At 34.5% G+C, this 144,179-nt stretch overlaps 1 long non-coding RNA gene across 2 annotated transcripts; it reads left to right on the forward strand.

Annotated features, from left to right (window-relative positions):
* The first annotated feature begins 2,069 nt into the window (after positions 1 to 2,069).
* Positions 2,070 to 117,652, forward strand: LOC118520827 (uncharacterized). Of its 2 annotated transcripts, none has more exons than XR_013440918.1 (3): positions 2,070 to 2,203; positions 24,919 to 24,955; positions 105,780 to 106,041. It is a non-coding gene; the product is annotated as an uncharacterized LOC118520827 (long non-coding RNA). The 2 variants fall into 2 exon arrangements; XR_013440917.1 differs by lacking the exons at positions 2,070 to 2,203; positions 105,780 to 106,041 and adding exons at positions 4,837 to 4,884; positions 117,459 to 117,652 and having other exon boundaries at positions 24,919 to 24,951.
* Positions 117,653 to 144,179: the final 26,527 nt, after the last annotated feature.

The following is a 144,179-nucleotide window of genomic DNA, read 5'->3' on the forward strand; positions in this document are numbered from 1 at the left end:
AACAGGGGAATGTGTTCTCTATCATTGTTCTCCAAACAGGGATTTTAGAAGTTTCCTATGAGAATAGTTTCATTTTAGGTTTTCATTTTTATTATAATTTAAACATATATAAGTACATTCTGGATCATCCAGAAGAAACCTTGTAAGTACATACATGCTACTTCAGAGCCTGAATTTATATATTTTTTAGAGCATTATAGTAGCACAATGTAAATGGGTATGGACTGATGAGAAAGTGCAGAAGTAGACTCATAAAGAAAATCCTTGCTAATTGATAGGCCCTGAGGCATACAAAGAGTTCATAGTAATTCAAATGAAGAGAAAAGTTGGAAGACTTCAATGACACATGATACAGGGTGCCAACAGACATGTTGAAGTGAGTAAGATAATATTGTTACCTTATTGCAAATTTGAATGTCATTGACTTTATGGTTCTCCTTGTTTTACATTTATAAATATGTTTCATTATATAAATGTATAAAGCTATGTATATTCATATTTATGGTTTTATATATTTAAACACATTTTAATTAAAATTATTTACATTATTCAAAGTCTTCTCATACAACTCTTGAGTCCTGGGCGCCACTGCTGCTGAAAAGCTTTCAAAAAAGCAAATCTACTCTCTGCTGCTGAATTGCGGTGTTCAGAGTTCCCCAGAAATGCATCACAGAAGCCACCTAGTTTTGGGAAGTTCCCCCCTTTCTCTTATTTGTACTTACCCTAGGGCACCTGATGGGAGATTTTAGGGCATACCTATTTTTACTCACAATTCTAGGTATAGAAAGGCAAAGTTCCCATTACTGTCACTGAACTGGACTGTTAAATAGTCACATATCATCATTCAGGACTTTGTTTCTTAAACTTCAAGTACATAGAAACCATATAAAAAATGAAACAAAACAAATGCCTTGAGTGTCAGGTGTTTCAGTACCTACTCCTCCTGGGACACATGGAAAAGTACAAATTAGTGAAAAAATTATCTTTCCCGTCTGAAATTATCCCGAGTTTTCAATAAAGACATTTTTAGAGTAAACAAAGCCTCATGTGGTATGTGTGGGCAGATTAAATGACAGGCTGGCCGGAGTGTAAAAGGTGTCCTATCATTTTATCTTCTGACATTTCCCAATAGAGAATTGGCATGATGTATCAAGAGGATTGCAACTCAGAGTCCCAGATGATGCCTGGAAGCCCAGGAGAGTGAATTTGTCTAAATATCAAATTTATGTCCAGCATATATGATTTAACATCTGACATGTTAGCTGAAAAACATCTGTGGAAAGTGTAAGAGCAATGAGTTCAAATAGTCCTACTCAAATCTTAATTTGGATACCTCTTACTGTGTAACCTAGAACAATGTACTTCACCTCCATATATGTTAGTTTTCCCATTGGTAGAATGTTAATGATTATAGTTCTGATTGCTAGTATACATGAAATTAAGTAATATGAAAAAGAATCAATAACTTGGGGTGGCTGGCATACATTCAATAAGCATTTAATTAATTACAGATATTAGTACTATTGTTATTATATATTTTATTTAGTCTGAAAATAAACCATTAAAGTAGTTTGTTTTTTTTTTAAGTGGAGAAAGTTAATATATAAAGTTAAGTATACAATAGGGGAGCCTGGGTGGCTTAGTCAGTTAAGCATCTGACTCTTGCTTTCCACTCAGGTCATGATCTCAGGGTCATGCAATCAAACCCCACATCCGGCTCTGCACTCAGCGGGAGTCTGCTTGGATATTCTCTCCTTCTGCCCCTTCCCCTGCTCTCTCTCTCTCTCTCTCTAAGATAAATAAAAAAATCTTTAAAAAAATATACAATATAATGCCACATTTAAATGGATGTCCTTTGCCTAAGGATCTAAAGAAGACTCATTTCAGATAAATTTGCAAGTGAAGAAGATACTAGAACACATTTTATATTTTGGACTAATTTTTGGCAAGCATATGTATGATATCACTTAAAAACTATGCAAGACTGGAATTTCAGGGAATTTGATTTTCAAGCACTGAAAACACATGCTTCCTTTTTAAGCTGTCTTTTTATCAGATATTTCCTATTTCCTGAACCCTGTTTCTTTTAGAGTAGCCCTGGACTGAACAGAAATCATTAAATAGGTGCCCCTAGCTATGTTCAAATCTTCTATCTGCAGTACCTAAAACTACTGTATAAAAAATGCATCTGAGAAAACAGCAGGTATGTATATTAATCTAAATTATTTAAGCCATTTTTCAAGTCCATTTATTTGCCATCCCATATTGCATTTAATTTATTTAAGTGTGCATTACCTTTTGTTTTATATCCTGCCAAAGGGAAAATCGTGTCTAGAGGGAGATTTACTGGGAGCCTCGTATGAGAAGAAGCAGTGTTAAGAACCATAAATACATTATTAGCTCGTTCAGTTGATAGTCAGAGCGGTATGTACACAGGGATCCGCAGTAGGGCTGAAACGTATCCACCGTCTGTCTTTTCATCTTGTCTGTGTGGTTTTCTTTAGCACCCGTTTGCTTTTTGTTCCTTATTTCAAAATCCTAAATCATAAGAAACAAATATGCTTTTTACGTTCACTTGTGTAACTACTGAGTTTGTACTTTTGTATATCTATAAAATATATAAATATATTTTTTCTTTGTTCATTATTACTTAAATGAAACAGCTTCCAAAAAGATAAATAATAGTGTATTCAAATTATGAACTTGAAATAATTTCTCATTGGCTTTAATTAATTTAACCATTTATCAATAGGAGACTGGCATATAAATATTTAAAAGACCAAAACCAAAATTAAATGACACAGTAAGTGGTTCTAGAGGATAGAAAACTGTTTGTGCAGTCAGATTGCCCGGAGGTCAGTGATTGAGGAGCTGAACCTCCTACTTAGAATATATAAATGATTTGTTGGAATCACCTCTCTGAGCCATTGCTGATTGTAAATATTAGATAATTTTTGAAATAAAACACTATCAAAGTATAACTCCTGGCCCCCCTGAAAAGTTTGGTATCCTGAATTTTGTTGTTTGCATGGCACTTTTAATTTTAAAGACCTATTTTCTTGTCAACTACTATATTTGAGTATATTTACTTTTAATATCAAATCTATTTAGAATGATCTTTTCTACTGCATCGTTGTCATGTAAGAGAGTCACTGCTTTGCCATTTAAATGCAAAAGAGTTTCCTTTTTAGTTTTTGGAGTACCGAGCATTGATTTTAAATGACAGATATCTAAATCATTTACCTTTATGAGTGAAAAAATATAATTTAATGATTTTTTTCTATCCATCAGTAATTGCTATAGTGCTTACCTAAGTGCCCCTTATGATACACAAAGGGAAGATTGAATATTTTTAAAGCCTGGTTGGTTTTAAATATACATTCAATTGTACAACATTACACGATTTAAAGCTTGAGTAGTGTATATAGATATAGCCAACTTGACATAATAAGAAAAACTATTTAAAGCTTTAAACTATAAAAAAATAAAGCTTTAAAAGATTTAAAACTCTTTCATGAACATGTGAATGCATAGCATTATGCACTTTGAAACTAACATTTAAAAAAAATGAAATGATTATAGGATATTTATTTTGAATGCTTAGATTCTCATTTCTTTCTTCAAATGTCCAACTTCACCCAACTTTCCTACTTGTCCCTCCACAAGGATGGATAAGTCATCATGAATTCCCTTGTTTGTGTGAGTGTGTGCAAATCTTCCCCATACATAACTGTCCCCATAAAGCTCATCCTCTATCCATATTCAAGATGCAACCTCTTTTATTTTACAAACCTTGTAGTTACCACTTAATCTTCTAATAATTTATAAACACGTTAGAGTTTACCAAGAAAAATCTGATTATTTACTTCACTATATATTTTTTTATTTACTTTATTATATTAATGGAAGTTCCACATGAGATGCTCTGAAAACATTTTCCATTATGAGCTTTCTATGAACTTAACCTCGACTCTTCCTTTCCAGCCCTCTTGCTAAACACGGATAGCCCGTAGCTGCTAAATACCAAGAAAGATTCCCTCTTTTTCTGAGAACTGTTTTTGCCCAACTATTCAAGAAACCAGCTGGACTTTTGCGGCTAAGCCTCCTGTAAAAACTTGTCTTCCTTCCCCCAAAGTAGAACACCCCTTGACAAAGACACTTTCCTTGATCAAACTTTAGTCAAACTCTCCTTTAAACTCTCTTTTCAGTAGGGCCTTAACCTTTGGATTGCATGATACTGTTCAACAGGAATACAATTAACATAAAAATTAACATGGTGGGAAATGTTCATAATACTTCTGAATGTACTTTCTTGCTTTGAAGTATATTGGTGAGGAAATGAAAAAGTAATAGCAATTTCCTTTTTATTTTAGGAAACTTAACAATTCAGAATTTCAGTGATTTGCCAAGATGATTCAACTAGTTAGAGAGAAGAGAGTAGAAAACATTACTTCTGACAAAAAAAATGTTTCTCAGATCTATCACTGAGATGTAAATTGGAGGAATTAATAAATAGATATTACCTTAAGTTAAATTAACAATAAAATATAATAATCGAGGTTATTGAGTCTATTTTATAAAATATTTGGGCTTTATGTATGATTTCTTTAATTTTATACATCCCAGATTCCTTTGTGTTACTGAAAGAATGGAGTTAGTAGTTACATATTGAGACATGAAAAAGAATAAACAAGGAGGGTTATAAAAATTATGTGTCTGTATATGTGTGCATGTCCTACTTCATAATCTTTTGTTATGTCTATTGGAAATTAAGTAATTTTTTATTATTAAGAAAAATACAAATCCCTATTCATTCCAGCAACACACTGATGAATGTCATCAATCTTAATGGACCATTGAAGTTCACTTACCCTTATAGTACAAGTAAGTACAAAATCAACTCCCCAAACTATTTATGCTTTGCTCATATAAATAGAAACACGGTTTATTTGTTATAAAGGACTAAGAATGCAGAGAACTTAAAATATATTTTTTTAGGGTGCCTGAGTGGCTCAGTCGGTTAAGCGACTGCCTTCAGCTCAGGTCATGATCCCGGAGTACCGGGATCGAGTCCCGCATCGGGCTGCCTGCTCAGCGGGGAGTCTGCTTCTCCCTCTGACCTTCCCCTCTTCTTGTGCTCTCTCTCTCTCAAATAAATAAAATTTAAAAATATATATATATTTTTATGTAAAGGCAAATTGTATTTAAACATTCATCTACTTCCTAAAGGTTCTACAAATGTAATGCCACCTTAAAAACTGAAGGTTTTATGTAAAAATGTATTTAAATGAGTACTTTATAACTGTGTGTTCTGCATTTGGTTAGTTTATTTCTATAGTTTGTTCACTGAGGACAGTTCTTTTGTTTTATTCATCTTTTCTAAACCAGCTATTTCATCTTTACCTCCAAGCATGCAGTTTGGTTTCTCAAGTAATAGCTACTTAGTAAATGTTAAACAAGCAAATGAATACATGAAGAATCTACCAAAATAGATAAATTTACACATGTAATCTATCAACAAACTTGTACATTTACTGAATATTAAGTGTTGTCCTAGGCAACAGAGTTTTAATATAAATATCATTTTTTTTTAAAATATAAATTCAGTGGGAAAGGTAGGCATAAAAATAAATGGATATAATTCAGTTTTGTGATGGTGGTGATAATGAGAGGTTATTGCTGGGTATCAGAGGGGTGGCATGCAGGTACCAGGAAGTCTTACCTTACGTAGGTGAAACTAAAGCCAAACCTCAGAAAATCTTAGGTGGAACTCCCCTTTTCAAAGAAATTCACAACAAAAACATTCTATTTTGTAATACTTAAAACTCTTAGTCACAATCTGTCTGCTTCATTTCATGGAAGAGAAAGAACGCTAGGCAGTGATATTACCTACTGCATGTGCTATTCAGGCTTTAAATTGGCTTTAAATTGGATGCATAGAGAATTCCCATTTGTGAAAGAATGGTGAACGTGTCACCATTGTCCACCTACAGTGTTATGTGTTTCATGGAGAAAACTGAGACTGAGATTCAGCAAAACAAAGGAAGAAGGATGGGGAAAGTGGGATTTATTTTGACAGAGACTATAGTGTATGATCTTAGGGTTTGGTGATGTGTGAAGCCTCCTGAGAAGTCAGGAGAGCTTTTTGCCAGTGTGTCCATGCATACAGTACTAGCTTTTCTGGTATACCGCTGCCATGGGAAAGTGAGAACGCTAAACTAGATGATGTGCTCTGGGCAAATTATGTAAGGAACGTCTCTTTTGCTTCGTTTTTGTCGTCTGACAAATAGAAATAATCAGAGTATCTGCATCTTAATGTTTTTGTGAGGACTAAATGAAATAACACATTCAGTATATGTAGGGAAGTACTAATGAGCATCTACTAATTTCTCAATAAAGGTATTATCATTAATAATTTAAAAGTTTATGGTACCTACTAAGTATCCAAAGAAAACATAAAAATATCTTTCAGTCTCAAATTCCATATTTGTTAAAATATTTTTCAGGTGACAACTTTTACTCCCAGTCCTTGGAGGATTTCAGACTGCGTGTTTCTGCCAAATTATCCCTCTGTCAGTATAGTTTTTTCTATCTTATGGATTGATTAGTCTACTTGAGTGATTTTAAAAACACACTTTGAGAACAAACTCACTATGGAAGAATAAAAGCTATAAACTACATCTCCCACATAAGATGCTCTAAAATGAGAATAAAGTGAATAATAACAGTACTGTAAACAAGAAAAGTACCATTAATAGAGCAGAGATTTTAAGAAATTATAAAAAATTATTAAGAAGTAGTTGGAATTGAATAAAATCTCTAGAGAAGTAAACCAGAAAAAAAAAAAAAAAAAAACAACCCAGAGTTCAGAATATTAGAACAGGACATCTGTATAGTTAAGATGTGTGTTCCAAGATCAGAATCAGCTGATACAATGCATTAGAAAAGTCCCTGAAAAATAGTCAATACTGATTATTTTTGGCAGAACATTCAGAGAAGCAAGATCTCCTCTAAGCTTTTGAAGATCAGTAAGCTCCAGGGTTTCCCCAGGAGAGATCAAACACGTTCAAGAGTTTAAGAGGAAAAGCTATGTCCCAGGTACCTAGACAACCAAGTAGTATGGGGGAAACACTCATTTAAACAAGCTTCTTGGGGCGCCTGGGTGGCTCAGTTGGTTAGTCTACCTTCAGCTCAGGTCATGATCCTGGGACTCTGGGATCAAGCCCTGTGTCCACTCCCTGCTTAACAGGGAGTCTGCTTCTCCCTCTCCCTCTTCCCCTCCCCACTCTCATGCTCTCTCTTTCACTCTCTCCCTTTCAAATAAATAAATAAATAAATAAATAAATAAAATCTTTAAAAAGAAAAAAATAATAAACAAGCTTCTCGTACATTTAAGCCAGCAACATACCAGGTTAGTCCCACCCTTGTAATCCTAGCCAGCATATTTAGTAGAGAAAAAGAAATAGTGGAGAAAAATAAAATTAAAAAAAAAAAAAACAGGATTCACAGCTGACATTAACGTAAACATAAAAACTGAAGGGACACAAAGTGGATTAGAATTAGAAAGTTCATTAGATTTGCCAGATATAGCATTTAAAAAAGAAAATCAATTACACTTCATATACTAGCAATAAATAGTAAAAAACATATTTTAAAAATTACCATTTAAAACAGTAAGAAAACTATAGGATATCAAAGATGAGTAATGAAAGATGTATAGGACATTTGTGGAGAAAATTATAAAATGATTTTAAAGTATAATGAAAATGAATAAATGCATATAGAAATACATATGGTGGTATTTAACAAGATGCCATTTTATAAATTTCTCCAAATTCACCCACAAATATACTCAATTCTTATTAAAATCCTGACTTAATTTTTCAAGGATTTTTGCGACCTTATTCAAAAAGTTATTTGGAAAAGCACAAGCTCTAGTACTAACAAAGACAGTTTTCAGGAGAAAAAAATAACTCTGTAGGGAAAAATATCCTGTCAGATAAATAACAGCCTTATTATGATCTACATTTAATTAAGGAAATAAGACATTGGTATATGTATATATAAACAGACCAATGGAATATAGCCCAGAAACAGAACACTTACTCACTGTAAATTGGTGAGTAAAAGGTGGACTGTTCAAAAGTATTACGTTTTTTTTAATAGAGAAAAAAATAAAACCAAGTCATTTCATACCATTCACAAAAACAAATCCTGGAAGAAATAATGAAATGGTCTAAATGTCAAAAGACAACCTTTTTTTTTTTTTTAATTTTATTTTATTTTGACAGAAAGAGTACAAGCAGGGAGAGGGAGAAGCAGGGAGCCTCACGCAGGACTCCATCCCAGGACCCGGGGATCATGACCTGAGCCTAAGCAAGACGCTTTCTTTTAGAGAGTTTGCTTCTCAAACCATTTCAGTTATCTGGACCAATAGGATTTTCTTCTTGGAAATTTAGAATTGTGACCCAGCTGCTTCTAGGTGACTGATGGTGAGAGTAAGGCATGTGAACAGAGGGCCGGATGTCTGGATGCTTGCACCTGGAGGGTTTTCTTATTTTCTCTTTTCCAAAAGCATATTGTTTGTCATGGAATTTAAAGTCTTTTGGACACATAAACTGAAATTGCTCTTCATTTGAACTAATACGTGTGGATTTTTATCTTTGGATTCATTCATTTATTATTCACATTTTCCCCCCACATGTTCAATAATGTAGTTCTTTAGGAAAAGAAATCCATAAGAATAATAATAACAAGAACCAAAACAAATTTGTTCTGAAAATTAGTCTAGTTCTCCCAAGTGCATTCTGTTGCTTTGATGTTCTAATGCATATATTTTAATAATAAACTACCTGTTTAGTAATATTTCTGCTTTAGGTCATAACAGTACATTGGATTTCATCTGTCAGGACCATAAATTATTATTTCAATTATGGATTTCAATATATTTTCCAAATTGTATTTTCTTTAAATTGGTATTAAAATCATTTGAAATAATAATGAAAATTCAAAAAGTATTGCATAAAGAAAATATTTCTCATTGAATCAGCTTTTTATTTCTTTTCTGAGGGTTATTTTCCATAAAAATTTACATAGTCTGAATGAATTACTAAATAAATTGTGGATGTAACATCAGATTTGCATTTATCTTTTATTTTTAAGTGTTCCATTGATTAAATATTGCATATTTAATGATGTTACTGGCATTACTCACGCACTTCTTTAGTAAATCACGTATAAAATACATTAAAGACTAAATTTATGAAATATATAAATCTAACATGTGACTTACATTTGGCTAAAATTTAACTCAGAGGGTATATTATGAAGTACTTTCTAGAGTAAAAGAAATCAAAAAAGTAAAGTAGAAATGCTACTTAAATTAAAGCAGTCAGTGATATTAACCAAATTTGTTTAAACAACTTCAAAAGTGATAATATATTACCATTTACAATATGCCACTCAAAAATAACTATAAATCCATACTATATATCCATAATCTTATTGTCCTGCTTTTACACTTCTGGTGACTTTGAGTCTTTGTTTTCCAACAGCAATCACAAAGGGGAATTATTGCTAATCAGATTGGTAATGTGTGGATGTAGGCTCTGGAGATAACATGTTGAATGGACTGACAAGGAACCTGAGACTTGTATTTGAAAAGGAGAGTCAGAAAATAGCTGTATATGGGGAGGTGTCATTGAAGGTAAGACCTGAAGGCTGAAAAAGTACAGTCTACTGTGTACAGTGTGAGGGAAAACCTTCCAGGCTAAAGGAATAGCATATTCCAAGACCCTGAGGTGAAGAATAATTAGACGTATTTCAAGGACTGAACCATAGTGTCTATCTTGGAACCTGCAAATTTGAGATGTTACACTGCACTTTACAATTTCATTCATTTATGTATTATTCATTAAAGCAACACCTGTTACCACTGGAGAAATATTATTTAATAAAAAGAAAGGAAAGAAAAAAGAGAGGGGAAAAAGGAAGGGAGGAAAAGAAAAGCATCTGTTTTTTTTAAACTAACTTTCTAATAAAGGCAACCAACATTAAACAATCTCACAATAATAATTTGACTTCATGGTATATAAACTTCTGACCCCTTTTATCAAAGAAAAGTGAAAACTGATATCAACAGATGTAAAATAAAATTGTGCTAAATTTTCTTGAATTATGTGATACTATTTTTATTTCATTTGAGCTTATAATCATCTACTCAACACATTTACTGCTCTTAAATCTTCTTCATTTATGTTCACTTCTTACTTTCCACTGTCTCTATATTGTTATGTTTCTTATTGTTATTAAATCATTCATTTGCAAATAAAAATATGCTAAAAAACATACTTGAAGCCTAGGTCCACATCTTCTCACTTTTCATGCTTGAAATCATAACTAATAACCAGGAGACCATCACAACAAAAAATTTTTCATGAAATAGAGAGCACAAATACATATAGCTGTGGACTAAAGCAATTGACCATATGAGAACACACCTGGGAAGTCTCCGTGTTATAGCACCCCACCCCATCCCCCCACCCTACCCTCCCACCCCTGGCAGAGAATGACTGAGGAAGTGGAGCAGGTCTATTAATGGTAGAAATCTGCTGGACATACCTACTCTGAGAACGAAAGGACTCACTCTTGAGTGGGAAAAGCTGCAAATAGGACTGAGATCCATTTTGACTGCTTCATTAGGGAAAACACATAGACAAAGCAGGAAGGTTATGTGATGGTAGTAGGTGTCACAAAAGTGACAAATCTCTAAAAAGCTGCATCTGCTACAATGGAGGGAGCAGTTAGGAAGCAGGAGCCCTCCGCTACAATAGCAGTTTCAAGTGAAGGAACTTTAGAAGCTCAGTGCTGGCTATAGAAACACTCCTGAACAGATGATGTTTGAGAAGCAAAAGAGATTTTAAGGTAACAGCCCATCATGGGGTACCTGGGTGGCTCAGTCGTTAAGCTTCTGCCTTCGGCTTGGGTCATGAACCCAGGACCCTGGGATCAAGCCCCTCATCGGGCTCCCTGCTCGGCGGGAAGCCTGCTTCTCCCTCTCCCACTCCCCCTGCTTGTGTTCCTGCTCTCACGGTCTCTCTCTCTGTCAAATAAATAAAATCTTTAAAGAAATAAAAGGCAGAGCTTGGGAGCAGAGAAACCTATAAAATTCTCCTGGCCCTTCACTACCCTCACCAGGAAACTTCTATTTATTTTTTTCCCCAGGTTTATTGAGATATAACTGAGAAATAACATTGTGACAGAGTAAGTTGTACAATATGATTTGATATGTGCATATATTGTGAAATGATTACCATAATAAGGTTATTTAACACATTTATCATGTCACACGTGTTTATTGGGGGGAGGATGATATGAGAACATTAAAAATCTACTGCCCTTAGCAAATTTTAAATATACAATATGGTATTGTTAACTAGTCATCACCCTACTTTGGATCCCCAGAATAAATTTGGTTAGTTTGTGTTTTATAATTGAACTATTTCTAGTAATACTTTTCAAATCTGAGTCTTAATTTTTGTCATATTGATATAATTGAACAAATATATAAAATATGTAAGTAATATACTTTTGAATTACTATCATTCAAATTATCAATAAACATTAGCTGAAATGATATCTTAAAGAACACATTTAATTAACTGGAATTCACAGCTCTGTTTTGAATATGGAGACTACCTGCAAGATAGTGTGTGGATCACAATCTAGAGATAGGAAAGGGTGTTGTTATGGATATTTTAGTTTCATATAATGGCAGTATAAATTGTTTTGAATTATAAGCTACACAAAAGCTAGGACTATTTCCTACAGAGTACAAAATCATTGAGAAATTCAAAGACGTTATTTAGGTTACCAAATTTAAAAGGACACTGTATATATACTGGTGCATCTCATTATTTCTGCTTTTATGTTGTGAAGAATATTATCAGGTTCACTTTATTTTGATAATCTTTTCCAATTTTCAAGTTATTTTTTGTTAAACTAATTTTAAAGTAAACAATAATGTCTTTTTGTCAATCAAGTTAAATATGCATAAAAATATAACTTTATAAATGTAAATAATTACTGTGGGGGGTCACAAGATAAAGCAGTTAAAAAGTACAGGAACATTGCTTTGGTAACTGCATAATGAAGAGTGAGAATATTAATCTGTTGGCTTCATTAGGAATTTCTAGTACCATTTAATTTTCATAAGGAAGTATATACGATATTATTATTGATATATTCAGTATTTAAATAAGAGAGCATTTATGTTGGTCATTAAATTCCCCTCAAGTTTTACGAGTTAATACACACTTTGGTGAACTAAAAGAGGTGTTAGGGGCGCCTGGGTGGCTCAGCCGTTAAGCGTCTGCCTTCGGCTCAGGTCATGATCCCAGGGTCCTGGGATCGAGCCCCACATCGGGCTGCCTGCTCGGCGGGAAGCCTGCTTCTCCCTCTCCCGCTCCCCCTGCTGTGTTCCCTCTCTCGCTGTGTTTCTCTCTCTGTCAAATAAATAAATAAAATCTTTAAAAAAAAAAAAAAAAAAAGAGGTGTTAAATATGTTTACTTATCTAGAGTAAAATAAAAGAACTGAAAAATGAAGTCAAAATGTGTGAAATGAATAATTTCGTTCACATTTGGCTTTAATTACTGTAAGTGTAAATATGAAGATTTTAGACATGGCCCACTCCCCTTTAGATTTCTGTAAGGTAGGCAGTTTTGCTGTTGTGGATTAAATAATTTCTCTGTGCAATAGGTATCTTACTCTCATTGGACTTAACTAGTGGAGAGAAAGTTGTATAAAATGTAACTCTTGTTTGCTTTGTAAAATTGTTACTATTTCCTTCTACTTTGTAACATTTATCACATAACATTTTCCATTTTTGACTTCCCAATATTGGCTAGAATATTCACTTCTCAACTTTTTTTCTATATTTTGGTTAATATCCTTATTCAATCTGTTCATTGTTGGTTATTTCTATATTTCCACTGCTTACTCGCTCACCATCTGTCATTCTCCCTTCCCACTCCCTGCCTCTTTCTACATTTTTTTTTCTTTGTGTAGATGACATCAGCCTAGTTTTCACTTGCCTTTCTTCCAGTTCTATTCTGTTCTTTTCTGTGTTCTTTATCTCTTCTTCTCTGTTGTGTGCCTTGAGCAATAACCAAATCATATCAACATTTTCAAATTCATTAATCTTCCAGTATTCCCAGGGCAGTGATGGTTTGGGGATAACATAAGAAAGAGACTCTTCTGATACTAAATTTAAAGAAACATAAGAAAGTTTAAATAACTTGTGAGAAAGTAAGTTTATTACCAATGTCAGTAATGACTTAAAAACAGGGTTTAAATTAAGAAGGGATTAAAGAATTTTAAGTGATAGAAATAGGGCCCTTGTTTAATTCACAGCACAGACATCACAGTATATCTTACAAGTGTTCTGATCGCTTCCTTTGAGTACTAAACACTACAGCTAGCACAATATTCATACTCGGGTAATATTGCCATTTTTCCTTATTTATTGTGTGAAACCTTAAGCTCATTAAAGTTCTACCTTTACACAATTACAGTATGGCTTATAGATTAGCATTATCAATCAATGCCATGCTTTCTCTGAAATATCCCTATATTTTATTTTTAAAGATTTTAGTAATACCACCACTATATTATTTTTGTGAATAATGAGTCATATGATGTTTATAAAATTATTAGCATATATCTTACAATATCATATTATTCCATGCTATTAGTATGTATTTTAAAAATATGTTTTAGAACATAAACAAATTTAACATTTGCTTTCATTCCCTTACCATGCTCACTAAAATAGTTACAAATGTTAAACATATTTATGAGGTAATAGGTTAAGGAAAAAATATCAGTTAATTGAAAAACTGTGGAATTATTGTCACTGGAATTTGTCCTTTGCTCTTTTGAAATAAAATGTCAGAACTTTCATATTACATTCATTGATTAACTCATATTTACTTCTTCTTATCTCAGACTAACCTGTGATGTCAAAGGGATATTACTTGAAGTATTAGGTTAATGCATACAATTTAAATTATGAATTGGAAAACTTCAGTGGAATAATTTTTCCTGAAAGATCATAACTTGCCTTGTCTTCCATCTATGTAGCATACAAAATCACATGTATAATAAATATATAATTTGATTTAAATATTTAACAATGGAAATCAAATTTCGTTATTCCAAGAAACTTACAGGAGTCCATAGATGTTAAAACTGTGATTGTTATAGTAAACTTTACAGATTGCTACCATGACAAAATGATTTCCTTTATAGTAATATATCCAAAAAGCATTATGAAGGCCTCACATGGAATGTTATAGACTAAATCAAACACAATATTTTTATATGAGACAAAAACCTTAAAATATAAGGTATTGACACTTATTTGAAGAGTAAACCAATACAAACATAACAAATATATTAATTTACTGATACTTATTAATTGCTTGTGTGTGTTAAGTGAATATTTTTAAAGATATAAATTATACATTTATTGAACATTCAATACAAAAAATGTTTTGAATCGCAGTTTAGTGAAGCAAAGCAAATGTCATGAGAGATATGTCATTTCAGTTTTGGTCAATCAAAGGACAAAGTAAGAAGCTAAAATATTTTTGTAAGAGAATAATAGGACAAAACTATATAATGTGTTATTCACTTTATTTGTTTAAAATATATTTGTTTTTCTGCAATTCTAGAGTATCAGCATATATTATTTATGAGCAGTAAAGAATAAGGATACCATTCATATTGTAAACATCATTATTTTGACATTTTTTATATTCTAACTGGGACTCTACTGACTCAATGGCATTATGATTTGTATCTCATTTGCTGAAGTTTTCCATCATAAGACAGTATTCTGATAAAATCTGTTACAGAAATTTTCAAAAAATGTAAGTTTCTTCTAATGGATGACTTTTTTTCTACTGCTTCTCCTTAGAAAGATATTATGAGCTTAATTAAAAAAAAAAATTGTTCAGATTCAAGAAAAGATGAAATTAACAAGAATAAATTACTCTCATACTTGAAACCAACCAAAATAGGTAAAGTGTATAAAACAATAGTTTTCAAGACACTGGGCATCACAAAATGAATGATAGTTAATCCTGAAAAGTGGAAAACAAATAGTGCAAGCCCCAAATTTGCCCAAAATTACTGCTCTGAAAAAGTTTGCAGTCCATGCCACAGGGAGTGGGAAGTCAGGCAGAACCAGAGGACACCCTGGAGACAAAGCTTACAGTCTAGGTAAAGCAAGGTAGTTAGAGTTCACAGGACAGAGCAGCTGCAAGGAGAAAGCTGAACAGAAAGAGAACTCTGGCAGTCTGCAGAGGGTGCCCTGGGTAGTCTGCTTAGTGCGATCAGCCAATGTAGATTAAGAAACTAGTGTAGAGGGCACCTGGGTGGCTCAGTTGGTTAGGCGGCTGCCTTCGGCTCAGGTCATGATCCTGGAGTCCCTGGATCGAGTCGCGCATCGGGCTCCCTGCTTGGCAGGGAGTCTGCTTTGCCCTCTGACCCTATCCCCTCTCATGTGTTCTCTCTCATTCTCTCTCTCTCAAATAAATAAATAAAATCTTTGGAAAAAAAAAAAAGAAACTAGTGTAGAACGTGGATAGAATCACTGCAAGGTTTGGAGGTAACAATGCATGGTGGTCACAAAGGATCAGAAATTTTTATTCATAAAATATAGAAATACGAAAGAGTGTAAGATGGATTGTTACCATTAATAAGTACTAGGGCTCATACAAATATCAGTTTTAACATAAAACAGTAACAGTTATAAAATGGCAGAAATGAAATTTTAAATGATATCATATGTAAGAGCAGCAAGAAATCCTCAAAAACCTGGGTTTGTATCAAGCATTGACCCTTTCAAGATTCTTTGTTTCCAATAATTTATTTTAAATATCTGGGTTTTGTCAAGATGGCCCTAGCCCATATGATTCCTGGTTATGTAACTACTAGAATAGCCCTTTTCGGTGGCATGAAAAGAAAGAGATGATACTATGATAAATTCTCATTTTCCATATTCAGTTTGTACCTACCTGTGGATAGGAGAATGCCTACATTTGAAAGCTTCATGGGATCTCACCACAAGGCCTTTTTATTTTTATTTTTAAATTTTTTTAAAAGATTTTATTTATTTATTTATTTGAGAGAAAAAGAGCGAGCACAAGCAGGGGGAGCGGCAGGCAGAGGGAGAAGCAGACTCCCTGCTAGATCCCAGGATTCTGGGATCATGACCTGAGCCTAAGGCAGGTGCTTAACCAACTGAGCCCCCCAAACATCCTGCCACAAGGCCTTTTTAAATGATAATCTAAGAAGGTGATAAACAAAACTGTCTTTTTATTGTATGTCAAATGAAAGATATGAAAGGCATTTATACAGACAGCAAGGAAATATTTTAGATATAAGTTATGAATTGTCTAATAAAGAAATGCATTTTTATGCATTCATATTGAAAGACTCAATGCTATTAAAAAATGTCAATTTCCTCCAAACATATGTATAGACTAAATGCTATCACAATAAAAATAGTAGCAGGATTTTGATGGAAATGCGAAAGCTGACTATGAAATATACATGAAAATTCTATTGTCAAATCTAGCTAATAATTTGAAGAAAAAGTACAGAGTGCAAGAACCTAAGATAACAGAATCTTAATATAAAACACAAGTATTAAGACATAAAAAAGTATGGGTTGAAAGTGTAATTTAACTTAAGTTTATAATTTCAATTATTTTGAAAATTTATCTATGTTAAATATTCCTACTGCTTTATAGTGCTAGATACATGAAATGTTAGAACATTACTTTCCTAATTGTCTTTAATATTAGAAACAATCCTGTAATTTTCTTTCTGTGTTATTAATCATCAATTTTACCTAGAAAACAGTTTCTGTAAGTGAGCTAGTTTTTTGCTAAACCTAGACATAACAGCACTTGGAAAGTAAATAAAACAAAAAATGGACAGTTAAAAAATATTTTATGTCTTTCCTCATACTTAAATAAAATAGCAAAATACTGCTCAACTTAATCTAAGTGCTGTTACTTTAAAAAGCTTAATAATTACTATGACTTGATTTGATGAACTCTACTTCCCATCCCCTAGTATATTAAGAACTGGTATTGTTCCCTTACAGCTTATTATACTATGGCTCATGTTATTTCTTCCTATCCTGGAATGTCAGCCCACATACATTATTCACAGGAAGCAGAGTGAACTTTAAATAGGGAGATTATACTGGAGGGAAATGAGAAAGCCATCATTCTCAATTTTACCCCATACTGTTATTAAAGGTTATATAGGCAGTGATCTTTCTTTTCCCCACTTTTATTTAAAGCTTTTTCTTCTTCCTTTTTTCTTTCTGATTATCTTATTCCTTTTCATCTCCCATAACATCCACATAATTCTTGCCTTTTTTCTGTATTGTGTGAAGGAACTAGTTGAGTTATTTTAAATGATTTACTGTCTTCATGTTGTGAGCTAGACATTGAAATAACTTATGATGAATAAGATATTGTATACTATATGACTTCCTTCTATTCTTTGTCTAAAATGTGGTCGATCTGAATTTAAGTCATTTAGTATGAAAATATTTGCCTGAAGAATTTGAACAGCAAGTTTCAGGCTAGTATAAATTAAATTATGAAACAATGACAATTGCAATGGAAATGCTAACAGACCTTTTACTAAACAATAAACTATGCAATTATAGACAGTGTTCTCTGACAATCATGTGCTTACTTATCAGCAAAATGTTTCCATAACAGCAGTTCCATGTTAGATGACTGACAGATACTTAAACACTGCAGGGAACATATAAAAGTTCTGCTTATTATTTATACTCAGTTCATAATTTCTGAGGAAGTATTTAAACTGGAAACTTATAGGGGCGCCTGGGTGGCTCAGTCGTTAAGTGTCTGCCTTCGGCTCAGGTCATGATCCCAGGGTCCTGGGATCGAGCCCCGCATCGGGCTCCCTGCTCAGCGGGAAGCCTGCTTCTCTCCCCCTTATCCTGCTTGTGTTCTCTCTCTGGCTGTCTCTCTCTGTCAAATAAATAAATAAAATCTTTAAAAAAAAAAAAATAAATAAAAAATAAACTGGAAACTTATAAAATGACATATTCAATTTTATTGATATTTGAAATTTTGGTCATAAAATAAAAAGTAGCAGTATAATCTAGAATCTTTTAAATTAAGTGTAAAACTCAGTGTTACTAATAATCACTACATTTATTTGTACTTAATATGTTTTTGGTATGTCTTTAATATGTTTTTAGTATGTTTTATGGCTGGCATATAAGAAAAATTAGAAGAAAAATAATGGTGTTTCAAAAGTGAACCATTGATATATTCTTTTGTCTTTGAAAGATTTTTATTTATTTATTTGAGAGAGAGATCTTGAGCGGGGAAAAGGGGCAAATGGAAAGGGACAAGCAGACACCCTGCTTGAGCAGGAAGCCCTACATGAGACTAGATCTCATGATACTGGGATCATGACATGAGCCAAAGGCAGATGCTTACCTGACTGAGCCACCTAGGCGCCCCTGATATATCCTTCTGGAAACTCTTTTATATATACCAGAAAGGCAGTGAGTTTTACTGGAAAGAGCAAATGCTTTGGAGTATGACATCTATTTTTTCTATACATTTGTTGTAGAGGGAGGGGTGTGTTCCTTAACAACCCTGAAATTCAGTTTAATTATTGACATAAAGAGGAAGTAAAAGCAAACTTATGAATTTTTTTCCTAAGAGAATGAACTAATAAAGTGGAACACAAATGCATTTATTCTTCTATCCCTTAGTTTACGTGAAAATGAATTTCTTCACAACTACTCTTCCCTCCCTCCCGGTCCTGTCACCATTTTTTCAATTTTTCATTTTGAATTAATTAAAAATAACTCAGCCTTCTGATTTGTTAATTTCTTTTACTTTAAGATTTTTGAGTACTGCCTCTAGGAAAAAATATGTTTTTAGACATGATTCAACTTTTGAAATCTGTGGCAAATATCTGACTAGTGAGTAGCATCTTTCCTTGGACATTCCATGGTTACCTCAATTTTCTAGGTATTTAGTGAAATGAGAAGAAAGTTTATATCCACACAAAAACCTGCACACATATTTTTATAGCAAGCAGCTTTTTTCATAATTACCAAAAGATGGCAACATCATGTGGCTATACTGATATCAATAGATTAAATCAATGAATTAGAATAGACATCTTCCATGCAGAAGAATCCCAAATAATTTGGTAAATATGCCATCTTCTACGAGATGTAACTTAATTCTCCACTCTTTAAGAGTGGACTGTACAAAGTGTTTTCCTTTCAGACTTGATGGGGAGCTATCAAGTAATTTTATGGTGGAGAAACCTCTCAAACACTACTTCCACCATTACCAACAGTGATACGTCATGTTGATAGTTTTTGCCCTTGATATGAAGTAATGAAGGGCACTATACCTTAGTGGCCTTCATACCCAAAACACACAACCCCAGCCTAACCATGAGGAAAATAGATATAAATCCCAGTAGAAGAATATTCTGCAAAATTCTGCAAAAAAAGGACCAGTATTCCACAAAACTACTAAGGTCATCAAGAACAAGGAAAGTCTGAGAAACCGTCATAGCCAAGAGGAGCCTCAGGAGATATGATGACTAAATATAGCGTCATGTCCTGGATGTGATACCAGAACAGAAAAATGGCATTAGGTAAAAAAAAGAAAAGAAAAAAAGGAAATCTAAAAAAAGATGGACTTTTAGTTAATAATAATATGAAAAATACAGTTTCTGAAATTGGTAGCATCGAAAGAAAATATTAATAAAAGTTAGAGCAAATATCATTCAGTTGAAAACATGTTGAAAAGGTAATTTTCATAGAGAATACATTCAAGGAATTCCATTATATACATAATAACAATTTAGAAAACAAAACAAGTGGAAATTGAGAAATACATCAACAAAGAAATAATAGATGAGAATTACATCAGAAAATCCCAAGTCTTCATATGTAACTGGGCTCCCAAGTGTTCAAAACTGAAAACAAAGAAAGATCTACACGTAGACACAATGTAATGACGTTTCAGGAAACCACAGGAGAGAGCAAAATCACATTAGTTTAATTAGGAAAAGATAAAATAAAGATCATCACCAGAGAAATCAGAGTCATACTGGCTCTAACTTCTTATCCCCAACACTAAATTGCCACAAAATGCGGGTGAAATATAAAAACAATAAGATGCAAAAACAAATGGACCTTAGAATAACTAATTTAATACATAAATAGTGTTTATGTAAGTCATAAAATATAATTTTGAGAAAATAACATTTAAATTAAGAAATAATTAAATGTGTAGTTTAAGGTTTTTGATTAACACAAATAGTGCTACAACTCTCTAAGAGAGTTGCATGTGGTTACAACTTCTCAGGAAGCTTTTTCTCTGTTTGGCTCAGAGTTGAGGCAAATTCATTTGCATTCTTTAGGGAGTTGAGAGAAATGGGGATAGTGCGATTGTTGTTTACCTTTACCGTTATTCTGAAGATATACCTTTTTACGTCTCCAGCTTTGTTGGGAGGGCTGCTACTTGACTCCATACACTGGATACTGGACCTTCACAGAAGACCATCTTACCTGATGCAAAACTAAAACTCAAATTTACATGTATCAACAAAGGTTTTCAGGATAAAAGTAGCTTCAGTAATCATTTGCCTTACTACTCCAGGCTCCTGAGTTTTCTTAGTATGACTTGGTAGGGACTCTTATTTTTCTGTTATTTTGATACACTTGAGGATTTAAAAATAAAAATATTTTACACAGCATTTTTACTTTGTGTGTGTGTGGAGGGATAGGTTCAAATAACCTAGCCATTCATGTTCCCAGAAATTAAAGTAACCTACACATGTAAGAAAGTTATTTCCATCATTGCAAATGGCAAGATTTCATTCTTTTTTATGGCTGAGTAATATTCCATTCCACATCATCATCTTCTTCTTCTTCTTCTTCTTCTTCTTCTTCTTCTTCTTCTTCTTCTTCTTCTTCTTCTTCTTTCTTCTTCTTCTTCTTCTTCTTCTTCTTCTTCTTCTTCTTCTTCTTCTTCTTCTTCTTCTTCTTCTTCTTCTTTCTTTCTTTCTTCTTCTTCTTCTTCTTCTTCTTCTCCCATTCATCAGTTGATGGACATTTGGGCTGTTTTGGCTATTGTAGATAATGCTGCTATAAACATCAGGGTGCATGTATCCCTTTGATTTAGTATTTTTTGTAATTGGGTAAATACCTAGTAGCGCAATTGGTGGATCATAGGGTAGTTCTATTTTTAACATTTTGAGAAACCTCCATAATGTTAGAGAGAAGCAAATCAGGAAACGGCCTCGTAACTAAGAGAACACACTAACGGTTACCAGATGGGAGGTGGGTGGGGGGAAGGGTGAAATAGGTGATGGGGATTAAGGAGTGCACTTGTTGTGATGAGCACCAGTTGATGTGTGGAAATGTTGAATCACTATATTGCTAGAAAATTATGCTGATATATCTTAAAGTAACTGGAACTTTACAGCTAAAACTTTGTCTGAAATTTTTAAGAAGTAATCATGATCACAAAACAACTATTAAGAGCTTGGTTGCATTAAATATTGCACTAGGACACATAGAGAAATAACGATATAAATTGTGGCCTTTGTTCTCCAAGAGCCTTCAAAATTAAGCCCTGCTTTAGACCTATGTGCAAGACATATAGAGAAGAGGAAAATATTATTAAAGCAAAAATATAATTGAGCAAGCTATTTAAAAACATACATACACATGTATAATTCACTAGAGCTTCCTTTTATAATGGCAGTTGTATTTACTTGTTTCCTTGTCTAATTCTCTGCTTCTGTGAACATTTGAAACACCCTTCTCAAAAATGTTTACTTCCTCCTAAAGAAACTAGTAGAGAGCTGAATCAATGCTATATTTACAAACTAGATTGTCTTAGGGGGTCATCTAGGTCTTTGACTATTTTTAGATTTCATTTACTACCTTATAGTACAGTTTGTTTCAGAAGTAGTTAGATAGGGCCATGGGCCAGTAATAACAATAGACATCATGAACAAGGTGACAAGTGAATATGCAGAGATACCTTTGAAGTCAGCTGAGTATAAAGATGACAATGATAAAATCTAAAAATGAAGAAGATGGCTTTTTAAATCTTTTTCTTGTCGTTGCTCTAGCTGGAATTATTTTTGAAAGTTCAGTTTACTGCTGTATTAAGGACACATTTAACTGAATGGAGACTTTCAGCTACAATTGACTATGATATAGAGTATGCATTTTTCCGGAAATATTATCTACAGCAGGAACAAACTTTTATGATTATTTTGACCATTACCTACAAAAATTAGGTATGTTTATGTGGGGTGTATGATAAGGAAGGCTAAAAATAACATTTTATTTAAATTTAGTGTAACATATAATTACTGTCCAAATCACACACGAATGACCTTATTCATCTAGAATAAAAGATATTTTCATAATGGAGTCCCTTCCCAGAAAATAAAATAGCATGAAAATACTGCATCTAAACTATGTAAATATTAATATAAATCATAATTAATTTGAAAGAATTGTAATTCTGTTGTTATAAAAATACTATTGTTAAAAATACACATTATAAAACCAGCATAATTTGATTGAAGTTTATTTCAAATTTGTATCCCACAAGAGTGCCATAGGCCCATGGTATTTTAGGTTCTATCAGTTTTCATAAATTTCAGCATTAATACTTTTCCTTGATTAAAAAAATCTGCTACAATCTTTAATTTTTTTGAGACCTGAAAAGGTTTATTACAAATTAGCAAATGTATGAGGATTTGTATTATAAGAACTCATCTTTCTTCCCATTATTTTCCCTATTAACCTGATAGAAAATAAAATTTCTGAGAAATTCTTTAAGTCTGCAAAGAAATAAACTTTAAAGACAGTTATAATCTTATTGTTGGTCTATCCATTTTTAAAGTGTCCTCGGTGAAGTCATATTTTAAATACTCTAGGTCATATTTGTCCATGTGTTGACTAAACATATTTTATTTTCTGTAATGTCTCTTGGATGCAGATGTGTTTTTTCCAGTTTTGCTACCACCACTTAAATTTGATAACCACTTCTTACCTGGATTCTAAGTGTTCTCTTTTTGAATATCCCTAATTCCAGTTGCTAGTCCCTGCCAGACATGAATACTGTTAACCAGTTAGGAATATGATTACATTAGGCTTCTCCCTATATTCTTTAGAATTACTTCTATTTCCATACAACTAAATCACCCTTGGGGAGCTTAAACTGTTACTCTAATTTATGAAATTTGTGATTCTATATTACTACTTTATTACATAATATGTCTTATAGGAATGTGTTACTAAAAATTTGATTCTTGGTTCAATCGCATCTTCACATAAAATTAGCTAAATTTTACACCCGTAACAGCCTTATTTTGCCTCTTAAAGTTATTATTTCCTCTCTTTTTAAATTAAAAATGGTATAACAAGATGTTAATAATTATTTTAACCAACTTCCCTTTCTCTAGTTGGAACAATTTTGTACTAAATATTTTTCGTATGTCAGACAATTACAGAGGAACACAATACATTGACAAATTATTACAATAAAAATATAGTCTATAAACCTACAATAATTACTTTTCATATTTCCATGTTTTTATTTTCATGGGCTTCCTGTATAGTTATTATCACCTGTAAATATAACATATTTTGTAAGCAATTACACAATTTTTTTATTTTTTCCATTTTGTTGAGTTACAATTCAACCACAATAAATTGCAAATAAAATATTAAATTGGCTGGTTTTTTTTTAAGATTTTATTTGTTTATTTATTTGAGAGAGAGAGAGAAACAGCATGAAAGGGGAGAGGGTCAGAGGGAGAAACAGGCTCCCTGCTGAGCCGGGAGCTGGATGTGGGACTCGATCCCAGGACTCTGGGACCATGACCTGAGCCGAAGGCAGTCGCTTAGCCAACTGAGCCACCCAAGCGCCCTAAATTGGCTCAGTTTTGACACAGTGTATACCTTTTGACCAACACCAGAATTAAAAATAACAAAGTCACTTCACCCAACAACATTTCCTCATGTCTCCTTGTAATCTAACTTTTTCTTCATCCCAGGCATTCAGTCATCCAAAGATCTGCTTTCTGTCACCATAGATTAGTGTGTATTTTCTAGAATTACATGTGTGTGTTTATATGTGTGTGTATGTGTGTGTGTGTATAATTATGGGATGCATTTTTGCCTAATTTCTTTCACTAAGTGTAATTATTTTGACATTAATTCGTACTGTTGCTATATCAATAGGTTTTTCCCATTTATTGCTAAGTAGTATATATTAGTATGGTAATACATTAGTATAGTAGTATGAATACACCAAAACCTGTTTATCCATTCATCTGGTGATGGACACTTATATTGTTTCCAGTTTTGACTATTACAGATGAGGCTGATATGAATATTTGTGTCAAGTCTTTTTGTGGACATAGGTTTCTTTAGTCTAGGGTTAATTCCTAGGGGTGGAATGACTTGATCACATGGTTGTTACATGCTTAACTTTGAAAGAAACTGAAAAATTATTTTCTAACATGGTTATACTACTTTACATTGCAACCAGTAGTGTATGAAATCTTCAGTTGTTCAACATCACCAATATTTGATAGTCAGTCTTTATAATTTTAGACACTTGAATAGGTATGTAGCAGCGTCCCCTTGTAATTTGAATTTCCCTTACATATAATAATATACAATAATTTTTCAATTGACTTTTTGTCATCACATATCTTGACCATAGAGGTAAGTCTATTTTTGAACTAATTATTCTGTATCACTAATCAGTTTGTCTATGTTTTCACAGATACCCACAGTCTTGATTATCAACAGCTAAACGGTAAGTTGTGAAATCAGGTAGAGTGCATTCTCCAACTATGCTACTTATTTGTAGAAATTGCTTTTGTTCTGCTTGTTTCCTTTGGCCCTACATATAAATTTTAGAGTCAGCTTGTCAAATTAACAAAATAATTTCTGTTAGAATACAATGGAGATTATATTGAAAGTATAGGTTAATTGGGGAAAGTGCCATCTTAAAAATATTGAGTCTTTTCATTATATGCTCTTTGTAAATCCTTTTATTTTATTTAGGTTTTTAATTTATCTCAGCAATGTTTTATAATATTTTTCCAGCTTTGTTGAAGCATGATTGACAGATAAAAATTGTGTATCTTAAAGGTGTACAACTTGATGCTTTGTATATGTATACATTGTGAAATAATCACCACAATTAAGCAAATTAACATATTCAGCACCTCACATAGTTAATATTTGATCACATGGTTGTTACATGCTTGTGTGTGTGCGTGTGCATGCGTGTGTGTGTAAATGTGTTGGGAACACTTAAGATCAATCTTCTTAGCATATTTCTACTGTACAATATATTACTGTTAAGTAGAGTCACATTACTGTACGTTAGATCTCCAGAGCCTATTCATATTGCATAACTGAAGCTTTGTACCCCTTATCAACATCTTTTCATTTCACCCTCCCTCTAGCTCCTGGCAACCACAATGGTACTCTGTTTCTATGGGTTTGACTATCTTAGATTCCACACATAGATAAAGTCATGTATTATTTTTGTTCTTCTGTGTCTGGCTTATCTAACATTAACTTACATAATGTTCTGTAGTTTTACCTAATGGCAGGATTTCCTTCTTTTTTTATGGCTGCATAATATTCCTGTGTGGGTGTATTATATTTTCTTTAACCATTTGTCTGACAATGGACATGTAGTTTTTCCATAGCTTGGCTATTGTGAATAGTGCTGTAGTGAACATGGGGATGCAGATATCACTTCAAAATCCTGATTTCATTTCCTTTGACTATATGTTCAGAAGTAAGAGTGCTGAATCATAAGGTAATTCTGTTTTTAATTTTTTTGAGGTGCCTCCATACTATTTTTCACAATGGCTGTACCAGTTTACAATCCCACCAGAAGTACATAAGAGTCCCCTTCTCCCCACATCCTCACCAATACTTATCTTTTGTCTTTTAATAATAGCCATTTGAACAGGTGTAAACTAAGATCTCATTGTGTTTTTGATTTGCATTTCCCTGATGATCACTGTTATGAATTTGTCAACTCAACACTTACTAAGTGGGACACAGGTTGCAGGTTGGTGATCTGTTCAACAACAGACCACAACAGGAATTGAAATGAAGGTCCTGAAGGAAGTACGCAGAGGCCTCAGGGGGCCACACGGGGAGGTCAAGGCAGCGTGCAGAAAGAGAGATACAGGACCTAAAGCTCATGTCTTTATTAGGGTCCATGAATGAAGTACTTTGGGGTTCCCAGGCTGTGACCAGATAGGCCAATTCAAACTGAAAGAGTAGAGTTTTAGTAGCCACATAGGGGTTTTATCTAGGGGGTACATAAGGGGAAGGCACTGGGAGGCAGGGGGGACTGTGGATCATAAGGGCTGTTAGGGAAATCATATCAGAAGCTTACATTGCTTGTGACTCTGCTACTGTTATCTAGGGCATGTGCTTGCATGAGGAGGCTACTATCATTTTAAGGTCACTAAAGGCTGCTTTGACAATTAGAATGCATGCTGAGGCAGCAATACCATGGAGTAGCTTAGCTAAACCCTTGACAGTAAGTGCTGCTGAGCACTTTTTCATATACCCGCTGGCCATTAGTATGTCCTTTTGAAGAAACATGTATTCCAGTCTTTTGCCCATTTTTAAATTGGGTTATTTGATTTTTTTTTTTTTTTTTGCTATGGAGCTGTATGAATTCCTCATATATTATGCATATTAACTCTTTATCATGTAAGTGTATATATATATATATACATATATATACATATATATATAAAACTATATACATTTAGTTTTACATACATATAGTTTGCCAGTTTTTTCTCCCCTTCCAGAGTCTGTCTTTTCACTTTACTTTTTTTTCCTTTATTTGATCACAAACTTTTAGTTTGATGTAGTCCCATTTGTTAATTTTTACTTTTGGTGCTTGTGCTTTGGAGTTCATATCCAAAAAAATCATTGCCCAGACCAATGTCAAAAAGATTTCTCCCCATGTGTTCTTCCGTTATTTTTATGGTTTCAGGTCTTATATTTAAGTCTTTAATGCATTTTAAGTTGATTTTTTTATATGGTGTTAGATAAGGGTCCAGGTTTATTCTTCTGCATGTGTATATCCAGGTTTCCCAATGATATTTGTTGAGGAGATTATCTCTTTCTCCACTGGGTGATCTTAGCATCTTAGTTGAAGATCCTTGACTGTAGATGCATGGATCTATTTCTGGATTCTCTCTTCTGTTCCATTTGTCTATATGTCTGTTTTTATTGCCTGTACGATATTGTTTTGATTACCAAAGTTTATAATATATTTTTAAATCAGTAAGTGTGATGCCTTCAGCTTCAATATGGATATGTCTGTCAGTTCCATTTGATCTGTAGTATTGTTCAAGTCTGCTGCCTCTTTATAGATTTTTTTCTATGGATTTTCTTCTCATTTTTGAACTGAGATATTGAAGTATCCTACTATTATTGTATTGCTGTCCAGCACTCCTTGTTTTTGTTCATCATACTGAGGATCTCATATCTGATTATATTTGACTCTGTCTTTGGGAAGTTAGCCAAATTTGTGGTCCACTTCTAACCATTATACAAGAGTTTGGTCTTTCATATTACTTTATTTTCTTCTTTGAAAGTTGCCTACATATTAATTATTTACTATTTTAATGTATTCATTTTACAAATAATAGAGATGGTTTCTAAAATTTTATTGAAAACTGTCATATTGCTTTAAATATCTAGAGAATGTCCATGTCTGGAAATTCAAAGCTATGCCAAGAAGTTTGCTTGCAAGAGAGTAAGAGCAAAGAAGGAGACTGCTGATCTGAGCCTACATTTGACTCTCCCACATACCCTCACTGATCAACAAATTGCTAGTAAGGAGGAGGAGAATTTCCACTCTTCAATTAGCTCAATAAGAAGGCTCTTTGGCTATAGGCAGACTTAAAGGTTTGGAGTCTTGCTCTACCATTCACTAGCTGAGAAGTGGCTGGCAAGTTACCAACCTTTCTGTGTCTCAGTTTTTAATTCTATAAAATTAGAATAATAGCAAGATCAAGACCTACCTCATTAAGTTTTTGTGAGGATTAAATGTGATTAAAACACACACACACAAACATGCATACATACGTATGCACACATGCAAAATGTTGAATACTGCTTGATGTGAGAAGTATTAAATAGGTGTTAGCTTTTAATGTTGTTGATTAAATGATGTATGAAATAATTAGGAAACCATGTAATTTGGCAGCATATAAGTTCCCACTGAATTGTTGTATAAAAACATATACAGTTGATATCCCAAAATAGGAATATTCTGACTATGTGAAATAATTTAAATTTGCCTTAAATAAAAAGTTGAATAAAACCAACTCTTACCATCTCACATTTGCAAATCTATACAAGACACACTATATACTAATTCATGGCAAAATTAGTAAAAATAATGTGAGAAAATTTTTAATATTTGATTTGGAACCTTATCTTTTAGCTATACTCTTGATTCCTGGTTTTTATCAATTATATGTGTGAATTTTGACGTGAATAGATCAAGTCCTGTTATTTTGTTTCAGTTATCTTTGAATAAGGGGCAGTATACTATGTCCCAACATAAAGTGTGCTATATGAAATTATATTTTTATCATATTTCACTAAATCACTTGGCTTTGAGTTTATGATAATGTCTTTTTCCTCCAAGTGTTGATTAGAAAAATTTTATAATGGTTGCATTATTAGCAACTAGTAAAAGTCACAGTGACTGTTTATGACCACATGATTTGGCTCTCAGCATGTTAATGATCCCTTAAAGAAATGTAAACCAATTTAAATATAATATGGAAACTACTTATCATAAAAACCAGTAGTGAAAACTCCATGAAGTTTAATCCTCTTCTGATTTTATGTGTTTTATGCTGTGATTTTTAAGAGACTTGATTAGATTCAGGGGAAGAAGGAAGTCTTGTTGAAATAAAGATAATGACTCACATTGAATAATTTCCTTTCCTCCAAATAAGCCATGGTAATTGAAAATGTTACTTTAGGGGTTAAGTTTAACCATCTTTAAAATGATTCTTTCATTGTTGACTGACTATTCAAATGAGCTCTGATTTGAAATAGTCATCCTTTTAAAGCCCTTTGATAAATATTGCTAGGTGCCATGTATCCACATCCCCATTCTAATTATTTGTACCCATAATTTGGCTGTCAAAATGAAGTGTAGGCTCAGACTGGTCTTTCTGAGCCCATTCTGAGTGGGACCAGAGGTTATTATTGAATCTCTCTGTGTCTGACTTATATATGTTCCATCTCTAGATGCTTTAGGAAGGTGTTACGATTCCAAATATCTGAAAATTAAGTCAACATTGTCAGTCTCTTTTTTCAGATCAAAATACACTTACTAGATGTTAAAAAATTGAATAGGAGGTCAAAGAGATACCAGTTCATGGAATGGTTAAGGCTGGATGTGCAGACTGAGGCTCTGCTGCTTTTGCTAAGAGAGCTGTGCTCCACTCTGGAGGTTCCCCTTCACGAACAAGCTGACAGCTGGCTCAGTTCTGCTTGGTCACATAGCTGCCCAGGAGCCCAGCTGCCTGTTTGTGGGGATGTGGTCAGCAAGAGGACTGATGAGATTTCAGTTAATCAAATTTCACACAGGCCAGTAAGTTTGATTCTTCAACTCCCATGCAGAATCCTGCCAAGTCCCCTTTATGTAAGTCCTGAGCTGTGAACTTAAAAAGCTGCTGCCACTGCTTTCTCAAGCAAAGGTTTTCTAGTGCTGGGGCCTTACAGGTAGGGCACCCTTTGCCATTTGTTTTCAAACACTTGAGAACATATGAGAAGTGGAATAGTGGTAGGAGAGAGTGTAATGTATATTTCCAATAAATCAAAAGACTTCTCATCCGAGGCAGAGAGTGTAATGTATATTTCCAATAAATCAAAAGACTTCTCATCCGAGGCAAAAGTTATCAGGAAGACTCAGTCCAGGTCAAGTTGCCTGAAATGAGATGGAGATCTCATTTACTTTTATGCTTGGTGAAAGCCAACTGATTGCCTGGATATAGGAATCTTCTCTTCACGGTGGAGCCCACAACGCAAGGCTAAGGGGTGAGTCTTTGTTTTTTTTTTGTTTGTTTGTTTGTTTTGTTTTTTGTTTTTGTTTTTAAAGATTTATTTATTTATTTAAGACAGAGAGACAGAGCACATGGGGGGAGGGGCAGAGGGAGAAGGAGAGAGAATCCCAAGCAGTCTCTAGACTGAGTGTGGAACCCAACCTAGGGCTTGATCCCACCACACTGAGATCACGACCTGAGCCAGAACTGAGTCAGACACTTAACCAACTGTGCCACCCAGGCACTCCAGGGGATGAATCTTTGAGTAGATGGCCAGGCATGGCACAGTGTCCTGATAACTACTGAAGAGCTCATGGAGAAAACACATTTTATTTGGAAGCATATTATGTCTGTGTCAAAGCACATATTTCCCCAATGACTATGTCTGCTTCATCAACATTTTTAGGCACTAAGCACAAAGAGCTTAAATAAAATACAGTTGAAAAATTTCCCTTTTTTCCATACCTAACACCATTCCCATGGCTTTTCCCTTTATCAGTTCTCACTACATTAGCAGAATATAACTGCCTTTATTGAACTTAGTATGTTGCCCTTTCAATCTATATTCTGTATTCTTGCCACAGTAATCTTTCTAAAACATTCATTTGAATAATGAACTCCTTTCCTGCTTAAAACAGTTAGATGGTTCACTGTTTCCCTAAGGTTTTCCTAAGGATGATCTTCCATATGTCTATAATTGGTTCCACTCTATTTTACCAATTTACTTTTCATCACTTAAACCTCATCTCCAAAAATGTCCTCTAACCCCGTGAAAAAAAATAAAAATAAACAAGACTCATTAGTCCTTCATACTGTTTCTCATTCATGTTTGTTCAGTCTTGTTCATGGTAAATTCTTTGAGTGAAATGTCCTTCTATTCTTCTTTTGTGCCATTCAGATTTCTAGTCAGGATGTAAGACTCTGTTTCCTAAAAGCCTGAATTAGTTTCTTCATTTATTCAACTTCACTGCAATTATTATATTTAATATCTATTATCTCTTATATTTAGTTTGAGAGGTTTCTGGTTTTAGTATGATGGGTGATTTCCAGTTGAAACATGTACAATTTTGATACCATGTTGTGAGACTCTAGGTATTGTTTGAAACTTATATTTTAGCTGTATTTTTGTGACATTGGTCTGGCAAGAGAAAGAGGGCTCTACCTCATTATTGCTAGGTGGAGACAGAGGTCAATGGTCCCCACTTGGCTTCCATTGGCACCAGGGGGAAGATCCTCATTATGTCCAGGTGTAGGTGACAGTTCTGCCTGGCTCCATGGTCTCTCCACTAACATCATGATGGAGCTGGCCTCTTTACCATTGGGCCATGGTTAAAGTCCTGAATTTCCTTCTGTGGCACTTGCTCAGCAAAGACAGGGAGGGGAGCCTCATTACCTGCTGAGTGTGGGTAGAAGTCCAGGATCACCATATAGTCTTTACTGAAACCATGTTAGGGGATAAAGTCTCATTAATGGTCAGCGTGGAAGAAAATCCCAGCTCCCAAATTGACCTTTTCTGATACCACCCCAACAACAGTGTTGAGACACATTGATTATAGCCTTGCTATATTGGAAGTCTAGGCTTCCCATGTAGCCTTTTCTGGACTGAATGGGGATGGGATCACAGTTTTTTTTCTGTGATGGTTGACTGATGTAAAAAGATTATATTGTGAACATTTTCTATCTTGTTAGTTGAACCTTTCCTGGCCCTTTGGGCTCATGTGAGCAGGCATTTTGGGGGACTTTTTGTTGGTTGGTTCTGTTTTTTCCTTTAAGTACTTTAAAGATGCTATTCAACTTTGTTATGACTTTCATGGTTTCTCATGAGACTCCAATCTTTAGTCTCGTCATTGCACTCTTGTATACAATGAGTTGTTTTATTCTAATCCAACTTTTAAGATTTTTTGTCTTTATCTTTGGCTTTCATAGTTTGATTATTTAATAGGTCCCTGGGTCTAATTATCTTTTTTACTCTTTTTTTCTCTCTGTTCTTAAGATTGAATTATTTTTATTAATCTGTCTTTAAGATTCATATACTCTTTCATCTTGATTCAGCTATTAAGTTTATATTGTGATTATCTTATTTCAGTTATTTTAATTTAGATTTCTAGAATTTCTCTTTTTAGTAAATTGATTCTTTTTTTTTTTTTTAAAGATTTTATTTATTTATTTTGACAGAGAGAGAGAGACACAGCGAGAGCGGGAACACAAGCGGGGGCAGTGGGAGAGGGAGAAGCAGGCTTCCTGCTGAGCAGGAAGCCTGATGTGGGACTCGATCCCAGGACCCCGGGATCATGACCTGAGCCGAAGGCAGATGCTTAACGACTGAGCCACCCAGGCGCCCTTAGTAAATTTATTCTTTCTTGAGAATTTCAACACATATATATACAAAATATGTATATATGTATACATATATTTTCACTGTATTCATACTTTGCTTTACTTAATTAAAGGAAAACATAAGAACCTCTTTAAAACACTTCCTTTTATTTTTCCTCTGAATTCAACATTAGATTCATACCAGAATCACACTTGGTTGATTTTTTATTTCTCTTGAGAATATGTTTTTTCTTGGTTCTTCATGTGTTAGTTAATTTGGGATTATTTCCTAGACATTATGAGTGTTGAATTGTGGAGAGTCTAGGTTCCATTCTTTTTCTTCTGATAAGTGTTGCCTTTGTTTTATCAGACAGTTACCCTAACTGTACTTTAACAGAAAAATTTTGGGGGGCGAAGGCAGCTTCAGTAACAGTTCAGACTTTCTGCCTTCATCATAGCTTCTTTGAGTGTGTTGCACACGTGTGAGATTCACCTATCAGTCATTGATGTGGGTAGATGGAACATGGGGATCTCCTTTCTGGTTCCTTTCCTTCTACATTTCCCCATTTTCTGTAGCAGCCAAAGTTTTCCAGCTTCCCTGGCCAGAAAGATTGTTTTTAATTTCTGGCATCACCATCTTATCACCCATGTTCTGTGAATAGCACTTTGATAAGGTTAAAAGCTGCAAACATGGGAACTTCATACATTTCTCTACATGCTTTGAGTGTGTCTCCCTTACCAAAACCTGACATTTTCTGTTCACTCTCCTGTCACTTCAGGTACTCGCTTTTTGCTCTGTATTCAGATTTTACGATTGTTTTTATGAGAGTAGTCACCCAGTACGATCTTACTTACTCCATCATTCCCAGAAGTCAAAAGTAAGTTATCTAGTTTTTAATGAGGCACTAATCATTATACTCTTTCTTCTCATTCTCAAACATGTTGTTCTATATTCTGCTTAAAGATTTGGGGCCTGAGACTCCACAAACTACATTTCTTACTTGCCAGTTGACTCCTTATTGGGTTCAACAAATGGAGAGATTGGAAGGATGAGTAGAGAGAAGGGGCTTGATTCTTTTTTTTTGATGTTACTGAAAAATCACTTTAGCATTATCTGAGTAATGCATATGATGCTTGGTTCTATTCATTTCAAGTTTTGGCCTTTTTGTGGCACTCATAGAACCAACTTCATTGTGCCCCCTCAGAGACTTCTGCACCAATTGGTTAGGAATTCTTTCTCAGATTTCTGCATCCTAGCAACATCTGACAGTGATACAGTTGAAAGCTGCTGAGATACTGACATAGTATCATCCTTAGAAGAGAGAGTCTTAGATCCCAAGACCTTTCTTCCAAGATTCTAGGTTCTAACAACCCAGATCCTCCATCACCCTTTACCCCCTATAGTCCTAGAGGTGGTAACTGCTTCTGTGGGTATTATTTTAGTGTTAGTGTATTCACTTCCTTTTTGATTACTTAATTCTTCAACAGCCGTTTAATGAATTTGTGTTCAATTCTCTGTTTTAAAATAATGTTTCTTATATGCATCCAAGATATTTAGTACCTTCTGGTCATCTGGACTATTCAGCATTATGTCATTAATGTAGCATACCATTGTGATGTTTTGTGTGATGCATCATAATCTTTGCAGACTAGAATGTTAGAGAGCTAAAAAAGTTGGCATCAACCTGAGACAAAATCCAAAAAAGATACATTAGGTAAAAATAAATTACTTCTGGTGCTTATCGAAAATTGGTATATGGAAACAACACCAACAATAACAGTATTTTCCAGAGAGGTAGCTTTTTATAAATTGCCACAACCTCTGTTTCTTTGTTCCAGTAAAGATACCACATAGGGAACAGCAGTTTCAGTTGCTTTGTGTATATTAGTCTACAGAAATCTCTAAAATCCCATCGAATTTTACCCTATGCCATACAGGAAAGTTAAATCAGCATTCGATTCAGCATACCTGAATCTTTTGAATCTTTTTTTGTTTCTCTAATCTGTACAACCCTGGAAAATTAATAAGAAAGATGACTTGTTCAGATATCTTTATGTACATGCTAATGACAGACTTTCTGGCAAACACACTGATGGTATTTCTAGTAAGAGAATCCTTGACCCTGGAATGATTTTCAGCAGATGTACTTGATTTGTTTAAGATTGATAATAATAATAATAATAATAATAATAATAGAAACCCAAGAAATATTTATGGATTTGTGAGGTATGATTTCCTGGAAAATGTGTTGGAGGATGAATAGAACTTTTTCAGCATTAAAAAAGCTGTCATATGTAGAAGTGATCCAACTGCAGGTATCATTTCATGAAATCATATGTGAAATCTGGGCCACGGTACATCCTACCACAGTGAGAAAGTGTCTGGCATGGCGGGTTGGCAGTCCTGATTAATCCCCGCTTCTCCTGTGCCGTGACATGAGTTTTATCCTTGAAATTGTTTATAAAGCTATATATTGTATAGCACATGATTCTTGTGAATCTCATTTAATGAAAGGATTCTTTGCATTACTTCAAAAGCATTACAAATTATGAAGCAGAATTCTGTGTGATTATATGAAATATCTTCAATAGCAATAAAGGGAAAATCATCAGAATTTGCAACACCAGGAACTGTTTGTTCCCCTTTCCTGTGAAATAGATTGAATGTAACTTAGGTGCCATGAAGTTGCATAATTGTCTATCTCCCAAAATTTAAAGTTATACATATATATTTATACCAATATACATTTTATATTGATATATCTAAGCTCTGTTTATCTCTTTGTGGACACACAGATGTTCTGCGGTGAGGAGGCAAGTTATTTTGTGCTTATAGCATTTTGTTTTAGTGGAATCTTTAAACTGTTTATTGACTACTCTTATAATTAAAATAATAATAAAGCTCTTCATATTATGCTAATGCTTAACCATTGTGAGACATTGAAAATACTTCACATTTTTCTCTGTTCACTTATGTTTAACTATTGTAATCAATCTTAGTATACCAAAGATTTCTGGATAGCAGTTCTCTCTTTCCTTACCTATCACAATATGCCTCCAGTGTCTGCCATTTTCCCTCTGAAAATGTAAAATACCTAGGACCTCATCATCTTCAGTGGGCCCACTCAATATCTCAGTGTCTATAATAAATAACAATAAATTATATGTGTCGTAGTGGAGGAATAGTAGATGCATCCTTATCTTTATCTTTGAACATCTTCATTAATCAGCTGAAATGTAGTATTTTATATCTGTTAAGCTACTAGTCTCAGGTTCTTTCATGTAAAATATATATTTAATTTTAGGGCAAAAGGGCATATGTAATGATATATTTTCCCCATGTCTTGTGTATTATAATTATTATATAATTTATTCTGTTAATATAGTAAATATTGAAATTTAGCTCTTCTTTATGTCTCCAAAACACTCTTATGCATGCATGAAACAAAAAGAAACACAATTAAAACTAAAGCCGATGGAGGTTAAACTTTCTCTCTTAAATAGATACGTGAAAAGATTTAAAAAGGTGAAAGTTTGAAACTGTAATACTCAATTACATGCCTGAAAGGAGAGCTGGGATTTCTATCTTCTCTCTCTATTACTCAGAACTATGCAGGAGAAAGGGTGGTCCTTCACATAGAATTGCTCTGCGAGGCATTCTCCTCACATCATCCCAGAAGGTTTACTATTGGGTGAACTCTAGCTGCCAGTTATTTGAAAAATTACTCATCAATCATTTATAAAACCTAAAATTAGTTTGCCAAAAAAACACATTAATTCTCATCAACCAATTAGCTATTGCTTGGTTTTACTACAAAAATACATCTAAGGGAGAAGGTAAAATTATTTTCTCTTTTATAATTAAAAAAATCTAATATCCTAGTGCCAATCTGAAAATTGTTGTTAGTGTCAGACAATAATCTTCCTTGCATTCTCCCCAAATACCTTTAAACATGAGAATTTCAGGATGATGTGAATAAAATGCTGTTACATTAAGAAAATAAATACAGTTGAGTAAATACTGGTTATTTTTAAAACCTTAATACGTTAGGGAGTTGGCTTTTTATATTCTTTCTATGTAAGTAAGAGTTATTAACCAAGCAGAGCATGCATGGCTTTTATTGTTTAGATGACTGAGCCAGGTTTAAATGTCATTTAGGAATGCTTACAACATATGGCATTGATAGATGAAAAAGAAAATTGCCATTTCAATTCGACCTCTTCTCTCTAAAACCAGGGCTGTCTTAAGTGAGTTTAGATAACTACCTAAATTAGTCATCATTAAAGAGTCACAAGCTCTAAAAAAATTGACTTTAAGTTGTCTTACATTTAAAAACTTTGTTTTGAAAGAAAGGTAAGACTCGCGAAAATTTAAAAAAGCATTTATGTATATTCTTTTCTTTTTTTGATTTGATTCAGATTTATTCATAATAGTTCTTCAGATATGGGGCGCCTGGGTGGCTCAGTCCGTTAAGCATCTGCCTTCGGCTCAGGTCATGATCCCAGGGGCCTGGGATCCAGCCCCGCATCGGGCTCCCTGCTCAGTGGGGAGTCTGCTTCTCCCTCTCCCTCTGCCTGCCTCTGCCCCTGCTTGTGCTCTCTCTTTCTCTCTCTCTGTCAAATAAATAAATAAATAAATAAAATCTTTTTAAAAAAATTCTTCAGATAATCTGCTTTATCTAGTCACTGTTAATATAAAAGAAAACCTCTCTGGAGCTTGTATTCATTATGGCTGAAATTTTATTAGAAATATTTAACTGTGGGATGTTCTTGTGTTCCCCCAATATTTCTGGGATGAAATTCGACCATGGCAAAGATTATGGTTGCAACAAGAAAGACCCTATATTTTCATAATATACATAAAATTTATCGTGTTAGGCTAACTAAAGGGTTTATTCTCTATCAGACTGGTTTCACTTATATAAAGAAAAAAAAAAGAGAAATTTCTATTTTCGTCCCATTCCTGCTTAGACATTTGTTATATTCTTTATTTCATTTAATTTTGTTCAAATCAGTACTTTTCTTTATAATCTTATAATATCTATTAAGTACTTTTTTGAATTTTTCTTGATACTGAGAAAAAAGAGGATAGAGAAACATATGTATTGAGCATCAACTATGTGCTGGTGTCTGCTAGGCATTTAACATATATTATTGGAATTTATGTAGGACATAACCTCTTTTAAGGAGGCTGTGGGGAATTAAAAATATGGTTTGTGGAGAATTAAAAACTTTTTATTTAGTCAAACTAGCCTCTATATATGTAGTTTCTATTGCATTAACTTTTTCCATTTAATTTTCTTTTTTTAAATAAAAATACATTCAGATAAACCTCACCAAGTGAATGTGAAACATAACAACCAGTTCCTAAAATTATAATTCATATACATGTGGAAATTAAGGTGTGGACATATATCTGGAAATGTTACGTACCCGTGTAGCCCACCAGCTCTTTCCAATGACTAACACGCACAAAAACAAAACCACTTCCATTGTATTTCTGTTTTTTGACAAATATAGCCTGGCTTAAACTGAAAATATGTGGTTTTCTAAATGTACAAAATCATTCAATTATTCCATTTTCTAAAAAGTTATTTGTGATTTTGTTAAAATGAGAAAAATGGGGCTCCTGGGTGGCTCAGTTAGTTAAGCGCACTGCCTTTGGCTCAGGTCATGATCCTGGAGTCCCAGGATCAAGTCCCGCATCAGGCTCCCTGCTCAGCGGGGAGTCTGCTTCTCCCTCTGACCCTCCCCCCTCTCATGCTGTCTCTCTCATTCTCTCTCTCAAATAAATAAATAAAATCTTTAAAAAAATAAGGAGAAAAATAATATAAACTAATGGTTTAATTTGGAGTTCTTGATTTTTGTTTTATGTTGTACAAGAACTGCCATTTTCAATATGATGGCCACAAACTACATGTGACTAGTTAAGTTTAAATCAATTAAAATTAAATATAATTTAAAATTCTGTGTCTCAGTAACAATAGTGACATTTCAAGTGCTCAATAGTCATATGTGGCAAGTGGTTATCATTTGGGAAAGGTTCAGATATAGAACGTTTTTGTCATTGCAGAAAGTCCTGTCGGATAGTGCCATCCATGAATAATTTAGTCTGACATATATGTAAGTTTAAATAAGTAAAACTGGCAAAAGTTTAAAAATAAATTTGAATCTACTAGCATATTATACACGGTAGTTGTTTACTACTTGATTTATACTTATGTTTATATATATATATTTTTAAAGACTTTGTCAGAGAGAGAGAGAGCGTGAGAGAGGGAGAGTACAAGCTGGGGGAGCAGCCGGCAGAGGGAGAAGCAGGCTCCTCGCTGAGCAGGGAGCCAGACGTGGGACTTGATCCCAGGACCCTGAGATCATGACCTGAGCCAAAGGCAGATGCTTAACCGACTGAGCCACCCAGGAGCCCCATATTTATATATGTTTTACAGTCAAATTTTCCAGGTTTGCACTTTTGCAATGTATCACAACCACACAGAATTGCTTCATATTATATAAGGCCATACATGACAGCATGTTCCTCACTCCTAAACATTCTAACATGTTCCACGCTGACTCCTCATTTTTGGTAAGCTTTCTGCATATTCCCTTGAGTATTTTTGTTTCTGAATAGCTGCTTTATATTTTCCTAGTGTGAGGTTAAACAACTCCTTTTAAGTAGTTTTTACTTATTATTATTTTGGCTTCTGGAGATTTCTGTTCTGAGCTCATGTCTTTCTCTGCAGATTTAATACTGTGAAACTCCTTAAGTTCTTTCTTTTGAAGAGACCTCATTGGGCCATTTCTCTTTTGGAAGACTGGCTTAACAGTTGCAGTAGACAAGGAGAGTCAGTTCTTTGAGAGTGAGAGGCCTAGGCTAAATCCCATGTTAAACCAGTGACTAAGTGAAGAAAGCTGGTTGATCTACTGTTCTCATCTTATTCTCCTTATATCTAATTTGGGCATGTTAAATATACTTTTTTACTTAAAGATCTGTTGGGTGAATAAAATTATATAATGCATGCACATGGACCATTTGGGTATTTGAAATTTCTCTCAAATATCATTTGTTTTAATCTACATTTCTTACGCATGTTGCCACCTCTATATTTTAGATTTAAAAAGTAATTATATTTCAACTGTTCTGCCTAGATAGAAAACAGATAAATTCTTGGGCACTAAGTTTCCAAAAAATGTAATAATATTTTTCATATGTCATAAATGCAACTTTTTCATGAAAGATTATCATCCAACACCTAAAAAACTAACATGAAATATGATCTGAACAATTATAATCCATTGGCATATACTTACTATGCTCAACCTGAGTGGACTGAATTTTGCTGAGGCATGATAGTGACTAGTGCTTGCTTTGAAATTGGTGGACAAAAGCAGATTCTTGAGGTTTTGGTTTAAACAACTGGCAAAAGAATATTATTTAACTGGTAGGGAAAACTGAGAGAAGCAGATTTCATAAAAAATAATGTGAAAAACATAGGTTCAAGATGTTTTAAACTAGAAAACCCTATTAGCTACCAAGCAGAGAGCTTAGGATATGAATTTCAGGTCTGCACTTCAGGGAATGAGCTCAGAGAAGTATGAAAAAATTGGGGCATCTTCAGCATGTCAATTATATTTACAGTCTAATCTAGCAATGAGGTCATGAGAGAGGACAGAACAAGGAAGTGACGTTGTGCCAAAAGCTAGGTATACTCTCTTCCCTGTAGAAGCACAGTGCCTGGGGGATGCTTGGGTTTAGAAACTCACAGTAGCATGTATAGCCTTCATGGCTGTGGCTCATGGTGGCCCATGGTCAGCGTGTGACAAAGCCAAACCCACCAGGAAGGCTGCTTTACTCTACCTAACTACTGATGTCATTCAGAACAGTAAAGGAAAGGGCTAGGCTTTATGTTAAGTATTTTCATCAGTTGCTGTGGAGGATCTTCAGCATGTTTTAAGTTCTAAGAATCACCTTTTCTTAGATGTGATTAGGAAATAAATGTGGTATGGGAAATAAATCTGTTAATGAAAATGACGTATTGTAGCAATTTAAAAAAGCTAGAGGATTACAGTAAACCATCTACAGAAGGAGTAGAGCATAGGAGGGTGTATGGTTTAAATGTTTGTGTCTCCCCAAAATTCATATGTTGAAACTAACTCTTGGAAGTTAATAGTATCAATAGGTGAGGTCTCTGGGAGTTGATGACGTCATGAGGGTGGAACCCTCATGAAGGGGATTAGTGCTCTTATAAAAGAGAATCTGCAGAGCTCCCTAGCCCCTTTCCCCATGTGAGGATACAACTGGAATTTTGAAATCTGGAAGAGGGCTCTCACCTGATCATACAGGCATTCTGATCTGGGACTTCCAGCCTCCTGAACTGTGAGAAATTGATTTCTGCTGTTTATAAGTCACCCACTTTGTGGTGTTTTGTTATAGCAGCCTGAGTGGACTAAGACAGGAAGCAACTTATTCAAATGTTACCAAATGTTCTTCATTATAAAAAAATTAAAAAGCTCATGCTAAGAGCATAAATTTGAAGGGAAATGCCATTAAGTTCAAAATAAATAAAAATAAATTATTCAAGTAGTTTGAATGCCAGCTCAATCACAAAATTTGCTTGATTCTTAAAGTATTTTTTGAACATATTTTCTCTCATTTCTTATTTAGATACAGGTTAATTAACAAATGCAAAACAGGGGCGCCTGGGTGGCTCAGTCAGTTAAGCAGTCAACTCTTGATTTTGGCTGAGGTCATGATCTCAGGGTCCTGAGATGGAGCCTTGCCTCAGGCTCTGCACTGATTAAAATTCTCTCTCTCTCCCTCTGCCCCTCCCCCCATCTCACTCACCTGTGTGCTCTCTTTCTCTCTCTAAAAAAAAAAAGAAAGAAAGAAAAGGAAATGCAAAACAATGAATTTTTTTCAGTTGTCTCCTTTGTCCGTTAGGCTGGTTTCATAACTACTATTCAGTTTGGAGTAGATTCACTATTATTTATCCATACAAAACTTGGAAGATTTGTAAGATAATAAATGAAACTAAACCATCCTTTCCCAGAACTTGGTGTAAGAGCGTGTATATGTAACTTCACTTGAATAGGATCTGACATATTCAATTAGGAAAAAAGTGTGTGTGTGTGTGTGTTTGTGTGTATAATGTTACTAGAAAATTCCAACACTCCAGATTTTGACATAAATCTAACCTAAACTTCTGGTTTCTAGTCTCTCATGTAAGAAACTTGGAAGTTGCTTCTCTGTCCTAACAACAAGTAAAAACTGAACAACAAGCACAAACTGAAAAATCAACTCTTCTTAGATCTGCAAGAGAAGTGAGGTCACCAGGCAAATCTGTACCCCCCAAGTTGGAGAAACAGGCAACTGAGAATGCCTGCTTTAACTAAATTGTTGGAACTGAAAAGGAGACCACCTGGGTCAACATAATTTAACTGTTGGCTCCAGGAAACTATTGCTCAGAACATGAGACACCAAACTAATAAGTAACTTCACTATTTACTTCCAAAAATTCGTGCAAAGAGGTTAATCCTGGCAAAATTTTTCACATCTGATAAAACAGTTCTCTTATCATAACAGATTACTCAAGATTCACATTGAAACCCTCATCTTACCATTCCCAATTATTATACGAACTTTCTCTAATCTTAAACCCCTCCTGGAAAGGTTTTCCTTGACCAGTCTTGCTCCGAGCTCAGACTCCAATAAACAGACTGCTAAGATTGCCAGGGTTGTGTTTTCCCTTGCTGCAGTAATTTTTACAAGCCAACTTTACTTGACTGACAGAGGTTTTCCTGGAATCTCTGTGCCAGTTGATGTGCTTGATAGTATATTACATAAACCAAAATAATCAAACACAAAAATATATCTTGAAGATTAGAAAGTCAGACACAGATACTTTATTTTCCCCCCAAAAGTATAATTTTAATTTAGAATACCACAATATGATGATAGAATATGAATAATAATAACAGGAATGCCTGGGTGGCTCAGTCAGTTAAGTGTCCCACTCATGTTTCGACTCAGGTCATGATCTCATGGGTTGTGAGATGGAGCCCTACATTGTCCAGGCTTCATGCTCCAAGGGGAGTCTGCTTGAGATTCTCTCTCTGCCCCTCCCCCAACTCATGTGTTCTCTCTGTCTCTCTCTCTCTCTCTCTCTAAAATAAATAAATAAATCTTAAAAAATACAATAGCAGTGTAAATCCTTATAGTTAATGTACATGCGAAAAATTAAAAATAAAACTTCAAATATCAAGATATCTGGATAATTTTATGACCAGAAATTTTAGGGTAAACAAACATTTTTCTCAAGTAACTTATAGACATTATATATTTTTATGACCAATATTTTTAACAATTTTATTTAGCTTTATCTGTTATCATAATTTGTATGGAGAAATGTTATTCCTTGTCTTAGATTATTAAAAATACACAGCCATTTGAGTGCAAATCAAAATGTTAGTAATAGAAATAAAAAATGCAAGGGTAGATTTTGAATTATTAACAATTGCTTTATATCTTTTAGGAAAACTTTATGCTGTCCTATTTGTAAAATTAAATATTATGAGATGGAGTTACCACTTAAAATGAATACATATGTATGCTTATGTATGTGTAGAGAAATATTTATAATTTCATATCTGTACATATGTATGCATATATATTTTCCAATACCTTTATATCGCAAGCTACAAATATTTTATATTTGGATATATTAACCCTAAAATACATAAGCTAGCATTATTCTACTTTTATTATCTAATATGATATCAAAACAAAATAAATGACAAGACACTTAATGAGATAAATAATTAGTTATGCCAAAGATTTTATTTAGTAGTACATGACATAGAACATTCTTTCTGGTATACTGCGAAGGCTTAAATGACCTTGGATGTGAAAAACAAACTGGAAAGTAAATCCTGTCATGTTTAGTTTCACAGCCATCTAAAAATATAATCAAATGTCAGCACAACAGCTTGCACGCTAACAATATCAAGTCCCAATAAAGTGTTTGGAATGCTACATTAAATTATTGGATATCGATTTTTATCAAATTTGATTTTTCCCTTGAGAATTTGATAGAATCATCAGACACAGTCCTATTTTATGAACTGAATTCTATTTTTATTTTATTTTAAAATTTCCATTGATTTTATATCAGGTGTGTGAAATAAATGTATGAAAACTAAGAAAAAAGCCAATAATTAGGGTATTTTAAGAAGTCTGTTTTGTATAATTATATTTTCTTCTTTAATAGTATAACATATTGTCTGTACATCAGAAATCCCAAACTCTGTTCCAGAGAGACCACATCCAAAGAACATTTGTTTGTAATAAAGGCAATTCATTAAGAAAAATATTATGAAAACTTTCATCACTAAAAATCAGATTTTTCATATATTAAAAACCATATACTAAAAATCAGAGATATTTGTCTTTATCATCTCTAGTTTAGTAAGCTAATATTCAATATACTTCACAGACATGAAGATTTATAAATCAAAATATACCTGATAAATTATAATCTTATGAGCATTAAAATTTTATAATTCTAGGGCATTATTTTTGTATCTGTGCTATATGTTTTGCATTACACTAGCTGGAATTTTACTTTTATCTGTAGTAGGCAATTGATAAATACCTGTTGAATAAATTATTAAATTTCATATATAAAACAAATAGAAGAATGGAAATATTTATTATTGAAAAAATAAATCAATAGAATTCAATTTTCAAGCAAAGGAGAAAAATCATACAATGATTTCAGTAAATGTTGACTATTTTGACAAAATTAAACATCCATTCACAGTAAAATTTTCTTAGAAAACTAGGAAAAGAAGAAAACTTCGTTCATCTAACTCACCTAAAATACAAATAAACACACAGAAATCTTCATGCAAACCCCATTCTTAATGTTTAAATGTTGAACTATTGTCCTTCAAGGTTTGAAACCAGGAATGATATCTACAGCATCTCTAGTCTAATAATTTAGCTTTGCGTTTTTTCCTACTGTTTTCTGTGTATTCTGTGATATTAATTATCAATAATGGCAGTTTTGTGTCTTCCATTTTCATCCTTGTTCTACTTCAGGAACAAAGAAATTAGGTCAGTATACAAAATATCTGTGTGGGTGTGTCTGTTGTCTGTACACATATGTATACAAAATTTCTAGATAGCAATAAAAATTTTTCAAGTGAAATTTTAAAATCTACTATTCTTAACTGTTTACTTCAAAACATCAAAGGACTGAAATAAATCCAACATAGAAGTGCATGACTTTTGTAGAGAAATTTTTAAACATTACTGAAAGAAATGAAATATCTAATGAATAGAGCTACATGCCATATTCAAGATTTGGAATATTCAGTAATGTAAAGGTAATGTAATAGCATTTTTATTAAAGCAGAAAAATTGCATATGTTTATCAAATATTTTATTTGTAATCGCATAATAAAACACATTATATCAGGGGAAATGAATGGACTCTGGCTACACACAACCAGGATAACTCTCATAAACAAACTGCTCAGTGAAAGAACCTAGCCTTAGAAAGAATACACTAGATAAGATTCCCTTTATATAAATCTAACATTAAAAAATAACAAAACAGGCAAAACTAAACCCAAGGTTTAGGGATGCAAGGTTACATGATAAAACAATTTGCATCAAACTGATATCCAAAAATGTTAGTGTTAATTTTGGCAATGTGGAAGGGAATTTGTAATTGGAAGGTATGGGAGAATAGAAATTTATGGGAAAATGGAGATTTACATGTGTGTTTTGTGTTTCTATGTTATATTTCAAATTAAAAATATTTTAAGTATATAATCCAATATAAAATGACTACAATTTATTATGACAAGTGATTATTTTAAATATTATTTTCAGGTATTTAGTTTTAAAGAAATAAAGGTAAAAACTGCTATGAAATATGTTGTTTACATTGGTTGACACACGTATAATAAACATGTATGAATATATCATTCACATGACATATAAAATAGGCTCAAAGTAAAGAACTGTTATTATTTTTAATCCTCAAATTATGTAGATCTGTAAAAGGAACTTTATCTTAGAAAATTTTACCTTATTTTACTTGCAATTGTGTTTTACTGAAATGTAGAAATTTTGGAAATGCATACACATTAGTCACATAAGCCGTATGAAAAAATGAAAATAATGTATGTCAGATTTTGAACATGGAATTTCCTGTAGTTATTTTCATCAGCTACTGATCTTTCTTATGCTTGTTTAGAATGATAATGTGGCAGTTTATTTGTATTTATTTTTTAATTTATTTAAAACAAATTAATTAACATGTAGTGTATTAGTTTCAGAAGTAGAATTTAGTGATTCATCAGTTACATATAACACCCAATGCTCATTATCAAGTGCCCTCCTTAATGCCCATCACCCAGTTACCCCATCCCCCTTAGTGTAATAAAAATATCTGTTCTGTCATGCTTATGTGCCCAAGGAATTACTACCCTTAGGAATCTACTTCCTAAATTTTGTCTTTAAAATACTAATGCCAGTTTTAAGGGCACTGGAGTGGCTCAGTCGGTTAAGGGTTTGCCTTTGGCTCAGGTCATGATCCCAGGGTCCTGGGACTGAGTCCTGTTAGCAGGCTCCTGCTCAGCAGGGAGTCTGCTTCTCCCTCTCTCTCTCCCTCTTCCTCTGTCCCTCTCTCCCGTTCGTGTGCGCTCTCTCTCTCTCTCAAATAAATAAATAAAATCATTTAAAAAATATCAGCACCAGTTTTAAAGATTCAAGTTTATCACCTAAATTTATATTAAGCATCAAGCTTATTATACATTGCCAACTGTTCCGAAAAACATTTGGAGAGCATATATCATATATCTACTATTAGCAATATAAATCAAAATATAAAATATTTGGATAAATACTTAGCTTGCATTTAACAAACACTTGAAAAAAACAATAATAATTATAAAATGTTCCTATTCTCCCGACTTATTTCACTTAGCATACCTATTCTCAGTTGAAGACCAGAGAAAGACAATACCGCCTCTTCCATAGTACACCCTTTCTCCACTGTTTTTCTCTTTTCTCTGCTCTTACATTTTTTATGTGCTCTATTGTGTCATTTATCTAATTTCGGTTTTTACTGCATTTGTTTTTGTACTTTTCCTAACTTCTTTGATAAAAATAAAGTCTCTGAAGGCATTGTGTGTGCACGTGTCTGTGTGTGTGTGTTTCTGTGTTTTGTATCCTTTTGCCTAGCAATGCCAAGCTACGGTACTTATTAAGTAAGCTATTGTTTCTCAGCTTTAAATCTACCCTTTTATTGTCTGCTTAACAATGATTCTAGGACTGGGAATCTATACACACCATTTCTTCTTTGTCAAAGAGTTCCTGTTTCAGATGCTACGGGCAGGGGTTGCACAGTAAGATTGGCAGGCTGGAGAAGAAAGAAAGGACTTGCTGGGTTTTGTTTGCTTCCTGTGGGATTCCCCGTTCCTTTCTATTGGCTAGTCCTTTTGTCAGCTTTGTATTTGCGGTGGACGGAATAATAGCTGCTCTCCCAAAGGATGCCCAAATCCTAATTCCTGAATCCTGTGAACACGTTACCTCATGTGGCAAATGAGACTTTGCAGATGTGTTTACATTAAGGGTTTTGAGATGGGAAAATTACCTGGATTATCCTGATGAACTCAATACCATCACAAGCATCCTCAAATGTAGAGACAGGAGAGCCAGAGTCAGCAAAGATGTCACAATGGAAGCCAAGGGAGAGTGGAGATGTGACCAGAGCACCAGAGGCTTATAGGCTTTGGTGATGGAGGAAGGAGACAATCCACGGAATGCATATGGCCTCTAGAAACTGGTAATGGAAAGGAAGTGGATTTTCACATAGATCTTCCAGAAGGAATGCAACCATGCTAACACCTTGATTTTCAACAGTAAGACCCATTTCAGATTTCTGATTTCCAGAGCTGCAAGATAATTCACTTGCGATGTTCAAAGCCAGTAACTTTGTAATAATGTGTTACATCGGCAATGGAAAATAATAAACCGCCCTTGTCATCACTATGCCAGCAATGCTGCTTTCTGCCAGCAGCAGCAGTTAGTTCCAGTAACAACGGCTGATTTATTTGCATTTTTCTGGTCCTTTCAGAACCAGCCTTATCGTACCCCCTCAAAAAAATCAACACTCGACCAGCCATCACTTCTTCATTTGTCTTGGTTCTCGTCTGTGGGACTCCTTTTTCCTGCTCAGAAGAAGACATCACAAATATCTGAGACAGTAGCAGGCTTTCAGAATTATGAATTTCTGCTACGTGGGACCCCTCCCCCTTTTGCTCCCTATGGCTGCACTAGAAACCTGCTACACTAGAAAGTGCTACCACTGAGATACCTTAATGTTCTCTTTTTACCTTTTTTAGTCAATTCTTTGTATTAAATTCCCTCTGCTAAAATAAACTGATATAGTTTCTGACTTTTTTTTTTTAAAGATTTAATTTTTTTATTTGAGAGAGACAGAGAAAATAGTGCACGAGGGCTGGGAGGGATCCTAGGGTCCTATACCCCCTGCTTGGTGGGGAGCCTGCTTCTCCCTTTCCCTCAGCCCCCATCTCAAATAAATAAATACATAAAACTTCAGTTATCTTTACTATAATTTTAAATAATAACATCCCCTGTGTTTAGTCACGTAGCTACCATTTCTGGTGTTCTTCATTCTTAGCTATAGATCCATATTTTCCATCTGATGTTACTTTCCTTCAATAGGCAAAACTTATTTTAACCTTTCTTGTGGTATGGGTATGCTAGTAATGCATTTTTTTCTTCTCATGTTTGAAAATTCCTTATTTCATATTCATTTTTTTAAAAGATTTTATTTAGTTATTAGAGAGAGGGTGTGCACCAGTGAGGGGAGGGGCAAAGGGAAAGGGAGAAGCAGGTTCCCCGCTGAGCAGGGCGCCTGACCTGGGGCTGGCCTCCATCCAAAGATCCTGGGATCATGAGCCGAAGGCAGATGCTTAACCAACTGAGCCACCCAGGTCCCCCTCATATTCGTTTTTTAAAAACTTTTTTTTTCTATATTTAGAATATTAGGTTGACTGTTGTTATTCTTTCAGTGCTTTATAAATATCTTTTGTGTACTGTCTTATTGCTTGCATTCTTTCATACCAGAAATCTGCTGCTGTCCTTAATTTTGTTCCTGTCTATATAATGTGTCTTTTACCTCTGGCTGCTTTTAAGATCTTTATTACTGGTTTTGAGCAATATGGACATTATATACTTTGGTGTAGTGTTCTACATGGTTTTGTGCATGTGTGTGTGTTTTAACATCTTTACAGAGGTGTAATTGATAGACAAAGTAATGCACATATTTAATGTGTACAATTTGATGAGTTTAGACATGATCTCAAGGTAAATATTTTTATGACCCACAAATATCAGCCATGACAACAAAGGTACCCAAGGCATCTTTAGGATATGTTAGATATGTCTGTTCCTTTGATTGTGGTGATGGTATCAGAAGTGTATGGAGATTTTTGAGCTCATTGGATCTATGTATTTGTAGTTTTTATCGGATTTGAAAAATTTTTGGCATTTATTTCTGCAAATATTTTTGTCCCTTTCCTTTCAGGATTTCAGTTGTACTTGGAATTGCCCCACTTTTAAAATTACTTTTACTTTGTTCATTTAGTTTTGAGTACATTCTATTGCCACATCTTCAAAATCACTCATCTTTTCTTTTATAATGTCTGATCTGCCATCATTTTTTTCCACTGAATTTCTCATCTCAGACGCTTTAGTTTCCATTTCTAAAAGTTTAGTCTTAATATTTTTATAATTTCTATGACTCCACTGAATTTTTTGAACACCTGGAATCCAGTTCAATAGCTATTTTAATGTCTTTTAATCCTAACATCTGTTTCAGTTCTCTGTCAATGTGAGTGATTTTTCTCATGGTTGGTTATATCCGGCTTCTTTTCATTGGAAGCCGTATACTATGAATTGTACCCTGTTGAGGGAGCTATATTTTTGTACTCCTATAAATATTCTTGAGGTTTCCCTCTACTACTCTGGGATGATGCTAAATTAGGTGGAGACAATTTGATCCTTTTAGGTTTTGCTTTTGAGATTGTTAAAGATGGCCAGAACCATTTTGAATCTAAGTTTAAATATCCTCCACTTTTGAGGCAAGACCTTCTTGAATACTCTACCTACCGCCCCCTGAATTATGAGGTTATTAGAGTCTCTGAGTACTGAGCATTTTTGCCTCTATTTATTTGCATGAATCATTCCCCTAGTTTTGGATAGTTTCCTGCCATACATGCACCAATTGCTGCTGCTAAGTAGTTGATGAGGATTCTCTGCAGATCTTCAGAATTCTTTTCTTGTGCACTTTCTCTCCTCTGTTAGTCTGGCCTACACATTGTAGGGGATTTGGTCTCCCTGGGCTCAAATCTCCATCTCATCAATTAAGAGAGGATGCCAGGCATCCCTGGATCCCCCTTCCTTGTGCCTGGGAACTATTCCAAGGCAATAGCTTAAGGCAATTGTAGGGTCCATCACATTTGTTTCCTTTGTTTCAGGAAGGACTGTCTTTGTTGACTGATACTCAGTGTCTTGATAGCCATTGTTTTTTTGCCTGTTTTGTTGTTAGTGCTATTGCCTTTGGCAAGGGGCATAAATCTAAACCCTGTTACTCCATTTTGGTCAGAAATAGAAGCCTGTGTCTTTATTCTTAAATTATATTAATTTTAAACACAGTTGAGTCTTTTATCTTTTATCTTTATATTTTTAATCCAGTCTTACAATCTCACATTTAGTCACATGTTTAGCCATTTTATATTTAATTTTAGGTTTAATGCAATTATTTATATGTTTAGATTTAAGATTTCCATTTTTATGTTTGGCTTCTCATTGTGCCTCTTGATCCTTTCATGGCTTTATTTTTTGCCTAAATTCCTTTTTCTTCCTTTAGTATCTTTTTATTTCTCATCTATTTACTTGCAATGTATTTTTTTTCTTCTTACTAACTTTTTAGAGTCGCTATAAGCCTCATAAACTTGTGTGCATGCGTGCATGGATGTGTGTGTGTATGTGGAGAGCTTCATGAACAATGCAATTGTTAAAACCATATGATCCTTACAAAGCTGCATTTCCAATTCCAATTTCAACACCCCCACCTTTGTGCTCTTTTTGTCAGGTATTTTACTTCTATGTATACTGTAACCCAGTATTTCATCTTTATTATTTTGGGTTTAAACAATTAATAGTCTTGAAATGGTTTTAATTACAAATACTCAGAAAATTGCTTTATAGATAGTGTCCACTTTTTCTGGAGTTTTCTGTTCCTTCCTGCAAACCAGTCTTCTGCCTGACATCAATTTTCCTGCAAACTAAATAACTTTTTTGATGGTGAACTTCTGGGAATAAATTTTTACACTATTTGTCTTTCTAAAACATTCTTACACTTTCATTTTCGAAAGGTTTTTTTTTTTTTAGTAGATTTCTAAGTTGATAATCTTCTTCCTTCAGCACATTAAAGGTGTCACTTCTTTGCCTTCTGGTCTTCATTGTGTCTTATGAGAAGTCAACCATCTATTGCATTATTGTGATGTGAATGTTACACATCTCATCTGAATGCTCTCAAGATGTTTTCATTTTCTTTGTTTTTTTTTTTGGTGGTTTTACTTTGATATTCCTAAGTTTTTCTTTCTGTTACTCTTTTTGGAATATGCTGAGTTGCTTGGATTTGTGGGTTTATGTTTTTCATTCATACGGAAAATCTTGGCCATTCTCTCTTCTAATGTTATTTCTGCACTATTACATCTGTCTTCTTCTCAAACTCCCATCTCACATATGTTACACCATTTGATATTATCCCACCAACTTCAGAATGCTCTGTTCCATTTTCTTCTTCACACTATCCTTTTTGGTTTCTGTTTTTATAGTTTTTCTTGGTCTGGTTTCAAGGTAAATGAATTTTCCCATGCTGTATACAGTCTGTTGTTAAGCTGAATTCTTCGTCTCCAATATCTTAGATTTCATTTCTAGAATTTACATTGGTTTCATACCTTTGCAGAAATTCCCAGCTCGTTCATATTGTTCATATTTCTTGTTCACCTTTTCCTCTCAGTCCTTTAACATGTTTATTTTAGCCAAAAATAAATTAAATGACACAATTTATCAACTTTTATAGCCCCTTTCTGAAAATTATAGCCCCACTGGAGTACTCTCTTTGTCTGATTCTATGGATTATTCCCTCTCTTGATAATAAATCATACATTCTTGTCTCTTTAACATGTCTAGGGATCTTTTATTGAATATTAACCAATATGTACAAAATTCTGCTCTAAGTATTTAAGTATGGACAAGGGAATGCTTCTTCTGCCAGGTATTTAGGTTGGGACACTTGAGTCAAACAAGTCTGTAGTGGACTGGTTCTTGGTATTATTGTGCTTCATTTACATTCAGTTCACGACAATATTCAAATTATTTGAGGCAGGGTTACACCTTTTCTTTAGCAGCGATTGAGACCTGAGTCACTGGAGGATTTGACTCATTTCTTTCCCGCCATTAGCCATCAACAGACCTCAGAGATAGTCACTCTCAGATCTCCTTTACTTCTGCGGTGGTAGAAAGTTTTGATGCCAGGTACTTGCAGCAAGGTCTTAGTGCCTTTGAGGTTCCCTTTAGTAATCCTCCCTGCTGATGCTGCATCTGAGTCTAACTAACAAGGCTTCGCTTTCAACTCTCTTGTGTCTTCACTGATAGCAGACACTTGCTGCCTGGTTCCAGTGTATGGCCCAATTGCCTGTGAATTTACTCTCAGTTCTCCTTTCTGCTCTCATTCTTTAGTGGGTTACATATGCCTATGACCTAGAATGGGTTGCTCAGCCCTCCTGACTTTCTCTGAGTCCTAAATACAGAAGTGTGCACTTTACCTATCACAAATAAATGTTGATAATCCCTGATGTATTTTTATTTGTCTGAGTTAGATTATTCAAGAGAATTTTTATTTAAAACTTATTTTTCCCCTGAAGCATATAGGAATTAGCTTATGTAATAGATATAATCTTGAAATCTGTTATCACACAGATTCAGTTTTGCTCACTTACGTGATTTGGATATATTACTTACCTATAAACCTCAGTTTCCTATCTGGGAAATTTTTGAAAATAACGGCAGTAATATCTTCAGGTTGCTGTCAAGATGAAATGAAATAAAACATATCAAATCATGTAGCTTAATGCATGGACATAGTAATCACACAACAAATTAGGTAATATTATCATTAGTATTATAACTCTAATATATGTAATAAAGATTGCACTACAGATATACCCAGAAATTATTACATAATAAAAGCAACATATAGTAACCTTCATCAATGGACTGTATGTATCAAGGTAGAGATTTTCACTGCATGCTGAACACTCGTAAGTTGGGAATGGAATGATTTTACCATGCACCATATACCATATGACCTCCAGTGAGACTTACCAGCCTTAGGGATATAAGTTTTATTTCCTAAAAAACATTATTGCTGAAATATATACTCATGCAATATTATCTATTTACAAATGATGGTTAAAGAAGAAAGATGAGTTTAGTGTGAAACATGAGTTTCTCCCCCTGCCCCCATTTTCTTGGCAACTCAGTCAAATGACATAAATAAAATATTTAAATGATTTTGAGGCACAGAGTAGGTGATCAATAAACGGTCCATCCCTTTGCCTTGTTTGTATGCATTTTACATTATCTCCTAGTTAGACAATACTGTGTGAAAACATAAGGACCCTATCTTTGTGTGTGTGTGTGTGTGTGTGTGTGTACGTGTGAACAAATGTTTACAGCAGCTTTATTTGTAATAGCCTAAAACTGGGAACAATGCAAAAGTCCATCAGCAGGTGAATGGAAAAACAAACCTTGGGATATCCATGCAATGGACTACTATTCAGTAATAGTAAGAAATGAACTATTGATACATACTATAACATGGATGAATCTCAGAATCATTATGGTGAGTGAAAGAAGCCAGAAAAAAAAGAGTAATACTATATGTTTCCATTTATATAAAATTCTACAAGATGGAAACAAATTGACAGTGACAGAAAGCAGATCAGTGGTTGCTGGAGGATGAGGGCGGGGGCTGGCAGGGAGGGGCAAAAGGAAATTTCTGGAGGTGATGGGTATGTTCATTATCAAAATTGTGATGGTTTCCTGGGTGTCTATATACATCAGAACTTTCAGTATATTTAGTATACACTTTAATTTGTGCAGTTTATTTTATATCAGCCATATCTTAATATTCCTGTTTTAGAAAGGACCCTATCTTGTAGATCAGAGGATTCATCCCAATAATTTGCATAGAGTAAGTGGTTCAAAATTTTCAAATGAATGAATCCTCTCATTTAACTATGTGAATTCTCAGAAGAGGTGTTTAATGAAATTAAATTATTTTAGATAAGGAAGTTGGTATGAGGTGGGCTGACACATCCTCTAAGTACATTTCAGTTTTAATGATTTCTTTCTGGATATTAGATTGGCCCACTGTGCTACTGGGTGGATTTCTTACTAAGCATTATCTCTGAACGGGCTTGATTACTTTGCAAATTGAGTTGATTATGATTGGGCTATGACTACTTCCCATGCTTCCTAATCAGATTTTGCTCAAGTGTTCGCCATTATTCTTTCTTTTACTATCTTTCCTTCATCCCTCAGATTTCTTCTCATTCAAGGTAATCTCTAGAAAGTGAAAGGCTGATTGTTAAGGATGAGACTTCTTTAAGTCACAGATAGATACTTTCTCTTTGGTTTCTTATTCTGAATGTAGCTGGTAAATATAATTATTCTGGAACTTAGTTTGTCCCAGGTGAATGTATAAAACTCTACGGCCAGAGTCAGACCAAAAAAATGTGTTAATTTACATCACTTTATATTCTGGACATTTATTTCCCAGAGAGACAACATGAAGAAGAGTGGTTTGTATAGAATAGGTGTCTACTACTAATGGGATCTAAAGCCATTCATTCTCAACACTGTCCAACTAGAAAATTGGAGAATAAGTTATGAGAGAACATATTTTATTTTAAACATTAAGTCCTTCCAGTTATTGGCATTGTGGTATTGTTATGGTCTGATAGCTATAATCTGATATGCTTATCAAGCCAGAACAATAGGAATCATACTGGGAATGTAGTATCTGCTGTTAGGAAAGATTAAAGATGATTTTATTGTATTTTATGAGAAAGCTTATAAATTTCATGGAATAAAGTGTACTTCCACTATTCAGAAGACCTGTAAGATGCCCAGTTATGCGGTCATCGATAATGAGTCTCTTTAAACCATCACTGCCTTGCTTTCTTTTACTTTAATCTTCTCCATATGTAGATGTTATTAAAATTCATCATTATAAGCAACCCTAATTTTTATCAGTTGGAACTTCCTGATCCCTCCCCAAAGAAAGACATGTGTGTTTTGTTACTTAGTACTCTTGGTATTCTCTTTTAAAGGTGGCATGTATTGCAGAATCCTACTTTTACTATAAAAATACATAAATATATAAAATGTATTTCTTTTTTCCTCTCACAAAACATTTAGAATTTTTTGTTAAGTGTTTTGGTTGTGTTTTCAGATAAACCCACCTATTACATTGAAATGAATATTAATTATTGCTTTATGTAATATTCCTATAAATAAAATACATTCCAGGACATATTCCATAGATACATGATAAAATTGTTTTCTTTATATTGCCATATTCTTGGGAATTATTATTGTCTGAGACAGTATTAAGTAGGTATGTTCAATACATGTAACTCTGACCATCCATTTAGACTCAGAATAAAGATTTTGTTACATAAAATAAAACCAAAATGGGTAACTGGGAATTTAATGTAGAATTTTTCATCTGTATATTTCTGGTTTTAGTTATAATGTGGTGGGACTTTTTTCCCCTCAGTTTTTTTTTTTTTCCATTAGCCCACACTTATATTTAAGTCACAGCATGCAATTGAGCTAGAAAATTATGAAATCATTGTAAACACAGTATGAATCCTCTAAAGAAAATATTTGTGAAAATTGGAATAATGCACTATTTTACCCAACAGGACATGAGATGCTCTTTCTATTGCAGAAATGCATAATCAGGTGTTGCCATTCATCTTTAATGTTCCTGTTGACTCAGAGGCAAGCCATTAATGTATTTATTTATAGGAGCCACAGTTTGTTTTGATTTCATTTGTTTCAGCTGACGTTTTAGAGGTCCAATACCTGACTTGATTATTCCATTGTTGACTTATACAGTAAAGGTTTCATTCCTACTTACCAAGAACAATTTAATTCATTTTCTTCTCTTTATTTTAGTTAACAACTGTTCACATCAGACCAGTAAAACAACAGAAACAAAAATCCTTAAAATTATCATGAACTAAAAGTAGTTGTGTTGTGGGAGTAACAGCAAGCCAAATGTGATTTATGGAGACCAATTTAGAAATTTCTATTACTCATTATTATTATTTCTATTATTTAAAAATGTCTACTTATTATTTAGTGTAGTAAAGATTTTTGTATTATAAAGCAATAACATTTCAATGGGAAATTAATTGTGGTAGATAATTTTTTATCCCATTCTTGTTCCCAAATCCTATCATAACCAAAATCAAAAATACAGAAAATGTTTTTGAGCATTTTTTAGTGTTGTAGCACAATTTTTGGGGGGACTTATGATACACCTTTGGTTATACTGATTATACAATTGTTGGTCCATTTGGTCACCCTCAGTGAACCACAGGTGGTCAGCATTCATGCCTCTGTAGAGCCTTTTCCCTAGAATCTGTGATGGGCCGGTGACTTGCTTTAGCCAGTTGAATGTGCCAGATTGTACAGTGTGGCAGTCCTGGGCTGGAGCCTTACGAAGGCTTCTTTGATCCTCTAGTACAAAGTTAGCTATTCTGTTGGAGCTTCCAAATAGAAAGACCAGGTGGAGAGACCATATTGAGAAAGAGATGCCTCAAAACTACTTGGAATACGAGGGAAATCCAGCTGTCTCACTGTCCCAGATGAACGGTGGTTGCAGAAGACTTGCCAGCTAAACATAGCTGCTCTCATAACCACCAGCAAGAAGTGGAAAAGAACCACCTACGGAGCCTAGCATAGATTGATGATTTCTGAGAGGTAAGGTCATTGTTTTGTTAAGCCACTAATTTTGATGCTGGTTTGTTACAGAGGAATCATTAACTGAAATAGAAACAGCTAACCAAAATGGACCGCTGTTGCAACAAACACGTGCCTTGACCTTGGGATCCGGCATTTAGCAGCAGAGGGCACTTAAGAGGAGACTGCTGGTGAAGGCAGGAGAAGCAGGGATGAAATTGCTATGAGAGGATGGAGAAAAGAGGACGGAGTTATATACTGGCAGTAAATTAATGATATTATCCTCTAGGGTAACATGGACACCAGGATATTTAATGAATTTGTGGACCTGGCTAATCATATTCCCAGGCAGACTGTGAAAGTGGCTAATAGTTTCTTTTAGCTCCCTTTGATTAAGAATGTCAGGAGAAATGAGATTAAGAAGGAAACGTGGAGTTTTCAGGGTAGAGAAGACATATACATTTCACATGTTCTTTTATTTTTCCTCTGACTCGAGGTTATTTAAATAATTTTGTAGTAACTGTAGCTATTGTTTTCTTGTCCTTAACAAAGAAAGCTCTGCAGAGGTCACTAATGAAATTCAGGTAATGTGTGTGAATGGCCCTTAACCTCTTGATCAACAAATTATATGCTTTTACAATTCACATTCACATTGTTTAACTCTGCACAGAGATGTGTGCCCACAGCTCTTCTCTCAGCTCTGAATGTCAAGCATAGATTCACTGAATGATTAAACTTCTTCAAATTATTTGACTCCATTCTTGCCACCCAGGCAGGGTGTGTAAACTGCTTGGTTTTCTTAAATGTCATCTCCATTATTTTCTCTTAATTATAAGCAGTGCTGTAACAGACAGTTTTCTATTTAAATTTTTAAGCATAACCCTGCTTCATTCTATTTGATTATTTTCCCCCAAAATTTCCCTTCTTTTGAGATTCTGTATCTGGTGAGACATCATTGTGATGCAGTCCTTTAGTTCTTGAGGCACAGTTTTCTTTATTTCTTTGAGCATATTTAAAATCACTATATTAATGTCTTTGTCTAGCAAGTCCAACATCTGCGCCCCCTCAGGGATAGTTTCTATTGACTTTGTTTTTCTCTGCATATATGCATATTGTTCTTTGAATGGCTCATAGCTTTGTGCCCAAACTGTACATCTTTGATAATACAGAGTGGCAGCTCTGGAAGTGAGATTTCCCTTACTTAGAGTTTGTCGGTGGTGCGGCTTCTGCTTTTCGGTTTTTGCTGTTTACTGACTTTCCTGGAGTTTCTGCATTTCCTAAAGTGTGCAGCCACCGAAGTCTGGGTTTAGTTAGCTTACTGGTCAGATGATTCGTCAGAACTTTCCTTAAATGCCTGAAGCAACATGTCTCCTGCCCTTTGCTGAGCGCTCTGTGTGTGCGCTGGGGCACGCGTGCAGCGCTCAGGCAGGTTACAAATCTGCCTTAAGCCTTCACGTCCTGCTTGTGCAGGACTTCAAGTCAGCCAGGAGGGCGACGTTGGTACCCTCTCAGGCCTTTCTTGACCATGTGCACAGCTCTGCATATGTGTTCCAATTGTTTAGCCTTCTAAATTCTCAGATGTTGGAGCTTTTCAAAATCTCCGATGCACATTTAATTCTCCGGCTGTGTTTGGCCAGGACCTTGTTTTAACCAACTGGTAGCACAGCTTCACAATGGAAAACACTTGCCACTGATTTTTTTAAGATTTTATTTTTAAGTAATCTCTACTACCCAATGTGGGGCTCAAACTCGCAACCCTGAGATCAAGAGTTGCACGCTCCACCAACGGAGCCAGCCAAGCACCTGCCAATGATTATTTTTGACAAATACTCTGAAGATAAGTCTTTTCCAGTGGAATTCCAGACTAATCAAATAATGGAAACATCTGGGGAATGGGCTTTTCCAGAAGGCTGTGAGACAGATTCAAGTGGTGGTAATACTCTCGGGTGGGAGTTTCTGAAGGATTTCGATACGAGTCTGCCTCTTCCAAGGCGTGCAATGTGAGGCTGCTGGTTTTCAAGGGTGCCAAGAGGTACACATATGGAGATGAGAGTAGGCCTAGTTGCAGTGCCACAGACCCTGCTGCTTCCAAGTGCAGCGCTTTTCTAAAGGGAACATTCCTCAGATGGTCGAAAGCCTTTGTTTAATTTCTAGAGTCCTGAAAATACTGATTTTGAGGCCAGGATTTTTGGTATATTTCTGGAGAAGTAGATTTATGGTGATCCTCACTCTGCCACTGTGAAAGTCCAGCCAACACTACTTTGTGCTTAGAATAGTTTTCTAGAAGATTATCATTTGATATAAGTATCTTTTAAAAAATTTTTTATTGTTATGTTAATCACCATACATTACATCATTAGTTTTTGATGTAGTGTTCCATGATTCATTGTTTGTGCATAACACCCAGTGCTCCATGCAGAACGTGCCCTCTTTAATACCCATCACCAGGCTAACCCATCCCCCCACCCCCCTCCCCTCTAGAACCCCCAGTTTGTTTCTCAGAGTCCATAGTCTCTCATGGTTTGTCTCCCCCTCCGATTACCCCCCTTCATTCTTATTGGGGAGGGTATGTGCTAGGTGAGCACTGTGAATTGTGCAAGACTGTTGAATCACATATCTGTACCTCTGAAACAAATAATGCAATATATGTTAAGAAAAAAAATGATATAAGTATCTTTATATAGCTTGCTTAATTTATTTCCAAAATGGCTATAACAATATTTCCACCAGAAGAGAATGAAAGTGATCATCTTGCACCATACAGACAGATTGGAGTAATGTTTCTAATGCTTGCCAATATGACAGACCATAAATGCAACTGATTATTGTTGTTTTGCGTTTCTTTTTAACTGATAATGTAATTAACAGACACATGTGCACATGGACACACACATGTATAAACTAATCTTGCTTAGTTAAGGTAGAAATTTATGTTAGTCACGTCTTTAATGAGTTTCTAAGAATATTTTTAGAGACTTGGCGAGTCAGAAAATGTGTTCTGCCTCCAAGAATGATGTGAAACCAAAAGTACCATCCCTGCAAGACTATCTTTGTGAGTCACAGAAAATCTGCCTGACCAAGTAATTTAGTCTCAGATTTTGTTGCCTTTGTGTACATCCACACTTAGAGGGACTTTTTTTATGGTAGTGTCTTGCATGTTTCTGTCTCATATTCTCTTTTCATTGGTTGTCATGATTTTCCTGGAACAAAGAAGGTTTGACAGGGTCTAGTAGATGAATTTCTAATGGGGGGTGTGAATGGGAATTTGGATAGAGATAGGCAATTTGAAGGGGAAAATGATGAAAGATATAATAAAAATGTTAATAAATTGTTTTCCAAATGTGGTACAATTTTCTGTTAATTCTAAGACACCGAAAGTTTTCTGGAAGCCATATATTTAATTGTTTTTCTTCTATACCGATAAGCCATCAATGAATACATAGCATTTTCTTACATTTCTGGACCTATTATCAACTTCCTGTGTAATTCTGAGAGAGCCTATTAGCTCTTTTATAACAGTTGTTTCGGTTGTAAAATTAGAACTGAATAACTTGACTCATGATTTATCATATGAATAAATAAAGGTGATTGGAAAGTTTGCAAATATTGCCTACATAAAAACTAGAGTTTCTGCCTCAGGTTGAAAGTAGGCTCTTTATAACCATTAACCAATGTGTACTTTTGGGATGGGAGCAATATGTACTTCTGAGACTTGTGTATAAGTGAAAACTCTGGGTATGACATCATTTTGAGTTCCTCTTTTTAAAAATATGAACATTCTACCTCCTCAAGTTTTTTGGAGCAAAATTTCTTAAATCCATTTTTTGCTTCTTTTGAAGAGATTTGGTGGCAATGCATAAAGTAACTTGCTTTTGTCAACATACTGTAATTAGTCACTTATTTTTAGAGCTGAATGTTAATGAGTCATTTCATGTTCTTAATTAAAAATGTTTCAGAATGGCATTGAGCTATAGAACAAATGAACAAATTAAGTCTATTCTGCATGATAGTTCATTTACCCTTTTAAATACATAATGTATTTTTAAATGTTGAAATTAAGCACCAAGATTAATGCTATAATAATAGAGAAATAAACCTACTACTCAAATGCATTTTTTTTCATGACATCAGTCACTTTAAGGTCATCTAATAACCTTTTAAAAAATTCTGGGTAAATACATCTCAATTATCATTCCCTTTTATCTCTATCTGTTCTTTTAGATCACCTGGCTACTCAATGCTTCTCGTTCTCATCCTACTCAACCTTATGTCACTAAGCAACTTATTTATGTTACCATTTATTATTTGTGTACCACTCAGTTTATCCTATTTAGTATTTCAAATCCATTGTATCTCAGTTACCAATGCAGCTTAGTTTTCTACTTATTATTTTTTGTTTCATTTTAATTAAACTGTTACTCTTTAAAATTCTATATAAAAATAATAATTTTAATAATTTTTATTGGGGAAAATTTTCAGAAGATGAACAGTGGTAGGATCTAAGATTCAGGATCGATGTCAGAAGAAGTTGTAATATTACTTCTCAAACTTTAGGATCATTTTCTGTTACTTCTAAGGTTTTCCTCAAAATATCAGGAAGGCATATTTATTTTATTATTGATGTTGCAGTTGTTTTACTGGAAGCTAAAGGTGTAATAGGAAACCTAGTGTTTTCAATGATATTTCTGCACCTCTAGAGTATCTGTTCTGTAATTGTTGTATGTCTATGATAAAAGACATAACACACTGACAAATGCATTTGTCTGACTATTGTGTATGTGTGTTGGTAGGGCGAGTGTAGTTGCCAGGGACAGCTGAATGTATATGGGTATGGTATTCTAGAGGGTTTTTTTTGGGGGGGGGGTTGTTTTTTTGTTTTAAGTCGGTTCCACACCCAACATGGAGCCCAGCACAGGTCTTGAATTCAAGACCCTGAGGTCAAGTCCTGAGCTGATATCAAGAGTCTGATGCTTAACTGACTGGACCACCCAGTGCTCTTAGAGTTTTGTGTGTGTGTGTGTGTGTGTGTGTGTGTGTTTAATGCCATAGTTCTATGAGGTTTTTATTGGGTTGGGAGTTAGTCTGCAAGTGTGTATTATAAAATGTTATGAGTTTTGGACTGAGTGTCTTTTTCATTTTTTTTTTTTTTAAGATTTTATTTATTTATTTGAGAGAGACAGTGAGAGAGCACAAGCGGGGGGAGTGGGAGAGGGAGAAGCAGACTCCCTGCTGAGCAGGGAGCCCGATGCGGGACTCGATCCCGGGATTCCAGGATCATGACCTGAGCTGAAGGCAGTCTTTTAACCAACTGAGCCACCCAGGCGCCCTGTTTTTCATTTTGTATAAGTTTGTGTTTGTAATGTAGATTTGTTCTTTTTATACTACCTACTCTGATAAAATATGTCCCATTTCAGTTTCTTCTGCCTTGGAGCAATTTCTCATTCTTTTCTCTCCTCTATATGGCCACTCTCACTATTTGTTAGTTCCAGCTCTCATACTTCTCACCTGCCTCATAAGTATAGAAGCCCCTTGAAGAAGGCCCATTTATTGCTCTGTGAGCATGTCTCACTCCTGCCTTCATGGATAGTAACCCTGACACCTCACAGCTGTTTTGCCCCCTTCCTAATCTCCTTAAAAGCTTGAAAGTGTTACTGAGATCTTTTAACAAGAATATCTCCTAGTAGTTGAAAAAGTCATAATGGCAGGATCCAATAGAATAGACCCAGACCCAATAACTCTTGAAAATACTAATTGAGGAAGTGGATTCCACAACCTGCCTCATTTGCATGCTTTGCAATCAGATCTAAACTCTTGATGTAGCCTCTCAACATCTCACAGGCAGTCTGGCCTGTGTTCCCGTGATGTCAGGGAATTTGTGCTGTATTTCCTTTTCCTTTTATTGTAGGCAATCTCAACGGTTTCATCATGAAGTTCCACCTACCCATTACTACATATTTTCAGTAAAGTGTGTGGGGGGAAAAGAAATGAGGCAGCTGAGATTTACTGTGCAATTAATATACTCTCTCTGTTGTCCTATCTCTGTTTCTAGGGTATTTATTTTATTTATTTATTTTTTTATTATATAAAATACTCCCTCATGAGGCTTCTTTCACTTATCATTTTAAGAAATATTTCTTGATACTTCTCTTTCCTCTCCATCCTCAACATTACTGACATAATTCAAATATTCATTACTTTTTTTTTTCTAAAGGTTTTATTTATTTATTTGACAGAGATGTGGCGAGAGAGGGAACACAAGCAGGGGGAGTGGGAGAGGGAGAAGCAGACTTCCCGCTGAGCAGGGAGCCCGATGCGGGGCTCGATCCCAGGACCCTGAGATCATGACCCGAGTGGAAGGCAGATGCTCAATGACTGAGCCACCCAGGTGCCCCCAAATATTCATTACTTTTAATATATGCTGTTATAGAAGGCTTCTAGGCTGTTCTACATCTCCACAGTGGATTCTTAATACTTCTGCCATGTTGCTCTTTCTAAAAACAGATTTGATCATAAAATTCTCCAGTTTAAAAGGCATGCTAATTCTCTACAACCTATGCTGACGTATATGGCTTAGTATATGTGGGTAAACAAGCATTTATTTGGCACCATTGTTTAGAACATTAGAGAATGATAACCTGGGGTCCTTCTTTCAAAGAACTTACATTCTGGTGGGCCATAGAGAGTGGTGCCAAAAAAAAACACAAGGAAATGAAACATAAATATGATAATTTCACTTAAAAATAAGGAGGGTAATTTGACAGAGCGTGGGTAAGAATGGTGCTTAAGACATTGTGGTCATGAGTGAATGAAGATGAATGAAAAAAATCAGTGAGCCAATAGCGTAGGCCCAGAGGTTCGGAGGCAAAGAGAACAGCAACAACAGCTTTGACCCATGAACACATTTTCTGAATGGAGGGGCCTGAATGGAAGTCAGTACGACTGGAAGTTAGTGACCTGGGAACAGTAGGTTACAGAATGAGTTCAGAATGTTAGAATCCTGATCATACGGAAGTCTATAGGCTAGTTATTGTTTGAATTTTCATGCGAACTGCAATGAGAAAGAATTGGAGAGTTTGAGTAGAGAAGAGATGTGAGGATTTGATTTAAGGAAATCACGGTGGCTGCTCTGAGGAGAACAACCGAGAGGGTTTTTGTTTGGAGGCAGGGAGACCACTGCAGGAGCTCAGATCGGAAATGCCAACTTCTTGGGCTAGGACACCACTGAGGAAATGGAGCCAAGTAAACAGATTTGGAATATACTTCGTAGTTAGGTCTGAGCGAATGCTGATGGCTGACAGACTGATTTACTGCAATGGGGATGACCGGAGCTGCAGTTGATTTGGAGGAGGAGGAGTCAAAGTTCTGTTTTGGAGATGTTGGATTTGCCCTATCTCTTAAGGATCAAGTGGGGCGCCTGGGTGGCTCAGTCGTTAAGCATCTGCCTTCTGCTCAGGTCATGATCCCAGGGTCCTGGGATCGAGCCCCTCATCGGGCTCCCTGCTCGGTGGGAAGCCTGCTTCTCCCTCTCCCACTCCCCCTGCTTGTGTTCCCTCTCTCGCTGTGTCTCTCTCTGTCAAATAAATAAATAAAAAATCTATAAAAAAAAAAAAAGGATCAAATAGCCAATATAATTCTTGAACAAGGGAAGATATCAGTACTATAAATATTATTTGGGGACTTATTAACAAAAAAGTAACATTTGATACCTTATCTGCCCTTATGATACCTGAGAGTAGTTATCACTGTCTGGCATTGTATTGCATATTCTCTTTTGTTTTCTGTATATCCTCCCGACAACATAGATCCCATAAAGCCCAGGGGCTTTCTCTGTTTTGTGTTATACTTACGTACTTAGCCCTCAGACTGCATATAACCTATAATAGCCACTCAGTAAATATTCACTGAGTGAATGAAATAAATGAATGATTATTTTTTTTCTGCCCATTAGGCTAGGCTGTCCTTGATGGAAGAAACTGCCCATGACAAATAATCTGTAATAGATATTTAAGAGATGTATGTGGAATCTAATTAAAAAGTTATTGGTGTAACTGACTGAGGCTTGTTTGTCTTCTTTATGGCACATTGATCTTTGCGTCTGTCCGTGTTGGTTTAGCATCACTGTTTAGCACTAAACTTAAACTATTACTTGTGCTGCACTACTACCACATGCATTTTTATTCTCATTATGGTTTTCACTTTCTCACTACTTTTCATTTTTTTGCTCACTAAAAATCATTTTCCTTTGGAAAAAAATATTACCAGTGACAACAGCCTTATACAAAACTATATGTGTGGGGCGCCTGGGTGGCTCAGTCGTTAAGCGTCTGCCTTCGGCTCAGGTCATGATCCCAGGGTGCTGGGATCGAGTCCCGCATCGGGCTCCCTGCTTGGCGGGAAGCCTGCTTCTCCCTCTCCCGCTCCCCCTGCTTGTGTTCCCTCTCTCGCTGTCTCTCTCTCTGTCAAATAAATAAATAAAATCTTTAAAAAAAAAAAACTACACGTGTTCAAGGGGACATTTTCCAACTTTCAAGAGCTACCTAATGGAAATACTGGTTTGATAACTCTAGGCTCTGAATATCACAGAATTATTTTAAAAAAGAAATAAACTCTAGACAAAATTTAATTCGTTCCCTTTACAGAAGCGAAAACAACGGGCTAGAAATAAAAAGAGACATGGCTATTTTGTGAGATAAATATGACTAAATTTTATGGATAGTTAAATTTTAGGCCCTCTTTTTAAATTTTTATTTGTACTATTTTAATTCTCACCATAGTCCTATGCTATAAATGCCCACTCTCTCATCATCATTCTCCTGATGAGGAAATTGAGGCTAAGTAACATTCCTGAGACCACCCTGTTTATAAGAGGCAAAGCGGGATTCCAAACCAATGCCAGTAGAGATCAGGAAAGAGTTATTGAATAAACTATTGTCATAAACCCATTTTTTTTCATGCGTCTTTAGGTTGAATTATAAAATTATCAATTTACACTTACCAACTATTATTTTTGACATGGTATTAGTTATCATATGTTATAATTTTGCTCCTTATAATGAAAAGACAAGATTTCTTCTTCGGGTCATGACAGAGGAACTGGTGCTATACTTGGCAAGCTGTCATAAACAAGTATACGATGGAACAAAATATAGGAGGTGAGTGTTTCTATGCAAGACCACTTACTGCAAGACCACTTACTACTATGATCTTGAGAGAAGGGAAAGATAAAAAATGAGGCCTATACATGCCCTAGCTTTCTGCCTAGGGGGATTATTCCTGCAGCATAGAGGAAAAATGCTGGCCAAGAAGAGCTACAGCCTGTCTGAACTCATGAGGAAGAGTTCCAAGTGACAGAAGAACTGGGATTTTCAGAGCAGGGTGCTGGGAGCAGGGGGCTGTGCCGAGGGGGCATACCAGCTACCTGCCTGGGGATTCCCTGAGAGTCGTTGGTGGAGTTTGGGCTATACAAGCATGTGGTGAGCCTTGGTGAGGCCCAGCGGAAATCTCCTGCTGCAGAGATAAGAACTGAATGGAGATGCCAGAGTTGGAGCAAAGCTGGAAGTCACAGTTCTCAACCAAACAAGTGACAAGACCCCAAGATCTTGAGCATTCAAGGCAGCCCACAGAAGGCCATACCCTAGAGTGGCCTTACTAGACCACGGGTCATGCTAGAAGATGAAGGTCAAAACCAAAAGGGATCTGCCCTACCAAATAATAAAGCTAAGTCTGACAATAACAAAAACTGCTACACAGTCTCGAACATATAATTTAAAAACTACTAGAAATGAAAAAGAAAATATTTCAAACTGAATATAATAATATATAATATAATAATTTGCAACTTGATAAAATTTATGGAATATAGCTAATGAGGTACTTAAAGGGAAATTTATAGTTTTAAATGTGTATAGAGAGAATAAAATTGTAAAATCAATGATCTGAGTTGCTTTCTTAAGAATATAGAAAAAAGAACAAATTAACCCCTCAAAAATGGAAGAATAATAATGACAAAAACATAAATTAATGTAATAGTAAAAAAGGACAGAATAAAGAAAATTAATAAAGTCAAATAATCACTATCAGGAATGAAAGAAGGAAAATCACTATAAATACTATAAATGTATACATTAAAAGAATAATAAGGAAATATTATGAAGACCTTTCATGGCAGTACATTTGATAACTTACATGGAATGCAAAAATTCTTTGAAAACCACAATATAATAAAATAGACACAAGAAGAAATAAAATTGTGAATAGTTCTTTTCTATTAATCTTTGAATTAATAATAAATAATCTTACTCAAAATAAACCTTGTTACCCAGATGGTTTGATGGGAAATTTTATCAAAAATTAAAGGAAGGGTGGGGGGCCTGTGTGGCTCAGTCAGTTGAGCTCTGACTCTTGATTTTGGTTCAGGTCATGATCTCAGGGTTGTGAGATCAAGCCCCGTGTCAGGCTTCATGCTCAGCACGGAGTCTGCTTAGGATTCTCTTCCTCTCCCTCTGCCCCTCCTCACCCCTGCTTGCACTCTTTCATTCTCTCTGAACAAAGAAAAAAATTAAAGAAAGTGTAATATTAATAATATTCAGACTTTTTTCAGAAAATAGAAGAGTGTACACTTCCTACATAGTTTTATGAATCCAGCATAATCATGATATAAAAATTTGACAAACGTAAAAAAAATTGAAGCACAAATTCCTTACAAGTATAGGACACACACACACACACACAATTCTAACCAAATAGTGTAAAATCATACCCGATAATGACAAAAAAAATTATTATGACCAAGTGAGTTTTATTGCTGGGATGTAAGTTTGATTTAACATTTGAAAATCAAAGTAATAACCACATTAACAAAATAAAGATTAAAAAGAATACCTGTGATAATCTCAAGTAAAAAAAATCACAACACACAATCTAACACCTATTCATGATGAAATTCTCAGCAAAATAAGAAAATAACTGTAGTCCCTTAAACAGATCTATTAAAAACCTAATTAATGGTAATATACCAAGCACTTTGCCCCTATAATTAGCAACAACATGAGGTCTGCAACCACCAGGGCAAGCAAAGGAATTAAAAGGCATACAGTTCTGTGAATTGTGTAAGACTGTTGAATCACAGACCTGTACCTCTGAAACAAATAATACATTATAAGTTAAAAAAAAAAAAAAAAAAGAAGAAGACGATAGCAGGAAGGGAAAAATGAAGGGGGGAATTGGAGGGAATTGGAGGGGGAGATGAACCATGAGAGACTATGGACTCTGAGAAACAAACTGAGGGTTTTAGAGGGGAGGTGGGTGGGAGGATGGGTTAGCCTGGTGATGGCTATTAAAGAGGGCACGTTCTGCATGGAGCACTGGGTGTTATACACAAACAATGAATCATGGAACACTACATCAAAAACTAATGATGTAATATATGGTGATTAACATAACATAATAAAAAAAAGGCATACAGTTTTGAAATGAAATAAAATTCTCTTTGTCAACAAAATACATTATTTTATACCAAGAAAACTAAAGAGTACTTAAAGAAAAACTGATAACTAATGAATGACTTCAGAGAAGTTGAAGGCTACAAAGTCAATATTCAAAAATCAATTCTATTTCTGTATGCTACCTGTAAACAATTGGGATGTAAATTTTACAATTAATTTTTAAATACCAAGAATAAATTAAACAAAATAAATAAAAGTTGTATAAGTCTTCTGAACTGTAAAGATTGAAAGCATTTTTGAAAGCAATTAAGATATCTAAATAATCCATGTTCATTAATTGTTTTAAATTAATTCCCTATATGTTGATGTATTCATAATATAGATAAGCTTTTGTTGTAGAAATTGATAAGCTGATCATTAATTTTTTGAAAATGCAAAGACCTAGACTATCCAAACAATCTTGAAAAAGAAAATGTAAATAGAGAACTCACACTATCTTATTTGACGAACTCATGAGTAATCAAGACATGGTGGTATTGGCATGTGGATTGACAAAAGTTCAATAGAAGAAGAAAGTGTCATGATACAGATCTACATATGTGTGTGTGTGTGTGTGTATAAAATCAGTTGATCTTAAACAAAGGCACTGTGACAATTCAAAGGAGAAAGAAAAGTTATTTTCAACAAATAATGCTGGAACAGCTGGATAGATAGGTAAAAATATAAATAACATCATTTCCCATCTCATACCATACAAAAACATTCATTTGAGATCAATCACATTCCTAACATAAAAACTGAGACTGTGGAGCTTCTGGAAGAAATAACAGGAGAATATCTTCACAGCCTTGTGGTAAGCAACAATTTAAGTTTTTAAAAATAACTTAAATATTTAAAAACAAATTTTATAAACTTTACTTCATCAAGAAGAATCTGCTCATCAAAAGTTAATACTAGGAAAATGAAAATTCAAGCTACACATGGGCAGAAAATATTCATAATAAAGATATCTGACAAAAAATGTGTGAGAAGAATACGTAAAGAACACGTACAAATCAATAATAAGACGAACAATATTTTAAATAGTTAAAGATTTCAACACAGTGAGACAAGATATACAAAATGTCGGTAAACATATGAAAAGTGTTTATTGAGAAATACTAGTGAAAGACATAAGGTGCTCCTCAGGGAAAAACAAATTAAAATACCTCTTTAGACACAGCTTTAGATAGAATTAAAGAGATTTAATTTCTAGGGGAATATGAAGCAACTAAAATTCTCATGCATTGCTGCTAGTGGGGTGTAATATTGTACAGCCACTTTGGAAAACTGAAATTGTCTTATAAATTTAAAAGTGAAACTAGCTAAGGATACATTAGTTTTACTAATATTTTACTAATATTTACTAAGGTATTACTAATATTTATAGCTATCTTATTTATGATAAAAATGACTGGAAACACCTGAAATTTCCATTAAAAGAAAAATGGATAAACATATTATGACATATTCATAGAATAGATGATGATTCATCTATAAAAATTGGAGAATAAGCAACACATAGATACATTTTTAAATGTCAAAAACACTATGTTGATAGAAGAGCCCAGTGTAAGAGTATGTAATACATGACACCACTTATATGACAGTTAGAAATAATCAAAATTAATGCACAGAGATGAAAATATGGAAGAGTTGTCACCTACGGAAGATTAAAATAACCGTAAGAGGGACGGACACAGGGTAAAGTTTGGCTAGTGGAAATATACTATACATTGATAGAAGTGTTAAATGTACATATATACATTTGTAAAAATTTCTTGAACTACACATTTTAAGTCTGTGCATTTCATCGTGTGTAAATTTTACTTCAGTTACTTTTAAAAGCTATTACGAAAGTACTTCATCCTCTGATTTAAAATTGGGCCAAAAAATAAATCAAAACTTTGCCTGAACTTATTTATAATTTCTAAATATTTTCTAATTACGTATATCTGAAATGACCACATGTATAGCATTTGTTTTCTTTTTTTTTTTTTTTAAAGATTTATTTATTTTAGAGAGAAGGAGAGAGAGCATGAATTGGGAGGGGCAGAGGAAGAGAGAGAGAGAGAGAGAGAATCCCAAGCAGACTCTTCACTGAGTGCAGAGCCTGACATGGGGCTCGATCTCATGACCCTGAAATCATGACCTGAGCCACCAAGAGTCCCATGCTCAATCGACTGAGCCACCCAAGAGCCCCCATAGCATTTGTTTTCTAAGAATATGTCCTTTAACAAACAAATCTAGGTTGCTAATGAAATGTTGGAACACGGATTGGCACTTAGTGATAAAGAATATGGACAGTGTCAAAGCCTAAGAAAATATTTCTCTTTTAGAAAGGTTTTACAAAATTCCTGAATAAAAACCCACTATTTTGTGAACTATGGGAATTCCCAAGACAAAAGCTACCTATTAAAATTTTGTTTTTCACTATTAAAATTTTCTTGTTCCTGGCTGCAATCATGTGTTTAGAGTAATAAACATAATTTCAGACATGCCTGTTTTCAGGTGGATATGATATTTGTATTTGAATTTTAAAGAATTAAAATTAATTTCATTTTATTTTCTCTCCTGAGATTGCAATTACATTAAAAGATCATCTTTTTAATTCCATTAAAAGGATACTTTTGTGGATAGTGTTTTTCAAAAATTTGTTTGTAGTTTTGTTATATAATTCTTGGAAGCAAATATGTAAGTTTATAAAGAAAGTACAGCTCATGCTTTTATGAATTACAGAAACATTTAGTAATAACCATGTAAAATTTTACCAAGACACTTGACTGTTTTTGTTATAGAAGTTGATAAGGTGATTATAAAATTTATTTGGAAATGCAAAAGACAAAGAACTAAAGTATTTCAGTTTAAAAATCATATACTCCTTTTAGTGTGGTTTATATAGTCTTTATTTCCTTTGCTCTTTTTCCCTCTTTTTAAAAAAGAAATGTCATTTAAAATTAAGACAGAGAGTGGTAATTTGCTTCACAGGCTTTTAGCAGTGATAACCCTATATTAGGAGCTAAAAGGATGTTTTGTAAGGCAGTAAACATGCAAAGTCTTGATGTACGTTGGAGATAAAAAAGGCCATTTAGGTGAACATTGGATGTGTTTATCCTTAAATAAACAAATCTATTTCTTAGATGGGAGATGAAAAAAAAAGTAGAGTGAAATCATTCACATTAGGCTCCAGATCCTTTTTATATGTTTACTTTTTTTTTTTTTTTAAAGCACTTTCACATATTAGACTCTGGCTTTATATTTAGATAGAAAACATGCAACCTTCTATAATTAGAAAATAGCAATTATCTCAAATATCTCATGAACATTTTATAATTTTGTTTCAAAATCTTTAATTAATAAAATGTTCCATGTGTTTTTAACATAAAGATTTTTTTTTCTGTAGCACATGAAGGATTTGTTTTAGTTGAAGATGATGAGATAGTGATGCTGAGAATATGCTTGCACTGAAGGAGGACTGTTGGCCTAGTGTTTCACCATTAAGAGTCACTATTTGGAGGTGCTGATTATTTCATTTTGAATACTTAATAACACCTTTGATGATTAACCCTCTTTTATGTCTTCATAATAGTGTTACTCCAGCAAGGAAAATAAACCAATGAAAATACATAGAATAAATTAGTTATTACCATGTGTGTTACACATTTTTAGGTACAATTATTTGGAGAAATAGAACACACTAAATTATCAATTAGTGGTTAACCTAAATTTTTCCACTTTGGGGAAACTGTTTAAAAACAAATTGACAGGGCGCCTGGGTGGCTCAGTTGGTTAAGCGACTGCCTTCGGCTCAGGTCATGATCCTGGAGTCCCTGGATCCAGTCCCGCATCGGGCTCCCTGCTCGGCAGGGAGTCTGCTTCTCCCTCTGACCCTCCCCCCTCTCATGTGCTCTCTCTCATTCTCTCTCTCTCAAATAAATAAATAAAAAATCTTAAAAAAAAAAAAACAAAAAAAACAAATTGACATTATTTTATTTTTTTATTTGGAGACCCAGAAAAAAAGAAGTTTGATAAATCAATAATATGATTTTCAATGAAAGAAGCATTTTATATTTATTAGTAGTAAAGCTTTAACGTTTCTTGATATAGATTGGAATTTTTGAAGTCTCTTGGCCTATTTTTGTTCCTTAGACACTAGGACAATAAAATGTCATCAGATAGGAAAACAAAGACAAAATGTTTTATAATTATACATTGAAGTTACTATTTAAAAATTGTAAATGTCACTCTTCTTTCTCTTAAAAGATTTCACCTTTTTTTAATGTAGAAAAGACAGGAGGAATTATTGAAAGGAATACTTTTTTATTATTTTATTTTAATTTTAAGCTCCTCTTAAAATTAAAGATTGTCCCAAGTACAACAAAATATGTCAATGGTAGTGATAATTACCATGTAAAATTTAATAACAGAATCTCAAGAAAAGAGGGAAAGCGTTCATCCTGAAGTTCAAGGTACACTCCAAACTCATGAATGCTTTTGGTTATTCTGTAGGGGGCAGCAAAATCTAAACAAAATAAATATTGAAGGACTACTGACAGGAACTGTTTAGCAGCTGGTTTGTACTATGAGCAAGGGGGTGGAATATACCTGAATTGCTGCAAAATTATCATCAAGCTAATTAAAATTCTTTACATTAGCAACAGGGGTTGCTTGTATTCCCCTTTATCTAATCTCTTCTTTTATATACACAACTACTGAAGCTGAACAAAACCAGTGAGATAAAATTAACACACAAATTGTTTTTCCTCCCTTTGGGCAGGAAACATCCTGTTTACAAGGAAAGTGATATTATACATAAATATTTATGAAAAACAACAAAGAGTCAAACCAAATCATTGAGTTTTTGTGGAAACTAGCAAAAATAACATGAGGTAGAATACTTGATACTTTTATGAACGGTTCCACGGTGTTCTGAAATAAAAACCTATTTGGAAAATGGAGCAGTTTCTGACATTGTGTCAGGTGAAACTGAAGACTTAATTAACTGATATTGTAAATTAATTCAAGTTTCCTGTCCATCATACATACAATGCTTTCATTTTAGTGTATTGTCAAAAGGTGAGCTCTCCATTTTCTTCACCCTCAAAAAATTTTTCTAAGGAAGGAATTAAGAAAGTGAGTGGATGCATTATCTTCATTAAGATTCTAGGGGGAAAATTGAATCTGATCAGAGGTATAGGAGGAATGACTTAAAGTAAAGGGCAACATTTTTCATTTAATGAGACATCTACATTAACCTATAAAACATATGATTTTCAAGAATGCATTAATTCATTAATTCTTTCAGAACTAAATTGCAGTCTTTAGTGAAAAAACTTACATAAGAAGCTCCTGGATTGAATCCTTATCTCATGTTCCTTGGCTTTACTTTTCAGTTCTTGATTTTATCCTAGGCATAATCAAACAAATAATGTGTGTTGATATCCAACATTGAACACAATATTTCTTAAGTATGTATTAAAATATGTAGATGGTAAATTAAGGAAGCACAACAATTTGTGACAAATAGGTATATTCTTAAGATGTTAAAATGAAAACTTAAAATGACAAAAACGCAAATAATACCAAATAAAAAATTGAAATTTCATTTATTTTTTTTCTATTTGAAAGCGTAGTAAATGTCTTAGTTTCCTCTTTCTAAATTTCCAACATGAATTCTTTTCCTTTCTATTTGATATTCCTTATTCAAAATCTTTTCCCATTGGGACATTATATGAGGAATGCTGTTTAGTATCTAGCATATGATTAAATCCCAAATTCTTATTTTCTAACATTACAAGAAAGTGAAAGATTGAGATGTGGACAGTTATTAAGTTGAGAAAAAGGACTGATTTATGTTGATTCTTCTACTATTTAAGACATTTTTTTAGATGCAATTTTAATTCTCATTTCATTAGTTCATCACTATTTCAGTATGATTTATTAATATTATGAATAGTTTTTTTCTTGATGTGACAGGACAAATTGTGGGTAACATAGAGACCACACAAAGAAACCTCTTTATTTGTAAAGTATTGTGCAGCATGTTGTAAAAATTGTATTTCAAGGGAAGGAAAACCTCCTATCATTAAAGGAAGTAGAATTTTCCCAGATGATACTGATGTATTTTACAGTGCAGGAGTAATTGTAATGGGCCTAAAAGAAGACTATCTAGTACATTTTAAAAACAACTGAATATGGAAGCAGAACTCTGTTAAATTACAAAAACAAAAAATGAATTCACTGTGATATACTTACAGTCCTTTTATTTCTAAAGTTGTATTTTATTTTATATTATTGAAAATCTGCATCTTAGGGTCTAATGACTTATTTAAGTCAGCAATTTATAAATCATATTTGTCTTGGAATCTATTATTTCAGCAATCAGAAACTGCTTGCTAATAGTAATAATACTTAACTGAGCTCCTGTCAAAATGAAAAGAATAAGGTCACTGCAGAAACTTTTTCATAAAGCCAAATGCCAGACGTCCTGTGCTACCCAGACACTCTCGATCCAGTCTCTGGAGATGAGGTCATATAAATAAATTGTTATGGAATTATTTTAAGGAAGCCCTCTCTCTGGCATTCTGATGTCAATGTCCTAACTTAGGAGTCAAACGGATTTGTATACTGAATGATACATGCTTTGATTTGAAATTATATCCTTTCTATATGCTTGGTCTTAAAAATATGCTTCAGTTAATGACACGGAAGAGTGTGTGTATGTGAGTGTGTGTGCGTGCATTTGTATGTTTGCTTTTTAGAAACATTACTTAGCAAAATACATTCACAAGCTTATGGTGGTCTCCATTTGACTGGGAATCATGTACAATTCATAATAATGGAACTTAGGACAAAATCTTTATGGAGTTCCCCTGATACATACTTCCCCACTTCCCAGTATTTGTTTACATAATACCCATTCCTTTTTTTCCCTTCTCCCTCAAACTTCCCAAAAATTTTAGAATGATTTTTGTGTGGCAGAATGGATACTATTTCTTTTCAATTTTCTTTATTTATGAAATAGATAAACACTCACATTTGATTTCCAGACTGGTGTTATTTCTGCTACACAGCACTTAAGAGCCAATTATTCAGAAAGTCATGAAATTATTGATATTTTCAAAAGTCTCGAGGAAAGGCTTAAGTAATTCTGAGACTCACATTCAGATAAAACATTTAGAATATATAACATTTGTTTATGAAAATGTTATCAAACCTCCTTTTTGAAAGGTTTTTAAAAATTTTAATTCCAGTATCAATAACATACAGTGTTATATTAGTTTCAGGTGTACAATATAGAGATTGAACAGTTCCACACATCACCCAGTGCTCATCGTAACAAGTGCGCTCCTTAATCCCCATCACCTTTCACCCATCCTCCCACCCACATCCCCTCTGGTAACCATCAGTATGTTTTCAGTAGTTAAGAGTCTGTTTCTAGGCTTGTCTCTCTCTCTCTCTGTCTTTTGTTTGCTCATTTGTTTTGTTTCTTAAATTCCACATATGAGTAAAATAATACAGTATTTATCCTTCTTTGATTGACTTATTTCACTTAGCATTATATTCTGTAGCTCCATCCAGGTCCTTGCAAATGGCAAGATTTCATTCTTTTTATGGCTGAATAATATTCCATTGTGTGTGTGTGTGTGTGTGTGTGTGTGTGTGTGTGTGTGTATGCTACTTCTTCTTTATCCATTCACCTATCAATGGACATTTGGACTGCTTCCATAACTTGGCTACTATAAATAATGTTACTATAAACATTGGGGTACATATATCTCTTTAAATTAGTGTTTTTGTATTTTGGGGGTAAAGACCCAGTAGCACAATTACTAGATCCTAGGGCAGTTCTATTTTTAACTTTTTGAGGAACCTCCATACTGTTTTCCTCAGTGGCTGCATCAGTTTGCATTCCCACCAACAGTGCAGGAGGGGCTGGGAGGTGGGGAAAATGTGGAGATTTTGGTCAAAGGGTACAAACTGCCAGTTAGAAGATGAATAAGTTCTGGGGATCTAATGTACAGCACTGGGATTATAGTTAACAATACTGTGTTACATACTTTAAAAGTTGCTAAGAGACTGATTCTTAAATGTTCTCACTTCCAAAATAAATGCTAATTCTGTAATGTGATGGAGGCAGTAGCTAATACTAATGTGGCAATCATTGCAATGTATGTGTATCAAAACAACATGTTGTACATCTTAAACTTACACAGTATTATAGGTCAATTAAAATAAAAGATAGTAATAGTACCTCCCTGATAATACATGTAGAGTTTTCAGTACGGTACCTTTCACTTGGTAAATATGCCAGGAGTATTTATTTTTGTTACTCCAGCTGTTAGTGCTATTACTATTTGTAACTTGACTCACATAATTTTCTGGAGTAATTACCATCTTCAAGTAAAACACAACACTAGTACTTTATTTTTTATCTGAATCTAGAAAATTTCATTTCTTTTTATATATGCATTCTATTCACTATCAGTATATATGATTATGTATATATGGTTACATAAAATAAGCCCACTCCAAAACTTTAGGGTTAAATTTGTTGTCAATTTTTTTTTTAACACTAAACTAAATCGATCAGTTTCTCTATAGTTTCCTGTGAAGTTCTTGGAATCATTAGTTTTAAAATATCTCTATTATATGTGCTGCCCTTAGATCTGTCACTTTGATAGATGACACTTTCTTGCAGGGGACACCTATGTGTCATAATGGTTTGAAAAGAGAAACTTCTCTGAGAGGTCCTTTAGTGATCATGGATAGGCTTCAACGGTTGGCAAGTCAGATAAATGTCACTTATTCTATTTTCAGATCTTCTTCCATTTGAATAATTTAAGCTTCTTTATTTTGTGGTCCTTAGAGATCTGTGAAACTCCATTTGAATTAGGTGCTGTCAAATTATTAAATCTGTCAAAAATTTAAATCCTTTGCAATTCAATATTAAATTTTACTTGTCATTAAAAAAAATACTGAAGACAGTTTTCCCCAAATGGGGGTGGAAATGTCAAAAATTCTCAGCTTTCGCATTTTTAATACTAGATTAATGAATGTCAATCAATAATCTTATATCAGGTCATCTTTCCTCCATGAAGTGGGTTTAGAAATAAAAATATCCTGCTACACTGTGTCATTACTTTTGTAAATATTTGCATCTGAGAGTCTACTTTTTGAGTAGAGGACCAGAAATGTATGTGCTGTTGGACAACTTTCTAGCAGCAATGGAAAAAAAATGTAAGCTGAAAAGAGGAGCAGGTGATCATTTATGTAAGAATGCAAGCTAGTATTTTAGGAAACTCTGCATAGCATCATTCTAAAAATTTTCTGTAATGAAGATCTAAAAGTATGACAGGAAATTCAAACTTCTAATCTTAGATTCAGAAGTCCTACTCCTGTCTTTCAACTTCTCCTATCCCTATTCTCCAAAATACCTTTTTTTTTCCCCACATAGTCAAAAATAGACAAACTCTCAACTCCAGCTGTATCAACTCCCCCCCGCCGCCCAGTTTGTGAGGTCTAGCTAGTAAAAAGTTTTTAAAAATAATGACATTACAGTTTTATTTTCTTATCCCAAATGTGATTCAGGGCTATTACAACATTTCATGTCCTTTCCCAGTCATATCTCTTTCTGTCCTCAGCACTGCTTATCTGCATGTTTCCTTTTGGATTCAGGTTCTGCAATCCAGGCCTACGCAAACTGTGTTTGGCAGGCCAGAAAATGTCTATGAACTCTTTGCCACCATGCATTTTAAGAAAGGGGCAGCATTCAAAAGTATTTAGAAATCTTTATAGCAATTTAGCAGACTAATATTATATCAATTAAAGTGATATAAAATTGGGTATGTTTTTTTTCATTTATTTTTTTTTAGTAATTCACATTTTATTGTATTTTTTATAAATAAGAGTTTGCATCACATAAGATATTTGTTCAAAATAAATAACTGGTTCCTCACCACAGATAGTTTGGAAACTGTTCTGATTCATCTCCAGTTCAATGACTCTCAAATAATGGCATTGAATGCTTTTATTTATTTTATTTTGTTCTGTTTTTTACTTCACAATAAAGGAGAGGCCTGCATGTCAACACTACAATGAAGTATATCAGTAAGCTAAGTCAGATCACACTTTTTCCTGGACTTGAGAGCCTTGAGCCAAATGTGTAAATAAAATTTCTGGTCTCACTATTCTGATTAGAGAAAAAGCTGGTTCAAATGATAATGCCCCAGAGCCAGAGGAAAAGAAAGCAAAGCAAACTGAGGCTGAGAGAAACCACATTTGCTTATAATGTATAGGGTGGAGCCAGATTGGGACAACTGCCCTAGACCTTCTTGAACTGATGCAGTAATTCTAGGCTTTTCTTTTTAAAACCCTAGCCCATCGGTACATGAGGATTAATACCATGTCCGTCTACCCAGCCTACAAATAAGAGGTTTTGTATTTGCCCTCTATTTCTCCTTCCCATTCCCAATCACAAAAAGGTCTCCTGGTCCAATCCACTTTTTAACTATTTATTTTTCTTTTCTCTGCCTCTTTTCTCCAATTTGAGTCCAGACTCTCACTTAGAGCATTGCCACATGCCCTACTCATCTCATTACTATTACCTTGTGCATTTTCTGATACAAAACATCAGAATACAAATGTTCCTGCCCCAATTCTCTCACATTATGGAGCTTACTAAAATCACTGGTTTCTGCTTGTTAAAAGACCACTTCAGATGATTGTATCAAAGTTTGTAAAAGTCAGAACAAGACACCCTGCACATTTTTGGAAGCTTTTAGATGGTGTTTAGTGTCAACATGACATCAAGCCATCTACCCTAATAATGTGACATCAGGGACAGCTTTAAATCTCATCCTAAATAATAGGTTCAGAGGTACCAAGTGCTTTAGGAATCTTTATTTTGAATTGCTGAGGAAAGCAGAATTCAGTGACAGTTTCAGCTCTGTAATTTTTCTTGGGAAGTAGTTTGCCTACAGAAAGGGATTTAATCTCTCCCTAGTTAAGAACTGTGTAAATGAAATGCAAGGAAGTCCTACGATTTCTTATTGCAGTGTAAATTTGGAAGATCCTAAATGCAATTATTATTTGGCTTGATGACTCTTAATAATAGATTACTCCATCTTATTTAAATTACCACCTGCAGAATATCCATACAATAAGAACTACAAAGTCCTTTTTGAAGAAAGACAAACTATTTCTGTATTCTAATAACCTATTATCATCAAGGATCAAAGACTAAAATGACAATGTGGGTGGACAGGTAGGATGGGAATTTGATTCAGGACATGTAAACCAGTGGTTTTCTAGCTAGAGAATATCCTTAGCGTTCTCCAAGAGTATGTGCTCTAGTGAATTGCATTCTGGAAAACCTGAAACCATTATTAATGTAGTGTTTGTTGTTTTTTTTATTATGTTAATCACCATATATTACATCATTAGTTTTTGATGTAGTGTTCCATGATTCATTGTTTGCATATAACACCCAGTGCTCCATGCAGAACATGCCCTCTTTAATAACCATCACCAGGCTAACCCATCCCCCCACCCTCCTCCCCTCTAGAACCCTCAGTTTGTTTCTCAGAGTGCATAGTCTCTCATGGTTCATCTCCCTCTCCGATTGCCCCCATTCATTCTTCCCTTCCTGCTATCTTCTTCTTTTTTTTTTTTTTAACATATGAAGTATTATTTGTTTCAGAGGTACAGGTCTATGATTCAACAGTCTTACACAATTCACAGCACTCACCATAGCACATACCCTCCCCAATGTCTATCACCCAGCCACCCCATCCCTCCCACCCCCCACCACTCCAGCAACCCTCAGTTTGTTTCCTGAGATTAAGAATTCCTCATATCAGTGAGGTCATATGATACATGTCTTTCTCTGATTGACTTATTTCGCTCAGCATAATACCTTCCAGTTCCATCCACGTCATTGCAAATGGCAAGATTTAATTCTTTTGATGGCTGCATAATATTCCATTGTATATATATACCACCTCTTCTTTATCCATTCATCTGTTGATGGACATCTTGGCTCTTTCCATAGTTTTGCTATTGTGGACATTGCTGCTATAAACATCGGGGTGCACGCACCCCTTCCGATCCCTACATTTGTATCTTTGGGGTAAATACCCAGTAGTGCAATTGCTGGATTGTATGGTAGCTCTATTTTCAACTTTCTGAGGAACCTCCATACTGTTTTCCAGAGTGGCTGCACCAGCTTGCATTCCCACCAACAGTGTAGGAGGGTTCCCCTTTCTCTGCATCCCCACCAACATCTTTTGTTTCCTGACTTGTTAGTTTTAGCATTCTGACTGGTGTGAGGTGGTATCTCATTGAGGTTTTGATTTGGATTTCCCTGATGCCGAGCGATATTGAACACTTTTTCATGTGTCTGTTGGCCATTTGGATGTCTTCTTTGGAAAAACATCTGTAGATTTCTTCTGCCCATTTCTTGATTGGATCATTTGTTCTTTGGGTGTTGAGTTTGATAAGTTCTTTATAGATTTTGGATACTAGCCCTTTATCTGATATGTCATTTGCAAATATCTTCTTCCATTCTGTCAGTTGTCTTTTGGTTTTGTTGACTGTTTCTTTTGCCGTGCAAAAGCTTTTTATCATGATGAAGTCCCAATAGTTCATTTTGCCCTTGCTTCCCTTGCCTTTGTCAATGTTTCTAGGAAGAAGCTGCTGTGGCTGAGGTCGAAGAGGTTGCTGCCTGTGTTCTTCTTTAGGATTTTGATGGACTCCTGTCTCCCATTTAGGTCTTTCAACCATTTTGAGTCTATTTTATATGTGTGTGGTGTAAGGAAATGGTCCAGTTTCATTCTGCTGCATGTGGCCATCCAATTTTCCCAACACCATTTGTTGAAGAGACTGTCTTTTTTCCATTGGACATTCTTTCCTGCTTTGTCGAAGATTAGTTGACCATAGAGTTGAGGGTCCATTTCTGGGCTCTCTATTCTGTTCCATTGATCTATGTGTCTGTTTTTGTGCCAGTACCATACTGTCTTGATGATGACAGCATTGTAATAGAGCTTGAAGTCAGGAATTGTGATGCCACCAGCTTTTCTTTTCTTTTTCAACATTCCTCTGGCTATTCGGGGTCATTTCTGGTTCCATACAAATTTTAGGATTATTTGTTCCATTTCTTTGAAAAAAGTTGATGGTATTTTGATAGGGATTGCATTGAATGTGTAGATTGTTCTAGGTAGCATTGACATCTTCACAATATTTTTCTTCCAATCCAAGAGCATGGAACGTTTTTCCATTTATTTGTGTCTTCCTCAATTTCTTTCATGAGTATTGTCTAGTTTTCTGAGTACAGATTTTTTGCCTCTTTGGCTAGATGTATTCCTAGGTATCTTATGGTTTTGGGTGCAATTGTAAATGGGATCGACTCCTTAATTTCTCTTTCTTCTGTCTTGTTGTTGGTGTATAGGAATGCCACTGATTTCTGTGCATTGATTTTATCATCTCTTATTACAGTCTTTGGTTTAAAATCTAATTTGTCTGATATAAGGATTGCCACCCCAGCTTTCTTTTGGTGTCCATTACCATGGTAAATGGTTTTCCACTCCTTCACTTTCAATCTGGGGGTGTCTTAGGGTCTAAAATGAGTCTCTTACATACAGCATATTGATGGGTCTTGTTTTTTTTATCCAATCTGATAGCCTGTGTCTTTTGATTGGGGCATTTAGCCCATTTACATTCAGGGTAACTATTGAAAGATATGAATTTAGTGCCATTGTATTGCCTTTAAGGTGACTGTTACTGTATATTGTCTCTGTTCCTTTCTGGTCTATGTTACTTTTAGGCTCTCTCTTTGCTTAGAGGATCCCTTTCAATATTTCTTGTAGGGCTGGTTTGGTGTTTGCAAATTCCTTTAGTTTTTGTTTGTCCTGGAAGCTTTTTCTCTCTCTTTCTATTTTCAATGACAGTCTAGCTGGATATAGTATTCTTGGCTGCATATTTTTCTCATTTAGTGCTCTGAATGTATCATGCCAGTCCTTTCTGGCCTGCCAGGTCTCTGTGGATAAGTCTGTTGCCAATCTAATGTTTCTACCATTGTAGGTTACAGATCTCTTCTCCAGAGCTTCTTTCAGGATTTTCTCTTTGTCTCTGAGATTCGTAAGTTTTACTATTGAACGTTGGGGTGTTGACCTATTTTTATTGATTTTGAGGGGGTTTCCCCATGCCTCCTGGATTTTGATGCCTGTTTCCTTCCCCAAATTAGGGAAGTTCTCTGCTATAATTTGCTCCAATATACCTTCTGCCCTTCTGTCTCTTTCTTCTTCTTCTGGGATCCCAATTATTCTAATGTTGTTTCGTCTTATGTTATCACTTATCTCTCGAATTCCGTGATCCAGTAGTTGTTTATCTCTCTTTTTCTCAGCTTCTTTATTTTCCATCATTTGTTCTTCTATATCACTGATTCTCTCTTCTGCCTTATTTATCCTAACAGTTAGAGCCTCCATTTTTGATTGCACCTCATTAACAGCCTTTTTGATTTCAACTTGGTTAGATTTTAGTTCTTTTATTTCTCCAGAAAGGGTTTCTCTAATATCTTCCATGCTTTTCTCAAGCCCAGCTAGTATCTTTAAAATCGTCATTCTGAACTCTAGTTCCAATGTCTTACTAATGTCTGTATTGATTAGGTCCCTGGCAGTCAGTACTGCCTCTTGTTCTTTTTTTTTGAGGTGATTTTTTCTGTCTTGTCATTTTGTCCAGAGGAGAATAGATGAATGAGAGAACAAAATGCTAACAGGGTAACAACAACTCCAGAAAAAGATACACTAAACAAATCAGAAGAGACTTGAAATTGGGGAAAAGGAGAGGGAAAGAAAGATGAAAGAAAAAAAGAAAAGAAAAAAAAGAAAAAGATAAAAACAAACAAACAAATAAACAAAAAAAACCCAGAATATGATCAAATATGATCAAGCTGGTGCATAGATCAGTGCCACAGACTAGATTTTGGGCGTATTTTGGTCTGTTAGAAGAAAGTGCCTCCCAAAACTTTAAAGAAAGAAACACTTATGTATGTACAAAAAAAAGGGTTAATATGATGAAAGGATAGAATATGACTGTAAAGATGGAAATTATAAAAGATTTTATAAAAGGAATTGATAAGATAAGAAGTTGGTTGAAAAAAGAAAGAAGAGGATTAAAAAAAAAAGGGGGAGAGAATGTGATCAAGCAGGAGACTAGAACAAAGCCATACACTAGAGTTTTAGGGTATATTTTGGTCTGTTAGAAGAAACTGTGTCACAAAATTTTAAAGAGAGAACAACTTATATATATATACCAAAAATAAGGTTAACTACTATGAAGGGATAGAATATGACTCTAAAAATGTAAAATAAAAAAGATTTTTTAAAAAGGGATTGATAAGATGTTGGTTGGAAAAGGGAAAAAGAAAAATTAAAAAAAAAGAAAAAGAAAGTTAAAAAAAAGAAATTAACTTTGAAAGACTAAAGAATCATGGGAAAAAAGCCATGAATTCTATGTGTAGTATTCCCCTAGCTCTGGGGTTCTGCCATTCTCATTGATCGGTAAACTTGGTCTTGGCTGGCTATTCTTGCTGATCATCTGGGGGAGGGGCCTGTTGCCGTGGTTCTCAAATTTCTTTGCCAGAGGCAGAATTGCCCCGCCCTTGCCAGGGCTGGGCTAAGTAATCTGCTCGGGTTTGCTCTCGGGAGCTTTTGTTCCCTGCAAGCTTTCCCTACAGCTTTGGAGGATGAGAGTGAAATGGTGGCCTCCCAATCTCTGCCCCAGAGGAGCCGAGAACTTGGGTCCCCACTCCTCAGTGCGCCCCCAGAGAAAAGCAGTCAGTCACTGCCGTCTCCCTGGTCTCCAGCCGCACTCTGTGCTCACCTGGCCTGTGACCGAGTGTTTCTATCTCTGGCACATGACCCTGTGTGGAGTATGCAAACCAAGCAGATCCCTGCGGTGTGCTCCCATGCCGCTCCTCCTGGGGGGAGGAAGGGGAGTCTCCCTGGATCTGCTGCTTGTTGGATCCCTGCTGGAAGAGCAGTGGCCCGACTGTGCCGTGGATCATGGTTTACGGCAACCTCGAGCTGAGAGCCCACTCCTTGGCTCCGTCTCTGCAGCTGGCTTCCCCACTCAGATACCTGGGAGCTCTGCCACACTCAGGCACCCCTGGTCTTTCCGTGACCCCGAGGGTCCTGAGACCACACTGTCCCAGCAAGTGTCCCCCCCCCCCCCCGGCTTAGCCACTGGAGCGACGTCCCTCAGTGGAGCCGACTCTAAAAGTTCTGATTTTGTGCTCCAAGGCTCTATCACTTGCCAGTAGCAGCTGACGGTGGCTCCCTCCCCCGCCATTTATCTTCCCGAATATTAGCTTGGATTCACTTCTCCACACGTCCTACCTTCCAGAAAGTGGTCGCTTTTCTGTTCAGAGAGTTGCTGCTATTCTTTTCTTTGATCTCCTGTTGAGTTCGTAGGTGTTCAGAATGGTTTGATCCCTAACTAGCTGAATTCCTGGGACCAGACGAAATTTAGGTCTCCTACTCCTCTGCCATCTTGCTCCTCCCCCCGCGTTTATTGGTTTTAAACCAAGGCCTGGCATATTTTCTGACAATATGAATAGATATTTTTATTCCAGACTTTTGTGAAAAATAGCCTAGAACCTGCCTTTTATATTTTAGTAAAATAATTCTAATTTTATAAATTTCATTTCCTTCTGCTGTTTACATTTTGGGAAGTGGATTAAAGTAAGGGGTTAGACAGAATTTCTGAGCTTTTATTTTTTTATTTTTTTTTAAAGATTTTATTTATTCATTTGAAACAGAGAGATACAGAGAGAGAGAGAGCATGAGCGGAAGAAGGGGGCAGAGGGAGAGGGAGAAACAGACTACTCGCTGAGCTGGGAGCCCAATGTGGAGCTTGATCCCAGGACCCCAGGATCATGACCTGAGTTGAAGGCAGATGCTTAACCATCTGAGACACCCAGGCACCCCATTTCTGAGCCTTTATTGACTAATTTCACTGAGACTTTCAAGTTAGAATAGTGGCCTGGGCTAAAATAGAAGGGGCTTATTCTGGGCCTTTTCTTTTCTTTTTTTTTTTCTTTTCTTTTCTTTCTTTCTTTCTTTTCTTTTTCTTTTTTGAGAGAGAGAAAGAGAGAGTGAGCAGCAAGCACAGGAGGGGCAGAGGGAGAGGGAGAGAGAAAATCTTAAGCAGTCTCCAAGCTCAGCACAGTGACTGACATGGAGCTCAGTCTCATGACCCTGAGATCATGCCCTGTGCCGAAATCAAGAATCAGACCCTTAACGGACTGAGTCACCCAGGTGCTCCTGGCTGGGCCTGATATTTTAATTAATATATTATCATAGTTCTGAATTGAAGTATATACCATAGCTTAATTTTAAGTATGGAAAATATTTTACTATCATAGATTAAAGAATGTCTTTTTATTTATTTTGTTTCAAGTTGTTATTTAAATTCCATTTAGTTAATGTATAGTATAATATTAGTTTCAGGAGTAGAATTTAGTGATTCATTATTTACATATCACACCCAGTGCTCATCACAAATGCCCTCTTTAATACCCACTGCCCATTTAACCCATTCCCCCGCCCATCTTCCCTCCAGCTACCTTCAGTTTATTCTCTATGCTTAAGAGTCTGTTTTATGGTTTGCCTCCCTTTTTTCACCCATGTTCATCTGTTTTGTTTCTTAAATTCCACCTATGAGTGAAATCATATGGTATTTGTCTTTCTCTGACTGACTTATTTTGCTTAGCATAATACACTATAGCTCCCTCCACATCATTGCAAATAGCAAGATTTCATTCTTTTTATGGCTGAGTAATATTCCATTGGGTAAATACCTAGTGGTTCAATTGCTGGGCCATAGGGTAGCTCTATTTTTAACTTTTTGAGGAAATTCCATACTGTTTTCCAGAGTGGCTGCACCAGTTTTCATGCCCATCAACAGCATAAGAGGGTTCCCCTTTCTCTGCATCCTTGCCAACATCTGTTGTTTCCTGTGATGTTGATCTTAGCCATTCTGACAGGTATAAGGTGATATCTCACTGTAGTTTTGATTTGTATTGCCCTGATGATGAGTGATGTTGAGCATCTTTTTATGTGTCTGTTAGTCATCTGTATGTCTTCTTTGGAAAAATGTCTATTCATGTCTTCTGCCTATTTTTTAACTGGATTATTTGTCTTTTGGATGTTGAGTCTTAAATAGATTATTTCAGTATAGTGTGTAGAATTTCATGATGAAAGGCAGAAAATTGCTGATGAACCTTTGGCAAAGATGCCTTAAAAAATCACTTTACTCAATAATAATAAACATTTATTGAGCATTATGTGCTGACACTATCACATTTTCTTTACATTCATTAACATATTTAATATTCACAATAACATTGAATAATAGTACTATTTTATTCTTTACAAATAAAGACATTGACACAGGGAAAGACTAAATTAGTTCCCAAGGTCTCATAAATAGAAAAAGTCAGTACTGAAATGGGACAAAGCCTATTTGGGTTTTTATGTTCTGATATGCTTGCTCTAATGATCACAGTTACTATCCTATTTTGTAAATTATTATGCATTTTGTTATTTAACTTTGTTATTTAACATGGCTTCATTCATTCAAAACTTGTTTACAAAGAGCAAAGAATGCTTTTACATGATGTGCTTTAAAATAGTAGGTGGGGCACTGGGTGGCTCAGTCAGTTGAGCAAGAGGACTCTTGATCTCAGCGCAGGTGTTGATCTCAGAGTCGTGAGTTCAGGCCCCACATTGGGCTCCACATGGCATGGAACCTACTTAAAAAATAAAATAAATAAAATAGGTAAACCAGAGACATTATCTGCTCTTATGAAGTTTGCAGACATATCAAAAGGCAATCTAATTGCAGATTCAGGTATAAATAAGTCTTTCAGGAGATCAATGCACTGGAAGGATTTGGGAAATCAGAATGACTTGTGTTGTGGTCCCAAGATATGCAGAACATTTTGGGAGAATAATCTCTTGAGGATAAGTGGCTTGGGAAAGTAGGCACTGTGACAACAATTAAGCAAATAAATGAGAGGTACACTGGATTTAGATGACATAATCTCTGTAACACTATTTCAGAGGTTGTGATATCTTGTGGAGATTTTGTTAGGCACTTGTAGACGTTGAACACAAACCTTGCAGCAATGTTTTATCTCTATCCCCTCTTATTTGGCCCGGGAATTACTGGTAAATGGTGTGTAGTCTCATTTTATTTCACTTTAGCATGAGATTTCATCTTTTGGGGGGGCTTATTTGGAGCCCCATGATTAATACGAAAATTCCTTTAAGCTGAAGACATTTGAGATTCAACAGATATTAGAAAGAAGCCTTCTTAGATCTTTCCTAATCTGACTAAAAGCAGCAACTTCTGCGAAATGAGGCTGTCATAAATTCCGTCTTTGGAGCAGGTCTTCTCCCAGGAAGAAGACTTAGAGTAAACCAAACATAAATCCTCTCTCTCAGGGGACTTTCTTGGCCATGAAGAAGGAAAGACCACTCCCACCCACATAAACAGACATCGCAAACTCTTATCTCCTGTTTGTTCTTCTGAAAATCCTTTTGTCTTTCCTAAAGAGACCCATTTGTTTTTCTCATAGAAGCCTTTCTATCTTCTCCTTTTCTCCTACTAATTTAGGTATATAAGTCTCTAACTTTAACCATTTAGTGAGCTAGCTATTGCTCTTGTTAACTTTCATATACATACAAATAAACCTTTTGTTCTCCTGTTAATTTGACCTTTGTAACTTTAATTCACAAGCCCCCAACATTGAAGCTAAGATGATAGAGGAAAAGTTTTCCCTCCTTGACAATCTTTATACAGCGAACCCAGTGTAGATTAGCTTCCAGCGGCAAATATGTCCACATATGCCTGGTTTCACATGCTGCAGCAATTTGGTGTCTATTGGCTCTGAGCCGTGCTCAAGATGCTAATTTTCCCTAGGGCTAGACTGTACATTTAGTAATTTATTGGTCTGGGTAAAGCCTGAGCATTAGTACATTTTTTCAGAGTTTCCCAAGTTAAAACTAATGTTCAGTTAGAGTGGAGAATGGAGATCCTAAAGAAAACCACTTGAAGTTTTATCTGTTCTAGAGGCTTCTGTGTTAATAAATGAGGCTTGGGGGTGCAGAGGTCTTATTTTTTTGTTTTGTTTTATTTTTCATTATTTTTATTTTTTTAATTAAAATTCAATAGCCAACATATAATACATCATTAGTTTTTGATGTAGTGTTCAATGATTCATTAGTTGCATATAAACCCAGCATTCATCACATCACATGCCCTCCCTAATGCAGAGGTCTTATAATGTGCAGTTTTGGGTCACCTGGGCTGAATGATATTGTCGACAGACAAAAGATAATAATCTGTCTGGCACTCTGCCAAGTGATAATGTTATAAATATGCTTAAATTATAGTCACTGCCCTTACAGAGTTTACATTCTACTTGGGAATAGTTTTACATACAACGGAGTCTAAATTTGTGAGAAGGGGTATGATAGGGATGTATACAAATTACCAGAGTAATAAATAAGATCATTACTCTGTCAGGTTGGATGAGGTACATATAGAAAGGAACACTTGACCCAGGACTTAAAAAAGTATAAATTTGACAGGTGATAAAGAAGAGGAGAAAATAAAAGTTTTAGAAACTAAGGATAGCATGTGTAAGAAAGAGACATAAATAAGGCATATTTTAAATGACCTTGGGTTTAGTGTGGATGAAGCATAAAGTGGAATATGGAAAAGTGACAAAAGATCAAGTTGATAAGGCTGGCTCAAGCTAGATTGTGGGATTTGGATTCTACCGCAGTAGTTAAGCCAGAATGAGACAACAATATCTTTGATCTAGAAAATCAGCATAGAAAATAATTTTTTTAAGTTTATGTGATTTTTAGTATTTATCTGAAATGTCAACAACCTAAAAAAAGCCCACACATTTTAATCTTCTTGAATGTGAAATATATTGAATTGACATATGTCATATGTTGTTTAATAAAGGGATTTCATGTGAACTCACAGCTCACATTTTTTTCAAGCCTTCCAGCAAACTTTAAGTTACGTGGATTGTGTCAAATATTGTAAACGAGTATCAATAAATGCTTAGTTTAATAAATAGTAGGAATTATCTGGGCGCCTGGGTGGCTCAGTTGGTTAAGCGACTGCCTTCGGCTCAGGTCATGATCCTGGAGTCCCTGGATCGAGTCCCGCATCGGGCTCCCTGCTCGGCAGGGAGTCTGCTTCTCCCTCTGACCCTCCCCCCTCTCATGTGCTCTCTCTCATTCTCTCTCTCTCAAATAAATAAATAAAATCTTTAAAAAAAAAAAAAAAAAAAAAAAAAAAAAAAAAAAAAAAAAAAAAAAAATAAATAGTAGGAATTATCAAATATGAAAAAAATATAATTCTGGCATTGCATAAGGAGTCTGTCAATAAGTATTCTAATGAATATTTATCATACTAATTAAATTGATATTTATTTATTTATTTATTTATTTATTTTTTTTTTTTTAAAGATTTTATTTATTTATTTGAGAGAGAGAGAGAGCACATGAGAGGGGGGAGGGTCAGAGGGAGAAGCAGACTCCCTGCCGAGCAGGGAGCCCGATGCGGGACTCGATCCCGGGACTCCAGGATCATGACCTGAGCCGAAGGCAGTCGCTTAACCAACTGAGCCACCCAGGCGCCCATAAATTGATATTTATTTTTAAACTTGCTGACAGTAGATGACTAGTGACTAAAAGTGACAAATAAATAAGAAAATTTTAATGTGGGAATAAAAAATGCTTTTTCTTATTGTGTATCTGGAAGCAAATGTTCAGCATTTGTAAGATGAGATTTACTAAATTGTGTTACATTTCAGTAGAGCAAAGCCTGGTAATGGCCTTTCACTACAGAGAATACAGTTTCTATATAGATGTCTGCCCTATACATAAGTGGCTATGTCTACATAATAATTAGATAAATATACATAAAAATAACTATATCCAAAAAGCATAACTATTTGAAAGTGTCAAACAATCTCTACTTGAAAAGAAACTGAATTGTTCATCATCTTGTCTTTTCTAACTGTTAAGTTTGAAGTAGTATATACTTCAGAGTGGTAAAATTAAACTGATAAAGTGAAAGCAATAAAGGTAAATTAATGGGGTGGGAAGGGTACTGTGTACTATAATGGAAGAATCTCATACAAAAGAGGAAATGATTATTCCTATGAAAAAGACTTCTATGTATGTAGTCTAAGTCCTAGCTATTGATTGTAAAGGAAAATAACTTCAAAATGGTTCTATATGCACACACACATACACACAGATCTGCACAAATATGAGCCTCATCCAGGGGTCTTGTGATATTTCTCCAATCACATTAAAATACTGAAAGATATATTTTACACAAATCCATGTGGAAACACTATAATTCTTTTCCCCAAATCATGGAATTCCAATATGGGCTTTCTATGATTCTCTTTTACATTCAAATGGGAAAGGAAGGGAGGAAGTAAGGGAGGGAAAGAAGAAACAAGACAGACAAATTAGGTTTTTCCCTGCAAAATTAATTGAGCCTTATATTATTTTACAAACCAAAGATAGTATTATGTAATAACATTATAGTGTATAAAATTTTAAGACAATTTTGAAAAGGGCTTTTTATCTATGATTATCATTACTTAAGATGAGGAAGTACAGGGGTGCCAGGGTGGCTCAGTCAATTAAATATCTGCTTCTTGGTTTTGGTTCAGGTCATGATCTCAGAGCCTTGAGATCCAGCCCCACATGAGGCTCCACACCCAGCACAGAGTCTACTTGAGATTCTCTCTCTTCCTCTCCCTTTGCCCCTCCCCCTGCTCACTCACATGCACGTACTCTGTCTCTCTAAAATAAATAAAATCTCTTTTAAAAAGTCTGTTTAAAAAGAAGATGAATAGGTACATGTGATGACCATGGAACTGAATAGAATGTTGAATAATGGAAATAAGACACTGTTCAGTGTTAGAAAAACTTAGAACACGAGAGTAAGATCCTGGGATAGAATGTGGGCAGTATATTCTACATTACCAACCAGACCATGTTAAGGAGAACAGATATAATCAGAGCAAAGAGAACAGACACACACACATACACACACACACACAGTTAAATTGCAGAGTAATACCATGTACTAGGATCAAAGAATCTTTTGCAAAAGGAGTACATGATTTTAACTATGTAAGATGACTTTTATATCTAGCCCATGTGCTAGCTCTTGGGAGGAAGGGAAGGTAAGGGAAGTTAAATTAAGGATAAATTCTAATATGTAGCAGCCACTTAGATATGTCGAGAAAGAGATTGATAGGAGTTGAAAATTACTCAGAACTTCTCTATTTCAGTTTTAAAAAAAGTAGCAGTGTGTTCTATTGGAAAGAAAGTAAGAGAAGCAGACCCATTACTACCATATTTAATGATGTCAGTCATTAGCATATATGTGATCTAATATTCAGTCAGATATTTAGAGAAGGGCAGATTATGAGAACAACCCAGAGGTTAAGAAAATTGAGTTTGGTGTTTGCCTGTTAGCAAATAACTTTACCTGGAATCTAATGTAGACATAATAGGCTAAAAACAGAGTGAACTCAGGAAAACATCAGTACCTTTAGAGACATGGTAAAAGTGTCCAGAGAAAAGACAAAAAAAACCCCAAAAAAACAAAAAACAAGAAAGGTATCTGGAAAGCTTGGCTTGAAGATGATACTGAGCATTATATCCATTAAATTGTATTATAGAAGTGAATGGAGATGGTGCTGTTTCATGCCATTACTTGGTGAATGGAATCAAATAGCTCAAATGGGTTTTGAGAAATCTTCTGTTCAAACCCCTTGCCTCAAGACAGATGGATGTGTAAACTATGCAGCTAGGTGCTTTTTTGTTGTTCTTGAATATTTGAAAAACCTATCCTAATAACTTACTCCAGTGTTTTGTCCTTCTTGGGTTATCTTTTCTTTCTATCTAGTCAAAAATCATCCCTGCTGAGAGTTAGGATGCAGTGTTAGATACAACCAAACAAACAAAAAAAAAGAAATAATGAAATTGGGCACCATTTGTGATACTTACAACCTAGTATCTTGTGCTTACAGTTGAGGCATTTTGCACAATTATTTTAATAATTAAGATAGAGAAGTTAGAATGTATATTTGTCATCATTTTAGTCCTCACTGCTTAGGTTAAAGAAGAAGAAACTGTCCCTATATTTGATAACTCTCCTAGTATTCTGAGCTCTTCTTCGTTTCAATTGTCAATTATAAGTGCAGTTCTCTTAAATTTAGGCACAAGTCTTTAATAGGGCTTGATGAATATAAACTATGTTAGAATATTTCTATTAACTTCAGGTGGACTTTTATTCTATTCAAATGGTTTACATTATTTTTTGGGGATGGAAAACAAATGTGTCTTAAATAAATAAAAAAGAAATATTATTTCTAGAACTTTTTCTTTCCTTTTTTTTGTACTTCCCGGAGCTTTGAGATGAATCCTGTCCACGTTGTTTAGTGATGCAGCTATAAAGGTGGCCGCACAAAACAAGCAAATAGGCAAAAAATAATTTTGCCGTTTTTTTATTATCTCTCTCTCTCTCACACACACACACAGTATACATAATGTATAGAATGAAATGATCATCCCAATCAACCATAATTTGGCTTTATTGTTGATTTCCTGCCTGGGGGGAGATTGGGGCTTAGTCTTGGAGTATTAAGAATGAAGTGAGAAACGTTTTTTGTTTGTTTTTTTTTTGTACAGGTAATTCTGTCTTGTGGAAGAAGGCTGAAAATCATGTACTTGAATTTCTGAAAATTTAATTTTGTTGTTTAACTATAAAACTGTACTTGGAATTTTGAATTTTGATCTTTTCCTGGGCTAGCGGTTTGAAGTATGATCCTCTCTCATGATGCTGGTCAATGGCAGTGAGCTTCGGCTCCCAGTCAGCCATGCGATCATGAGGGTAAAAAATCAATACATGTACAACCATTCTGTACCCGTAGACCTATTCTGATTTTCACTCTCAGTACAGTATTCAATAAATTACATGCGATATTCAACACTTTATTATAAAATAGGCTTTGTGTTAGAGGATTTTGCCTGATTTGTAGGTTAATATAAGTGTTCTGAGTGAGTTTAGTGTGGTCTAGGCGAAGCTATTTATGTTCCACAGATTAGGTGTATTAAATGCATTTTTGACTTACTTCATTTTCAGCTTACAATGGGCTTCTCAGGACATAACCCTGTCATAAGTGAGGAAGATCTCTATCATTATTGTGAAAAGAAATACATTTACACGTTATTAGAAAAGTGCTTAGCACATTATAAATGTTCAAAAGTGAGAATAATCATCATATTTAGGTATAGTTACCATTATTATTGATTTTCAAAAAATATATAGCTATTTCCTATTTATTAAATATATTCTGTGTTCTATTTGACCACCTAGAGATTAGATACTCTTATTAGATTATAAAAAATATTCCAAAGATTTTTAAAACACAATAGAAATATAAAATATACTAGTGCTGGATATAAAGATAAGTATTAGGTGTTGTACACATTATTTGCTAGAAAAATATGTTCCCCCTTTAAGGAGTCCTTCTCTATTTAAAATACTATGTCTATTCATTTACCCAGCTTTGTTTCTCTTCATACCATTTACAACTACCTGAAATGCTTTGTTTCTCTTCATACCATTTACAACTACCTGAAATGATATTTAATTTGCTTTTACTCAGTACCCTCCTCAATTAAATTGTAAGCTCAAGGTACATAGAGACTGTCATTTTAAAAGATGTAATGTCAACAAATTTACAATGAATAGTAACTGAGTCCTGGAGATCTAATGCACAGTTTGATGACTATAGACAACAATATTGAATTATAATCATCAGCTTGTTAAGAGACTAGATCATAATTATTCCAGCCACTAAAAATAAATGATAATTACGTGACATGATAGATGTGCTAATTATTGCTACAATGGCAATCATATTACAATATAAAAATGTATCAAATTAACATATGTACCCCTTAAATTTACACAATGTTGTATGTCAAATGTATTTCAATAAAAAATAAGAACTCACAGGTGGTAGATGCTTAATTAATGTTAGGTGTGGGTCAAATATTGAATTAATTGAGAGATTACTTTTAAAAGAATACACTAGCTAGGATATTGATTTGAGTCTGGGACATATTTTCCTGGAATGCAAAGAGACAGCTTTTCTTTGTTATCAATTTGTGCAAGCTTTATAAAATTACTTAATTTCTCTGCCCTGGTTTTCTCATATTTAACAGGAGGAATTAAGTGTATGATTGTGTTTATTCTCTAAGAGAATATCTTTCTAAAATGGGGTTATACAAAACCCAGAAAGCTGAAAACCTAAATCCTAATCCCACCTTTGCCTTGTACTAAACCCAGTTTTTCCAAGTGTAAAAAGAGGTTTATTAGACCTATTCAACTGGATTGTAAAGGCACATAAACACAATGCCTAATCTCTGTATAGTTTCCATATGTTTTTTCATTTGTTTGTTTCTTTTAAGGTACTTCCCGGTTCCAATAATTAATAATTTAATTATACAATTCTAGCACTAAGGTAAGAGTGAGTAAACTGGGCACTATCAAATCACACCATTTTGGAAGCTTTAAACTCCTCTGTTAGAGTACTCAAGACCCCACAGGCTAGATTATAATCTCAAATAATGAAAATGCCAAACATAGATCTATTTCAGTGCAATGCTCATTACAGCTTCTTAAAATCAAACTTGTTAGTGGTGTGCATCTCTGAAGACAGCTGATCCAAAGTCTGAGCCTGGCTTTTAAGACTGACTAACTCAGAACGACTAGACGAAGATAGCGTTGGATGACACTGGCTGGTCACAGGTGACTAGTGAGCTGTCTTTGACTTAGCAGTGAGGTGCAGTGAGAGGTGTATTGGAGCCGTAAGTGGCATCAAATATATCCAGGACATTATGCAATAATAAAGCAGTGAAAAGGTCTTCTCTCTGAATGTAATATTAGCTTCTGCCTAAAATCAGAAAATATACACATGTGGATTTCAGCATACTGACAATGACATGACAGAAGTTGGTTAAGTTTGTGCTAAGGCAGCTCCAGGCCTGACTCTAAATTTAGTCATCTCTGACTGTGGGATACTGCTGATGAAACTCGCAACTTAGTTTGCATAGTCCTCCCAATATTATCTCAAGGCAGCTTCTAAATAAATATTTAAACCAATATTCACCAACATGAGCTTTCTTGTTCAACTTCCCTATTGGCACCAACTTATAATTGTGATAACATGGTTAAAATTAATTCTAAGTTCATGTGTGCCTACTGCTAAAACAAACACACACTCTTATTTTAATAATACACTCCATACTGGAATTAGAGACAAAGTTGAAAAAATCAAATACGTTTCAGTAAACTAAATTTAGTGTAAGGTTCCGAAGGGACAACATGCAGGAGTGTACCGTCCTCTTTTCTACGCCACAAGAATGTCTCTTATCCTGTATACATTAGTTCAATTAAGTGTTCAAGTTTCCTTGCTATTCAATATAAAGTATTCCTCTGACCTACTAAAGTGTTACAGTTGATAGTATTGACAAGGATTTTTTTTTTTCTCTTCACTTCTGGGCACATGGTTACATCCTCTGGCCCCTTAGTATTAGATGTGACCATATAACTTGCTTTGGTAATGAAATGCAAGCACAAGTGATGTGTGTCACTTTTGGATTAAATCTCTAAGAGCCAGAGTACCGTTCATCATACACTTTCTCTCCTGCTCTTTTTAAAATCTGTCTATAGTGACAGATTAGTTTTCATATTATAGATGCTAATATAAATAAAATCATATGGCATGAACTCTTTTGTCTAGCTTCTTTAATTCTGCATATTTTGATATCCATCCATTTTGTTGAATATCTCAATAGTAAATTTTTTGTTTAGTAGTATTAATGTGGTATAGACATAGCACCTTATGTTTACCCATTCACCTGTTGATTGACATTGACATTAGGTCGTCTCTATTTTGGTCTATTAGAAATAAATCTTTTATGAACTTTCATGTACACGTCTTTGCATGGGCACGTGCTTTCATTTGTCTTGAGTAAAAACTTAAGAAACTGTTGTTCTATTTTCCAGAGTCTTCCTACATATTAACTCAGTATTATCTCTCCACTTATTTTTGTCTATTATTTTGATATATTTATTTATTATTGAAGTTTAATTTGAGGACTCTACATATTTTCATTCTCTACTTTTAGAACATAAGAAGTAAAATTATAATAATTGTTGTAAAGTACTTTTCCTTTACTTCTAATCATGGCGTCACTTTTGGGGTGCTTTTACTTAATTGATTCTTTTCCCTTATTATGGACCATATTTCCTTGTTTATTTGCATGCCTGTTAATTTTTAAAATTTGTGCCAGACATTGTAAATTTTATATCATCATATGTTGGATATTTTCTTATTTCTATAAATGTTCTGTATCTTTGTTTTGGGATTCAGTTGAGTTACTTAGACATACTGTTCCTTTCAGGTCTTGATTTTATGATTGGTTAGGTAGCTGCAGAGCAGTTCCCAGGAAGCTAATTATCTCCCATCAAGGAAATATGACTTTCCCGAGTTTTCCACGTATTGCCTCATGAATTATGCCTTTTCCATCTTACTGGTGGGAACACACACTATTCCTGGCCCTAGCAAACACCAGACGCTTTACTCTCTCATCCTTTTGGATAGGTCTTTGCCCAGCCCCAGGTCATTTTTTCATGTGTGTACACTGATCAGTATTCTGCTGGCCATTTGTGGGGCCTTCTATAGCTCTCTGGCATTTTCTCTATATGCAGCTTTCTTCCCTGCAGTACTTGGGCTGTGAACTTTAACGGCTTAAGTCTCCAGGAACTTTCAGCTCCATCTCCTCAACTCTTGGAGTCTGGCAGGCTCCTCTGCACAGTTTGTGAGAAAACTCTCTCAAATGTAAAAATGATACTGTCATTTCCTTCATCTGAAATCTACTTTATATGGCTTGGCATAACTTACAGGAGTCCTCATGATTAGATTCTTGCCTACTCCTTCAATCTTACACTGTTACACTCTGACACGTAGAGCAAAGAATCCTAAGCACCGCTCATAACAAAATCTCCCAGGTGGATTTTTATGTAATTTGTTATTTTTATATATTTTTAGACGTACAGAAAAGTTTCAAGAAATATAGAGATTTCCCATAATCCTTTCACCAAATTTCCCTAATGTTAACATTTTATATAACCATACTAAATCATCAATACCAGAAAATTGACATTGTCACAATACTACAAACTAAGCTAAAATTTTATTCAGATTTTATCACCCTTTCCACTAATGCCCTTTTTTTTTTTTCTGTTCTAGAATCCCATATTGCATTTACTTATTATTTCTCCTTGGTTTTATTTAAGTATTTTTATAGTTGCCAGATCTTAACTTTTTTTCATGACCTTGACACTTTTGAAAAGTACTGGTCAGTTACTTGGAGAACTTTTCCTAATTTGATTTTGGTTGATGTTTTTCCCATTTTTAAAATGAAGTTGTGCATTTTGGAAAAGAATGCTATAAAAATTATAGTACGCTTTTTTTAGTGGCTTAGGTCAGAAACTTCCTGATGTCAAAATATCTTAAGAGTGGTGATGTTAACATTAATCACTTGTTCATGTTGGTATCGGCCAGGTTTATCCTTTTTAAGGTTACTCTGTTTCCCTTTGTAATTAATACAAATCTTGGGGTAGATACTTTGAGACTCATCAAATATCCCATTTCTCCTCAAACTTCCACAACCCTCTGCACTTCTTGTCTGCAACAATTGTTGCTGTGGTATTTGCCTAATGTTTGGCTTCCTCTTTTCCTCTTACCTTTTAAATTTTTACACTTGATCTTAGCCAAAAGGCCGAGAAGCGATTTTACCTTTTAAATTTTTAAATTGGAATTCTTCTGGGAAAAAGTACTCTTCCTTCTCCCCCATTTATTTATTAATTAAACGTTTATTTATATCAATATGAACTGATGCATATTGAATTCTATGGACTATAATTCAACACTATCATTATTTTATAGTTCAAATCATTTGGCCAGTAGGTTCTACTTTAGGTGGATTCCTGTATCCTTTTGTCAGCCTTCCATCCTTCTATGAAAGCTTTCTTACTTTCTAGCACCCCAAATATCTGTATCTATATTTATTTATTTATTTTTTTAAAGATTTATTTATTTATTTGAGAGAGAGAGCAGGGGAAGAGTCAGAGGGAGAGACAATCTTCAAGCTGATTCCCTGCTGAGCCCCAAGCCCTATGCGGGGCTTGATCCCAGGACCCTGAGGTCATGACCTCAGCCAAAATCAAGAATCTGCCGCTTAACTGATTGAGCCACTCAGGCACCCCTAATATCTGTATCTATATTTAATCTATCAATCAACCATCTATCTAATCTCTTGCCATGTATTTATACTGACACTTCTAATTCCATCATTTGAGCTTTCTCCTTTAAAAAAAAAAGATTTTATTTATTTTTGCATGAGAGAGAGAGAGAGAGAGAATGCATGAGCCGGGGGTGGGTTGTAGGGGGACAGAGGGAGAAGCAGGCTCCCCACTGAGCAGGGAGTCAGACGCTGGACTTGATCTCAGGACCCTGGGATCATGACCTGAGCTGACTGAGCCGTCCAGGTGACCCTCCTTTTCTTATTTACAACTTCTTTCTTAGGCAGTTGTGTTAGCAGCTCTTTTTATCAGTATTTGTATCTATATATTCATGTAATGCCAGTATATAAATAATATCAGAAATACTTATTTATTCCCTGGGTGTCTATTTTAATAATATTATTATGTAGATTACAGTATTTATTCATAGTTTCTTTACCTTTAAAAAGTTTCTGAAGTTATATGTTGCTTTCCCCATTCCCTTTTATGTAGTTATGTTATTGATTTGTAGTTCAGTTAGGTTAACTTTTTACTCTTGTATTCTGTTTTGGGTTTCTCACCACATGCTGGTAGGTTTTAATTCTGGGTTAAGAGTCGGAGATATATAAAGGATCTATTCACTGAAATGTCATCGCCTCCTCATCCCTACTAACTATTCCCATTCTTTTCCTCTTTCCACCCTTTTCCACCCACTCCTTGCAGGTAATCAGTATCTTTTTGAAACATTTTCCATTTCACCTCCTTCTCTGACTATCTCTTTCTTATCATGTTTTGTAATTATTTTTAAAATTTACTGGGCCTAGAGCCATGCTAAGGATTTTATATCACATTGTTTGATCTTCACAAAAACCCTATGAAATAGTTAATATTCATATCTCAACTTTATAGGAAACAAAGCTTCAAGTGTAAATTGTCAGGGGCTAGCTACACAGGTATGTAAATGGCTGAGCCAAGGTTTATTCGATTCAGATCTGTTTGATTCAGATCTCTCAAGTCTTTTTCAAGACCCCAAGATATGTTTACATTGAGGCTTTCAATGACCTCCCAGAGCAGCCAGCTATCCCTCATCTTCCTTCCCTTCAGCTTTCACAGAATCCTGCTCCTACTATTCATATAATATTTCTGCCAGTTACTATTTTTATTTAAGTGGCCACAGTTCTGCCACGTACTATTTTTATGATCATGTATATTAGTTAACTTCTATGAATCTCCATTTTAATCTGTTATAATAAATTCTTCACATGGTTGTTATGAATAATGAATTAATATTTTTAAACACTTATATCTCATATAGAACATAAAATCTAATAATTGCAAAGTATTTAAAACTAAGCCCAAGTCCTATTAATTTATTGGTATTTAGTTAGTTAAAATATATATATTTTTGTTTCCAGTTTCTCCTTTTTCTTTCAACTAGGCTATGTGGAATTTGCGGATCATTCAATTATCTCTGCTGCCTAAAATTTGCCTAAGAAACAGAGCAGTACTCAGTATGTGTTTGAGAAGAAGTGACTACATAAAAAATCAAGGTCTAGGGCGCCTGAGTGGCTCAGTTGGTTAAGCGACTGCCTTCGGCTCAGGTCATGATCCTGGAGTCCTGGGATCGAGTCCCACATCGGGCTCCCTGCTCTGCGGGGAGCCTGCTTCTCCCTCTGCCTGCCGCTCCCCCTGCTTGTGCTCGCTCTCTCTCTCTGACAAATAAATAAAATCTTTAAAAAAAGATAGCATTACATACTTATTAAGAGGACACATTAAAATAGGCTGATCTGGGGCACCTGGGTGGCTCAGATGGTTAAGCGTCTGCCTTCGGCTCAGGTCACGATCCTGGAGTCCTGGGATCCAGCCCCACATCGGGCTCCCTGCTCAGCAAGGAGTCTGCTTCTCCCGCTGACCCTCTTCCCTCTCATGCTATCTCTCATTCTCTCTCACTCAAATAAATAAATAAAATCTTTAAAAAAAAAAATCAAGGTCTACCTATAGCACTCCAAAAGTTTAAAAAAAGATTCAATATAATTGTTAATGTACCAATTATTTGAAATTCAAATTAAAATGAATATGGAATTAAATATCTGCATTAATATATAAATATTTCTTGGGAAAATAGCATCCTTTTTTTGAAGATTGGGTGCAGTATAAAGTAAATTTCAGTAACAAAACAACTTTTCCAGAGCGACGTGCATTTTTTTCCTCTTAAATTTAGAAAAAGAGCCTTTTGGATAAAGATCTGGAGGTGAATCATTACACACAGCAGGCTTCCTTTCCTCTGGCATCAATCAACCAATAAAGCTCTTTGGTGTTGGGATTCCCAGGGACAGCCACAGACTAAACTTGGCGCCCTTCTCAAAACTGGTTCCTGAAGAGACTCTGGAATTCAAGCTCTGAAATAAAGGGAGTAAAAACATCTCTCTTCACCAGAATTCTTGATTTTGTAAGGAATCATGACTATGTAGGTATTTGAACTGTTGACACAAATCAAAATGTTACCTTCCACGGGTTGTTTTAGAACTTTTACCTCCCTGTACAGGGGAGGGGGCCAAAGACAAAAGGAACCTTTCTACATGTTTAATGCTATTACGGGATAGTGAAATGAAATGACATTTAAGTAGATTTAATGTACCCTGGGTCTATCTATTTATTTATCATTTTGCAGGAGTAAAAGAACCTATAGTTTAGTTGTCAATGATAAGTTGCTTCATTTTTTTCTCCTCTTTTAATTTTTCTTTTAAATCAAACATATTAGGCCACTAGAGTAGTTATAAGTAATCAAGATCCCGCATTGTAGGAGATACTAACAAGAGCTGTGGCTACTAAGGGGGTCAGCCTTGCTTAGCAAGTCCCGTCTCAGAGAAGAACACTGTATGTTCTCCAGGGGTTGCAGAGCCCATTATGGTTTATGCATGTGGCTCTTCACTTCTTGAGACAGGCAGGGCTGTGTTTACTGCCCAAGTCTCACGGGAACAAAAACAAAAACTGTTTACCTAACAAACACTCTGGTGTGCGGCTATTTGGAAATGCGCTACTAATTCTAGTAAAGTCAGTTGGGTTATTATTGGCTAAAGTGACTTGGGGGATTCATTGCAATTAAAATTTCAGTTTATTCATAATGCTGATTGTTCATAGGACATTTAGCCATAGTACCATTCTAATCCTTAAATGGCAAGGATAATTGTAAACGTCACAGTCTTGTACCTGCAAGAAATGCTACCCGCTATTGCCAAAAACAAAATTACACCTCATTCAAAATACCCAATTAAGAATAAACAGTGTAAAATCTCCTCCCAGTTACCAGTGGGGTTTTATTTCAATTCCCAGATGATGCAAAAACTATCTTGGGTACCGAAAGGGGAGGTCTCTCAGGTCCAAGTCTTTAAGGTTACCACAAGGGGCTTTAAGGTTAGACCTTGAATTCAGGTGGTTTTGCAGTTTCTGTGCCAACTCACATCTACAAGCAGAAGTCCGAGACCTGAGCATCCTAGCTCTCCAAATGTGCTGGGAGACCAGCCAGGCCTTTGGAGGGCCTGTTGCCCACATACTTTGAGTGCTCCCATTGTGGAGTTGGTAGAAGCCCCTGCTCTTCACAGGTAAAGCATCATGTTGGTTTTGCTCTTCGCACAGTTTCTCTTTGCTTTGTGTGTGTGTTTCTTCTTGCTTATTTTTGGCTTCATTTTGGTTTTGGTTGTTTGCTTATTTTTATTTTGTTTTCTCAATTTCTCAAGTACTTCCATGGAAAATTTTAGTTTCAGAGAAATTTTAGAAAGTAACTCTGATGACGTAATTTTCAACGTATATGAAACGTTGGAAAAATTGATTAGTTTGTGATATGTGTTGTGGGACTGTGAGTAGAACTGTGCCATAAACATATTAATTTTGAAATAAACATAATGGGATGCATTCATTTAAATAGGTAGTATTGTTCTTCCCAAAGTAGGGATAAAGGTGGGATGCCGGAAGACAGCTACCAATGAAGCAATGCTCATTCCTTAAAATTGTGTCCCTTTTATAAAACTAGCGAGGGGAGTAAATAAGGTGGCATTTGTATAGTAAAATTTCTCAAGACAAGAAAGATAAAGCTACAAATGAAATATTTTATAGCATACATTTATTCAGTATAAACCCTTAGGAGTACCTAAGAGTATGGACTTTGCACTAGTTACTGGAATTGTAAGAGTAAAACATTATGGAATCCTCACTGACCATAGTTTATGAGTGAGGAAGTAATTGAAACTTTAGATGTGTAAATCTAACTTCACTTCTCTTACTGGCGAAAAAAGAGAGTTTAAATGATTGGCCCAACTTTATATATGTTAAATGTCTTGTTAAGAGAAGAAGGTGAATAAGGATAAAATTTCCATTCAGCAGTTTACCTCTAATGCTGAAGGAATTCAGAATTCAAAGAATGTGTTCACATGTGCAACATTAAAACGATCATATTTTCAAAGCTTTAGAACAAATGATATGCACTAAAATACAAGATTAAACAGAATATAAATTATTCATCTCTTCAATTCATTTAGACACTCAGGTTATTTTATATGACCATCAATCGCCTTTGTATTACGCTTTAGTTATATACAGAGAAGGAGAATAGGTGAATGTGTTCTATTCTTTTTTGTATCAGTTTTTTATTTACATTGTAGTTAGTTAACATATAGCATAATATTGGTTTCAGGAGTAGAATTTAGTGATCCATCACTTCCATATAATACCCAGTGCTCATCCCAACAAGTGAATGTGTTCTAATCCTATGAGGAAATTTGAGCCTTTCTTAAAGTGCTTATTTAAAGTAAGGCACTATATTTTTTATCAAGTTTTTGCTATAATTTCATGATGTACCACAAATAAAACTCTTATTAAAATTTTTATTTTTCTGAATTTTCAAGTTCATCTACAAATAAAATACAGTATTTCAATACTCTTTTCCTTTCTGAATGGACTTTTAAGTTAATGAGAAAAGATAGCTTATGTATTAACTCTCATTCTAAATACTAATTGGAGGTCAACTCCTAGCAATGCTGCTAAACATGAGATAACATAACTGTCTCTAAAATTCTTCCTCTTCCTAGACTTGTTCCCAGGTTTACTATAGAATTTAACTGATTACTCTTTCCCTACTGAGTCTGTCCATTTTTCTCCACTTAGTTTTTTTCAGATTCATTCCAAACCTACACTTAACACTCACCAAATACCTAGATATTTGAATTATTATATATGTATATTTTTTGAAAAATGTAAAGCTTGCAATATTATTTATGTTATGCTATGAAGGTACAAATCACAGAGGTACAGGTCAACTTTTTTTTCAAAATAGTTGGGGCAATGAAACATATGTGTGTACTTAATGAAAATTTTTGATGATGATGATGATGATGATGCCTTTTGCATGCCCAAATACACATAAAAATGTAATCATTTCATAATTTATATTCTGAAGTATTTTATATGAATGGTAAGGTTCTTTTTTTTAAGTTTTAAAGTGGTGAGTTTATAACTAAGACATATAATAACCCAGATGGCACTGAATTCCTAAACTGTCTCCTCTCTAGTGGAAGCAGCATTTTTATAACAACTCTACCTTATAAGCACAGGCCACACTGTTGGTTCTAAGGTCTCCTCCTAGGGAGAGAAAAAAAAATGCAGAATTCATTTTTTTTTTTTTTTTTAAGTATGACACAGTAGGAAACACAATAGTTCACTTGGTTATGAAACATACTCGTAGAATTTCAGATTTCTGGAACTTGTCATAGACCTCAGTAATTATTTCTACTTTCCCCCAAAGCTGTCAAAACAATTTTTTAAAAAATTCATTTATTCTGTATTAACAGTCTTCAGATTTCATTTTATTCAATAGTACGATAGACCTAGTGACAGATTATATTGTTACATTTTAAGTATTTTATCTCTTCTTTCATCTTCATGTCTTCTTCTCTCCTATTCCTGATCTTTGTTAATAACATTGCCACCCTTTCTGTCATTGGAATAAAAACCGTCAAGTCAGGTTTGACCTCTCACTCACCTTCTAATCTTTATATAATGCTGATGATTCTACTTTTTTACCCTCTTTCTACTTCAACTTATTTCTGTTGCTACTGCCACACTCCAAGCCTTCAATAGATTTTACCTAGATTGTTCACGTTGTCTTAAATATTTTCCATGGTTCAAAACTATACTTTCTTATGCTGCACACAGGTTTTTCTTCTTAAATTACATCTTTGATCAAGTAATACTCCTTTTCAAAACGTAGAATTACTCTCTGCATAATGTCAAATAAAATGCACAGTTCTCAACCTTTTATTTAAGCTATTTGGGAGCCTAATTCCAGCCCAGCTTTCACTGTTCCTATTTTTTTACATTACATTTACTGGATGTTTTATTGTAAGCAAAATACTTGTTAAAGAAATTTGAAGATATAAAAAGTACAAAAAAGAAAACAACCTTGACTTATAATTCTTCTATGAAGAGATACCATAACTCATACTTACTTCTAGTACTTTTTGTGTGATGACCGTGTAAAAATATATCACCATATAAAGACACAGTTTTCCTGCTCTCCTCATTTACATTATATTGTTTTTCTTAAAAAACTTTATTTTAATTGAATGTTGTAGTCTATTTAATGATCATAAATTATCATAAGATGCACATAATTAACCTTTTCTTGTGTTATTTTTATTTTGCAAATCACATTTTCCAAAAATTATATTTTATGCTCAGATCTATTACCATAAGGAAAAGAGTTTAGTAATTGTATCTTGTATTATTAATACTCATACACCTGACCTATTATTTTTTTAAAGTTTTTATTTATTTCCAGTTAGCATGCACGTTGTACTAGTTTCAGGTGTACAATACAGTGATTCAAAACTTCTATACGTTACTCAGTGTTCATCTGAGTAAGTGTAGTCACCATCTGTCACCATACAACGTTATCACAATATTGAGTATATTCCTTATGCTGTACTTTTTATCTCTTGACTTACTTATTTTCAATCAGTTCTTGAAATAGTCCAGTTTTCACAGCTATGGTCACATAAAGTTTTTCAAATAATTTTTTTAAAAGATTTTATTTATTTATTTGACAGAGAGAGAGAGCGAGAAGGAGCGAGAGAGAGCATGCACAAGTTGGCGGAGCGGCAGGCAGAGAAGAGGGAGAGGGAGAAGAAGGCTCCCCGCTGAGCAAGGAGCTCCATGTGGGGCTTGATCCCAGGACCCTGAGATCATGACCTGAGCTGAAGGCAGACGCTTAACCGACTGAGCCACCCACGCGCCCCTCAAATAATTTTTTATAGAAGAGCAAATAAGTGTTTTGTTTTTTAAACTCCTGTAATATTATATTTATTTTGATTATCTATACAGTTGAACAAAATTGTATTTGTACATAAAAATATCTTGGAGTTAAAAAATTAAAAACTAAAATGTTTTTCAGTAGTTGTCATTGTGTTCTGTTATTTATGTATAGGAGCCTAAAGTCCTGCATGATTTTTATACTTGTGTATAACATTTCATATGCATTTGCTTCTTGGTGTTTTGTTTGCCTTATGTGTACTTTTCTTTTTGTTTTCTGATTGCCTAAAATTTGATAAAGGTATTTGGGCATGTATCAGTTTTATATAACTTAGGAATCACTGGGAGTTTTCAATTTCCTGTATCTCTTCTTCCTTGTTTTTCTTTCTTTCTTTTTTTTCTTCTGCCTACTCATAGATGCCTCAATTTTTTCCTCTAAAAAAATAACTGATAGGGCGCCTGGGTGGCTTAGTTGCTTAAGTGTCCGACTTGATTTCCGCTCAGGTCATGATCACAGGGTTGTGAGATCAAGCCCTGGGCCATGGAGTCCTCTTGAGATTCTCTCTCTCCTTCTCCCTCTGCCCCCCACTTCTCTCTTCCTCTCTAAAAAAAAAAAAACAAAAACAAAACAACAACAACAAAAAAAACCTGCTAAGTACTTGAAAGTTACTATATGAGAAATAGCCTAAGTCTGAGATGCATTTGTATGTAACATGAAAAGCAATATGCTGACATATTTTCTATTGCCTGTTATTATAATGAATAACTAGATGCACATAACATAGTATTGTGTAGGTGAAAGCTCTTCATAAATATTTATGTAATTTTAATCCCCTTTTCATTTGACTAGAATACATCTGAGAGTATTTTTATTCAAAATACTAGAGATTTTCAAAAATTTTTGTATATGTGAGGATTTTTTAATTATTAGATGAGAAAAAGTCTCAACATACCTTGGAAGTCTCTACATTAAGAAAATGAAGAATACTCCCTTAGCTAACCAATATTTTAAAATAATACCTATAACAAACTTCCTTAATACAGAGCATAATGAGTGGATGCTTGAAGGTTCCCATACCTGGAAATTGGCCCCTTGTTTCTAAAGCGAATTCTGTCACTACTCTTTACATGCTGCTGTTTAGCCACTCAATGTATTTCAGAGTTCTCATCTTTAAAATTAAGGTCAAAGATGTTGCAGGAATCTTCTTGCTCTAAACAATTTCAATTATATTAAATAATTTCAAATATTAACAGTTAACCCAGAAGTTTCTTTGGATTTTTAAATTAATTTTAACTTCCTATTACCTTCACTCTTTATGTTTTCTGCCCCCACTGCCATTGAGACATGCCATATTTTTTCTAAGAAAATTAGCCCATTCAGTTCCTTCCGAAATTTATTTCATTTATCTCAGATATGTGATTTTTGCTGCTGGATATCTCTAAAACATTCTGTTTATAAGTTCAGGTTTTAGAGTTGGCTCCATTCACTAAATAATGAGCTTCCTTCTTGACTCTAAGTTACCTCGCGATATTATAAAATACACATAGGCTGGAAAATGACGTGGGCCAAGATATTACACAACATTGAATAAGGAAAAAAGTTGGAGTAAATGGTCCTTTAAGCTCTTAGGATGGGGATATCATATATTTTTATCATTTGAATTTGTCTGCTTGGTTCTTTATTCTTGCAAAAATTTCCTATAGACTTGTGGATTTCACTGTTCCCTATTTTGACATCTGACTGTTTTATCCAGTCAGTAAAATATTAAGCAGACACTAAGTATTTCTCTGTCACTGTTTTTGTCAAACAAAAAATACCCACTGCCTTAGTTAAGTTTGGATATGTTCCTTTCTGTAAATACTGCTAGCCCTGATCTAGTTCAGACAACATAGCCATACATTACAATTGCCCATGCAAAATTTATGAATGTTTTATAATAAGAATTATTGTATTCAATATTCACATGTAAGTTACTCTCTTTTTCTGGCCAGGCAAAGTCTTACTGAATATTGAATAAGAACTTGTCCTACAACTTTATATCAAGGAATTTTATGAATTGAAGAAAAATGGATACTAAATATATAAAAGTTAAGATAGAAACAGTAAATAATCATTCCATTTTCTTGGTTGACTTATAATACAAAACTTTGTCACCTAAAACTTTGAAAGACATGGCAAACAGGGTCTCCTTGAGGGACACAGAGCTTGGTAAAATCTGCTTATTTTGATTTTCTAATTAAAATTGGTATAAAAATAACCCTGCCAGTGCTAGCCGTTTTTCTATGTGCTTACATTAACCTCTGCTCTATTTTATGCTCATAATGAATCCAAATCTGCCGTCAAGTAGAGAGTGTTCAGCTGGACTCTGGGAGAGGAATTATTGTTAGATACCTGGAAGTCTAGTGATTGACGAACCTGACACTTACCCTAAACTTTTAGATCTGAGTTGATGGCTCTGCTCCTGGGGCAAACACCTTAGGACATAGATGGCATTTTCTCTCCAAAGTTTCTGCGTATTAGGAGTAAGGTGCAATCTGTCATTTACAGAAGAGGAAGATTTCCCTATCCTCCCAAATCAGGCTATGGTAGCCTCTTTATAAATTATCAACAGATTACATTCTCATATCTACACTTTTATTATTATGCAGTCCTTTTCACAACAGAATTAAACTCCAAAGAATTTTTTCCTAAAGAGTGGCCCAGAATGCTTTAAAAAAAAAAAAAGTTTCATGTGATTTCATTATATAATGTGATTCACATGAGTTATTTATAAAAATTGTTGATGTACTTGACTACACGGGATAATTTATTCGATGGGAAAAATGCATAGGCTAGATCACAGCATTTTCAGTATCCAGTTGAAAATTGATAATGACCATAATTAAAAAAAAATCTATCCACTCTAAAACTTTTAAAAATATAGCTTTCTAAACAATTATTGAATCAAAGCAAAATAAAACACAAAATTATTCAGAGAATCTGAAAAAAAATAGAAGAAATATTCTGATATATAGACAAAACTCCATTCACAGGAAAATGTGTAGTATTTTTTTAAAGGAAAAATAAAAAAGTATAATGGATGAGCATACTTCAATAAAAAGTTTAAATAATCTTAAGCATTAAATTTAAGTAAGCAGAAAAGGATTGTAAAATAATAAAATAAAACATGTTGAAACAATTTTGAAGTAATTAAAGAACAGGAAAGAAAGAAAGTAAAATAAAATCAAAAGCAGGTTCTTCCAAAAATGAATAAAATATACCCTCAGGTAATCTTTTTAAGAGCCTGATTAAGATACCATTCATATACTGCACAATTCTTTTATTTAAAATATAAAATCTTGGGCACCTGGCTGGCTCAGTCAGTAGAACATGTGACTTGATCTCGGCATAGTGAGTTTGAACTTCACATTGGGTGTAGAATTTACTTAAAATAAAAAAATTAAAGTATAAAATTCATTTTTATATTAAAAATATATATTCATGAGGCTGTGCAACCATCACCACAGTCCAATTTAGGACATTTAATTTTCTTTAAAAGAAACTTCATATATACTAATGGTCATCTCCCATTCTGCCCTCTCCTCCAGGCCTAAAAAACCACTAATTTAATTTCTGTCTCTGTAGATTTGCCTATTCTGGACATTTCATATAAATGGAATCATACAATATGCAATCTTTTGTGACTAGCTTCTTTCACTTAAATAATGTGTTGAAGGGTCATCTATTGGTAGGATCAGATGATTTTTATTCCTTAGTCTGTTGATTTGATGGAGCACATTACTTGATTTTCAAGTGTTGAGCCAGCCTGCATATTTCTCCTACTTAGCCATTGTATATAATTCTTTTTATTCATTCTTGGAATCAGTTTGCTAATATTTTGTTGAGGAGTTTTGTATCTATATTCTTGAGAGATACTGGTTTTTGGTTTTCCTTTCTTGCAATGTCTTTGTTTGGTGTTGGTATTCAGGTAATACTGGCCTCATAGGAAAGGTCAGGAAGTATTCTCTCTGCTTCTGCTTTCTGGAAGAGATTGTAGAAAATTTATATAATTTCTTTCTTTTTTTAAAGATTTGCTTATTTGAGAGAGAGAGGGAGTGAGAGAGCAAAGTGGGAGGGGCAGAGGGAGAGGAAGAGAGAATCTCAAGTAGACTACACTGAGCTCAGAGCCTGAGGCGGGACAGAGCCTGAGGCGGGCCTGAGATCATGACCTGAGCCAAAACCAAGAGTCAGACGCTAAACCCACTGCACTATTCATGCACCGCTATAATTTATTTCTTAAGTGTTTGGTAGAATTCACTGATTAACCCATTTGGACCTGGTGCTTTCTGTTTTATAGGTAATTGATTATTGATTCAATTTCTTTAATAAACATAGGGCTATTCAGATACTCTGTTTCTATATGAGTTTTGGTAGATTGCATCTTTCAAAGAATTGGTCCATTTCGTCTAGATTTATCAAATTTGCGGGCATAGAGTTCTTCCAATATCCCTTATTATTCTTTTAATATCTATAGGATCTGTAGTGATAGTCCTTCTTCATTTCTAATATTAGTAATTTGTGTCTTTTCTCTTGTTCTCTTAGTTAACCTGGCTTATTGATTTTATCAATCTTTTCAAAGAACCACCTTTTGGTTTCTTTGAATTTCTCTACTGATTTCTTGTTTTCAATTTCACTGGTCTGTTCTAATTTTTATTATTTCTTTTGTTCTGTTTACGTTGGATTTAATTTGCTCTTTTTCTTCTATATCCCAGGGGTAAGCTAAAAACTATTTGTTTTAAATCTTTCTTCTTTTCTAATACATGCATTCAGTAATTTACATACTTTGAGCACTGTTTTAGCTACATCTGACAAATTTTGATAAGTGGTATTGTCATTTTAATTTAGTTCAAACTATTTTTAATTTCTCTTGATTGTGTATTTAGTAACTTGGAGGAGTAATTTTTGTGAAGTATATTTCCCCTGTAGTATGCAGCTTCTCATGTTCTTCCTCCAGTTTTTCTCACCCTTGTCTTTACTTCTTAGTCTGGCCACATAGTGGTCATCTCTGTATCATCACAATCCTCTTGTTGACCAAAGATTTTGCTTAAGCCCCTTTAGCGTGTTAGATTTTTACCTTTACATTGGATGTGTGTGCTTGGAGTTTTCAGTCATAGGGAATTTGCTTTTTTTTTTTTTTTTTTGCTCCGAACTACTTTTTTTTTTTTTTTAAGGAGCTTACAGGTTCTGTCTTTGATTACTCCCAAGAGGATACAAGTTCAAGCATGCACACAGTCTCCCAGACTACCAGGAATGACAATATGATTTTTAAGACTGGCTTCCATAGAGTCACCTCTAAGTCAGAGTAGCTTATGTTCGTTCAGTGTTTGGTTAGAAGTTATTTTCAAGTCCCTTGTGCCATGAGACCCCAGCCCTATATGGATTGGTCTGTGTGCAGATTGAGAAGAGTAAAGAAGAACCTCCCTTGAAGACAGCAACAAATCTCTTCTGAGGTCTCTTTGCTGAATGGCATCCTATACCCTTTCCTTAAGCAGTCCCTACTGAAGCAATGGAGATTACTTTTGGACCTCACAGTTCCCAATAGCATCTTTGTCACAAATCTGTAGAATTAAAAATGCAGACAGATACATGATTGTCAAACATTTCATTGTTGTAATAGCTTTATACCTATAACAAAGTGCCCTTACTTCCTCATGATAACTAACATTTCCCAAAAGAACAAGCATTTTATTACTACAAAGAGTGAAAAGACTATAATGTTATAATAAAATAGGGTCTTAAACTGTATAAACATGGAGAATTCCATACATTTCCTGTGTCTTTTTCATTTCCCCTCCACTGGGGGGCATCTTATAGCAGCAGCGGACAGTTCAGACCTTTGGAACCATTAACCCACCAACTACCTATAGGAAGCTTGCATTTCATTTCTGCTAAATAACCTTGGCAGTTGCTTGGCAGTTGTTAAGTAATTCATTCATAAAAGCAAATAATATTGAGTACCAGATACCGTTCAAGGTGCTTGGGATACATTAATTATAAAACACAAAAAATTAACCACTTGAAAGTTCCATTCTAGTAGACAATAAAAGAGAAAAGAAAGTATGTATGTAAATTATACAGTGAACTGCAAAGTGGTAGAGCTGAGTAAGAGAAAGTTGAAACAGAATGAGGGAAAACATGTTCAATTTTATATTATAAGGCCAATTTTATTTTGAATGGTATGTGTATATATACACATTCACACACATATATACACATTTATGTGTATATGTATGCATGTGGTGACATATATACATATGTTCATATATACATATTGTTCAATCACCTAAACTTTTATGAACACATGTATATCTATTTGTGTGTATGTGTCTGTGTGTGTGTGTATATACATATATGTACATAAATATGGATGTATACATATTATAATCACTCTATTAATCTTTTATGATTATACATGTATATATAAGCATATACACACACAAAACTCTACCTCCTAAACTTACAATTAATTTCATTAGGACTCATAATCTTTTAACTGGATATTTAAAGTTTATATATTCTGAATTTTGTTTTTCTCTTCTTCACTATAGTCATCTTTGTGCTCTTTTCTGTCTTTTATTTATTTATCTGTTTATCCATTATTTATTTGTTTTAGTGCTGACACTTCTATAAATTACTCTGGTCCACCTCTTTCATTTCAGCTGCTTCAGCTCCTTAGAGTTCTGTTTTGCATTTTCTTTCCTTTCAGACTTGACCTCTCACTTCTGCCTTATTAGATGGCATGCCATTGCTTTTATTTCCTTGCTCTCCTATATCAGTGAGCATGTAAGCGATGAGGAATGTCTAAAATTGTAAATCTTATGCTTCCTTTTGCTAGCGTTTAGTAGACCACGAATCTTAGATGAGCTGTCCTTTTTTTTTATTTTTTTAAGATTTTATTTTTAAGTAATGTCCTTCTTATAACATAGCATATGGCTTTTGAATATGAACTTCATGAGATCCTTCTGTCGTCTGCCTGCCCTTCCTCTAAAATGCACTTTTTCCTGAGTACAGGTATTATGTTTACTTTAACCTCACAATTCTACATGTCTGGGTAGTATTGTGTGGACAATTTTTATTAGCAAATTGAAAATCATATCTCCAAACATCCAAGGTTTGTTTTGTTTTGTTTTTAAGTAGGTTCTTCACCCAAACATGGAGCTTAAACTTACAACTCCGAGATCAAGAGTCACATGCTCTACTGACTAGGCCAGCCAGGTGCCCTCCAGTGTTTAAATATATAGGTATTTACACTGAGTATTACTTTTAACAAATACATTTTATGTCCTTAACTTGATATTGCACATGTGTGTTCCTAATGATTTAAAAAAGCATATTTTCTGTGATAAAGTATCATAGTACCTATCTACCTCTTTTTATTTTTCTCTTGGTTCAAATTATTCCTTAAATAAGTCCAAAATTTCTCAGTCAGTATCACTGATCCTTCCCAATGTAATGCATGAGAATTCAAATGAATGCTAAAGTAAGTTATTAGTCATTCCAGAATACTTTTGTTTGAGCTTAAGATCAAATTTTATGATAGTCATTAAGGGTAAAATTATCTAATTAAATGTGTGATATAAAAGAACTGGAACATTTTTTAATGGCAATTGTTCCTTCTTTTATTTTCTTCAAACAATACTCCTATAATCTATGTTTTTACATTATGCAAATATCCCCACATGTTCAATTAATAGCCATTTAGAGGAAGATTAACTATCCAAATTTGGCCACCGTACCGGTCCTCATTCTTTATTTCATCTGATGCTCCATATGTCAATAATATTAGTAAAGTTGTTATATATGTCAATAATGTTAGTAAGTTTGTTATATATCATTATATATATATATATATATATATATACACATATATATAGTGAAATTTATCCATTGAATGTATCCATTATACATATGATGGAATTTATGTAAATTCCATTCTACTCCCTGAAGGATTTACACATAGTGTTAGTACTTGCTTTGGATTTGTTTAATGCAAATATCTGTCTCACTTTGTTAACAAGAGAAAGTGGAGCATTTCCCTAATAGGAATTTACCATTACGTTTTATCTGTAAAATGTCATATTAAAACAGGTATCACAGTATCCTCTTTGTTGAATTATGTTAGCCACAGAGCCTTTATTGGAACACATTATGTTACAGCTTCAATCTGTTTTTTAATGAATATAGAAACTGCCTTATATATTAAATATTTCAATTGTTTACATATAGCAGGATTGATCACTCCTTCTTTATGACCTCTAGGCCCAGGTGGGAATAGAAACATCAGATAGAATCTAGTAGTGCTATTTTATGATATTATGTGATCCCCAGTATGCCTCAAGAATCACAAAATGTATCAGCCTATACCTGATGCCAACAGCTTTGCATAGGGAATTCACCATTCTCCATGATTCTCAAGTCCTCTCCCAGCAAATCCATTGTTTTCCTATCACAATACTGTAACTAATCACATCTATTTAATAAGAAGTTGATCACCCCCAAAGGTCCAGTTAATCTGCAGAGACCTGACTCACTATATGCTATTTTATTTATTGCTGAAGACCTAATGTCTGAAATTTTAATATTATAAACAGACCTTGACCTGAATCTTTTCCTCCTCATGCCATACAACAAATACCCTAAATAATCTTCATCATTGCTTATCTATAGACTTGTTGACAGCAACTATAGTAAACCCTAAGGATCTGGGTATCCTGATCTTAATATAGGTATTCTTTCTAAATTAGCTGGAAAAAGAAGAAACAAGGGCATTATGTAGATATTTGGACATGCAAAATTGTTCTTAAAAAAAATATCTCTTGACAAATAAGAAATTTGGAAAACTATTCTATCTTGTGAGCTTAATGTTAAAATTATTTTAAATCAGATAATCAGATAGTATTATAAATAATATTGTTCCTTAAACTTTACCTCATATAAACAAAAAATAAAATAAAACTGTAGTGTAAGTATCTTCTCAATGTTTGGTAATCAGTACTAAGTTCTGATAAAATGTTCTCCTGCAATGGATATTAAAGATAGTGACTTACATGGTCATTCAATATGGTATGTAGTCCCTGGAAATACTGTGTTTTGAGTCTTCCTCTGTGTAATGAAGGGTATTTTGAAAGTGATTAAATTATATGCAAAAGCATTGCATTAATATCATGTGCATCCTGGAATGAGGACTATCATAAGACTATGATGACATGAGACTGTGAGTGTGTCCATGTTGTGCTTTCTACCTCAGAGAAGTTAGCATTGAAAATAAGCAAATCTTAATCAGTGTTCATATCAAAGTGTTGTGGTAGCTTTTTACGTACACTAAATTTTTACTTATGAGTCCATGATGATAATCACAGGAAAAATGATAGTAACAGAAAAAGATATAAATGAGAATAAGAGCATATCTAATATAATAAAGAAATGAAATGGTCACATTTGTTTTTCTCCTAGAATGAAAGTACTGGAATTTTCCAAATAACTATCATTAATAGTTTATGGCTAAAGGACACTATTCCATCAGTAGAAGCCTTCTGAATTCACTACAGTTGTTGATGATAATTTACTACATTCATTTTTAGAAACTATAAGAATAAATCTAATTATTGCATCTGAATATGCATAAATGTTTGTTATCATAAGCTATACATTTTAACATATTATTGAAAATGTTTTCCCCCATGAAATGAATTTCATGCATGACTGGAAATACTTCTGTAATTCTGAGTTATGGGCAAAACACATTTAGAGCAAAATAGCTTTAAAATAAAATTAACTTTTTATTGGTAATAGCTATATTTTATAATGTTTGTATTTTGAATTTTTCATGGTGTCCTAGAATTTAAAAGTTGGAAAGAGCATTAGAAATTATCTGTTTGGGGGCACCTAGGTGGTGCAGTCAGTTAAACGTCCGATGCTTGGTTTCGGCTCAGGTCATGATCGCAAGGTTGTGAGATGGAGCCCCGCGTCAGGCTCCGCACTTAGCCTGGAGTCTGCTTAAGTTTCTCTCTCCTTTTCTCTCTGCCCCTCCCCACCGCGTGCTCTCTCTCTCTTTAAAATAAATACAAAAATCTTAAGAAAAAGAGAAATGATTTGTTTGAGTGACGTATTTAATCCCACCTATACCATCTCTAGGGGAAAAAATACCCCCAAAATCTCAATGTTGTTGTAAAAACAAATAAGATATTTGCTGTGCCAAAGTATTATTATTATTATTATTATATAATATATAGTATACTTTTGTATATTTTATATACATGTATGTGTAGTATGTTTTGTATACTATACATGTAAATATATATGTAAAATAATTACTGTGGTAGTAAAATAGCAGTATATAAGGTACAGTGTCATTAGGTAATTTTTTTTTAGAGTCTCTTGTCCAGCTTATTATAAAACCATGACTCTTGACTGTTGGTTCAGAACCCAAAGAATTGATCCATTTTTTTTTCTTTTTGAAAATTCAGTATATCATTAGGTTTCCATGCACCAACACTTAATATTTCCCCTGAACCCTCAACATAGCTATATATACAACTTAATAAGTTGAAACCCATTTGTAGTCCAGTAGTACTTTCTTTCTCCTTTTTCTAATCTTCATAAAGACATATGCCTCTTTGTCCTCATGCTTCAGGTTAGACCGAGACACAGAATGTCAGTTGTGCCTGCCTTCCAGGTCATTTCAGGACCTCCCCATACCATCAGCCTGGAATTCCCTTCATAGATTTTCCTCACTGTTCTTCTGTTCTGGTTCACTTTCTACATTTACTTTATTTTGGAGGGGAACATCCATCCTCCAGCAGTTTTCTGTAGGTACACAGGAAGCAACATTTTGAGACCTGACACACCTCACAAGAGTTTTCTTTTATCTCCACATTTCATAAATAATCTTGTTGGATATAGAATTGGAATTGCTGGATATACCTGGAATTCATTTTCCCTCTGAAATTTGAAGACTTGCCTGTTCTGTTTTGTCTTTTAGCTTCCATGGTTGCTATTGCAAAGTCCAGTGATGTTCTGACTGTTAATTCTGTATGTAGAACCTGTTTGGTCTCTTTGGAAATTTTTAGAACCATCTCTTTATCTAAATGGTCAGGATAATTTATTTTGGTGTGGAATTTTTTTCATTTATTTTATGGGATAATATGTAGATTTTTTTTAAAACTAGAGTTCTGCACTAATATTCTTGGATATTTTCTTGTCTAACTTTTAAATATTATTTTCTTTCCAGAGTTTCCTTTTCTTTCTATAAATTAGTACTAATCAGATGAGCTACCCCCTGATTTGATTACATAATATTTCCTTCTTTTCTCTCTTATATTTTTTCCTTGTCTTTTTTCTATGTTTTATATAATTTCTTCAGTTTTAATCTTGTAAGTTCTACATTAATTTCTCTTAAGGTCATATATTTTTTTAAGATTTTATTTATTTATTTGACAGAGAGAGACACAGAAAGAGAGGGAACACAAGCAGGGGAGTGGGAGAGGGAGAAGCAGGCTTCCCACGGAGCAGGGACCCTGGGATCATGACCTGAGCCGAAGGCAGATGCTTAATGACTGAGCCACCCATGCACCCCTTAAGGTCATATTTTTGATTGAAATAGACAGTTTGTTCTTTTTCAAAATTCCTTTGTATAGAACTCAGTATTGTTTAATAAATTCAATATCTTTTATCTAATGAATCTGAATTTTACTTTATATGAAATTTTCTTTTGTTCATTGTCCCTGTTTCCCTCTGAAATTTGTTTTTATCTTTGTCTTTCATGCTAGTGAATTTTCTCTTTCTGGTGATCATTGCCTTTTTATATAGTTTTAGTCAGATTCCAACCAGACACCTCAAAGAACTTTAAGTATTTTAAACAGGTGGAATTAGTTCAGGTGATCAGTTATAAATATGGTAGAATATCTGATAATGCATTCATAGGACAATATATCACTTAAACTGAATCTGGCTGAATCACCAGCATGGGGACCTAGAAAATGTCGTCTATGAGGATGAGAATATGGGACCCAGCAGAGTGGGAAATGGTGAGGAACAAATTTGAGGGCAAAGAGTTCTAGGAGTATGTATTAGAGTTCTCCAGAGAAATAAAACAATTGTCTATATCTATATAGATCTAGATACAAGTAGAATATAGATATATAGATATAGACACAGATATAGATAGAATAGTTTTATTATGAGAGATTGGCTCATGTGATTATGGAGACCGAGACATCCCACGATCTGCATCAGCAAGCTGGAAAACTACGAAAGATGATGATATAGGTCTGAGTCCAAAGATTCAAGAATTGGGGCTGTGTGGGTACAATGGTGTAAATCCTAGTCTGAGTCCAAAGGCCCAAGAACCAGGAGTGATGATATCCAAGGACAAGACGAGATGGGTGTCTAAGCTCAAGCAGAGAGCAAATTTGCCCTTTCTCTGCCTCCTTGTTTTACCTTGGCCCTCAGTGGAATGGATGTTACCCTCCCACATTAGTGAGGGCAATTTCTTTTTTTCTTTTCTTTCTTTTCTTTTTTTTTCTTTTCTTTTCCTTTCCTTTCCTTTCTTTTCCTTTCTTTTCCTTTCTTTTCTTTCCCTTCCCTTCCCTTTCCCCTTCCCCTTTCCCTTTCCCCTTGCCTTCCCCTCTCCTGCCCTCCCCTTCCTTTCTTTTCCTTTTTTCTTTTCTTTCCTTTTCTTTTCTTTTCCTTTCTTTTCTTTCTTTTCTCTGTCCACTAATTCAAATGCTAATCTCTTCTAGAGACATCCTTACAGACAAATGCAGAAGTAATGCAAGTAATGTTTTACCAGCTATCTGGGCATCCTTTAGCCCAATCAATTGACACATAAAATTAGCCATGACAGACTAGCACACACATTTTTTTAAAAAGTCATGAAAAGCTGCCTGGAAGCTCTTTTGTACATGGGTAAATCTCTACTGGTAGGTTTCACTATAGGGTGATTTGGTGTGAGCCAGACACGGCAATTGATTTCTCCCAAATTCACAGACTAACAAATGTTGTTTTTGTTTTGTTTTGTTTTGTTTTTAAAATGATCTGTGTCTCCAGAGGTGAATCTTTTAACTTCCTTCCTGGGGAATCTAAACTGGGTTGGAAGCTAACCATGGAAAAGTGGCTAGGGAAATCACCATTCACCAGCAGATATTCACTTAATTGCTCAGCTTTTGCCTGAGTTTTTTTACACATGCCCTAGTGTCTGGTTTCCTTTCTGGTTTCCCATTTGTAAAGAGTGAATTCCATGTCTCCAGCCACTATAGTGGTACAAAGGATCTGGCTGAGTGATTTAGTAGGAAAGAGGTAGGGTTTAAACCTCTTTATTCAGATTTTCAATCACCCTCCTGATTTTACACTCATTTCTGCTCTTACAATCAGAGGTGACTCCAATTAGTGAAACTTTCTGGGGTTCTAAGACACAGACGGTTACCTCTTATTGAAATATTTCTAGAAACAGGATTTGGCTTTTGTCATTAGTACAGCTCTCATTTACTTGTTCATTCAGTTTCCATCGTCCATCTTTTTTTTTTAAGATTTTATTTATTTACTTGTCAGAGAGAGAGAGAAAGCACAAGCAGGGGGAGCAGGCAGAGGGAGAAGCAAGCTCCCCATGCAACAAGGAGCCGGATGTGGGACTCAATCCCAGGACCCTGGGGTCATGACCTGAGCCAAAGGCAGACGCTTAACCAACTGAGCCACCCAGGCACCCCTCTATCTTCCATCCTGTGTTCATTTCTTTCATTGTTCTCAGTTTTTCTAGAAACTGGTGGATTTTTGACTCTGTTCCTTTGCTTTCACTTTAGTGGACATTCAGAAATGAACAGAAATAAATGTGAGTATTCAATATCTGTGTTTCCTATCATAACATCTTAATAACAGATAATGCTGCATAGATAACAACTTTAAAAAATGAAACCTAATGAGAGCGCTGCCTTTAGAAACTAGGCAGGCCTTAACAAACTTCATAATATTGCAAATTTTTAATGTTCATCTTCTAATCATATTTTTATGTCAAGATTGTGGAACTGGCACATATGTGGAAACTTTTCTCATTTGTTTTAGAATACAACATCATTCCACGAAGACTATGGAGTTAAGAATAGTATACATATTGTTTTTGGGTTAGCTTCTTTAATCTAATGTGTCTGACAGAAAAATGGCATATTGTGTGGGTGGATGAACAATACATTCTTCCGTCTGTATTTCAGTGTTTGTCCACTGATGACCACTCCAAGAAATTGTTGTCAAAGTGCAATTTCTCATGACACAGTTGGCTTTCCTAAGTTTTTCTAGGCAATCCATGCTTTAGCGTTTAAGCAAAATTTAGTCAAGTAATTCACACAACCCACTTTTGCTTTTTTGATTACTAAGAATTATATATCATTGGGCACATATGTTTACACTATGGTATAACTTTTTTTTCTGCCTTAATTTTGAAGATGGGAAAACACCTTGGACTATATATTTGGTTATTGCATGACACTAAATGTAGAAATTAATAATTTAAGGGTGGGGGTGCCTGGGTGGCTCAGTTGTCAAGTGTCTGCCTTCTGCTCAGGTCATGATCCCAGGGTCCTGGGATCAAGCCCCACGTTGGGCTCCCTGCTCAGCGGGAAGCCTGCTTCTCCCTCTGCCTGCTGCTCCCCCTGCTTGTGCTCTCTGTCTCTCTCTCTGACAAATAAATAAATAACATTTTTAAAAAAATTAAAAAAAATAATTTAAGGGTCAACCAGCTTGAAAATATCAATTCAATATTTGGAAAAAAGTAGTTGATGCATACTTTCTAAAACTTGAATATACATAAATTGCTCATTTAAGTATTGTTCATCATCTCAGTTTTACTGGAGTGGAGGTGGTTACAGAAGTGGAAATAGTATTAGCTTGCATAGGCTTTTTAAAAAATTGTTACTCCTTTGGTATAGTTTGTGAATACTGAATTGGTGTAAATTTGAGTAAGAAGTTAACACATAGTCTAGGGTGCCTGTCTAGATTGGAGAACCAGAATAATTTTCTATAAGGAATCCTTCCTCTATAATACAAAGAACATTACTATATTGTCAGTCTGGGGACAGAAGACTTGGTCAAGCTCTGCTCTGTTTGTGTGTGTTCCACCATCCTGTCCTCCAGTTCACTGATTCTATTCTCTGCTTCATCTAATCTGCTGTTGAGCCCCCCAGGGTAATTTTCAGTTTTGTTATTGTATTCTTCAGTTCTGTGACTTCTGTCTCATACTTTCTTATATTTTCTTTTTTTTTTTTTAAGTTATCACTGTGTTCATCTGTTTTTCTACCGAGTTTGTTGAGCATCTTTATGATAATTACTTTGAGCTCTTTATCTTGTAAATTATTTATCTCTGTTTCATTAAAGTTTTTCTCTGGGGTTTTGTCTTGTTCTTCTGTTGGGAACATATTCCTCTGTCTCCTCATTTTGCTTGAATCTCTGTGTCTGTTTCTATGTATTAGAAAAAATGGCTATCTCTCCCAGTCTTGCAGGTGTGACTTTGTGTAGAAGATTAACCTCATCATTTAACCTTGCCCTAGCTTTTGGCTGTCCCTCAGACTTTTTTCATTGTCTAAGCAGCCTTTTTTTTTTCTTGGTAAGTCCCAGTTGTTATGGGTGTGTCAAGAGTTGTGAGTGTTCCAGAGAGAGGAACCTAGTTTCAGGCTGATTGGAAGCTAGACTCTCAGGCCCCAGTTTCTAAGGTATGCATTATATAAATCCTGTGGGAATGCAATTGTAAACTCTTCTGGCCTCCAGACCAGGTGATCTGGAAGTGTCTCCTTAGCTACAGTCACAAAATTAGTGGTTCCAGGTGAACATATGAGCTTTTTTCTGGGAGGTACTGCTGAACTCTAATGAAGCCAACTGAGAGTTCAAAGATGGAATCCCCTAGCCTACACTTTCATAGTTTCTAGATTTGTGGCTATTTCATTTTTCAGGCTGAAGCTTAGGTCAAGTAGATAGGTGTTTTTTTTTTTTTTTTTTTTTTTGTTGTTTTTTTTTTTCCACAGGAAGACTAGGGGTGTGTTTCAGTCTGCTGTCTGTACTGTGCCCTGTAGGTATTAGCTTGCCAAGAACTGTCATTCCAATTGTTTCAGACCTATAGGGCTCAGAAACACAATCCTGCTTGGCCCTCAGAGCCAGGTGATTGAGAGGCACCTACTGCGTGGGTTTTACATGATGGTCAGCTTAGGCAGAGCTATGGTGGAGTGGTATTTGTGGGCAGGGTGTGCCCACCAACGCTTCAGGTTAGAGGGAGATTTCCAAAATTATGCCTGGCAGTGCCGTTGTTAGCAGGGTAGAGGGAGTCCCCCAGGGTCTCCATCCCTGGAGAGAGTCCCAACAATCTCCTGCCCTTCTAGTAGATGCTTTAAGAAAAGCAAATGAATCTCCTTCACTTATGGTTTGGCACTTTTCAAACTACTACTGCTTTTGAGCTAGGTTCTAGGGTGAGTGAATCTGTGCATGAACCATTTAAGTGTGGAGTTTCCATTCTGTACAGTCCTGTGGATTTCCTGGACACACACCACTGTTGTGTTTTCAAATCAGACATTTTCTTTCTCCTCAGTGTAGGTCCACAAGGGTTGGGGAGCCTGATGTGGGGCATAAACTCTCTACTTCTCAGGAAGAAGCTCTGTATTTGTGAGATCCCTCCCGACTGTGATTTGCTGTGCTGGGGACTTTTTTTTTTTTGGACCACATCTCTGCCTCTCTTACCTATCTCTATCCTTTGTTGTGGAGGAGCTGTTCAGCTAGTTTTCAGGTCTTTTTCAGAGGGGATGTAGCTGTAGATTTGTTATGTCTGAGGGAGGAGATAAGTTCAGGGCCTTCCTAAGTGACCGTCTTGAACTGCCACTCTATTGTGTTTTTAATGAAGTATTTTGTAACAGAGGAAGGCAAAGGATAAGAGAAAAGTAAAGCATGTTTATTGCATTACATCACGAACAGATTGCAGTTGAAAGATCCTTATTAACCCTTGGAATCAGAATATTTACTCTGGTAACACAGAACAAAGGATAGAAAACAGAACAAACAGTTCAATAATGTTAGTTTTAATTCTTAAGATAAGGAAATGATTTGCCACAAAAGCAATTAGGTTCATCAGAGTCCTAAAATGTTAAGAGACTATGCTTCATGGCAGTATCTGGGATACTTTGCAAATGTTCCTTTACCTTTTGAAACCAAAGTTTCTCATCAATAAATGGGAAATAAAAGTAAAGCTTTCACTCCAGAAGAGTTTTTATAAGGATCAAAGAAAAATGTATGTGAAAGTGCTTGCAAATTATAGACTCAAGAGATAGCTCATGCATATTAATATCAATTCCATATAAAATATTTTACAACTTTATTTAATAATTTCAATTTATATATTTTTTCAAACACACTGTCACATATGTGTCCATAATAATAATATAATAGGTTTTATTACTCCCATTTCTTAGATGAAGAAAGGGCTAACTTTTCAAAATAACATATGACAGAAATAGACTCAGTATTAAAATTAATATTGTCATTTAGTGCTACATTTTTCTTAATAGCATCATCATGTTCTATAAAAAGTTTTATTATAGTCTTGCTTAGAAACCTTATGAAAAAGGTATTTTATACACACACATATGAAAAGGGAAATAATATTTAGTGAGCTATAATGCATGAGCCATTTATGTATTTTATAATATCAAGTGTCTCTAAAAGTTCTAAGAGTCCATGTTTTTAAAAAATATACATTGTAAAGATGAAATTAAACATAAGAATATTTAAAGACGGTCCAAAGTCACATACCTATTTACATCATAGAACAAGAATACAGCCTCAAGTTCTGGACTGTGAAAGAGCCCTCACTTTTGCCTGTATAAAATGCCCTCCATAAATGCTATAACCACTGGCAGGTGGATGATGGTGTTTTTGTTTGTTTTGTTTTGGTTTTTAGCCCCTGGCAATTCACTTAAGCACTCCCAGCTCTATGTTCTTACTACTCTTCCACTTCTCAATGTTTTTGCTTGCTTGTTTTGAGATAATTTGAGGTCATAAAAAAGCATTTTTGTAAACCACAAAGTGTATAAATATCCTTTTGTGACATGTAAATGTTGGCTCACGGAATGATATCAGAAAATGATAACATGCTTTTATTTTCAACTCTGGAGTCATCATGCTGTTTTCATGTGAAGTACATATTTCATATGACTTGGTGAGGACTTATTTTTTATTGAAATAAATTTGACACAATATTATATAAGTTTCAGGTATATATCATACTGATTTGATACATTTTTATATTGCAGTGTGACTGCAATATAAAATTGTTAGTTTTATATTGCAGTCACTAATAACTAACAATTGTTAGTACTACCTGACACCTCTATTATATCATGTCATCATCATTTCTTTTTTTGGTGAGAATAATTAAGATCTATTCTCTTAGCATGTTTGATGTTTAAAATACAATATTGTGACCTATAATCATTCTACTGTGCATCAGATATCCAGGAATTATTTATCTACTAGTTGCAAGTCTGTACCGATAAACAGCAGCTCTCCTATACCCCACCCCCAGCCTTTAGCAAACACCATTTTCCTCTGTTTTTACGAGTTGTGCTTTTTTTTAGATTTTACATATAAGTGATTTTTTTGAAGCCACATTTGAGTTTAGATTGTTCTTTATAAAATGACATTTCTGCATAATTGTTTTTTTAAAAGGAAAATTACATATAACTAATGTAACTTTCCTCAAATGTCTTAATTTTATTTTTATGACAGAATCAATTCAGGCTTGAGTATCAGCATGTTGTGAACTACTATTTTAATTGCCAACAATTAAATGAAATGAAATTCAATTAAATGTAATTAAATTAAACATACCTATTATTGTTCTGAATATAAAACAACAGAAAGCAAATGCATTTATTCCAAAGAGAAAAGTAAATAAAATACTTTAAACTCTTTAAACTAGTTTTGTATAAAAGGACAAATTAGGCTACTTTGCTTAATACAGTGAAATTCTAGTTTAATCTTATCCATATCTATCCAGCTATTATTTACAGAGTCCAATGAAGGTTATTAATTACTAGGTAGGTTAATAAATCCTGGTCTTTAAACATCTGGCATTTAAATTACAAAATAAAATGGCATGTTGTGGTTAATCAAAATGAATTGATGTTGGAGAAAGCATGCCTATCTGTAACAATTTCTTGACAAATGTAAACCTGAAAATAACTAAGACTAATACATTTTAAACTGCAGCATTATTTTCAGAGGTATAACCATTTTCCTTCATCTCTAAAATATCACAGATCCTATAAGTTAAATTAGATAGCGGTTAGATTTGTATAACATTATACATTTTAGAATATATCAAAATGATTTGGTTATAAATTTTATTCATTTAGAAAATCCAACAGGAAGTTAGAGAATGTTTCCCATTCCCCACATTCAGCAATTTCAACATTTAATTCACATTGTGCCCTGTGCACACATACGCTTACACGAACTAATTTAGCAGTAGCAGAATTTCTACCCAATAGTTGTTGATAACTTTCCTTTAGGTTTGGACATTTATCACAAATTTATTCATCCCTGATTTGTGTCCATTCAGTATTCCTTAAGATTGCCAGTTGTTCTCCTAAAGTAATATAGATGATGATAGATAGATAGATAGATAGATATAGATATAGATATAGATATATAGATCAGCAAGTTCAAAATGATGGCCATTTATTTTCAATTTTTTCAAATAATTACTGTCAGTCATTTTGGACTGCTATGACAAATTATCATAAACTGGGTGGCTTCACAAACAACAGAAATTTATTTCTCAGCATTCTGGGGGCTAGAGGTGCAATAAGCATCCCCTTCCTGGTTCATAGACAGACTTCTTCCTTGTGTTCTTACGCTGCAGAAGGGGACGGGAGAGCTCTAGATCTCTTTTATAAGGGCATAAACCCCATTCATGGGGGCTGTGCCATCATGACCTAATCACTTCTCAAAGGCCCCACCTCCAAATACTATCACATTGGAGATTAGGGTTCAACATATGAATTTGGGGAGAGGGGTACACACCTTTAGTCTATAACAACCACTCTGTTGATAATAAGAAACACATATTGAATATTTACTATATCCAAGAACTTCTCAGATAGCTTTATATTTAAACCTTAAAATAACCCTTTGCAGAAGGTTACTGTTATCCCCATTTATAGGACATGGGACTTAAGCAGTTAGTGAACTTGTCCAAGGCTACAAAACCTTTAAATGTTTGAGCTGGTATTCAAACCCAGAACTCTTACCCTCCTAACTATATACTGCTTTTCCAGCCAACGTTTCTTAGCTTGTAAGATGAGCACAAAAATATTGGAGAGAACTAAATTTAAAAATAAAAAATATGGATGTCAATATTATTTCTTTGAGCATCATAGCCATCTTGATTTTATTTTACTATCTTGAATCAATTAGAAATCACAAGCATAATTAACTTTTAAATAATATATTGGATATAATTTAAATTCCCATGGTGTTTTACTCTCCTTTATAAAGAAATCTACAAAAGTTCACCTGAAGGGTATATTCTGACAGGTGAGTGTTAAAAGGTAATATGAAGCTAGACAGTTTCTATAGCAAGATATTCCACCTATAGATATGTTCCAAGAAAATAATTGTATTAAGACAGCATATTGAGATCTTAGGGCAGGCTGTGAGGATATTTAAATGTAACAAGCACATACCATGCAATGTACAAATATAAACCTCATTTGCATTTTTCACACTGAAAGAGCTCTTGGGGAGAAATATATAGAAAGTATTAAATTGTGCAAAAGAATATGTCTTATAAAAATGCCATTCACTCAACAGAAGGATCTCAGTTTTAAGATGACATCGTTCCTCCAAAAGTATATTAAACCTCCTCCCACAGTTATTATGTTGGGATAGAGGCAAAGTTTTTACCAAGTCTTATTCGATCTTGCAGACTGATTCCAAAACCACTAAGCCATAAAAATAACAGAAGGAACAGGCTAATCCTTTTATTGCTTTTTTTTTTTTTTAATGGCCAAAGAATTAGAGAAATTGGAGCAAGTCCTTATTTCTAGAATCTTACAACTGCCTTTTCTCTGAGGATATGATTGGCACAACCAGCAAAGACAGTAGTAAGTCACAGAATATGACTCAAGCTCACAGCTGCAGATGATTCTCAGGTAACAGCACTACTCCTTACATCATCATCATCATCATCATCATCATCATCATCATCATCATCATCATAAAAGAACAGCACTACTCCTAGTGATTGTTAGAAAGTAAGATAAAAGAAAGCAGGAGAGTAAAGACAATGCAAGTAACAGAAGCCAGAATTCAAATTGAATAAAATACCTATATTTCATTAATCAGTGAACTAAATATAAGATATACTCATACCCAAGTCAAAAAAGGTTGCCTAGTACAATATGTCAACCAACTTTGTAAAAAAATTTTAGTAATGCTGTTCTATTTGGTTATCATTTTATTTTAAAGAAACTTTAGGAAAGCAAAATATAGACTTCTAAAGACAAAAAATAAATATATATTAGTGTTAGCAAAACTTAGAGAAATTAGAAATAGCTTTATAGTTCATTGCTTTGTGATATTTATAGGCAAATTCTTAAGTTCCACTTGAAATGGTGTTAGGTAAAAAGAGGAATTTAGGGACTATATAGATGTAATTTCTTCTAGTTTAAAATTCTGTATATTGCATAAATAATTAAACAAGTGTCATCCCTTTGTAAGAAAAGTGTTGCAAACAACTGACTTGGTTGTTTCTTTCTTTTTTTTACTAAAATATAGGATTTATGACTGCTTTCCCATCAGCAAGTCCTTTTCCATTTTAATAGTTTGATTTCTACTCAGTTTATTAAGTTTGCTCTACATTTTCTAAAGAAGACAGAATACTGTAATGGATACTGTAATCAAGTAATGGAAAGAAATGGAGGGGTGCCTGGGTGGCTCAGTTGGTTAAGTGTCTGCCTTCGGCTCAGGTCATGATCCCAGGGTCCTGGGATCGAGCCCCTGCATCAGGGTCCCTCCTCAGTGGGGAATCTGCTTCTCCCTCTCCCTCTCCCTCTGCTCCTGCTCTCTCTCTTTTTCTCTCTCAAATAAATAAATAAAATCTTTAAAAAAAATAAAAAGGAAAGAAATGGAAAGAGAACAGACATCCAGTCAGGTAGAACTGGGTTTGAATCTGAACTGTATTCCTTAAGGTATGACTATAGATAAAGTTCTAAACGACCCTGTGTCTCAAATCCCTAATTCTGTAAAATAGGAATAATAGTAGCTATATCGAAAAGTGTTTACAGGATTTGAAATTCTGTTTATAATGCATTAAATTATGATTGATGTTGTAAACCTGCACTCTTCAATATGGTAGACTCTAGCTGCAAGTGGCTATTAAAAGCACAACATGGATGGACCTAGAGGGTAATATGCTAAGTGAAATAAGTCAGACTGGGAAGGACAAATACCAAATGATTCTGCCATAAGTAGAATCTTAAAAACAAACAAATGGATGAACAAAATGCAAAATCAGACCTATAAATACAGTGAACAAACTGATGTTTGCCAGAAGGGAGGGGACAGAACTTTGGGCAAAAGGTGAGGGGGAATGGGAGATACAGGCTTCCAGTACAGAATGAATAAGTCACAAAAATAAAAGGTACAGCATAGGGAATATAGTCAGTGATGTTGAAATAGTGATGTAATGAGATAGATGGTAGCTACACTTGAGGTGAATATAGAATAATGTATAAACTTGCCAAATCACAAAGTTTTACACCTGAAACTGATGTAAAATTATGTGCCAACTATATTGAAGAAAAAAAAATAAAATATGGCTATTGCAATTGAGGTACTGAATTTCTAAATTTATTCAGTCTATTAATATTAATTTAATTTATGTAGTTGATTAACATTAACTAACTCTATATTAGATTTTAATTAATATAAATTAATATGAACTGAATTAATATAAATTTAAATTTAAAACTGATCATTATCATTCAAAATGTAATCAATATAAAATTTTTGATGAAATGATTGATAGAATATCTGGCAGAAAATTTAATTATGATTGGAACAACTTGGATATGTGAATCTAAGTTTTCAATCATAAATTTTATGATATCTAAATAAAAATCAAGCAATGATGAAATGTATTGCCTGATTTGAGATTTACTGCAAGTGTATATATAATATATATTATATATGTATATGTGTATATATATATAATACACACCATATTTCAAAAACTTGATACAAAAAATGACTGTAAAATATTCCTTTAATAAATTACTGCCGTCATTGCAAATGGCAAGATTTCATATTTTTGATGGCTGAGTAGTATTCCATTGTATGCATATGTGTGTATATATATGTGTATGTATATATATATATATCTCACATCTTCTTTATCCATTCATCTGTTGATGGACATGGGCTCTTTCCATAGTTTGGCTATTTTCAAGAGTTTTGTATTAGCATTTAATATAGTCAGCCTCTGGCCATCTTCAGAACTGCTGAGCCAAGGTAAATTATATTGGCTCTGTCCCGATTCTTCTCCTGGGTTTGCCATGGGATACTCTTTGTCCCTTCCTTCATCCTTTAGGCTCCAGTGTCTCTTCATCAGGGAAGCATCCAGCACCTTTAATTTCCCAAGTGTGCTCTTCCACAGCATTTTGTATTTCCTCCGTAGTTCTTATCCCAACTACATTCACTTATGATATTTCACTATTAGTCTCCTTTCCCATCAAATAATGTGCTCTGTAAAGACAAGACAAGGATTATGTATATCTTTACTCATCAATGTTTCTGCAAAACAGAACACCTAGTAGATTTCAAGTATTTGTTAAAAGTGAGTAAATATGTTAATGCATAAATTATATAAATTAATATATGGTGTAAATTTATAATTCTCACTCTCTAAGAAGTATGGGGAATTCTTGCCCACATGTAATTAGACTTCTTTTTCTATTTCTGATGTCAGTTTTTTTTTATTATGTTCAGTTAGCCAATATATAGTACATCATTAGTTTTTGATATGGTGTTCAATGATTCATTAGTTGCATATAATACTTAATGCTCATCACAACATGTGCCTCCTTAATTCCCATCACCCAGCTACCCCATCCCCCCACCCCCCTCCCTTTCTGTAATCCTCAGTTTGTTTTCTGGAGCCCAGAGTCTCTCATGGTTTTTTCCCTCTCTGATTTCTTCCCATTCAGTTTTCTCTCCCTTCCCCTGTGGTCCTCCATGCTATTCCTTATGTTTCACATATGAGTGAAACCATATGATAATTGCCTTTCTCTGCTTGACTTATTTCACTTAACATAATACCCTCCAGTTCCATCCATGTCTATGATGGCTGAGTAATAATCCATTGTAACTGTGGAAGGAGCCAAGGTGTACTTCAACAGATGAATGGATAAAGAAGATGTGATCATGTCAGTTTTGATCATTCTGATTTCTGGATCCTGTTCTATTCTTGCTATATATAATATACACTATAAAACTTTTAATGTATAATATATTTATTCATTATAATACATAGTATATATAAATAACTTTATTTTTAGGGCAGTTTTAGATTCACAGCAATATTAAGAGGAAGGGACAGAGATTTCCTATATACCCCCTGTGCCCATGCATGCACAGCCTCCCCCATTATCAACGTTCTCCAGTAGAGCAAAACATTTGTTATAATTGATGAACCTATATTGTCACCTAAATCTATACTTTACATTAGGATTCACTCTTGGTATTGTTTATTCTGTGGATATATAAAGAAATATCTCCATCATAATAATACCATGCAGAGTATTTTGGTGCCCTAAAAATCCTCTGTATTCTGCTTATTCATCCCTTTCTCCCACCCCCTGGCAACCATTGATCTTTTTACTGTCTCCACAGTCTTGCCTTTTCCAGAACGTCATATAGTTAGAATCATATAATATGGAGACTTTTCAGACTGGCTTCTTTCACTTAGTAACATACATTTAAAGTATATTGTCCCCATGTCTTTTTATGACTTGGTCGCTCATTTATTTCTTTAAAATTTTTTTATTTGAGTAGATTTGACACACAATGTTATATCAGTTTCAGATATACAACATAGTGGTTCAGCCACTCTATGGGTTATGCTCTGCTTATCACAAGTATTGTAGCTACCATCTGTCACCATACAATGCTATTACAGTACCATTGACTATATTCCTTGTGCTGTACCTTTTATTCCTGTGACTTATTCATTCCATAACTGGAAAGCTTGTCTCCCACTCCCATGAAATAGCTTATTTCTTTTTAGTGCTAAGTACTATCCCAGTATCTGTTTGTATCACAGTTTATTTATTCATTCACCTACTGAAGGACATCTGATTGCTTCCAAATTTTGACAATTATGAAGAAAGCTGCTATGAACATCAGTGGGCCCATTTTTGTGTGGACATGTTTTAACTCCTATGAGTAAGGAGTGAGACTGTTGGATCATACAGTAAGAATACTGTAGGCCCCCCTTATTCAAAGTTACACTTTCTGCAGTTTCAGTCACTGTGGTCAGCCATGGTCCAGAAACAGATGATCCTCCTTCTGACATATTATCAGAAGGTCAACTATAGCCTAACGTCACATCACAATGCGCATGTCGTTCATGTCACTTCATCTCATCATGCAGGCATTTTATCATCTGACATCACCACAAGAAGGGTGAGCACATTACAATATTTTTAGAAAGAGAGAAAACACCTTCACATAACTTTTATTACAGTATATCGTTATAATTGTTCTATTTTATTGTTAATTATTGTTGTTAATCTCTTATTGTACCTAACTTATAAATTAAACTTTATCATAGGTATGTATGTTTAGAAAAAAACATCGTATATGTAGGGTTCAGTATGATCTGTGGTTTCAGGCATCTGCTGGCATTCTTACAATGTATCCCCCATGGATATCAGCGGATTGCTGTATGTTTACTTTGTAAAAAAACTCCCAAATTGTCTTCCAAAGGTGGTTGTACCATTTTGTATTCAATTATCCTTGTCAGCATTTGGCTTTGACAGCGTTCAGATTTTGGCCATCCTAATACATGTGTAGCGATATTCCATTGTTTTAATTTTCATTTCCCTGATGATGCATAATGTAGAGCTTCTTTTCATATGCTTATTTGCCAACTGTCGATTTTCTTTGGTGAAGTGTCTGTTAAGGTTTTTTGGCCTATTTCCAAATCAGATTGTTTGTTTTCTTATTACTGAGTTTTAAGAATTCTTTGTATATTTTGGATAACAGTTCTTATCAGATATGTCTTTTGCAAATATTTTCTCCCAGTCTGTGGCTTGTCTTCTCATTCTCATGATAATATCTTTAACAGAATAGAAGTTTTTAATTTTAATGAAGATCTGCTTTTGTGGATTGTGCCTTTGTCATCTCCATACCCAAAGTCATTTAGGTTTTTCTCCCCTGTTATCTTTTGGATTTTACATTTGGGTCTGTGATCCATTTTGAGTTAATTTTTGTGAAGGGTGTAATGTCTATGTCTAGATTCTTTTTTTTTTTTTGCATGTGGATGTCTAGTTTTTTCAGCACAATTTGTTGAAAAGACTATCTTTGCTCTATTGTATTGCCTTTGCTACTTTGTCAAAGATCAGTTGAATATATTTATGTGGGTCTATTTCTGGGCTCTCTGTTCTGTTGCATTGATCTATTCATCTATTCTTCTGCCAATACTACCCTATCTTGATTATTGTTACTTTACAGTAAGCCTTGAAGTTGGGTAGTGTTAGTCCTTTAACTTTGTCCTTCTCCCACCATATTGTGTTGGTTAGCACATTTTGAATCAAGATTCATTACACATCTAAGAGAAACTTTAACTTTTGTCTACCAATAAATGTAGACTTGAACCTTAAGAAAACTTAATTTTACACCAGACGGAGGTGAAAAAGAATGGCACCACTTTTTTATGTTACATAAAATGGCGCTTCTCTCTGTGTACAAGATGCCCCTACAATGTACCATCTGCTCTGTGAATTCTGTGCTCCCGGTCAGTTTCCTTTGTCTTTCTAGTCCTTTTACTTGAAAATATTTTGTCCCATGCTGTGATAACTACTTAAAGAGGATATCCTCATTGAGTAGAATGTTACATTACCTATATACACCCAAGAAATGCCCTTTATGAGAACAGATCAGTATCTAAGAAATTGGCATCCAATGATGTGTCTAATTAACAGTTTATATTTTTTCCTAGCTTGTCTGAGTCTCCTTAATTTAGATGTTTCACTCATTCATTTTTATTCTCTCTTTAAAAAAAAAAAAGCCCTAAAGGCTATTAAATGCCCTTTTGTTTACCAAGTTTTATTATTTAGTATTTTTTATTGAAGTAAATTGACATTGAACATTTTATTAGTTTCAGGTATACAACTTCATGTTTCAGATATTTCTATTTACTGCAAAATGATCACCATAGTAAGTCTAGTTAATTTTCATCCCCATACATAGTTAGAAAACTGCCTTTTTTTTTTTTTTTTTTTTTGTGATGAGGCCTCTTAAGATCTACTATCTTAGCAACTTCCAAATATGCAATATGGTATTATTTACCATAGTTGCCATTTTTTACATAATATCTGTATGGCTTATTTATTTTATAACTGGAAGTTTGCATCTTTGACCCCCTTTACTCATTTTGCCCACTCCCCACTCCCCACCTCTGGCAACCACCAATCTGTTCTCTGTATCTCATTTAAGTAAGATCATATACTTGTCTTTCTCTGTCTGATTTATTTCACTTAGCATAATGCCCTCAAGGCCCATCCATGTTATTGCAAATAGTAAGATTTCATTATTTTTTATGGATGAATACATTCCATTGTGCGTATATCTATATAGATACATATAAGTCTATATACCAACAGATACCAATCTTCTTTATCCATTCATCCATCAATGCATATTTAGATTGTTTTGATATCTTGGCTATTATAAATAATGTGCAATGGGTGCATATATCTTTTCAAATTAATGTTTTCATTTTCTTCAGATAAATACCCACAAGTGCAGTTGCTAAATCATACAGTATTTTTATTTTTAATTTTTTAAGGAACCTGCATACTGTTTTCCACAGTAACTGTACCAATTTACATTCCCACCAACAGTGCATAAGCGTTCCCTTTCTCCGCATCCTCTCCAACACTTACTTTTTGTCTTTTTGATAATAGCCATTCTGACAGGTGTGAGGTGATATTGTGGTTTTGATCTATATTTCCCTGATAACTAGTGATGCTGAGCATCTTTTCATGTGCTTGTTGGCCATCTGCATGTCTTCTTTAGGAACATGTCTGTTCAGATTCTCTGCCCATCTTTTAATTGAATTGCTTGATTTTTTGCTATTGAGTTGTTATTTAGTATTCTTTATTATTTAACTGTATTAACTATTAAGTTATGTTTTAGGTATATAAAAGATAAAAAAAATTTAATAGCCTTGAATTGAATTGAATCTTTTAACAATATGTACACATATGCACACACACAGACACATATTTCTATATTTAATTAAGTTTTGTCTTAAAGTTTATTTGGTTGAATATAAATAGTTATACCACCATCTTTTGATTAGTATTTGCCCAGCACATATATTTTTCATATATTCACTTTGAAGTTTATGTCCTTGTATTTTAGCTGTTTTTCATTTCATTTTATTTTTTATTTAAATTTAATTTAGGTAACATATATTGTATTGTATATTGTATTATTGCTGTCTTTCATTTTAAAAACATGTGGCTACATTCTTTTCTTTTGCTGTTAACAATCTTCATCTTTTAACTGACAATGTAGTCCATTTGTATTTTAGTAATGAATGAGAAACTTAGATTCATTTCTGACACCACGTTTTGAACTTTATTTTTATACATTTTCTTTGAAGTTATTCCCATTTCTTGCTCACTTTATGCACCCCTTTCTTAGCTACTCTTATGCAGTTATTTATATCCCAAATTGATTATTTCTCCCAATTTGTTTGGAAATTAACATTCTGTTTCAATTATTTTAAATTTATGAATTTTCACATTCATATATAACTAAGTTAAAAATAATATTTTCCACCTTCTTTGGGAATTTGAGGTAAAGTATTACTTTAAAACACTTATTTTTCTACTCATATATCATGTTTTATATTATCATTGTCCAATACTTTGACCCTATCTTAAATTTTTATAGACAAAAGTCTAATTTGAAAGCTGTGGTCCAGGATGCCTGGGTGCCTCAGTCAATTGAGCATCTGATGTGGTTTCAGCTCAGGTCATGATCTCGGGGTCATGAGATCAAGTCCCGCATTGGCTTCGAACTCAGCAGGAGTTTGCTTGAGATTCCCTCTCTCTCCCTTCCCTTCTGTCCCCTGACTCTGCTCTCTCTCTCTCTCTCAAATAAATAAGTCATTCTTAAAAAAAAAAATGCTGTGGTCTGGTAATTCAGGTAAGTCAATTGTTTAACCTCAAGTGTAATGCTTTCTAAATTTTTTGAGAGCCAGAGTGCCTCTCTGTCAGCATACCCTTTCTTCTTGAAATAAGCTTTTAAATATTTCATTAATGAGAGCTTATTAATTAAGACAAATGATTTCCTTTTTTTTTAAAGATTTTATTTATTTATTCAAGAGAGAGAAAGTGCACGAGAGCCGGGGCGGGGGGAGCAGAGGGAGAGGGAGAGGGACTATTAGACTCTGCACTGAGCATGGAGCCTGAGGTGGGGCTCTACCCCAGGACCTGAGATCAGGCCCTGAGCCAAAACCAAGAGTCCGATGCTTAACTGACTGAACCATCCAGATGCTCCAAAACATGGTTTCTTTACCTAGAAATGTCTTCTGTTATTCTTGCTATTGAGAAATATGTTTGTTAAATATAGAATTCTAGGTTGATAACATATTTTTTTCTAACACTTTACATATTATTTCATTAACTTTCAGTTTCATTGTTGATTTTGAGGAGAATTTTGCCAATTTAGTGTTATTTCTTTATGAGAACCCTTCTTTTCTCTCTCTGATTGCGCTGATTTCTCTCTCTGATTGCCTCTGTATTTGGTATTCTCAAGTTTCAATAGGACTGACAATGTATGAATTCTCTTTTATATGTTCTCCTGGAGATTCATTTTGCCTCCCTAATCTAAGATTTTATATCTTTTAGCAACAGTACTAAGCATTATATCTTTGAATATATTGTTTCTATCATAATTTAAAAAAATATTTTATCCAGCTGGAATCTCAATTATGCTTATATTGGACCTTTATACTCTTTCAATTTTAAAATTTACTATCTCTTTGACTCTGTGTTACAGGTAACTTCACAACTATTCTCCAATTCACTATGTCTGCTAGCAGCAGTGCTTTTATTCCATCTATTTAGTTTCAAAATTCTCCACTATATTTTCTTTCTCTAGGAGTTTTGTTTTTCAGAAATATCAATATTGAGGTCTCTCATTCCTTTATGAGATTTTCAATTCTTTTATTTTTTCAAAGCATTAAAAGTTTTATTTCTCAAACACACTAAATATCTTTATAATTTCCAGTCATCTACATTAGTGGAATGTTTGATTCTATAATTATTCTTTCTGTTGAATTTATTCAGACTCATTCATTTAACCATCCTGGTGGTGGGTCTATAGTGGTATGTCATTTTTGTTTTAATTTCCATTTTTGTTATGCTTTTTGCAACTTAAAATTATTCTACTCATATACTCAACATTTAAAAATACCCACACTTCAAGTTTTTGTTCCCTTTTTATAAATAATGTCTCATTTTCTCGTATGTTTAGCAATTTTTGATTATGAGATAACAAAAATATTTAGAGGACTAAGTTAAAAGTTTCTTCATCTAACTCTGAGAAACAAACAGGGTTTTAGAGGGGAGGGAGGAGGGGGGATTGGTTAGCCCGGTGATGGATATTAAGGAAGGCATGTACTGCATGGAGCACTGGGTGTTATACGAAAACAATGGATCGTGGATCACCACATCAAAAACTAATGATGTATTGTATGGTGACTAACATAACATAATAAAATTAAAAAAAAAAAGATGATATGTCGTGTCTCACAGTTATTTTTTGATATTAACAACCTGAGATCATTTAAAACTTTCAGCTGTGGGTGCCTGGGTGGCTCAGTCAGTTAAGCATCTGTCTTCAACTCAGGTCATGATCCCAGGCTCCTGGGATTGAGCCCATCGTACTCCCCACTCAGAGGGGAGTCTGCTTCTCCCTCTTCCTCTGCCCCTCCACCCTGTGCTCATGCTTGCTCTCTCTCCCTCTCAAATAAATAAATAAAATCTTTAAAAGAAAATTCAGCTGTATATTTTGTTTTTGTTGTTTTAAGCTTGAATCCCACCCACAAATGTTTATGTATGTAGGTTTGCATTTAGGAATTCTTTATGAAGAACTTAACTTTTTCATTCTTTTCACATCACAACACAACAAAGTTAAAGATGGACATGTACCACTTCTGTCTCCATCCTTGGATAAGGTTTTAGTTTTTTTGTTTTGTTTAGTTTTTTGTTTTTTGTTTTTCCCCGGGTTTACTCTTTGGTGAGAAAACAACTTTGAAGAAAAGGCAGGTATCCTGGCTCTATGTTGGGTATCCAGTCCTACTTTCAACCTTGTATTGGTTCTTGAATTTTACCAATAACTTAAGGAAGCCTGGAAGCTAAAGGAGCTGAATGAAATTTTATGTCATTTTTAAGTAAAAGTTACTAATTCCAAATCTGCTTACTTCTTTCCTCCTGTTCTTAATATCTGCTGTCCATAGTCGCCTCCTCTGCCTCAGGTCTGAACAATTAAAATAAGACTCAATGTGTATAGTAATAAAAAATATGTAATTCTATAGAGAGCCCTTATTCAGAAATTTAATCAATAATTACTCATTGCTTGGCCAGTTGAAAAGATGTGGTTTCATTTTTTTATTGATGTCTAGGAAACCATCAATAGATTTCTCGGATATGTCTTTCCACAGCTTTCAATAACATTCTTATACTTGATTATATCAATTGCCTGAAGTCATACTATTTGCATGAAATGGCTAGTAGACCCAACAACATTGCCAAATTATAATTTTCCTCTTCTGTGAAGAAGTGGCTTAAGTTTTAGAGAGGGGAGTTAGCAAAATTTGTTTAAAGTTTCTTTAAGAATAATTTAGGATGGTAATAAATTATAGATAAATTTAACCATTTGGCAACTAAGGCTGCATAGCAGCTTCTCTTTTAGGATTAGAAAAAAAATATCATTGTTTATCAGGGTATCGGATTAATAAATTGAACAGGAGTTTGAGGACTTGATGGAATTTAATTATCTTGCTGCCCTGGATTCTCACACAAATTAGTGGGAATCTCGCACAAAGTGAGTTTATAGAGATTACAGGAGATTGTGCAAAATCATTCTCAAGTTTATGTTAATTTAGTGGAATGGAGTGATTATTTCTCCTTTTTTTTAAAGATTTTTTTAATTTTATTATGTTATGTTAATCACCATACATTGCATCATTAGTTTTTGATGTAGTGTTCCATGATTCATTGTTTGCGTATAACACCCAGTGCTCCATGCAGTACGTGCCCTCTTTAATACCCATCACCAGGCTAACCCATCCCCCCATTCCCCTCCCCTCTAGAACCTTCAGTTTGTTTCTCAGAGTCCATAGTCTCTCATGGTTTGTCTCCCCCACCGATTTACCCCCTTTCATTTCTCCTTTCCTACTATCTTCTTTTTTTTTTTTTAAACATATAACGTATGATTTGTTTCAGAGGTACAGGTCTGTGATTCAACAGTCTTACACAATTCTCCTTTGGTTTTAATCTTTCATTTTGCTCTGTTTTATTTTTATGCATGCCTATGGGTCAAAGTTGAATTCAGGAAAGCTAAGTGTTTACATAGTGTTTACCTGCTATTTATAGTATAATCTACATTATACCTCTGTTTCTTTTTATGGTTCTTTCTCCAAAAATATATTCATTAAATGGTATACATAAGGCATGAATCCTTCATCTTGGTGTCCTACTGCTTTCTCTTTATACTCAGCCGCTCAAGTACAGTACCAATTATCATGTCTAGAATCTAGGTATACTAATATACTAAATAAATGTAGTAATATACTAAACACCTGTTTGTGTTTAACAAACTCTTTCATGCAGTCTCATTCTATGTACCTACAGACATGCTTCCAGGTAATATTCTATCTGTGCCTGAACATCAACTGATTTTACTCCCGGGTCCATACTCTTACTAAATTTATGATTTCTCCAGATTGTCTCAGCAATTTTTTCTTCTATAGTCTTAGACTCAATAATTTTTAGTGGGTTTTTGTTTTTGGTCATCTTTCTCTGCCTACTTGAAGACTTTTAATTTAGTTTTTGAAAATTTCTATATACCATCTCTTTATCTAGGTTTTCTCCATAAACAATACCAGAGTTTCTTCATCATTTATTTCAATTATTTCAACACCATCTAACTGCCTTCTGTTATGTTAAAAAAAAGATGATTTAAAATTCTTTAGAAGTTTAAATTACAAGTTCTGCCACTTCTCGCATATTTTCCTACATTAATTAGTCTTTCTGATCTCTTCAAAAAATATACTTCACTATTATTGTTTTTCAGCTAAATTCACATTTAACTGTCATTGTTTCGTAGTAACTGCGCATAGTTATTTTACAATTTATTATAACTATCATTGTTTAAACTCTTTTTTTGCAACATACAAACACATGCTAAAAATACCTTATATTTAAAACATTAAATTATTCCACATACAAGTTAAAACTGCCTCTTTTATATGACATAACTTATTTTCATAAAAATAATTTTTCCTTGTCTGTCTTCACAAAAGCTTTAAACCTATCTCTGTTCTTGTGTTCATTCTCTTTTATAAAGGTCAGCTGTTTATGTGTCTGCGTTGCACAAGACTGTTACTGCCTCAAGGACAGAGACCATGACTTACTCATCTTTATTTCCCTTTCATCTAATACAGTGCCCAGTAGATAGTACTTGTTTGGTAATTGCTTGTGAATTGAATTGAAATCGGTTTACAAGTGTTTCTCAAAATTAAAAAGCCAATAACACATGGCTCTCAAATGATTCTAGTAACTGGAACTGAATATGTTACATCTTTTTTCGTAGATTATCATCTATTGTAACATAAATATTGACTTTTGAAGTATTTTTTTTTAAAGATTTTATTTATTTATTTGACAGAGAGAGAGATAGCGAGAGCAGGAACACAATCAGGGGGAGTGGGAGAGGGGGAAGCAGGTTTCCTGCTGAGCAGGGAGCCCGATGCGGGGATCGATCCCAGGACCCTGGGTTCATGACCTGAGCCGAAAACAGACGCTTAACGACTAAGCCACCCAGGTGCCCTGACTTTTGAAATATTTTAACAGGTGTTTGGATAGTACATGCTATTGCAATTTTAATTCATTATAAGCAGACATATTTTGCATAACTTTTGCATAAACAAAAATATAGGAGCCATTAAAATTACTATTTATTACCACATTACATTATTTTAAGTATTAGGCACAATGTTGGATTAAATTTCTCATTGTTTTTGATGAAAGGAATATAAGTTCTCTTTACTCTGAGATTTTCTTAAGAAATACTATCCCTAATTTTAAATAAATAAAATATCCCCTAATATTTTTTCTTATTAACTTCTACAACTCAAGGAAAGAGGTTAAGAGAGGGGACAAGCACTCAACTAAAGTAATCCATGCTGATTAATAAGAACAAGTTTATGCCTGATAATTCAGATTTTAACAAATTCATATAATTAATAAAGTAATTTTTAAAATTGTTTCTGAAGATGGATAAAGGACTGCATTATTGATGATAGGCATTTTGCAATTTAAATAAGTTTTATTTATTTATTTATTATTTATTTATTTATTTATTTATTTTAAAGATTTTATTTATTTGACAGAGAGAGAGAGACAGCAAGAGAGGGAACACAAGCAGCGGGAGTGGGAGAGGGAGAAGCAGGCTTCCTGCAGAGCAGGGAGCCCGATGCGGGGCTCGATCCTAAGACCCTGGGGTCATGACCTGAGCAGAAGGCAAGCGCTTAACCGACTGAGCCACCCAGGCACCCCTAAATAAGTTTTAATGAAGCATACACTTTCTTTTTAAATGAAGTAAAATACAAACAAGGGTTTGGTCATATATTAAGTGTACCTGATTAAAGGTATTAGTTCAAAATATTGGCTACATTATTGAAATTTCTTTCTCTCCTCATTCTGTTTCTTTCACTCTGTTTCTCTCTCTCTCATTCTTTAATAAAGTCTTAAAGTATAACAGATATTTCACAGAATACTTTGCTTTCTTCAATTTCCCTGTGACAGTAGGGAAGAGCCATTTCTTTTCTCTTGTTTCTATAAATGATGAGAAGTTGCTTATTAAAATATAGTTCTATTGATTAAAGATTATACTCTACTGACAGTCACTGCTTCCAAGGATGTGCCTATCCTTAAATCTGTTATTCAGTTTCCCTCTCTTGTTTCATGTGGCAGCATATGCATCTTTCAACAGATGTAGAAGTAGAGTAATTGACTGGAACAGAGATACACTAGGCTTAGGAATGTCAAATTGCCCAGTTTGGGAAAGAGAGTAGATACAATTTGTATTAGTCTACAAAATGATCCCCCTGAAGTTTGAAACCTGTAATCTGCATACCCAGCAGATGTTATGGACCTCGCTGGGCTATACCATGGCTCTTTCTAGCTAAATTCAGAGGAGTGAGGACTTTAAATTATTATTTGCACACAGAGCTACTATGTTTAGAGTTAGACTTATAAAGTAAAAGAAAGTTATACTTTCCGTGTTTATTGGTCATATTTGTATTTTCTGTCTTAAAATATGTAATAGCTGTTTTAAGATCAAACAATACATTCCATCAGCAGTCCAGCTAATGAATGTGTTACCTGAGTTTTCTTTACAATGGATCCATCTATTTACTTGTATATTGCATGCTATTTTCCTGACAATTTCTATTACCCTTGATCTTACATTTACTTTGCAATATCCATGCCAGTGAGTGGGTTGTTGTTTGCCTTTCTGAGCATTTGAGGATTAAACAATAAAAGCAGGTCTCAAAATTCGTTTGGTGTGCACAAAATTTGACTGGTGTACCCAAGAAAAGGCAGGATAGGCAGTTACTCTTCCTCCCAAGTTCCAAGATGATTTCTGTAACCAAGGAAAGAAGGGATCCTATTTGGTCTATTAATATCATTTCAGATATCTACCACTTGCAGTAATGATGGGCTTTCAGTAAAGATGAGGAGAACAGGGTAATCTTTAGACTTCCTGAATATCACATGTGACCATGGGTCAGAAGGGAGGGAACTGGTTCTGTTTCTAACAGTGAGGTCAAAGCAGAACTGGCCATTGCATAGGAAGTAAACACTCTGAAATTAGGAGAGATAATGCATCCTGATAATCTGGAGAGTAAGTTTCAAGTGCTACATTTTGGGATGATAATCACTTGTACACCAGACTGTGAAGCAGGAAAACATTATTACATACTGTATCTATTAAAATGTTAACCCTTCTGGTTACTTCTTTACTCTGCTGTGTACCGGTAAGAAGCTGAAACTTCTTGGGGCTCCTGGGTGGCTCAGTCGGTTGAGCACCTGACTCTTGATGGTGGCTAAGGTCATGATCTTAGGGTCCTGATCTTAGTCATGATCTTAGGGTCCTGATCTTAGGGTCGTGAGTGCATTGGCCCATGCTTAGCACAGAGTCTGCTTGAGATTCTCTCCTTCTCTCTCTGCCCCTCTCATGGCTCATGCACTCTCTCTCTCTCTTTCTCTCTAAAATAAATAAATAATAAAATCTTAAAAAAAAAAAAAAAAAGGAAGCTGAAACTTCTTTTATCACATGAGAAAGTAGAGACCAGAAAAGTGAAGTAGATTAAAAAAGATCACATAAAAATTTGAGGTACTTCAAAATCAGGCCTTGAATCTCAGACTCTTGGCTACTAATCCTTTGTTCAATGTGTAAAAATTATAGTGACCTCTAAGAGTTACATAGAGGTTGATGGAAAGTCCTGGTGGGGGGGAAGTTTACATAGGAAAGGTAGGGCCTGCAAAATCTTACATTTTTGATCCTGATGTCACTGGAAAAATTAGCACAGAATATATATAACAAAAATCAGCTTGCTAAATTGTACATGGAAAATTAAATTCCCTAGAGGTCCTGAATAGACGGGATATTCTCAGTGTGACTTTCCACTGAGTTCTGTTTCATGTCATGAAACAGTTGCCGATTTTTTTCAGCCTTCCCAGGTGCACGCAATGCCATTGGCTCTTCCAAGACATAAATGCACCATCCTTAATTCTGGAGATTCCTCTGATGTGTTTTTCACTTTTTGGTTTACTTTGAAATTTACTAAATATTTCTCATAGTGGATAAAAAGGAATAAATAGATTTTTTTTTGGTTTCAAGTTTTTATTTAAATGTGTTAGTTAACGTACAGTGTAGTATTAATTTCAAGTGCAGAATTTTGTGATTCAGGAATCATTTTATTAATAACCTGACACTTCTTATTTCCATGTGTGCTGTGAAATATTTCTTGACTCTTTTTGATGTATTTGACTCAGTATCAAGATTCTTCTAACCTGGCTTAGAGATTCTCAGTTGCATTATGTACTTAGACATAGGAAGAGAGAATTTGCTCTGCATTTGTAAATTAAAAGGTCCCGGATATCAGAAAAATATATGTATATACACATATATAGTTTTCGACATAAATTGATAAGTGGACAAATGGCACTCTTGCTATTTGGGATATGATGCTTAACACTGTCATAGCGTGATCTAAAACTTAAACACCCACCCTCAGGGGTTCACTAATCAAGTCATCTCGATATCTCTAGCCCTGTATTTTTAAAACAAAAGGCTATTGCACTCAAATGTTAAACAAGTTTTGAATGGTGCTACTACTGATATTGTAGACTGATACTGGTTACAAGTATGGGGAGGATTTCAAGGATAAGGGTACTTAGTTGTGAAAAAAAAAAACTAACTTGTCAAACCCTGCCTTTCAGATCTCATGAATGCAACAGATTATTGCAAAATAAACTATGGATACATAATTTTATTATTTTATTACTTCTATTAGTGTTACCATTTAAGGTTTTAGAAGTGTTC

Source organism: Halichoerus grypus, chromosome 9, assembly GCF_964656455.1.
Source record: "Halichoerus grypus chromosome 9, mHalGry1.hap1.1, whole genome shotgun sequence".
Classification (NCBI taxonomy): domain Eukaryota; kingdom Metazoa; phylum Chordata; class Mammalia; order Carnivora; family Phocidae; genus Halichoerus; species Halichoerus grypus.